The 144,179-nt window shown below is 38.0% G+C and overlaps 7 protein-coding genes across 8 annotated transcripts; 4 read left to right on the top strand and 3 right to left on the bottom strand.

Annotated features, from left to right (window-relative positions):
- The first annotated feature begins 17,679 nt into the window (after positions 1-17,679).
- Positions 17,680-26,023, top strand: LOC107826563 (uncharacterized). Of its 2 annotated transcripts, XM_016653560.2 has the most exons (9): positions 17,680-18,128; positions 19,088-19,193; positions 21,722-21,814; positions 21,906-22,101; positions 23,336-23,514; positions 24,346-24,596; positions 25,110-25,279; positions 25,410-25,585; positions 25,842-26,023. In XM_016653560.2, exons 1-8 carry the CDS (start codon positions 17,777-17,779, stop codon positions 25,575-25,577), a joined length of 1,515 nt encoding a protein of 504 aa, XP_016509046.1. In that variant the 5' UTR covers positions 17,680-17,776; the 3' UTR covers positions 25,578-25,585; positions 25,842-26,023. The 2 variants fall into 2 exon arrangements, with proteins under 2 accessions (XP_016509046.1, XP_016509040.1); XM_016653554.2 differs by having other exon boundaries at positions 17,681-18,128; positions 25,410-26,023.
- Positions 26,024-44,433: 18,410 nt separating this feature from the next.
- Positions 44,434-50,397, top strand: LOC107783052 (uncharacterized). Its single transcript, XM_075222251.1, has 9 exons — positions 44,434-44,625; positions 45,245-45,571; positions 46,399-46,524; positions 46,604-46,643; positions 46,734-46,816; positions 47,428-47,496; positions 47,605-47,658; positions 48,194-48,322; positions 48,482-50,397. The coding sequence occupies exons 2-9, from the start codon at positions 45,287-45,289 to the stop codon at positions 50,105-50,107; spliced, it is 2,412 nt and encodes an 803-aa protein (XP_075078352.1). The 5' UTR covers positions 44,434-44,625; positions 45,245-45,286; the 3' UTR covers positions 50,108-50,397.
- A 1,036-nt stretch (positions 50,398-51,433) lies between these two features.
- LOC107783058 (uncharacterized) lies at positions 51,434-54,648 on the bottom strand. Its single transcript, XM_016604025.2, has 4 exons — positions 54,286-54,648; positions 53,238-53,306; positions 51,856-52,028; positions 51,434-51,770 (listed from the first exon to the last, which is right to left on the bottom strand). The coding sequence occupies exons 1-4, from the start codon at positions 54,593-54,595 to the stop codon at positions 51,576-51,578; spliced, it is 747 nt and encodes a 248-aa protein (XP_016459511.1). The 5' UTR covers positions 54,596-54,648; the 3' UTR covers positions 51,434-51,575.
- Positions 54,649-57,894: 3,246 nt separating this feature from the next.
- Positions 57,895-62,076, top strand: LOC142164138 (uncharacterized). Its single transcript, XM_075221326.1, has 6 exons — positions 57,895-58,242; positions 58,330-59,148; positions 60,094-60,360; positions 60,478-60,696; positions 60,802-61,540; positions 61,640-62,076. Exons 1-6 carry the CDS (start codon positions 57,895-57,897, stop codon positions 62,074-62,076), a joined length of 2,829 nt encoding a protein of 942 aa, XP_075077427.1.
- Positions 62,077-62,618: 542 nt separating this feature from the next.
- Positions 62,619-74,747, bottom strand: LOC107783068 (E3 ubiquitin-protein ligase BRE1-like 2). The gene is made up of 19 exons (XM_016604036.2): positions 74,310-74,747; positions 69,600-69,761; positions 69,414-69,501; positions 69,066-69,296; positions 68,735-68,902; positions 68,075-68,268; positions 67,925-68,008; positions 67,688-67,807; positions 67,424-67,610; positions 67,184-67,344; positions 66,516-66,587; positions 66,353-66,429; positions 65,580-65,774; positions 65,054-65,126; positions 64,890-64,976; positions 64,638-64,775; positions 64,352-64,554; positions 63,488-63,650; positions 62,619-63,147 (listed from the first exon to the last, which is right to left on the bottom strand). Exons 1-19 carry the CDS (start codon positions 74,427-74,429, stop codon positions 63,016-63,018), a joined length of 2,655 nt encoding a protein of 884 aa, XP_016459522.1. The 5' UTR covers positions 74,430-74,747; the 3' UTR covers positions 62,619-63,015.
- A 7,818-nt stretch (positions 74,748-82,565) lies between these two features.
- On the bottom strand, positions 82,566-84,246 carry LOC107761588 (uncharacterized). The gene has a single exon (XM_016579826.2). It carries the CDS (start codon positions 83,867-83,869, stop codon positions 82,916-82,918), a length of 954 nt encoding a protein of 317 aa, XP_016435312.1. The 5' UTR covers positions 83,870-84,246; the 3' UTR covers positions 82,566-82,915.
- Positions 84,247-128,119: 43,873 nt separating this feature from the next.
- Positions 128,120-128,900, top strand: LOC107817561 (dirigent protein 22-like). Its single transcript, XM_016643414.2, has one exon. It carries the CDS (start codon positions 128,159-128,161, stop codon positions 128,732-128,734), a length of 576 nt encoding a protein of 191 aa, XP_016498900.1. The 5' UTR covers positions 128,120-128,158; the 3' UTR covers positions 128,735-128,900.
- The last annotated feature ends 15,279 nt before the right edge of the window (positions 128,901-144,179 follow it).

Genomic DNA, 144,179 nt, shown 5'->3' with positions numbered 1-144,179 from the left:
CCAAATTTAAGTCTTTGCTTGTCCTCAAGCAAATAATTTAGTTCCCACCTCCAAAAGTTAAGGGTCATTTCAGCGAGTCGAAGTTGAGCCATCCACACCTCAGTTGGGACCAACAATTACCCACACTACTTATGTATTATCAACAAGGTGACAAGTTAAACATTTATGCACATATAGTTCTAAAGTGATATTTGAGTATCAAAAATTGACTTTACTCATCAAGGACTTTTTCTCTATGATGTAGGTCATTGTGGATTCTAAACTCTTCCTCCTCTACTCTCTGGTTGCCTAGCTCACTTAAGAAATTTAACACTCAATCCAAGATTTACGAAAGGCTCACTCATCTCTCTCAAGAGAATGTCGCAAGTACGGCTTCAAGTACCATAGGCTTGCCTCTCATGTAGATCGCCACTAATGTAAGCTCACTTGGTTCGAGATCAAATAGGACTTCTTTCGGGATGTAATGAAGGCTTTTGGATTAGGGTTGGATACAATATGGTTGAGTGGTTACACCTTCCTTAAGTACTCCATCATTCATTTCTTGGCTCACACTTTGCCAATTCCTTGAGGCACTTTTTTTTCCTTAGGGGACTAGAGAGACTTAACATCACTCTTTCTTGATCATTACATTCATATTTCTCCATGTTTGGGATCATTGCCTTTCTTTGAATCCCTTCAACTCTTCTACTTATTCATTTTGTTGTATTTTTCTTTTTGTTCTTTTCTTTTCTTTGGCTTTTCTTCTCATCATTTCTTTTTTCTCTTTTTGTGCCTTGATACCCTTTTTTAATTTCCTCGTCTCCCCTCTCCCCCCCCCCAAACTTACATTTTTAGCCATTTGTTTCACATGAGTGTTAATAAAAACTCAAGTGCGAAGAAAGGGTCACAATAGAACGGGTAAAGTCTTGTAACATAGTTTTCAAATGAGAAAGGCTAAAGGCTCGAAGAGGTTTACTAGGGATGACATCATTGGTAGGCAATAGAAAACTCAAACGGGCCAAGGTAATCCTACAATCACTTATCAAGCCAAGAAAAACTTAGGATTTCGCCTTGAAACACATTCGAGGCTAGTTCTAGAACTTTCGCACGGGTACTTGGACTAACAACAAAGCAACTCACCTCTCACACAACTGGATTATTAAAGATGATAGAGTGGATGGCCCACAATGACCACATTCAGGATTGAAAATCATTATGGTTAAATTAAACCACTCGATGGTTTATAAAGTCAACACCAGAGTCACAAAGTCACTAACTAAAGCTATTTCTTTTTAAGACCTTATTTCTAACCATAAGCACGTCGTTAAGTGTGTTGGTACCAAATGAAGCATGTTTGACTCTTCGGGCTTGACTTAATTAGGTTTTTTTATTCATTACTACTACTATTATTACACAAACACCAAAAACAGACTCATTCCCTTAAGAAGGTTGTCACGCCATCCATCGTTGGGACGAGTCACCCAGTTCACACAATAACTACCTTTGGAAAGAACCGTGAAGGCTTATTATCTACTGAAACATAAAAAGAAGCTACTAAATCAAAAAGAAACTACTAAATTAAACACTAAATAATAAGAAAACAAATATAAATAAGCTACAAAGCAAAAACTATCGAAAGCATAACGAATATACATAATGAGGGAGAAAGAGAAGATATATACATAATGAAAGAAGAAGAAGAAAATAGTATCAAGTTATTACAAGCCAAATGTTTTAGAATCATCAAATAAGATTAAATAAACTCCACCCCCCCCCCCCCCCCCCCGAATAAAAATAAGCATTGTCCCCAATGCTTAACAAAATAAGAGTAAAGGAAGGGAAAGCGTGAAGAAGAATCCTTATCGCTCCTTGGACATCTCTGTGTCCCCAGCAATGTCACCACCCTCATTCTCTTCCAACTGGATCTCATCATCCTCAACTCTAGGAGTGATTGGGTTGGTGAACATCTGACGCACTACCTCGGCAGTGGCAGCAGCAGAGTATGGCTCCTCAGACTGGCCAACTGGTGCCACCAGTGCTGATGGTGCTACAGGATCTGGGTCTGAAGGGTGTGGGTCAATCAGCATGTCAAATGAAATATCTATGGCTACAGCAAGCTTGGTCACTAGCCTTTGGAGCTTGTCCACTGACTTTTTACTTACATGGACTTTCTCATCTTCTTTAATTCTTTGCCCAGCTCTTCAATTACTGACTCGTGTTGTACCAAGGTAGCCATGATGGTGTTCTGGTTCTCTAGGAGCTTCTTCAATATTTCTTCCACAGTGGGGGGACCTGAGGTTCCCGAATAGAAGACTATGCTGCAATAGTACTAGATAGGTCAAACAGCTTTTCAGTGGCTGTCTACATCCAGTTGTTGAGGCTTGCCAATGTCTGGAAGACTCGCAGCGCAAAAAGTAAAGCAGTAGGTATGGGCACTGGCTTTGAAGCCGAGGTGGAACCTGTGGCAGGAACTACAGTAGGAATTGAAGATGGTGGTGGAGGCATAGCTGCGGCACTAGATGAAGGCTCGGCCGAAGTGGATGGAACATCAACTGCCTCTATAACTACCACCGATGGCTTATCAGACTGGCCACTGGTGGTAGACGGCTGACCCTTTCTCTTAGGGTTGTGTGCATCCATGAGTGAGTACCATGTGAAAGGCTTTTTCGGTCGCAACTTTGTATCAAAGTCCCTCGACTCTACCCTCACATCCGTGAGATACTCTGTAATAGTGTTGGGATACGGGTAGGACGTGTCAGCTTGCCGAGCGATCACAGAGATGTTGGCCGACATCACGGTACCCACAATGATAGGGTACCCGGCCATGAGAGAAGCAACTAGAACTGCCTGAGGGATCGGAAGATAGGTCTCATTTAGGCACGGGTCTAGTCTGCTGCAGACAAAGGTTTGACACCATTTTGCCTCAAAGCTCAAAGTGTTCCTGTGAATAGAAACCCCTTGTTGTGATCCATGGTGGTGGTAGCCCAGGAGCTACTAGAATCTCTGCTAACCAGGGATGAGCTTCATCCCCAAGTGCACACTTTTCTAAGTACTCTGTGGGCTCGATATCATCAAATCCCAAGTATGTGTTCAATGTGTGCTGATCAAATCGCACTTTGAGGTTTCTCACTTTCGTCACCCTTGTCCCTTTCTTGATATGCGCCACATTGGCATAGAATGCCCGGACAAGGTACTCCTTAGCATCCACCATGCTCTGGGTAAACCATATCCACCCTTTGTGTTCTCTAAACTATCTCAATACTGCAGGTTTATACCTCTCCAAATCTTTCAACTGAAATCGTCGCTCACTCTTGAGCGACCTCACTGGCCACCATTCACGGAAGCTGGAGAAGTCGGCCAAGCTGACAAACCGGTCCTCCCATACCTCTATCTTCATCGATCTTTCAAGGCCGGCAACTGTAGCATCTGCCCTTCTGCCATCATCGGGGATGTCCTGAAGTGATGTCTCTGGTGCCTCAGGGACAGGTGTAGTGAAAGGCTCAGAAGCCTAACAAGCACTTTCTGACCCTAGGAAGTGTTGTGTAATGATGATGGCTCGTCCCTCAATTGAAACCTCTCTGATGACCTGGACTGTACTGCCGGTTATTCCTGAACAGAGGCTGAGTTTTCCTCTGATACGTCCCTAGATGGGGCATAAGAACTGGTCTTGGAAAGGTCTGCACCTCTCCCTCTCCCGGCTGTTGTTTTCTTTCTTATTTTATGCTGCTGGGCACTAGGTAAGGGTCTCTTCCTCTTCCGCGAGAAGGGTCACCCCTTCCTTTTTAAAGTGTCGCCTCTGCCTCTAGATCAAACCATTTTCTGTACCAAGTAAAGGCGATTGTTAGTTGTAATTCAAGTTCAGACATACAAAGAATGTAAGGACACACCAGAAGACACAATGAGGAACACAGTTGAAATATGCTTGCAGGATAGGGATCTGCGGTCAGCAAATTGTTCATTGCGGCCGCGAAATGGGACTTGCGGACCACACAATTTTCTCTTGCGGACGAAGATGTGAAGTGCGGTCCGCACATTTTTCATTGCAGCCGCAACTCATAAACCACAAATATGACAACTCTCTGATGACAGAGAATTGTCTTATATGCGGCCACAATATGTTTCTGTGAACTGCATCATTTTGTCTTGCGGCCGCATATTGAATCACAAATATTACACTTCTCTAAAGAAAGTAAAGTAGTTGTTTTGCGGTCGCAAAGGAAATTCTGCGGTCCGCAAAATTTTCCTTGCGGCCGTAGACCCCCTAGAGTTACCCTAGACTCAACTTCTGCAGACCGTATAATTTCTTGTGCGGCTGCAGATTTCAAACAATTACGAACGGTCAGTACTTTTATCTAGGGCTTGCAATTTTTGCATAAATTTTGACTTGGAAATAGCGTACACGCATGAAAATCTATTGACCCATTCCCCCATAGAGCATGTACTAGATAACCCACTACATATTTGCCCCCACATGGTTGTACAGTTGAATTTTACTTACAAATGGTCTAAAATTTGACTTAAAATCTAAAACTTAAAAGAAAAAGATTAACAAGATTGTGAAGCATACCAAATGAGTGAGTGTGATGAGTGATTGATCAAAGCTGTTGTATGAATGCACAGGTAGACTCAACAAGAAATTTCAAAAGAGTATGTGATTTTTCCTCAGAGATGGAAAAGGGTAACAGTAACCCTAGCCCTCTATTTATACGTATCGATTCTCTAAGGGAAAGAAGAGTGAGTGCGGCCGCAGACTTTCAATTGCGGACCGCACTCTATTACCTGGTAAGCTAAAACATCATTTTGTCTGCGGTTCGCGAATTTTTGTGTGCGGCCACATATCCTTGTTGTGGACCGCAGATTTTGTGTTGCGTCCGCAGATCGGCCATTTGTCTGACACGCCAACTTCAAAGAACTATCATTTTTCACCTTCAATTTATGCGGTCCGCAAGTTAATTGTGCGGCCGCAGAGTACCTTTTGCTGTAACAACCATAATTGTGTAGTCCGCACAATACAACTGTGGCCCATACTTCTTTCAACACTTAACCAGATTTCTGGCCACAATTCCTGTAAAGCACACTTATCCCTACAACACACTTCAAATCAAGTTAGCACACAAAATAACACCTAACTACAAAAGAAACAAAGAAAAGGAAAAGAAAAAGAAACATGGGATGCCTCCCAAGAAGCGCGTGATTTAGCATCGCGGTATGACGCAAAATACCATCAGTTGAAATGAATCACCGCCACGACGTGGCTATCTCCAACTTTTCCCAAATAGTGCTTCACCCGGTGACCATTGACTCGGAATACCTCATTGTTTTTGTTCTTCAAGTCCAATGCACTAAAAGGTGTCACACCCACAATTTCAAAAGGACCACCCATTTAGACTTTAGCTTTCCGGGAAACATCCTCAACCTAGAGTTGAACAACAATACGAGATCTCCCACCTTAAACTCTTTGTTCCAAATGTATTTGTCATGAAGGTATTTCATCTTTTCTTTGTATAAGGACGAACTTGCATAAGCATGATACCGGAACTCATCCAATTCATTCAAATGTTCAACCCTCAAGTTAGCGGCTACATCCCAATCAAGATCCAACTTTTTTAAAGCCCACATGGCTTTGTGCTCAAGTTGCACCGAAAGATGACAAGCTTTTCCGAACACCAACCAGTATGGAGACATTCCGATAGGTGTTTTGTAAGCCGTCTGATAAGCCCATAATACATCATCAAGCTTCTTGGACCAATCCGTCCGGTTAGCATTCACTGTTTTGGACAAAATACTCTTTATCTCCCTGTTGGAGACTTCCACTTGACCGCTTGCTTGTGGATGATAAGGAGTCGTGACTTTATGAGTAACACCATACTTACTAAGTAAAGTGTTGAAAGCCTTGTTGCAAAAATGCGAACCCTCATCGCTTATGATAGCCCGCGGAATGCCAAACCTTGTGAAAATATTCTTCTTCAAGAACATCACCACACTTCTCGCCTCATTGTTGGATAGAGCAACGACCTCAACCCATTTATACACATAATCAACTGCAATCAAGATGTAGGTATTTTCACAAGAACTCACAAAAGGACCCATGAAGTCAATACCCCACACATCAAAAATATCAATCTCCAAAATGGTAGTGAGAGGTATTTTATTTTATTTTTTGAGATTCCACCGGCCCATTGATATTCATCACATCTTTTCACTACATCACTTGCATCATTGTAAAGAGTTGGCCAATAGAAACCACAACTTTGAACTTTGGTCGTCGTTCTTGCTCCACCATGGTGACCACCATATGGTGAAGAATAACAAGCCCCAAGAATTTCACCTTGCTCTTCTTCCGGTACACATCTTGTAATCACCCCATCCGTGCAAATTCGGAAAAGGTATGGTTCATCTCAATAATAATCTTGACAATCCCGCTTGAGCTTCTTCCTTTGGTTTGAAGAGAACTCATCCTGAATGATTCCACACACAAGGAAATTTGCTAGATCCGCGAACCATAGAACCTCTTTCATTGAAATAGCTAAGAGTTGCTCATCGAGGAAGGAGTCATTGATTTCAAGGCCATCATGCGGCCTCCCCTCCTCCTCCAAACGAGACAAGTGGTCCGCCACTTGATTTTCACTCCCTTTTCTATCTTGGATGTCAATATCAAACTCTTGCAATAAAAGCACCCATCTCATCAACTGAGCTTTGGATTATTTCTTGCTCATAAGATAACGAAGTACCGCATGATCCGTATGGACAATGACTTTTGCACCCATCAAGTACGGGCGGAACTTCTCAATTGCAAACACAATGGCAAGGAGCTCTTACTAGCATCGTAGACCGGATGAAAAATCTTGTTGATGCGTTGTCCCAAAACAGCCCCAACCGCTAAGTCACTAGCATCACACGTGAGCTCAAAGGGGACACTCCAATTTGGAGCGGTGATGATGGGAGTGGTTGTCAACTTGAACTTTAACAATTCAAAGGCTCTCATGCAATCATCATTGAAGTTAAACTTAGCATCTTTATTAAGAAGTTTTCACAATGGGTTCACCACCTTAGAGAAATATTTGATGAAACGCCGGTAAAACCCCACGTGGCCTAAGAAACTCCGCACACCTTTCACTGAAGTCAGAGGTGGAAGTTTAGAAATCACCTCAATCTTTGACTTGTCAACTTCAATTCCATTCTTTGAGATTTTGTGGCCAAGTATAATGCCTTCCTCGACCATGAAATGACATTTCTCCCAATTGAGCACCAAATTCGTTTCTTCACATCTTGCCAACACTTTATCTAAATTTGCAAGACAATCATCAAAAGAATCCCCAACCACCGAGAAGTAATCCATGAAAACTTCAAGGTAGTCCTCCACTATGTCCGTGAAGATAGCCATCATACACCTTTGAAAAGTCGTCGGTGCATTAAACAAACCAAATGGCATCCGCTTGAAGGTGAAAGTACCATAGGGGAATGTAAAGGTTGTTTTCTCTTAATCCTCCGGAGCAATAAGGATTTGGTTGTAGATCGAATACTCATCAAGGAAGCAATAGAAAGCACAACCGGCCAACCTATCAAGCATTTGGTCAAGGAAGGGAAGTGGAATGATCTTTCCTTGTGACTTTGTTGAGCTTGCGATAGTCCATACACACTCTCCAATCGGTCATCGTTCTTGTAGGAATCAACTCATTCTTTTCATTGGTGACCACCGCCATGCCCCCTTCTTTGGTACACATTGAACCGGAGAAGTCCATGAACTATCGAAAATGGGGTAGACAACCCCGGCATCCAACCACTTGATAATCTCCTTTTTGACAACTTCTTGCATAGCCTCATTTAATCTCCGTTGATGTTCAATAGATGGTTTGGCACCTTCATCCAAGTTAATCTTATGCATGCAAAATGCGGGGCTTATCCCCCGAATATTCGCCAATGTCCATCCAATAGACTTCTTCCTCTTTTGTAGCACCGCCAATATAGAATCTACCTGCACGTTAGTTAAACAAGAGGAAAGAATAACCGGTAAAGTAGAACAGGGTCAAGAAATTCATATCGAAGATGTGGAGGCAATGACTTCAACTCCAAGGTAGGAGGCTCTTCAATGGAAGGCTTTAGGAATTTTCCTATTTTCAAGATCCATGGATAATTTTCGGGGTGCATAATTGTACGACCTCATTCCTTGTAAAGAGTTCACACATTCCATGAAGCCATCCATCTCATCATCATCAAAATTGAGCAAGACGGCCTCCAACATATCACCAACATTGATTGTGGCACTTGTATCATCAACAATAACATCGGTCACCAAGTCCACAAAAGAACACACCTCATTACTATTTGGTTGTCGCATAGATTTACACACATGGAAAACCACTTTTTCAACACCCACTCGGAGGTGAGTTCTTCAGCTTCAACATCATAAAGAGCCTTCCTCGTAGAAAGGAAAGGTCTTTCAAGAATAATCGACACCTCATAATCAACTTCACAATCTAGAATGACAAAATATGTCGGAAGAATGAATTTATCAATACGGACCAAGACATCTTCAATCACTCCCAAAGGTCTCTTCATGGTACGATCGACCATTTGCAATCTCATAGAGGTGGGTCTTGGTTGCCCAATTACCAAAGTCTTAAAAACCAAATATCGCATCAAATTGATACTTGCCCCAAGATCACAAAGAGCTTTAGCAAACTCGGCACTTCCAATTGTACAAGGAATTGTGAAAGCATTGGGATCTTTCAATTTAGGAGCCATTGATTGCACAATTGCACTCACCTGATGAGTGACCTTAATAGTTTCAAAATTTATTGACCGCTTCTTTGTCACAAGATCCTTCATAAACTTTGCATAATCGGGCATTTATTCCAAAGCTTCAACTAATGGAACATTGATTGAGAGACTCTTCATCATTTGAATGAACTTTTTGAATTGATTCTCGCCATTTTGTTGGGCAGGTCTTTGAGGATATGGAGATGGAGGCTTAGGCAATGGTGCCTTAGCATTTTGCACTATCGGTTTCGGTATGTCAATAACGTGATCCCTAGACAGGTTTACCTCCTCTTGAGTCTCTTCCACACTATCATCAATATCAATCCTAATTTTATCATTTGTTTGCACCACATCGTTCGGAACCTCTTCTTCTTGTACCACTTGCTCATCATCCACAATTTGCTTTTGACTTGAGGTAGGTGCATTCTCACCTCTTCCACTTCTTGTAGTAACGGCCATGGCATACCCCGTATTATTCCCACCCTTTGGGTTCACCACCGTGTTACTTGGCAGTGCCCCCTTAGGACGAGAATTGAGAGCTTGAGAGATTTGCCCCATTTGAACTTCTAAGTTGCGGATCAATGTGTTGTGTGAGGCAAGTTGGGTATCCAAATCGACATTCTTTTCCATCATTAGCTTGCACATGTTCTTAATACGTCCCATCTCATTGGTTGAAGAACTAGGATCATTAGAAGGATAAGGAGGCGAGTTGTTCGGTTGTTGATACATCGGGGGCCTTTGAAAACCCTACCCCAGATTGCCTTGGTTATTGTTCCATCCGCCTTGATTATTACCCCCCCCCTCCCGCAATTTCTTTGATTGTTGTTATGCCAATTCCCTTTATTGTTTCCACTACTCCAATTACCTTGGTTGTTAGAATTCCAATTGTCTTGATTATTTTGAGGTCGCCATTGTTGATTTGGGCCTTGAAAATTGTTTCGTTGCCCTTGAAAGTTGTTCACATATTGCACCTCATCCTCTTGTTCATTGTAAGAATCGTCTTGATCAAACCCATTATCTTCTTGCATATAAATTTCCACTCGATGTTGCACTTGCAGACCCTTGGTCCTTCTTTTGTTCACCATCATGTTCACTCCCTCCATGGCATTGACTTGCTTAGGATGTTGCACTTGTTGAAGTTGAGCCTTTTATAGTTGATTCATGGTGATAGTCAATTCGGCTATGGCTTACCCATGGTCATGCAACTCTTTGTGAAGGTGGATTACGTTGGGATCACCTTATGGAACATTAGCCCGGGATTGCCACGCCAATGATGTTTCCACCATTTCATCTAAAATCTCACACGCCTCCGCAATAAGGTGTAGTCATAAAATTTCCACCGGTAAGTTGATTCACCACATATTAGTTGGTCGTGTTAATCCTACGATAGAAAATTTGTTGAATCATGTTTTCTGTCATATCGTTGTTGGGACATTCCTTGACCATTGTTCTATACCGCTTTCATATCTCGTGTAGTGGTTCATTGGGCTCTTGCTTAAATGCCAAAATCTCATCCCGAAGTGTAGCCATGTGCCCCAGAGAGAAAAACTTTGAAATAAACTTTTTCGCCAACTCATCCCAAGTGTGAATAGAATGGTTCGGCAAACGTTCCAACCAATCTAAAGCTTTCCCCCGTAGATAGAAAGGAAAAGGCAGTAGCCTCAATGCATCCAAGGAGATATTTGTTTGCTTGCTCCACCAACAAGTGTCCACAAACCCTTTCAAATGTTTGTATGCATTTTGACTTGGAGCACCGGTGAAGAAACCTCATTGCTCTAGCAAAGTGAGAATCACGTTGGTGATTAGAAATTGCCCGCTCGAATACGGGGAGGGACTATTGTACTTGCATATCCTTCATTGGATAACACCCGGTGTGGAGCCGCTCGTGGTGGAGGTGGGGGTGGGATGGGCACATTGTCATGAGACACCCGGCCTCTTCTATTAGCTTAAGGTTCAAGAGGAACCTCATCCACTTGGTCATCTTCAAATTCCACATCCCCCAAAGCAATATTTTTGAGCTCATTGTTTGCCATGGTTGTACCTACAATTTTTCAAACAAGTTAGTAACACAGAAGGAAAAGAAGATACTCCAAAAATACACCCGAATATATTAGCTAACACGGTTTTAAACTCCCCGGCAACGGCGCCAAAAATTGATCGCGTCCAAATGCACACCTCAAAAGAAGTATGAAATGATCGTTTGTAATTATAGAAACCCACCTAAGAGTCGGGGTCGAATCCACAGGGAGCTAAGATGGGAGTTAGGGGTATATATTTCAATGTGCGTGATTGAATTATCGAGATTGCACTTTCACAAAAAGAATGGCTTTCTATTTCTAATTTTACTCTATTGATTGCCAAATAAAGAAAGAAAACTAGAGATAACTATTTTTGGGGTTTTTCAAATTGATAAAAAGCCTAGGGCTGTGACCATTACCTAGGTGTTTGCCTAATGGGATAAAGACTTTAATGCTTGTTCTGTTGACTGGGGGGTATTATAGCTATCAACTTTAAATTACCCACTCAATACCTCTAGGTGAGAGAGTGGTTTTGCCCAATTCGGTTTTCTCAAGACCAAATGGGTATCACACAAAACAGTTGATAAAAGCTCAAGTCGAGTTATTACTATCTTTAGGTTGAACCCTTTAATTGGGTAAATCAATCTCTCAATTGACCCAATTCCTTGTTAGCCAAGTTATCGTAGACTAGGTCTCTCTTTCTCAAGAAGAGACTAAGTCAAATAGGCATGAACTAATGTTTGCAACCATTATTCCTCAAAATGAAGCATGAACTAAGCTAAATAATAAACACTCAATCATAAACAAGCAATAATTAAATACCCATAAGGTTTACCTACTAGGGTTGGGTCACAACCCTAGTAAAAATCTAGCTACTCATACTTGGGGTTGAAGAAAATGAAAAAGAAAGACTAATTAAACTCATAATTCAAGATTAAAATGACTACATCTATTGTAAAATACACCAAAGAAAAGTAAACTTCTAAAAATGGAAAAGAAAAACGGCTACAGTGATTGTTGATGTTCAAAACTTAACATATATTCGTGAAACTCTTCTATTTATACAAGTCTGAAAATCTCGAACAAAAATGCCCCTCGGGAAGTTCTACAGCCGCACAATTCCATGTGCGGTCCGCAGATTTCTTCATCTTGGCAGGAAGTGGAGTTTTGCGACCGCACATTTCTGAACTGCGGGCGCGAAGCAGTCTTCTGGGGTCCACACAATTAGGTCTGCGGTCACAAGCCAATCTTCTGCGGTCTGCATAATTAGGTATGCGGCCGCAAGGCACTTCTTCTGTGGCCGCACAATTTTTGTGCGGTCCGCAATTCACAGAGACTCAGGACTTGAAAATTTGCATACCCTCTGATCTTGAATCCTAGCCCAGCTTTTGCGGCCGCATAATTCATGTGCGGTCCGCAATTTATGCAAATGTTTGCTGAGTTTTCCTTCTTTGTTTACGGCCGCAGGTGGAATTCTGCAGTCCACAATTTCTTCTGCAGACCGCACATTGTGTGCCTCTGTGATCTTTGTTGCCTTGTGCTTGGACTACTCCTCTTTGAATCGGATTTCATCTTAGGAGCCCAACTTCGAGCATTCCTGCAATTTTGTACAATTTCATTAGTTCCGGGAACATAATTCAATGCTTTTAGACTAAAACAAAAGTTAAAAGGCGCTAATAAGTAGTCAAAATCCCCACTTATCTATGGAGCAAGAAATATATAAACCTTTTAAGGCAACAAAAGTGAGGGAAGTGAAACACTTGGTAAAGATGATTCCATTGTAGTCAACGTTTCTTGTATACAGTCTTGTAGGAGATATAGCAACCACCTTCTTTTTTTTAACAAGCTAACTACATGGATGGTCATGACAATAGTTGTGTTTGTTATTGTCATGACATTCACAAGTTCAGTTGTACCCAGGATAATGCCTCCGCCTGACAACAAACGAAATGCACGACGTCCTTTGCTGAACAGAATTAGTCTCGAAATGTTATGCTCTGTAATATGTTGTGTTACCGCTTGGAGGATTGAAGTTTACAGGCTTCGTCATGTGGAGATAAAAAGGGTCGAGATTAAAATTGAAATTTACGTTGACCCTATTACTGTTTTTGGTTAACACCTCAATTTTTCTTTGTTGGCCTTATGAATGGATTTGCTGACAGTGGACTTCAAGATTCTTTGAATCTCAAGTTTCTAAGTCGTTGAATCAGTATGGTCCAGAGTTGAGCGAACTTGTCCTTGGCATTCGCAAATTCTTGACTGTCATATGCGTCCTTATATTCAGACCCTAGTTTAAGGAAGAAATAAACACAAGTCGTTTGGAAAAGTATTATGAAATGTTAATAGTTCCTACCTACCTTAACTTTTGCATCTGCTACTTGTTGATCATGAATTGGTATGGGAATCATCAGCCTCATGAAGAGTTGGACAATATTAGTTGGACAATATTGCTCAAGAATTAGAAGGTCGTATAGGAGAAGTGATAAAAAATATAAAATCTGGCTTAATACCATGATAAGTTATACTATAAGACAAGCTATATTTTTTCTATTGACTGTCTTTGAAATAGTTTACGTATTACAATGTCATTTTGCATTGATTATATTATTTGATTATGCATGAAATCCTTTACACAACTGCACTCTATGGTTCAAAATCCATATATGTTTTTCGTTAATTTCTGTTTCTGCAAGGATCTTCAGTTACAGAGAGATGACGAGAAAATTAAGATATATCCAAGAAGTACAAGATAAATAAACTAAGTTCATCTCAAATACATGAATCTTTTTAATTCATGAATCAATCTTGGTTTTCGGAAATTGCTTGCCCAAAACTATAACAATTAATATATTATCAACTCAAACTATGGCTGGTTTCACGAGTTCAAAGTCGTTGCTTATGGACTTTCCTGGCTCCCTATAAATTACTACACAAAAAAGTAAAGTAAAAAAGTGTTATAAAATAAAAATTGTAAAGTAAATAAATCGAAGACAAGTATAGAGAGAGATTGATATATTATTCAACTTCAAACTAATCTACATAATAAACTGAAATCTTCTCAATTTATAGAAGAAAGGAAACAGTTGCGAGACTTTTCAGGAAGCAGCTACAAGGCTTTTTATGAAGCAACTGTGAAACTTTTTCTTGAGCTGCTTGTAAGCTGTCTGAATGAACTGCTCGCAACTTGTCTGTTTAATAAGAAGTTGTTGCAAGTCATTTCATTAGTTGCTTGCAACCTGCTTGTATTAGCTGATTGTAGATAAACTTCAATAGAGTACTAAATGGGTAATCTTCTTCAGGAAGATTATCTACAGCGGCGTATTAAATGAACATCCACAATATAATATTTTTATAACACTCTCTCTCGGATGTTCATTAAAAGATAATGTGCCTCGTTAAAACCTTACTAGAAAAAATCCTAGTGAAGGAAAAAGAGTACACATATTTAGTAATACGCATTGCTAGCTATCTCACTAAAAACCTTACAAGAAAACCTTGTGGAAAAAATATTAGTAAGGGAAAAAGAGTACAACGCATATTTTACTCCCCCTGATAAAAACCTTGTTTCAAATATTTGAGTCTCCAAATTCTAATCTTATATACCATCTTCTCAAAAGTTGAAGTTGGCAAAGATTTAGTGAATAAATCTGTCGGATCAGTGGGCTATGCATGCAACTTTATCTTCGTATAAAATTGTGGGTCTTTTATCACATTTCAAGCCATATTTTTCTCGAATAAAATGAGTCACTGATCTCAACCATACGCATTCCCTACTTGCTTCATGAATAGCTAGTATCTCAGCATAATTTGAAGAAGGAGCAACAACAGATTGCTTTGTAGAGCGCCATGATATGAGAGTACATCCACATGTAAATATGTACCCGATTTGAGATCGAGTTTTATGGGAATCAGATAAATAACCTGCATCTGCATAACTAACAAGATCTGCACTATCATTGTTAGCATAAAACAAACCATATCAAGAGTTCCCTTTAAATATTACAATATATGCTTAATCTTGTTCCAATGTTTCCGTGTAGGAGAAGAGTTATATCTTACTAGAAAATTAACAGAAAATGTTATGTCAGGCCTTGAAGTATTAGCAAGATATATAAGTGCACCAATTGCACTGAGATGGGGTATTTCAGGACCAAGGAGTTGCTCATCCTCTTCTAGAGAACGGAATGGATCCTTATTCACTTCAAGTGATCGAACAATCATTGGTGTACTCAATGGGTGCGCTTTATTCATGTAAAAGCATTTTAAGACTCTTTCTTTATATGCACATTGATCGATAAAGATCATGTCTGATAAATATTTAATTTGCAGACCAAGACAAAATTTTGCCTTTCCACGACCTTTCATCTCAAATTCGTTCTTAAGATATTCAATTGCCTTTTGGAGCTCTTCTAGAGTTCCAACAAGATTTATGTCATCAATATAAACAAGTATAACAAATTCTGATACTATTTTCTTAATAAAATATCTTGACAAATAACATCATTTATGTAACCTTCATTCATCAAATATTCACTAAGCCGATTATACCACATGAAACCTAATTGCTTTAAACCGTACAAAGATCTTTGTAATATGATTGAACACATTTCTCAAGATTTTGAATGTGCTTTTGGCATTTTAAATCCTTCAGGGATTTTCATGTAGATTTAATCAAATGAGTTATATAGGTTATGACTTGTATTTAAATAGCATGATATCTTCAGGTGTCTAGACTATAGGTCCAATCCCACAATCTTTTATAATTTTGTGCACTATATTGTATCAAATATATCGTTAACGATCATTTTGTATCGGTTCGCAAGCGACATAACTTGTTGAGATCTCATCACTTTCTTTATTTTTAGGTATTTGAACTTCTTCTGGGGTTTCATGAAATGTTATGTCGTGGGCTTTTCTAGAGCTTATTTCCTCCTTATTATGAACATTTTGATCATTTGCTCCTATCATTTTTCAAAGATTATTACATTTGGAACCAATTGGTCTACCACGCTTTATACGTGTGGTAAACTCTATCCTTTAGGGACTTTAATTTTAATTAACAGCCGAAATATAATATTTAAATTTGGATCAATAAATGCATTTGGTATTTGACTTGAATTATCTTCTAAATGAGGATCATACTAATAATAATTCAATTTATATAACATATTTTTCAGCTGTTTATTCCATCCTCCTAATGTTAGAAAAACTAACATATATCCGCAATTTTCTTTGGGGAACCTATCTTTGTGTGTTGTGATAGATAATAAAAATATTTGATTTCTGATCCCGAACCAATTATGAGGAGGGGACTTATATCAATGTGGTTATTAAAGAAAGTATTCTACCTCTTCAGGAGGTGAGTTGTGGTATTTCTTTATTCACTCCAGAAAATAAAAATGTGCTTTAATAATAACTTTGAATAGCTCATTATTATGTTTAAGCACAGAAAGACAGTGTTTCATAATATTTTCCTGCTTTATGAGAAAATTTAAATTGTTTCATACTTCAGGGGCAAATTTGAAATTTAAAATATTGAGTATATATTCTCTCAATCGTATTACCTCTTCTGGAGGTGAATTGTAATATATTTACATCAAGAGCATGTTCATATTTACGAGCTTTATTAATATTGTCACATTCACTTCAGAGAATAGATTAATATTTATCAAAAGTTCTCATCCTTCAGGAAATGGAACATAATTATCTGAACGTGCATTAACCATATCAAACTGTGATGGCTTAGAACCTCTTTTAAAATAATGCTACTTCAGAAGCAAATCGAGGCATGCATATAATATAGAGGATTTTTCTCTAACTTATCTTCTATTGAAATCATAACAAGCCTAAATTATAACTTCTAGTGGGCATAGGCATATATCACTTGTGGTGGTTAATAAAAATTAATTACAATAAGATATACGAAACATAGCCACTTTTGGTGGTTGTATATTTCCTGCGAACTCTGCTGGAGTTTAAGTGGACCTAACAATGTTATCCACTTTGTAATCTTTTATGGAGATGACAGCATGATGAAAACAAGTATATATAAAAAAATAGTTGTTATATGCTAATACGTATGCAGAAGCACGTAGCATAGCAAGCGTTGATTTAATATACCATTGTCTTCTTAGCCTTCGAATTTGTATTTCAAATCACAATATAACGGCAAGTCCTGCATCACTAGTTACTTAGAATTAGCACGTGATGGACATAGATAATAAACATAATTTTTCAAGCTCATGAAAGAAACAAAATTAAAATTATAAATTAATAAGCCTCATCTTTGAGAAACGACAGCATAAGGATTTCATCTCTTCGTAGAGTTGAAAATTAACAAAATCAACGTACTGTTCACCACCCCAAGGACATAGTTTTTTTTGCATAATGCTCTGAATGAACTAAGTTGGTTAGACTATCATGCTGATAACGTGTTATAAAATAAAAATTATAAAATAAATAAACTGAAAACAAGCATAGAGAGATTGATATATTATTCAACTTCAAACTAATCTACATATTAAACTGAAATCTCCTCAATTTATAGAAGAAAGGAAGCAATTCTGAGGTTTTTCAGGAAGCAGTTGTAAGGCTTCTTAGGAAGCAGCTGCGAGTCTTTTTCTTGAGCTGCTTGTAAGCTGTTTGCATAAGTTACTCGCAATCTGCATATTTAATAAGAAGCTAGTGCAAGTCATTTCATTAATTGCTTGCAACCTACCTCGCATCATATGGTCGTAGATAAATTTCAATGGGATAGAGCATTTAATGAACATCCACAGTATATAATATTAAGAAAGTTTTCTATCTAATCTAGTTCTATTTAAAAAAGAAGTTATTACTGAATATCCTATGTGGGAAACGTAACTGGTGGGCCCTTAGATAAATATGCCAAATATGAAAAATATTACTACTAATAACATTTACTACACTAATTACTTTTATCTCTTTCCTTTCTAAGTGTACAAAATTTGGCGTCCTAAATTCTCCTACGCACAACGCCGCCGATAACCGCCGGGAAAATGACCGGGAAATCCTCCGGCGATCTCAACCATCACCACACTCACCTCGTTCTCAAATACGCCGTATTTTCGAGACTCATTTTAATCTCCTTAATACTTCTCTGGCGATCACTGCTCAGCCCTTACGACACCTCCGCTTCGATAAATCCTAGCTGCCTCCCTGATTCGGAATCCGGTTCGGAATCCGGTTCAGAGCCGGCTCACTTCCCGCGATTAGCATCGGCGATCGAGGATAGCATTGTTTGGGATAGTGTGTACTTCGTTCGAATAGCGCAGTGTGGATATGAATATGAACAGACATATGCTTTTTTGCCTTTGCTTCCGATTTGCATTTCCTTGCTTTCGCGAACAGGTTATCTTCTTTTTTATTTATTTGAATTTTATGACGCTATTTTGTGGATTAATAATTACATATTCTATGCATGTATTTCACTGTACAAAAAATGGAGTATTAAATTGTTTTGTGTTAAATAGAAGTTGCCAATGACAAAATTAGGAGCTTTCTGACTTAAATTTTAGGGGATGTTCCAAAAGGCAATTTGCATTTGTTATCAAATTGAAGCATAAAAAATGTGTACTTATGGTTAATTTGTGAAAGCAAAAACTTTAGATGCTTCATAAGCTAATTGCACCAAATACTTATTGAAGTGCTTAATATAACTTTTTAAAATTACATTTTTTGAAGCACTTAAAAAAGTACTTCCCGAAAAGCAGCCGCACTCCCAAACTGGCTCTAAGAGAGACTATGGGAAATACAGGGTTGGCATTTTGTAGTATAGACAGGGGCGGATGCTGTATAGGAGTATCGGCTTCATCTGAACCCAGTATTTTCTAAGGAGCATAAATTTATGTGTAAAAATCCACTAAAGCTACAACAAATAATAGATATGAACTCATTAACTTTAAAAATATGATGGGTTCAATGCTAAGAACCTTAAAGGCTGAATCTTTCTCAAAAAAAAAAAAAATACCTTAAAGGTTGCAACTTGCAACCCAGAGAGTTTAAATCTTGGATCCATCTCTGAGTATAAATATAGATAAGCGCGAAATAACTGTTCCGTTACATGTCGATGGTATATATGAGAGACTGTGTAAGTGACAGGATTGTCATTTTATAGAATAGATGTAGATAAACGTGAAATCACTGATCTGTTACATGTCATGCTTCAAAAAATGTATCTTGCTCTATAAGAATGATGCTCATCGTGCAGGTACTTTTCATTTTCTCGTTTTGGGGAAAAGTTACCATTCTTTTTCTTCTTAATTGGTGCTTTATAGATTGAAGAAGTTATCAAATGTTTGTTTTTGCAGTATTTGCCCCATTGATACCTTTTATCGGACAAAGAGCTGTTCTCGGGATGTCTGGCTATGTGCTTAATAACTTCGCTTTTGTTTTGGCTGCTTTTTATCTTTACAGGTAATGCCCTACGCTGGATAGTTTCTTGTTTAGCTATTCAATTAATAGATGCTAAGTAAACACATATACATGTTAATAGGGGTTGCTCTTTTTATAAGCTTTATAATCCATTATGGTTTTAAGGTTTTTAAACATGTCTAAGAAACTTGCAGCTTCGCTCATTTATTTTGAGTAAGTACTACTTCTCTATGAAAATATGTTCCTTTTTGTCTTTTTCTGATCTATAGAGGCATTCAATGCCGCGACATCTCAACTAATTTAGGATTGGGAATAGATGATTGATGGATTGAGAGTAATCATGAAGTTAAACACTACAAAACGACACATAAATGATCTATGTTGAGTTGAGTTAGTTTTTGAACATTCCATTTCAAAAACAAGTTAGTTTTGAACATAAGTTGCTTCCAAATTGTAAAGCAAAGCATTTGGAAATATAAGTGTTAAATACTTAGTATGTTACTTACTTACCTTTCAACTAAAAAAAGGTCCTGATTCCTTATTGTCTCTTTTCGGGGGATTACAAGACCCAATTCCCATTTCTTCGGGCGGATTAGTATCTGCTGGTAACTACCATCTGGTCACACATTTAGACATGTTTTCGTAATCAAAAGGTAAATGTGGGATCACTTTTCTAGAATTTGCACAAAAATTAAGTGGAGAAGGGTAGAGGGGCGGGCTCATTATCCACCGAGTTTCGAAGGCTGCGGTTGGTCCAAAGGATCGGCCCCAGACGGATTTCTCGGTCATCAAAAAAAAAAAAAAAAAAATATTTGCACAAAAATAGGGCAATCTCATGCTTCTGTTGTGGTTTTATTAGAGGTGTTTAACGGGCGGGTTGTGACATGTTGTACACAAAAAAAAAACCAGCCCGTCCGTTTAACGTTTCGGTTGTTAGCGGGCTGTTAGCGGGTTGTACTTTTTCAGGTTTTTTTGGTCCGTCCGAGTTCGGGCTTAGCGGGCTGGACCGGGCGGGGTTTTTTTTTTTTAAAGTTAATTTTGTTTTTCTTATTCAATGTTATTGATACTTAAGTGTTTGCAAACTTTTAAGGCTTAGAATTAAACTTTGAAGTTTAAAGTTTTAAATTTGAAAATTGAATTTTAAAGTTTTAAAATTGAAATTTGAAAGTAAGTGGCTACAAAAAATTATTTAATAAGACCAATAGGCAATATGTAAGGATCAAGCTCCGAAGGCTTTCATTTGATATTTTTATTGAATAATATATAATACTTCAAATTAAGTTGCAAGTTCTTTTTTGATTTTTTAATTTTTGAACTTGCAAATTAAAAGTTTACAACAATTATAAAAAATAAGAAATAATACATCAGAAACTGAACTTGAAGGAATATTTGCATCTACAGCAGAAGAAGCATCAACAATGTTAGCATAATAATTATATAATGTTTCTAAATGTTTGTGTAGATCAGAAATACAAGTGTCAATATCAGGAGTTTCAGTTGGTCCAATATCCATATAAGAATATAAAGCAATGATTAATTGGTGACAAGTGGCCATTTTGATAGAAGGGTTTAAAATAGCACCAATTAGGTAAATAGGGGGAATTGGGTAGACATATTTTTTAAACTTATCTAGCATAGATTCAACAACAGAAGCATATCCTTCTTTCTTTTTCAAATTATGTAGTAAAAGAGAAATTTCAGCAATATGAACTAAACCATTTGCAATAGTAGGATAATAAGCTCCAGAAAACTCAAGTGTAGCCACATAAAATTTTTGTACAGATTTTGCAACATCTTCAATGACATCCCAAGTTCTAGATGTTAACAAACGGCTAGGATCGGTACAATGAGAATTAGCAACTTCAGTTATAGGCATTCTATATTTATAACAACATTTTAAGAATAAATAAGTATAATTCCACCTAGTAACTATTTCTTCAGGCATGAGTCTTGGTTTTAGTCCATAGTGTAGACATTTTTCTTTAAATGCATGTAATCTAGCACTTCTATTATCTCCTTGATACCGGGTTGAACCAGGCTGTAGCCCGTTAAAACCCCGTTAACGGCTTAGCGGGCTTAGCGGGTTCCGGTGCACCGGTATGAAAAAACTGTTCGTTTGAAACCCGTCCCAGCCTGCCCCAATGCTATAGTACCGGGCTGAATCGGGTTGTAAACAGGTCAGCCCGGCCCGATTAACAGGTATATGTTTTATACATTGTCAGATCTGTGGTTGAATTAGTTTTGTGGTTTTTCTTCGTAATGGCCGTCTTTAGCTCCACTTTAGTAGGCTTTTTGTTGAAAATTCAACACAGTGCTCCCCTAAACTGGTCCTTGATAACAGCTTATTCTGGTGTGAGAAGATTTAGCTTATGATACCAAGAGTCATCTTTTGGAGATTCATTCTTCACTCAGTTTACACATACTACAGAAGTGATACGTACATATTCATCACGATATTTCATATACATGCTCACATAATTCATTGGATTCACATTGTCTTTGGACATTTGTGAAGGTACTTATTTCCTTTATCCTAATCTGCTTATTGTATATATGTTATTGGTTCACAGGCTCTCAGTTATCATCTTGAAGGACTCGGAGGTGGCATTGAGAGCTTCTATATTGTTTTGCCTTAATCCCGCTTCCATATTTTACTCATCAATGTAATTTTTCTTCCTTACGTTGCCTTGCCTTGCGTTGACCTCGTATTATGAGGACTCGCATATAAGTATGTTCTGTGCTTCGTGTTAACAGATATACTGAGAGTATGTATGCCCTGTGTTCCATTGGAGGATTGTATTTCCTCATGAGGGGTTCGAATAACTTTGCAACCCTTTGGCTTGCTCTCTCTGGATTTGCAAGGTCGAATGGGGTGCTTAATGCTGGCTATATTTGTTTCCAGACAATGCATAGGTCCTATGAAGCAGCTTTTGTTAGGAAGCATGCTTGTGTAAGTTTTGCTGTGTTTCTGTTCTTCCTTTCACCGATGCATTTTTCTTTCTGGATCAGTGCCTAATATATTATGATTGTTCTTAAATTGAATCTCACTATATTAAGAAGTGCGAGAGGCTTATACTAAACTGAGTTGCACAGATTTACTGTGAGTTCACGGACACCGTAGTTGGCACACTGCTTTCCAAGGAGCTTCAGGGAGTGCTATTAAACCTAGTGTGCCATGGGTGGTAATGAAATATATTCATGGCTGATGGCTCAAGTGGGGTTGGGTTGCTTAATGGATTATCCTCGAAAGAAAACAAGATGAGCCTATCATGCTTTCCGAGCCATGTTTCTAAAGTAGTTACTATTATTAGTAACCTCAAGACGGTCAAACTCTGAGACCTGGAGGCTTTTAATCCGAGATAAAAAAAATATAGAGAGGTAGAGAGTAAGGCATATCAAATTTGCACTTTTTATTGGCCAAAGGACCAAAAGGAAAGAAATTAATATTGAGATCTATACCTTATTATCTACATGCTTTTGCATTACAATAAAAAAAATTACTGTAGAAAAGGTCCACATTCCAAAAAATTAATGGTATAGAAAAGTTTTTGCCCACTTTAAATCTCCCTTTATCTCCCTCAAATTGGTCTAAATTCAAAAGCCTTGCATGTCCTATTCCTCTCCTTCTCATAAATTAGTTTTCTTCTTTTGCTCTGAATTGTCTTATCCCCAATATGCTTGTTACATCTCAGTTTTGTAAACTTTATGGTGGTTGAGCAAATTTGTTATGGAGTCTCATGCTCCTTATAGAGCTACCTCCTTGCCATACTATGTGAGACTATTTAACTGGAGATGGGTGTTTTAGTTGTTAGTCTGACTTTTATATTATATTGGTATTGTTTAATGAAAGAAAACAGTTAGTTTGATAGAAAGCCGGCTTAAATTTGATTAGTTAAAAGAACATAAATTGTTCAAATTTGTGAGAGTTGTATAAATTAATTTATCAAAATAGAATCTTTTAACGTTTCGGGACTTCCCAATATAGATAAAGACACATTGGGACTAAGGGAATAAGTTAGCTTTCAGTGGCTTGTGTTATAATTTCTTCATAGTTGTCATGATTATGAGCTATTAAACTGTTTGAGTGTCAATGGGTCTCAGAATTTTTCAAATATTGTGTATAGCTGAAGAGAATGTTTTAGTCGTTTTAGATTGCTCGGATTAAATCCTCCACTTGTTGCCAGGCAGCCTTGCTGGTTCTTATTTCTGGGGCTTTGCGTAGCTTGTTTATCGTTTTCCCCTTTATTGCTTTTCAAGCCTATGGTTACTTCAACATGTGTGTGGGAGGGATTCCAGATGAAATGAGGCCTTGGTGCAAAGCAAGACTTCCTTTACTCTACAACTATATTCAAAGTCATTATTGGTATGTTGATATCTTTTCTACCTTTTGAAACTCTCACTTGCCCCTTTAGCATTAAATTTGACTTGGTAGATATTAGATTGTAACTTTTATCTTATGTGCTGAAACGCTGGGTGTGTGATTGTTTTTCTTTTTAAGACTAATACCAGAAGAATTTTCAATTATACTTCTAGAAAGTCCTAATACCCTAGAATAATAATTTTGTCCGATCCTCTCCTCAAGGTCTAGACTCATCTTTGCCCCTATATTTTATATTAATAACTTAAAAGACCCTTAAGGCTAAGTTTAAAAACTACCTTGATCTTCCCATCACAGTCCAATCTCCCGCTTTTACCAATTTATATCAAATTCTTTTGTAATCTTTCCCTTTTTTGTTAATTTTTGTGCAAAAATTCTTAACGTATTATTTCAATTTGAACTTTTTGCAATCTATTTGAAGTGGGATGCCACTTTGGTTGGGGGTCTGGTTGGCCCTACGACCAGATCAATGAACATCTCTCTAGAAAGGGATATTTCCCATGGGTGATCGGTCGCAACGTGATCACCTCCCTATGATGTAGCTTTGCAAAAAATTTCCACATTGTGTTGCCAGATCTTAGTCACAGGAAATAGGTTCATTTAACTGATTTGTGATCCCAAGATAGTAATGCTTCATTGTTGATCTCATTCTCAGGCATTATTTCAGCTTTTGACACAAAAAAGGAAAAAATAAAGAATAAAGAGAGTAGATTTTTGTTTTTTAAAAAAGAAGGGAGAATGCCAGTATCCTCATCTAAACCCAGTGCTGATTGCTGCCAAGAAGAGAGGCTAACTTTGATGTTTCTCCTGTCTCAGGGGAGTGGGTTTCTTGAGGTATTTTCAAGTAAAACAAATTCCAAACTTTGTTCTTGCGTCCCCAATATTATCTCTTGCTTTCTGCACAATCATACATTATGTGAAGCTGTGGCCTGGGTTTTTTGTCTCACTTGGGTTTTGGGCATCCTCTCCTAATAAAGAACTTGCTGCTTCATCCATTCCTCTGGGGAGAAGTGCAGGACCCAAGAGTGTTGGCTTTCCAGTGGAAAACCGATCTGATGCTGGGCAAGGTATAGCTTGATACATGAATTGGCTTTTTGAATCATTTTCCATAAGATGTATGTTTTTATCATGTATGAAAGGCGGGTTTTGGTGTTTCTGGTTACAACTCAAGATTTGTCATCATTTTCCTGGTCTAGTACATGGGAACTACTTAATTTGCTAGTTGGTAAGACAAAAATGGTACATTGCTTATGATTGAACATTTTTGAATGTCCTGCAGTTATGCATAGAGTTCAGATACACTTGCCCACACTCGTAGTTCTTCTTGTAGCCATGCTTTCTTTCAAATGTTTGCTTCCGAGTTGAATTTCTAAGCTTTGATCCGTCATCTGTTGATCTCCTTGTTCATCTTGATGCACTTTGTGATGGCATGTCCATTGTTATCTGTGAATTAATATGACTGCATCTCTTCCTCATATAAAAGTGATTGGCAGTATGTTTCATCACATTCCTATGGGACTTGATTTCAGAATTTTGTATTGAAACGTGAAGATAATGCTCATTTTTTTTACTTGTGATAGGCAACTCTCTTAGAAGGCGGAAACCAGCTGTGGGAGAAGAGAACTATGTGATACAGCCATCGGAAGATGAAGCAACAGAGAATCCAGGATTTAAACCAGTTACTATTGTTCCCTTCATTTTACACCTTGTGTTCATGGCTGCAACAGCTTTTTTTGTCATGCACGTACAGGTCAGCTGGCCTCTTTCCCTTTTCTGAAGTGACGGTCATTTCTAGGAGTATATTTATCTAGCTTTCGGTACTAAATGGAGGGATAACTAATATTGAACTGAATCTGACTCTCTTCCGACCATTTTGACAGGTTTCAACTCGATTCTTGTCTGCCAGCCCTCCTCTCTACTGGTTTGGTTCATATGTCATGGCATCTCATTGTCTTAGCAAGAGATGGGGATACATTATTTGGACATATTGTGCAGCTTACATATTGCTCGGAAGTTTGCTTTTCTCTAATTTCTATCCGTTCACCTGAGATGTCTGGTAACGTTTCAGTAACTTAAAGCTGAACTTTCTTGTTGTCTGATTCACCATAATCTGCCTCATTTTTGAAGTATCACATCCGATGGCTATGCAGCAGCATCTTTCATTCCAATTTTGAAGGATAAAAGTTGTAGCCTATGATGAGTAGATATATGGATACTGGTTTTGATGAAAGATGAATTGTCGAGCAGTTTGCTTTTTTCACATTTAACCCTTGAAAAGCTCCACTAACTTACACAGTCTTTTGATATTGCAGTAACCAGAATTACTAGATTGATGGTACCTCCGATGTTGCAGTCAATTTTGTTTGGCAGAATAGTTTGAGACTAAGGATAGTTAGACTGAAAGTTAATTATTTGCCTTGTAATAGTTGATATTGGAGCTGATTACTTATTCAAATAAAGAAGAAGAAAGTTGATATCGGAGCTGATTGTATTACCAGCCTTGTCACTTGTTGCATTCCCAGAATTTGCTTGCTTGGTTAGTCATGTATTATAGCATTGTTACTCTTTAAATTCATATCTGGCAGATGATAAGATGAGACTACCTATATGATGGACGATCGTAGTGTCCATGCCAGCTTACCCACACCTCGGTAAACGTTGATAACTATGTATTTCCCCCTTTTTGTTGTGTGTTAGTTTCTTAACCCCGCCTTGCACCGGCACTTGAAACCTACCGGAGCCTAGCACTGAACCTAACCGCGCCTACAATTGCCATTTGAAATCTATCTGTGCCTAGCACAACTATTTGGAATTTACCCACACCTAGCACGGTCACCAAGAGCCTAGTCGAGCTAAGCACGGCCACTTGGAACCTATCCGAGCATAGCACGATCATTTGGAACCTAACCGCGCCAAGAATTGCCGCTTCGAACCTACTCATGCCTAGCATGGCCATTTGAAATCTACTCGCGCTAATCGCGACCACTTAGAGCCTATCTGCGTCTAACACGGTCACTTGAAACCTACCACCACAGCCACTTAGAGCCTACCCGCGCCTAGCATGACCACTAAGATGATGATTATCATTATCATTATTATTATTATTATTATTATTATTTTTTTGTTGTTGTTGTTGTTGTTGTTGTTGTTAATACTAGTATATTATTATTACTTAAAAGATTATCTATTTTATAATATTTAAAGGGCTTTATTAACGCATCAAAACTCTGAAAACTATATACATAGTGGAGAAAGATAGAGTGAACTTAAGGGTATACTTAATGTACATAATATAAAATAACATTTATAAAAAAATATTGGTTGATTCTTTAATAAATTTATAAAAGGACTATTCTATTTATAACATAATTTAAATTATAGATAAATCACCTAAGTTAAAAGAATAAGATAATCAAATATAACAGGAAAAAAAAAACCACATTGTAGACACGTAATTTCTCCCTGAATTTGTATACATTTTAGTGTTTAGATGTATGTTTTAGGTCTAATATTGCTATTTTGACTATTTTAAACCTTTTTGCTTTATTTTTATCTTAAAAATAAAACTACAAAAATATTTTCTTTTGTTTTAGCTAATTGGTATTTTATCTAGTTACTTTTAGTTTATCATACTTTTCGTGAAATTGAGAAATACTAATATAGTCTTAGGGCCATAAAAAAAAGAATTTCATCCAATTCCTAGATTTTCATGTGCGCATGTATCCGGGCGTTCGGACCTAAATCGCCTAAAATTTTATCGGCCTATCAAAAAGACCCAAGGAACAATAGGCATCGCTTCGCCACGACCGTTCCTCGTTTTTAGCGTTTTGGGGCCATAAAAAGGAATAAACTCGATGCCCAGATTTTTATTTGCTATATAGTCCATTCCATCTGCATGCATCCGGGCAACCGGACCCGAATTGCCTAAAATTTTGTCACCCCATCAAAGGACCCAAGGAAAAATAATCATCGCTTCGCCATGACCACTTCTTGTTTTTTGGTGTTTTGGGGCCAACAAAAAGGAATTCCGCCTGATTCCCAGATTTTCGTGTGTTACAGCCAACCCCATCTTCATGCATCTGGGCGACCGGCCCCGAATAGCCTAAAATTTTATCGGCCCATCAAAAAGACCCAAGCGTGCGCCATGACTGTTCCTCATTTTTAGCATTTTAGGACCAATAAAAAGGGAATTTTGCCATATTCCCATATTTTCGTGTGTTATAGCGTGTGCCATCTGCATGCATCCCGACGATCGGAACCGAATTGCCTAAAATTTATCCAGTACATCAAAAATGACCCAAGGAACAATAGTTATTTTTTCGCCATGACCGTTCCTTATTTTTTGATGTTTTGGGGCCATAAAAAGGAATTCCGCCTGATTCTCAGATTTTCGTTTGCTATAGCTCACGCCATCTATATGCATCCGGGCAACGGACCCGAATCGCTTAAAATTTTGTTGGCCCTTCAAAAATGACCCAAAGAACAATAGTCATCGATTCGCAATGACCGTTTCTCATTTTTGGCATTATGGGGCTATAGAAAAGGAATTCCACCTGATTCCCATATATTCGTGTAGTAGAGCCCATGCCATATGCATGCATCTGGACGACCGGACCCGAATCGCCTAAAATTTTGCTGACCCATAAAAAATAACCCGAGGAACAATATTCATCGTTTCGCCAGGCCCGTTTCTCATTTTTTTAGTGTTTTGTGCCATAAAAAAGCAATTTTGCCCGATGCCCAGATTTTTGTGTGCTATACCCCACGCTATATGCATGCATCTGGGCAATCGGACCCCAAATCGCCTAAAATTTTATCGGACATCAAAAATTACCCAAGGAACAATAGTCATCGCTTCGCCATGACCGTTCCTCATTTTGTGGCGTTTTGCTGCCACAAAAAAGGAATTCCGCCTGGTTCCCAAAATTTTTGTGTTATAACTCACGCCATCTGCATGCATCCAGGCGACCAGACTCGAATCGCCTAAAATTTTGCCGGCCCAAAAAAATGACCCAAAGAACAATAGTCATCGATTCTCCATGACCATACCTCATATTTTGGTATTTTGGGGCTATAAAAAAAGAATTCCGCCTGGTTCCCAGATTTTCGTATGCTATAACCCACGCCCTATGCATGGATCCGGGTGACCGTACTTGAATCGCCTAAAATTTTATCGACCCATCAAAAATCACCTATAGAACAATAGTCATCGCTTCGCTATGATCGTTCCTCATTTTATGGACTTTTTGCTGCCACAAAAAAGGAGTAATAGCCATTGCTTCGCCATGATCATTCCTCATTTTTTGGTGTTTTGGGGCCATAAAAAAGGAATTCCGCCTGATTTCCAGATTTTCATGTGCTATAACTCATGCCATCTACATGTATGATGTATCCGGGCGACCGGACCCGAATCGCCTAAAATTTTGCCGGCTCATAAAAACGACCCAAGGAACAATAGTCATTGTTTCGCCATGACTATTCCTCATTTGTTTGGAGTTTTGATGCCATAAAAAAGAAATTTCGCTCGATCCCCAGATTTTTGTGTCTAACAGCTCGCGCCATCTGCATGCATCCGGCCGACCGGACCCAAATCGTCTAAAATTTTGCCGACCCACCAAAAACGACCCAAGGAATAATAGTCATTGCTTTTCCATGACTGTTCCTCATTTTTTGGTATTTTGGGGCCTAAAAAAGAAATTTTGCCTAATTATCAGATTTTCGTATGCAATAGCCCACACCATCTGAATGCATATGGACAATACTTATTTCTTTACCATGACCATTTTTGGTTTTTGGCATTTTAGGGCCATAAAAAAGGAATTTCGCCTGATTCTCAAATTTTCGTATACTATAGCTCATTCCATGTACATGCATCTAGGAGACCAGACCTGAATCGCCTAAAATTTTTCTTTCCCATCATAACCTAAGGAACAATAGTCATCGCTTCACCATGAGCGTTCCTCATTTTTTGGCGTTTTTAGCCATTAAAAAGAAATTTCGCTCGATTCACATATTTTCGTGTGCTAGCCCACGCTATCTGCATGCATCTGGGCGATCGGACCCAAATCGCCTTAAAAAATTTTGGCCCATCAAAAACGACCCAAGGAACAATAATCATCGCTTATTCCTCAATTTTTGGCATTTTGGGGCATAAAAAAGAAATTTTGCCTCATTCCCAGATTTATGTATGCTAATAACCACATCATGTGCATGCATCTAGGCGACCGGATACGAATCGTTTAAAATTTTGCCGGCACATAAGAAACAGCCCAAAGAACAATAGTCATCGCTTCGGCATGATCGTTCATCGTTTTTTGGTATTTTGGGGCCATAAAAACTGAATTTCGCCTGATTCTCATTTTTACGTATGCATCTCACGCCATTTGCATGTATCCGGGTGACCGGACCCGGAACGCATAAAATTTAGTCGACCCTCAATAACAATCCAAGGAATAATAGTCAACGCTTCGCCATGACCGTTACTCGTATTTTGGCATTTGGGGGGCCATAAAAAAGAAATTTCACCTGAATCCTACATTTTCGTGTGGTATAGCCCACGACATCTACATGCATCTGGGAGACCAGACCCGAATCACCTAAAATTTTGTCGACCCATCAAAAGTGACCCAAGAACCAATAGCCATTGCTTTGCCATAACCGTTACTCATTTTTTGGCATTTTATGGGGAAAAAGTAATTTCGCCCGATTTTTAGATTATCGTGTGCTATAGAACCCGCGCCATTTGCATGCATCCGGGATACCATACCTGAATCACATAAAATTTTGCCGATCTATGAAAAATGACCCAAGGAACAATAGTGATTGCTTTTGTCATGGCCCAATCTCACCGATAGGTCGTGATGGCGCCCAACACTACAGCTAGGCAAGCCAACTAATAATTTAAACATATATCAATTATTTTCAGAATAAATTTTCTAAGTAATTTTATTACTTTACTAGCAATATTAAAGAAAATAGAAAAGATACTGATTAATTTAAATCCAAGAAATAATACAAATTCCAAATTCTACCAATGTGTATGTCAAGACCTGGTGTCACAAGTGTATGAGCATCTAGTAGAGTATACAAAACTCCAAATATTGTCTGAAATAAAAAATAGACAAAATAAAAATACAAGGAGAGGCACTGGTAGCTACAGAACGGCTCAGAGAGGCAGCTCACCACTACGCCTCTAGATAACATGGATGTGCGATGATAGGTCCTCCACTAGTGCCTGTCTCAGATCCTGCACAAAAAGTGCAGAAAGTATAGTATGAGTACGTAAACAACGTGTACCCAGTAAGTATCAAGCCTAATCTCGAAGGGGTAGAGAAGAGATAGTCGACTTTGACACTAACTAAGGGTCAACAATAATAAATAGAATAAAATAGAATTATTTAATTTGGCATGATTCACAGAGTTAACAATAATTTTATTCAATTAGCAGAAATAATAAAAATCTTTCAAATGCAACAATTTCCAATCTATTAATTAAATCCACAAGCTGCAATTAAAATAGCAAGGTATCGTGTAATAATTATTATTATTAGGCACGATTTCTGCCGAGGTCGTACGGCCCGTTCCAGAATGTCGTGTACACTACCGAGGGACGTGCGGCGTGATCCATAGATGCATCTATACTGCCGAGGCGTTCGGCCCACTCCACAAGAAAGGAGGACATTTTCTTATATACCTTCGGAATGAGAGTATATTTATTATAAGATAAATTCGAGAGGATGAGCAATTTATTTTAACAATTAATTACATTAAACAGAAATTTAAGCATATGATATTTCCATCTTTTACTATCTTTCCTTAACAATTTACAATATATATCAAATAATTTAATTAAATAAAGGATGCAATTTACACAAGTAATTCATGCTTTGAGTCCTAAACTATCCGAATTTTAGCATTAATAGTAGCTACGCGCAGACTCTCGTCACCTAGTGCGTACGTAGCCCCCACAATTAGCAACAACTATTAATTTAATTCCCTATGGGGTAATTTTCCCCCTCACAAGATTAGACAAGAGACTTATCTCAATTTGCTCAAATTTAATCCAATAGAAGACCTTTTCCTCGATTATCCAATTCTGAATGGCTCGAATCTAGCCAAAATAAATTCGATACAATCACTAAAAATTATAGGAATCAATTTCATAAGAAAATACTACATTTTTCAATAAAATCAGAAATTAACTCAAAAATCGTTAGTGGGGCCCACGTCTCGGAATCCGGCGAATTTTATGAAATATGAACTCCCATTCCACCACGAGTCTACCCCTACCAAAATTGATAAATTCCGATAATAATTCGGCCCTCAAATCTATCCAAGAAGGTTTTCAAACATTCCAACTTAATTCACCAATTACATAATAAAAACAGTGATGGATTCGGGTAATTTAACCAATATTGAGTTAAGAACACTTACCACATTGTTTTCTCTGAAAATATCTCAAAATTCGCCTAAATCCGAGCTCCAAATCGTTAAAAACAGTGTGAACTTAACATTCTGCCCAGGCCCTCTTTTCTTCGCGAACGCGACCCTTGTCTCGCGTTCGCGAAGGACAAAAAAAAAATGTGCTGCCCAACTTTACTCTGCGCGAACGTGAGGTTCCTCTTGCGAACGCGATGCACTTACAAACTTGGCCTTCGCGAACGCGATGCCTCCTTCACAAATGCGAAGCGTTAATGTCCAATGCCTCGCCCTTATACGCAAAGGCGAAAGCCTTCACGCATTTGCGATGCACATTGCCATTACACTTCGCGAATACGGTCCATTCTTCGCGAACGCGAAGATAAAATCTCGCATGCCCCAGTTTTCACTTCGCGAACGCGAGACCTCTCTCGCGAACACGAAGAAGGAAACCGAAGCTAGAAAATCTAGTTTCTCACATTTAGCTCCGTGCTGTCCGAAACACACCCGAGCCCCTCGGGACCCCGTACAAAGGCACCAACAAGTCTGTAATTATAATACGGACCTACTCAAACTCTCGAAATGCGTAAAACAACAACAATTCCAAGAATCACACCTCAAAACCAAATTGGATCAAACTTTGAACTTCAAGTTTTCCAAATTATCCGAATGCGCCGAATCATTCATAGACTACTCGGAATGACACCAAATTTTGCGTGAAAGTCTTAAATGACATTACAAAACTATTCCCGATCTCGGAATTCAATTCGGACCTCCATTACTCCAAAACCTACTCTAAACCAAATTTAAAGAATTTTAAACCTTCAAATAGTTGATTTTCACTATTAAGTGCCAAAACGCTCTGGGGTTATCCAAAACCCGATTCGAAATCATCATACGAACCTATTGGAATGGTCAAATCCCGATTCCGGAGTCGTTTTCCCAAAATATTGACTGAAGTCAAACTTGGCCTTTTAAAACCAACTTAACGAACTAAGAGTTGAGATTTCAACCCAAACACTTCCAAATCCCGAGTCAACCATCCCCGCAAGTCATAAATCAATAAAAGCATATACGGGGAGTTTTATTTTAGGGAACGGGGTTCTAAAAGTAAAAAATGACTGGTTGGGTCATTATATTCTCCACCTCTTAAACAAACGTTCGTCCTCGAACGGGTTTAGAATAATACACGGAGTGCCAAATAAGTGTGAATATTTGCTCTGCATGTCCTTCTCGACCTCCCAAGTCGCTTCCTCGAATGGTTGGCCCCTCCACTGTACTTTGACTGCAGAAATCCTTTTGGACCTCAACTGGCGAACCTGTCTATCAATAATGGCAACTGGCTCCTCTTCATAACCCAAACTCTTATCTAGCTGAACTGTGATGAAGTCTAACACGTGTGACAGGTCGGCATGATACTTCCGGGGCATAGATACATGGAAAACCAGATGAACTTCTGATAGACTGGGAGGTAATACAAGCTCATAAGCAACCTTCCAACTCATCTTAATACCTCAAATGGGCCTATAAACCCTGGGCTCAACTTGCCCTTCTTGTCGAATCTCATGATTCCCTTCATCAGCGAAAACTTCAAGAGAACTTTTTCACCCACCATAAATGATAAATCACGTGCTTTCTGATCTATGTAACTCTTCTGTCCGGACTGTGCTGTACGAAGTCGCTCCTAAATCAACTTTACCTTTTCCAAGGCATCCTTCACCAAATCAGTACCATATAACTTAGCCTCGCCGAGCTCAAACCATCCGATGGGAGAATGACATCGCCGACCATATAAAGACTCAAATGGAGCCATCTCGATATTGGACTGATAACTGTTATTGTAAGCAAACTCGGCCAAAGGCAAGAATCGATCTCACTGCCCTCCAAAGTCAATCACACATGCCCTGAGCATGACCTCCAAGATCTGAACTATCTTCTCTGACTACCCGCCGGTCTGTGGATGAAATGTTGGGCTGAGCTCTACCCGGGTCCCCAATTCACTCTGTACTGCTCTCCAGAAATATGAAGTAAACTCAGAGCCTCTATCTGATATGATGGAAATTGGCACACCATGCACCCGAACTATCTCCTGAATATATATTTGGGCCAATCTCTCTAAAGTATACGTAGTCACAACCGTAATGAAGTGTGCCGACTTGGTCAACCTATCCACAATGACCCAAACTGCATCAAACTTCCGCAAAGTCCGCGGCAACCCAACTACAAAGTCCATAGTGATACGTTCCCATTTCCACTCTCGTATAGTCATCTGCTGAAGTAGGCCATCTGGCCTCTGATGCTCATATTTAACTTGCTGACAATTTAGACACCTAGCTACATACTCAATTATGTCCTTTTTCATTCGTCGCCACCAATAATGCTGCCTCAAGTCACGATACATCTTCGTAGCACCTGGATGAATAGAATACCGAGAACTGTGTGCCTCCTCTAGAATCGTTTTCCTTAGTTCATCCACATTAGGGACACATAGACGATCTTGGAGTCTCAGAACACCATCCGCGCCAATAGTAACTTCCTTGGCACCACCCCATAGTACCGTTTCTCAAAGAACCATTAAGTGTGGATCATTAGACTAGCGAGCTTTGATCTGCTCAAATAGTGAAGACTGGGCCATAACACATGCAAAAACTCGGCTGAGCTCTGAAATATCCAATTGCACAAGTCTGTTAGCCAAAGACTGAATATCCAAAGCTAATGGCCTCTCCTCTGCTAAAATGAAGGCTAAACTACCCATACTCTATGTCTTCCTACTCAAGCCATTTGCAACCACGGTTGCTTTGTCCGGATGATACAGGATAGTAATATCATAATCTTTTAGTAACTCAAGCCATCTACGTTGCCTCAAATTTAGATCCCGCTGCTTGAACAAATGCTGCAAACTGCGATGATCAGTGTAAACCTCACAAGACACCCCATAAAGATAATGCCTCCAAATCTTAAGAGCGTGAACAATCACAGCTAACTCCAAATCATGCACTGGATAATTCTTCTCGTGGGGCTTCAGCTGACGTGAAGCATATGTAATAATTCGCCCTTCCTGCATCAATACACAACCCAAGCCAAACACGTGAAGCGTCACAATACAATGTATACATCCCCGAACCGGAAGGCAACACTAACACTGGTATTGTAGTCAATGCTATCTTGAGCTTCTGAAAGCTCACCTCACAATCATCAGGCCATCGGAACGGAGCACCCTTCTGGGTTAATTTGGTCAAAGGTGCTGCAATAGATGAAAAGCCCTCCACGAATCGATGGTAATAACCTGCTAAACCCAGAAAACTCCTGATCTCAATCGCCGAAATGGGACGATGCCAATTCTAAACTGCCTCAATAGTTTTGGGATCAACCTTAATACCCTCGCCCGATACAATATGCCCTAAAAATGCTACAGACTCTATCCAGAACTCACATTTAGAGAACTTAGCATATAGATTTTGTTCCCGCAATGTCTGAAGGACCACTCTCATCTGTTTCTCGTGCTCCTCCTTACTGCGCGAGTAGATCAAAATGTCATCAATGAAGACAATGACAAACGAATCAATATATGGCTTGAATACCCTGTTCATCAAATCCATAAACGTTGTCGGGGCATTAGTTAAACCGAAACATCACCAGAAACTCATAATGACTATATCTAATCCGGAAAGTAGTCTTCGGAACATCTGAATCCCGAATCTTCAACTGATGGTACCCCGACCTCAAGTCGATCTTAGAGAACACCCTAGCACCCTGCAACCGGTCAAATAGATCATCAATACGCGGCAACAGGTACTTGTTCTTAATAGTGACTTTATTCAATTGACGATAATCAATACACATTCGCATTGTTCCATCCTTCTTCTTCACAAATAGTACCGGTGCACCCCAAGGCGATATACTCGGTCTAACGAACCCTTTGACTAGTAACTCCTCAAGCTATTCTTTCAATTCTTTTGGAGCCATACGATATGGTGGGATAGATATAGGTTGGGTATCTGGAGCCAAGTCAATACAAAAATCAATATCACGATCATGTGGCATACCTGGAAGATCTGAAGGAAATACATCGGAGAACTCCCGAACTACAGGCACTGAATCAATAGTCGGAGTCTCTGCAGTAGTATCCCGAACATAGGCTAGATAAGCTAAACAATCCTTCTCAACCATGTGTTTGGCCTTCATAAAATAAATAACCCGATTAAATGAACTAACAGACAAACACTTCCACTCCAGCCTAGGCAATGCTGGAATAGCCAAGGTAATAGTCTTAGCATGACAATCTAGAATAGCATGATATGGAGATAACCAGTCTATATCCAGGATGATTTCAAAGTCGGTCATCTCAAGCAATAGGAGATCTGCTCTAGATTCATAACCACATAATGTAATAATACAAGACCGGTATATTCGGTTAACAATAACAGAATCGCCCACAGGAGTGGACACATAAACAAGAGTACTTAAGGACTCACGAGAAACACCCAGGAATAAAGAAAATAGAGATGACACATATGAATATGTAGATCCTGGATCAAATAATACTAAGGCATCTTTGCCGCAAACAGAAAAAATACTTGTAATCACGACATCTGAGGCCTTTGCATCTGGTCTGGCCGGAAAAGCATAGAACCGAGCTGGAGTGCTAATTGGCTAGTCTCCACCTGGCTGACCTCCACCTCTAGGATAACCCCTACCCACATGTCCTCTACCTCTTGATGATCGGATGACTGGTGAAGCAACTGGTGCGGTAATCATAGGCTGATGACCCTGCTGCACAGGTCTACCCCGTAGTCTGGGGCAGAATCTCCGTATGTGACTAGGATCCCCGCACTCATAATAACTTTTCGATGCGATAAGATGATAATTAAAAGTCTGGCCCTGGTGACCTGAATACCCAATGGAAGAACCATGAATAGCCGGTGGGCGGTAAGAACTCTCTGGTATAGCACTGAAATAAGGTCGCACTGGGGCACCCCGATGAGGCGGTATTGCTGGATATGGGGGCATGTTGGACTGCCCTCTCACGAATTGACTTTTGCCCCCATACAGAGCACCTATGAACTCTCCAGAATACCTGAACCGCTTATCTCTCATAACCTGCTATCGGCTCAGCTGACGTACACCCTCAATCCTACAGGTTATCTCCACGACTAGCTCATAAGAAGTACCCATCTCAACCTCTCGAGCCATAGTGGCCTGAATGCCAGTATGTAAACCCGCAACAAACTTTTGCACTCTCTCCGCCTTAATAGGGAGTATCATAAGTGCATGGCGAGATAATTCAGAGAACCTCGCCTCATAATCAGTCACTGACATCTGAACCTGCTGGAGCTGCTCAAACTAAAACCTTAACTCTTCCCTCTGAGAGGGTGGAATATACATGTCCAGGAAGATACGGGTGAACCTGTCCCAAGTCATGGGAGGAGAATCTGCTGGTCTGCCAAGAATATAAGACTTCCACCATCTACGAGCTCTGCCCTCTAGCTGAAAAGTAGCAAAGTCAACCCCATGAGACTCCAATATACTCATGTGTGTGTAGTTTGTCCCTGCACCGATCAATGAAGTCCTGGGGATCCTTATGTCGCTCACCCCCAAAGACATAAGGATGTAGTCTAGTCCATTTGTCCAATAGTTTCTGCGGATCAGAGGCTGCAGTTGGCCTGGGCTCAAGTGTAGCTGATGCCACTGGCTGGGCTCCACCCACGGGTAGTGCACCCTGGGTTTGATATACAGCAGCTGCCTAAACATGAGCCTGTGCGGTCGGAGTCTATGCTCCCCCGCCTGCCTGAGATGTGGTTGGGTCTGTCAAAAATAAACCGGCATGGGTCATAGTGTCCATGAACCGCAGCATACGACCCATGACATCCTGAATTCCCGGTGCATATGTGAAATCCACCGGATCTGGCTCTGCCACAGGCACCTCACCCTGCTCCTCAATAATGGGATCCTCTACTAGACCCACCGACGGCATAACTGGAACAGTCGTGGGACGTCCTCGTCCCCTACCATGGGCTGGAGCCCACCCTCGGCCTCTGCTTAGGCCTCTAGCAACTGGGGGAGTAGCTCTTTCATTGTCTGGAGCCTCATTCGAGCGCGTTCTCACCATCTGTGAGAGAGTAAGAGAAAGATATTTTATACTACATCAATTGCACGATGGAAGATGAAGAAAGGTAGTTTCCTAATACCCTATAGCCTCTCGAAGATAAGTACAGACGTCTCTGTACCGATCCGCAAGACTCTATTAGGCCTGCTCATAACTTGTAAGACCTACGTGAACCTAGTACTCTAATACCATGTTGTCACGACCCAATCTCACCTATAGGTCGTGATGGTGCCTAACACTACAGCTAGGCAAGCCAACTAATAATTTAAACATATATAAATTATTTTCAGAATAAATTTTCTAAGTAATTTTATTACTTTACTAGCAATATTAAAGAAAATAGAAAAGATACCGATTAATTTAAATCCAAGAAATAATACAAATTCCAAATTCTACCAATGTGTGTGCCAAGACCTGGTGTCACAAGTGTATGAGCATCTAGTAGATTATACAAAACTTCAAATACTGTCTGAAATAAAAATAGACATAATGAAAATACAAGGAGAGGCACTGGTAGCTGCAAAACGGCTTAGAGAGGCAGCTCACCACTACGCCTCTGGATAACATGGATGTGAGATGATAGGTCCTCCACTAGAGTCTGTCTCAGATCCTGCACAAAAAGTGCAGCAAGTATAGTATGAGTACGTAAACAACGTGTACCCAGTAAGTATCAAGCCTAATCTCGAAGGGGCAGAGACGAGATAATCGACTTTGACACTCACTAAGGGCCAACACTAATAATTAGAATAAAATAGGATTATATAATTTGGCATGATTCATAGAGTTAACAATAATTTTATTCAATTAGCAGAAATAATAAAAATCCTTCAAATGCAACAATTTCCAATCTATTAATTAAATCCACAAGCTGCAATTAAAATAGTAATGTATCATGTAATTATTATTATTAGGCACGATTTCTGCTGAGGTCGTACGACTCGTTCCAGAGTATCGTGTACACTGTCGAGGGACGTGCGGTGCGATCCATAGATGCATCTATACTGCCGAGGCGTTCGGCCCACTACACAAGAAAGGAGGACATTTTTTTATGTACCTTCGGAATAAGAGTATATTTATTATAAGATAAATTCGAGAGGATGAACAATTTATTTTAACAATTAATTAAATTAAACAAAAATTTAAGCATATGATATTTCCATCTTTTACTATCTTTCCTTAACAATTTACAATATATATCAAATAATTTAATTAAATAAAGGATGCAATTTACACAAGTAATTCATGCTTTGAGTCCCAAACTATCCGAACTTTAGCATTAATAGTAGCTATGCGCAGACTCTCGCCACCTCGTGCGTACGTAGCCCCCACAATTAGCAACAACTATTAATTTAATTTTCTATGGGTAATTTCACCCTCACAAGATTAGACAAGTGACTTACCTCAATTTGCTCAAATCTAATCCAATAGAAGACATTTTCCTCGATTATCCAACTCTGAATGGCTCTAATCTAGCCAAAATAAATTTGATACAATCACTAAAAATTATAGGAATCAATTTCATAAGAAAATACTATATTTTTCAATAAAATTCGAAATTAACTCAAAAATCGTCCGTGGGGCTCACGTATCGGAATCCGACGAAAGTTACGAAATATGAACGCCCATTCAACCACGAGTCTACCCCTATCAAAATTGCTAAATTTCGATAATAATTCGCCCCTCAAATCCTCAAATCTATCCAAGAAGGTTTTTAAACTTTTGCAACTTAATTCACTAATTACATGATAAAAACAGTGATAGATTTGAGTAATTTAACCAATATTGAGTTAAGAACACTTACCCCATTATTTTCTCTGAAAATCTCTCAAAAATCGCCTAAATCCGAGCTCCAAATCGTTAAAAATGGAAAATGGGAACTTAACATTTTGCCTAGACCATCTCTTCTTCGCGAACGCGACCCCTGTCTCGCGTTCGCGAAGCACAAAAAAAATGTGCTGCCCAACTTTACTCGGCGCGAACGCGAGCTTCCTCTCGCGAACGTGATGCACTGCCAAACTAGGCCTTCGTGAACGCGATGCCTCCGTCGCGAACGAGAAGCGTTAATGTCCAATGCCCCGCCTGGCCTCGCCCTTCTACGCGAACGCGAAAGCCTTCACGCATTCGTGATGCACACTGCCATCACCCTTCACGAACGCGGTCCATTCTTCGCGAACACGAAGAGAAAATCTCGCCTGCACCAGTTTTCCCTTCGCGTTCGCGAGACCTCTCTAGTGAACGCGAAGAAGGAAACCAGAACTGGAAAATCTGGTTTCTCAGATTTAGCTCCGTGCAGTCCGAAACATATCTGAACCCCTCGGGACCCCGTCCAAAGGCACCAACAAGTCTGTAATCATAATACGAACCTACTCGAACTCTCGAAACGCGTAAAACAATAATAATTCCAAGAATCACACCTCAAAATCAAATTGGATCAAACTTTGAACTTTAAGTTTTCCAAATTATCCGAATGCGTCGAATCATACTTAAACTACTTGGAATAACACCAAATTTTGCGTGCTAGTCTTAAATGACATTAGAAAACTATTCCCGATCTCAGAATTCAATTCGGACCTCCATTACTCTAAAACCTACTCCAAACCAAATTTAAAGAACTTTAAACCTTCAAATAGTTAATTTTTACTATTAAGCGTCAAAACGCTCCCGGGTTATCCAAAACCCGATCCGAACATACGCCCAAGTCCGAAATCATCATATGAACCTATTGAAACCGTCAAATTCTGATTCCGGGGTCGTTTTCTAAAATGTTGACCGAAGTCAAACTTGGCCTTTTAAAGCCAACTTAGGGAACCAAGAGTTCCTATTTCAACCCAAACACTTCCAAATCCCGAACCAACTATCCCCGCAAGTCATAAATCAATAAAAACACATACATTGAGTTATATTTTAGAGAATGGGGTTCTAAAAGTAAAAATGACTGGTTGGGTCATTACAGTTTTGCCATGATCGTTCCTCATATTTTGGCATTTTGGGGCTATAAAAAAGGATTTTCGGACGATTTTCTAGATTTTCGTGTGCAATAGCCTACGCCATCTGCATATTTTCGGGTGACCGGACGCGAGTCGCCTAAAATATTGTCGGCCCATCAAAAACTACCCAAGGAACAATAGTCATTGTTTTACCATGACCGTTCCTCATTTTTTGGCATTTTGGGACCATAAAAAAGAATCCCGCCCCGTCTCTAGATTTTTGTGTGCTATAGCCCACGTCATCTGTATGCATCCGGGCGACCGGACCCGAATCACCTAAAATTTTGCCGGCCCATAAAAAACTATCCGAGGAACAATAGTCATTGCTTCGCCGTGAACGTTTCTCGTTTTTGGCGTTTTGGGGCTAACAAAAAGGAATAAATCAGATTCCTAGATTTTCATGTGCTATAGCCCACGCCATCTGCATGCATCCAGGCTACCGGACCCGATTTTCCGCCCCATCAAAAACGATCCAAGGAAAAATTGCCATCGCTTCTCCATGACCGTTCCTCATTTTTTGGCATTTTGGAACCAAGAAAGAGGAATTTCAACCGATTCTCAGATTCTCGTGTGCTATAACTCACACCATCTTCATGCATCCGTGCGACCGGATTCGAATAGCCTAAAATTTGCCGGCCCATCAAAAATGACCCAAGGAACAATAGTCATCGCTTCGCCAAGATCGTTCCTAATTTTTTAGTGTTTTGGGACATAAAAACGAATTCCATCCGATTCTCAAATTTTCGTGTGCTATCATAGCTCACGCCATCTGCATACATCTTGATGACTAGACCCGAATTACCTAAAATTTTGCCGACCTATCAAAAATCAACCAAGGAACAATAGTCATCGCTTCGCCTAGATCGTTCCTCATTTTTTGGTGTTTTAGGGACATAAAAAGGAATTCCGCCCGATTCCTACAGTTCGTGTACTATAGCCAATGCCATCTGCATGCATCCAGGCGACCAGACCCGAATCGCCTAAAATTTTGTCGACCCATAAAAACTACCCGAGGAACAATAGTCATCGATTCGCCATGATCGTTCCTTAATTTTTGGCGTTATAGGGTAATAAATAAGGAATTCTGCCCGATTCCTAGATTTTCGTGTGCTATAGCTCATGCTATCTGCATGCATCCGGGACAGACCCGAATTGCCTAAAATTAGCATGCCTATAAAAACCGACCTAAGAAACAATAGTTATCGCTTCGCCGTGACCGTTTCTCATTTTTGGTATTTTGGGGCTATAAAAAAGGAATTTCGTTCGATTCCCAGATTTTCGTGTGCTATGTTATCTGCATGCATCCTGGCGACCGGACCCGAATCACCTAAAATTTTGTCGGCCCATAAAAATGACCCAAGGAATAATACATCGTTTCGCCATGGTCGTTCCTCATTTTTTGGCATTCTGGGACCATAAAAAAGAATTTCGCCGGATTCCCATATTTTTGTGTGATATAGCCCACGTCATTAGCATGCATTCCGGTGATCGGACCCAAATCGCCTAAAATTTTGTTGGTCCATCAGAAACGACCCAAGGAACAAATAGTTATCGCTTTGCCATGACCGTTCCTCGTTTTTTTAATATTTTAGGGCTATAAAAAAGAATTTTCCCCGATTCCCAAAAATTCGTGTGTGCTATATCTCACGCCATCTGCATGCATCCGGGCGACCGGACTCGCATCGCCTAAAAAATTTTCGGCCCATAAAAATAACCCAAGGAATAATTGTCCTCACTTCGCCATGACTGTTCCTCATTTTTGGTATTCCGGGGCCATAATAAAGGTATTCTGTCCGATTTTAAGATTTTTGTGTGTAATAGCCCACGCCATCTACATGCATCCGGGGGACCAGACCCGAATCGCCTAAATTTTATTGGCCCATCAAAAACGATCCGAGGAGCAATAGTCATCGCTTCGCTATGATCGTTCTTCTTTTTTGGCGTTTTGGGGTCATAAAAAAGAACTTCCCCTGATTTTCAGATTTTTGTGTGCTATTGCCCCCGCCATCTGCATGCATTCAGGTGACTGAACCCGAATCGCCTAAAATAGCCGGCCAATCAAAAAATGATCCGAGGAATAATAGACACCGCTTCATCATGACCGCTCCTTATTTTTTGGCGTTTTGGGGCCATAAAAAAGGAACTTCTCCCGATTTCCAAATTTTTATATGCTATAATAGCCCACGCCATCTGCATGTATCCGGGAGACCGGATCCGAATCGCCTAATTTTTGCCGGTCCATAAAAAATGATCCAAGGAACAATAGTCATCGCTTTGCTCTAACCGTTCCTCCGGTTTTGGTATTTTGGGGCCATAAATAAAGCATTCCTCCTGTTTCTTAGATTTTCGTGTGCTATAACCCACGCCATCTGCATGCATTTAGGCGACTGGACCCGAATCGCCTAAAAATTTGCTGGCCCATCAAAAACGACCCAAGGAACAATAGTAATTGCTTTGCCATGATCGTTTGCTCGTTTTTTCGCGTTTTGGGGCCATAAAAAGGAATTATGCCGATTCCCAACTGTACATTAACCATTGCATCTTTTATGATACATGGATAGATGACGGTATCACTTCATAACTTTTTCTAAAAATCTTAGTTAGAGTATTAATTCATGTTAAAAGATACTATTTATAGCGAGTTGATGATATACATTATGAATTTATAAAGTCTATTGGTAACTTATTGTGATTTCTCCACTAGGTGATATCCATGAAAGATATGTTAATATCAAAACAGAAAAAAGAGATGCTATATATTGAGTAAACTGAATACCTAAGTTGGAAAAAAGTGGCTAAAAGAGGATTCTTTAATTACCAAAACATGACTATCATATTTATTAATTATGTCGGGTGAAGAAAAGATTTTTTCTATCTCTTGGTGAAATTTTAACTTCTAACGAGTAATTAAGAAAAACACAATAGATATTACTGACCTCTATTTGAATTATTAACTATTCAAAAGATAGACAAAACCAACAATACATGTGAAGAAGAAGGAAAAAATGACTTTTAATGCGTTTGTCCAATCAGCGAAAAAATAATTACAGTCACGAACCAAATATATAAAAATAAGTACTGATTATGTATAGTATTTATATTAATAAACAAAAAAATAGAGCCGATTATTATTTTGTGATGGTTAAACTGTGCAAACTTTCCAGAAAAATAAATAAACAAGACTTGCAACATAGTGATTGGGCTCATGCATGGGCCATCCTTTACTAGTATATAAACATTAGAGAAAGGATTGAGATTGACAAGGGCAAAAAGATATAAAATAGGAGGAGAATAATGTTAATTATTTAAAGTTAGAGGAGCAGTTTGATTTTTAAAGTAAAGTTTGGAACGTAAATGACAAATCAAAAAAGAAAAAAAAATCACTGGAATTATAAACCCTTGTTGCATTAACCCTCAAAAAACCTCCACTCTCTTCACTCGACACTCGACACTCGATCATCCTTTTCACTCTTCAATTCTCACACAAGATCCTATTTTTTTCCTCATTTTTTGCAATCCAAAATCCCAAATTATCCCTACCATGTGTTTGCTTCTGTAGATTACACTTCAAGTGATTCTATTAAGGTTCTTCATCTCTTCTTCTTTATAAAAATGTGTTTTTTTGTGTGTGTGTGTTTAGGTCTGAAATACAAAGTGGGTTTTTGATATTAAGGTTCTTCAATTCCGTGGATTTCATACTTCTTATTCTTCTGGTTTTTTCTATGCCATGGAATTTATAGGAGATTAGTGAAGGCCATAAGTGTACTGGATACCCTGCCTCATATTCATTTCCAGTTGCCTTTTCTAAGATTTACGAGCTATGGAATTTGTAAAGAGCTCTTTATGTTGTAAAAGGAAAAACAACTCCATATAATTATTTATCTGCTAATGCTTTTCCTTTATGTGTAGTAATAGCACAAGTAGTAGTTTAGTTATAATGTGGCTTTTACCTACTTAAATTGGGTGGAATTAGGTGGAGTGTTGAAATTGAATAGCTGCCTCTTTTTTGTATCTATGAGCTCTTGAACTAATATGTTTTGATATAGCTGTCTAATGATTTACATACTTGCTGTCAGAACTTGATTCAATATTAGATAGGTAACTTACATTGTAGGGTTGTTTTTTTTTTTCTTGAATCTATAGTTTGCTTTCAATTGGCTATGATTCCCATTGGATTGATTTGTTGACCACAAATGTATTGCAGGTGTTAATATACCGAGTACTGGAGTGTGCTTAAAAAGGAAACATGAGCGCCAAACTTGAGCAGGCATCTAGCCGCATTCAGACGGCTGCTTCATCTGCAACATCATTGAGCAGCCCAAAGATCTCTATGTTTGCCAATAAAACTGGATTTGTGATACCAAAAAACAAGTTAGCAGGTTCATTGGTTCCGGTGTATCGAGGAGGGAAAAAAGGAGGTAGTGATTCTGTAAATGAAGAGAGCACTAAACAAGTGCAAAGGAAAACCAAGTGGGCCCCTGATCTTACGCAAGATACTACTGTCAGAAGAGCAAGAGCCTTGGCATATCAGGTGCTTTAGAATGCTTTGAAATATATATCTAGTTACACTTTTTATTGATTTTTACGTTCCTTTTAGTCTTTCTAGCATCAGAAATAAATAACCTTTATATTCTTCATCAAAAGAATATAAACTGCCATTAATTCCAAACTCAGCATTGTAGGACGTGTCAAAATTACACTTTTTTGGTGCTCCTTCAGTCTATGTAGCACAAGTTTCCCATATAGATACAAAAGAATCATAACATTGACATGCCTTTTCCTATGAAATCCACAACATGGGCAAAGGGCACTGATTGCCGTAAAAGTTCACTTTTACAATGTTATGGAATATGCATAAGTGTACACTTACACACAGTACGTGCAATGAGTCTATACATATAATCTGTGAATAAGAAGTGTGTACATATTAATTCTCAAAGTGTATACGTATTATGTTACATTGATCAATTCAAAGCAGTAGATACAACATAACCACACACATATATTTATGCGACATGAGGATCATCCTAGATTTGGAATTGATGTGGTTGTTCCTGTTTTTCTCAAGTGGATCATTTCTTGAAGAACTTTGTAATTCTATCGACTCCTGCATCCCAATAACCCCCCCCCCCCCCCCAAACACACACACACAACCACACACAAAAAAAAATGTCTTGCAGGCATTTAAGGCCCCAATTTTATGGGAAGGACCAGCCTTTGCTTGGTGGCAATGAAAGATTTCCCTTTGTTCGTTGGTCCTAAGAGTCGGTGCATTCTGTGTGAATGGCTTTTATGAATTCCTACTCCAGGTGCCACTAAGTGATATTGCTGCCTTGTAATGGTACAAATTTTGGGCAGAGTCGGGTGGATCAAATAACACAGCTACTGAATTCTAGGACATTGGAGGGTGAAGGCAGCAAGGACGCATTGTCAGCCTCCCCTGCTAACGATCATGAGTCTTCGGATCATCAACCTGATGATGAGGTAAAATAATTTATAAGATTTTTTAGTTGCAAATTTTGCTTGGGTTAGCTTCAAAAGCTGATGTCTTCTGTGGATGTAGAGTGTGTGTTCACTGGAACTTGAAAGACAGGAAGCCATTGGTATGTTGTGATTGATCCCTTGAGTCACTGACTTTTACTCTTCCATTATCAAATATACCATACAAATTACCTGTTTTTATACATTTTCAGGGGAGATTCTAAAACTGAATCCCAGCTATAAGCCACCTGCTGGTTATAAGCCTGTACCCAAGGAGGCAAAGATCCCATTACCTGTAAGTTTAATGCAGTTTCTGGCACTTTGTGTTTTTTCTTTTTTCTTTTTTATTTTCTCCTTATAGTAGCTTCCATTTTGGTTCTGTGAGTTGATTCTTAATTTTTCGAATTCTTATTAACTGCAGCAACTTTAAGGATCTCTGTATTTTATTAGACTACACTTCTCGGCTTAAAATTACTACTCTAGTAAGTAGTAACTACTACTAAAATCTTATAAGATTTGAAAATGCGTTGATATCGATAAGCATGATTGCTTGCCATGCAAAACAAGAAAAACTATGCACTGTGGGTGATTAATGGAGAAATTGTTTTCTGTCTCCTTGCCCCAACTCTTGCTTCCACAACAAAAAGGAGCAGCTTAAATATGAAGAGGCAGATGTACACCTTTTTGATTGTCGTATCTTTTAGTTTAGACTGATTGCCAAGAGCTAAGCTTTGCTTTATTGATGTATTAACTTATTTAAGGTCAAGCTGTATGATACAAGTATGGGAATTCGAAAGCATATTAATCAAGAGACATGAAATTAGATTCCTGTAAGACTAAGCATAATTCTCATTAAAGGTGAAGTGGTAGATCTTCATGAGGCATCTCTACATGTTTTCAATGCAGATCAAAGAACATCCTGGGTACAATTTTATAGGTTTGATTTTTGGCCCTGCTCATAAGCAACTGGAAAAGGTAATTAATTTCTAGCATCCAAGACCTTGAAGTTCTACTTATTGAGTAGATCGCACAGTAGTCAAAAGAGTTCCTGGTCATTGAGTGTTTTTTATTACTGAAAACCAGGAAACTGGAGCTCAAGTAAAGGTTTATGGTACCAAATCAGATACTGGAGAGAAGGTAATGCCCCCAATTCAATCCGTCATTTATATTTTAGCTCCCGTTTGGCCATAGATTTTGGCTTTATTTTTTCATTTTTTTTGAAAACATTGTTTGTTTATGAAATATGATCATGTTTTGGGGGAAAAATTCAGAAATTTCAAGTTCCCAAAACTGGTTTAGGGCAGTTTTTGGGTGAAATTTTTTCTTCCACTCACAAAACTTCAACTTTTCATCAAATAAAATGCATGTCCAAACACAACTTCAACTTTCAAAAATTATTTTTCAGCATAACTTCAAAAACTCTTTTTTCAAGTTTCAATCAAATCTATGTCCAAACGCTAGCTTAGACTAGGTAATTCTTCAAATAGATGTTTAGATGGGCATTTGAACACCTCTGAACAGGAGCTTTATAAAATCTATGTCGTACTGGCTTCCAGTATGCAATCTATCGTCGTTTTCGGACCATCAAGTCTCATATACGAGCGGCAACGGCAAGTTCCTATTATTCAACTTGATATCTTGAAATTTAACCTTTGTGTTACATCTGTCCCAGATAGAAGCTACTTCTGGTGAAAATGACTCTGGTGCTTATGAGGAAATGTATGTCCAAGTATCAGCTGAGACATATGAAAAGGTTGACGCTGCAGTTGCTTTAATTGAACTTCTGGTTACCCCAGCTTCAGTAAGTAAACACTAAACAGAAGTATGATGTGTTTTACTCGGTATTATTGTCAATGTCAGTGTGGCAATTCAGCTTTTTTCCTTTTTCCGTGCAATAACGTTTTTCTTGAAACTTCGTTTTGGTTGTGTCATAAAGTTGAGTGTTCCATTTGGCTCTCAGGTGACTCCAGCGTCGACTACCACAAAAACGTCAGGTGATGGAGAAACTATTTCCGGTGAAGCAACACCTGGCCCAACGACGCCTCCTGTAGTAAATCAAGGGGTGGCTCAACCAGTTGTGGGGATGCAACCTACTCAATTACAAGGTCATTTTCAGCCATATCAAGGACAATGGTTTCCTGAACCTGCATCTCAGAATCCAGTAACTCCATTTCCAGGACCCATTAACTCCTGGAGTTCTTCAGCATCCCTGGTCAGCAACCCTCACCAAGTATCTCCATTACCTACCAACCCGTCAAATGCACCCTCACCCTTTGGCCCACCACAGGGTATGGCAGATGGATTTGGTTCAGTTCCGCGAAACCCTTTTGTTAACTCTAGCCCACAGGCACCACCACTAATGCGGCAGCCTTTCATGCCTTCCACTCACCTCGGACAAATTGGTGGACCTAGACATCCGATGCCATCTTTAGGGTCCACACCAACTCAATCCAATATGACTCCACCTCAATTTTCTCAGAGCCAACCGAATCCAACAGGGTTTCCACAGGGGTTGAGATCTGTTATGTCTTCAACGCCTCAGTCTATCCCTCCTATGGCATACTCAGACCGGCCATTGACCCCAGGCGGGAGCTCTCCTGGATGGTCACAGTCACCATGGAACACCCAGACAGGTCAAGGAAGTCATCATCTTTCTTCACGACCAATGGGTGTCTCTACAGGTCCACATATAGATGTTTCGCGTGGCCATAATTTAGCACCCCAGTCATCTGGACCAACTCCATCTACTAATTCTGTTTTTCAATCTCAAACACGTATGCCTCCTCCAATGCATCCATCTTCAGGATCTACCCCTGCTCATTTCTTGAACCACCCTGTATCTAGCGGACAACCAGTCATGCATAATCTCTCACCTAATCCAACTCCTGGAAGTTCTCTTAATATTAATTCTATGAGACCTCCTTCCTCTGGAACTCCAAAACCACTGCAGACCAGTATTGATTTTACATTCCAGCCTCACCATCCACAGAATCCAGCCTCTCAAGTTGTTTCCAGGCCAGCTGGTCAATTTGGTTCTCAGGAATTTTCACCTCCAAACCAGATGATGCGCCCTTATCTACGACCAGCAATAGACAGTACAAATCCCCCACCTGTTAATCAAGGATTCCCAAGACCTCTATTAAGCAATCAGATTAATCAGCCAGGACCACACATGTCACCTGATTTCACTCGAGGACCTGCTGGCCCTCTCCCTCAATTTAGGCACCCGGCATTTTCAAATCAGGGCATAGCTTCACCTACTGGCCCTCAAATGCAACCTCTGAACTTTAGGCTAGCTCCTAATCATGTAGGTTCTTTCCCTCCTAGAGTAGGAAACCCCATGCCTCTTCAGCAAAATAATCTTACGGCCATGCTTCGACCACAAAATTTTGAGGCTCCCAACAATGTATTCTTTCGACACAGTAGGCCTGCTTCCAGCTCCTCTGGAGCACAACAAATATATGACCCCTTCTCACCCACTTCTGTCCCTCGGCGTCCTCATCCTGGTGGTAATCCGGCAATGGTAGAAAAACAAGAGAGTGATCCTGAATATGAAGACTTGATGGCCTCTGTTGGAGTTAAATGATTCAAAGTTGTTATTTGATCTTCGAGTTGATCGTTACATGTAAACTCCCTCCCCCCCCTCCCCCTTCTCCCGGCTCCTGCTTTAAGCAAAATTCTATGTTGTCCTTGTATCGCTGATAATGCCTAATATGCAATTCGTTTTACTGGGGGTCATAGAGACAGTAACCGACCCCTCCAATTTTCCTTCCTTGTATTGCAGAAAATGCTTTCTGATAGATACATTTTACAGAAGCAGCAATGTGCTTAGGAAACACTTCTATAAATGATGCATATCCGTACTTTTTTCTCTTATTCTACCTTGTATAAAATAATACTTTTTTCTCATATAACTTATACCAGAATTAGTAATATCACGTTTGGTTTATGGTATTTAACTCCCCCTAAACCAAATAATGGTATTAATTATACGGGGATTATGTTATTTATGCAGAATTTTATACTGAAAACGAAGTATTGTGTACTATACTTTGTTGCATACTATTCGAAGCCCTAAATTGATTTTCAGGATGATGCTCAATGACTTATTGTTTATTTTTCTAGATTTCTTCCCTTTCGATTTATTTTATAGAAAGAAAAGTAATAAACTTTACCCGAATCATCTCACTGAGTCAGTGGGAGCTTAGCCCAACCAGCTGTACGTATTTTACTTTCAAAATTTGGAAGGAAGTAGGAGATAGTATATAGATCTTTCCTTTTTTTGTTGGTATCTTGAGATATGCATATTTTTTTGTACTTATACTTTCAGTCAGGGAAAATAAGCTTTCACTAGAACAAGAATCTCTTCATAACAATCTTCACTTTGATAGGAACTGATAATGAGTTCGCTAAAAGACTCGTTTAGTACAAGGGATAAAGGATAATTAATTTCGGTATTAAATTTTAGATGAGTTTATCCCACACTTGGTTGGGATAAAATCGCAGTATAACTAATTTCGGGATTAATAATCCCGAGATTATAGTGTTGTTTATCCCTATAAGAGGGTGGGATAAATTATCTCGGAATAATTAATCTTGGGACAATTTGTTTCCCAACCAAACAACCCTAAGGCTTCAACTAATGCAAAAGAAGGTAGTCAACAATCTTCACCCTGCTGGATATCTCATGAGCATATACTTTGTACTTCTTTTTCTTTTGTTTAATAATCAAGAAATTGTTGATGGCTAGTTAGTGAAACTCAATGGACAATAGACATTTGTTCATGATGCGATTCGAACTCGTGCATATCACACACACACTGCTCGTTTATCATTGCATTGAAGCCGGGGCCGGGGGGTGGGGGGGGGTGCAAGCATATGTTCATGCAGTTGAGAAATGGGAGAATGGATAAGTCTGGAAAATAAAGCATTGGAAAATGCCTCCTTAATATAGTTTGCTTACAAGAAGTGTAGGAACATTGCACAAGTTTCTCTTGCTTATGTACAAAGACAAGAAATACATACAAAAAGGAGTTCAACATGGCATACTCTAATCAGACAGAAGGACCTGATCTAAGTACCCTCTCTAGTTTTTCAGCCTTGGCATAGTCATTTTCTGTTAGAGGACCAGAAGGGAAAGGGGTAATCTCGACAATAAGATGTGGCGTCGGGAGCTCATCAAACAACGCTCGCACATTGTTGCAACAGACGCTTTCTCCATGAGCACTCTCCCTCCTAATCTGACAACCCTGAAGGATAAAATAACTACTTCTTAGGAAATATTGAACAGAGATTTATGTGATTCAACACAAAATTTTTTGAAGGTCTCATTACCTTATGAGAAGTGGCATCTCTGAAGTGGTCATCGTCTGATAACAAGGAAGCAATGGCTTTGAGAAGGCGTCGCCCTTCAGGTTTAGATGGTATCCTGTAATTTCGTCTTAGTGTTCCCTTAGTAGTGGGATGCCATTTGCTCACTAATTTCCTTCTGTCAGAAGCTTCTTTCTCTGGTAAACAAGAATTTCATTAAATTTTCCATTTACTAAGCGGCTGAATAGCAGAAAATGTTCAGAGAATAACTGGTCTGGAGATAAGCAGCAACTATATTTACATATATGTAAATCATACGTAACTAAGAGTGAACAAATTTATCAATAGCAAGTGGCATATGTACGACCGCTGGAGGTAGCAAGTGGCATTGTCAAATTAACTACTTGCACAAGTAACATCACGTACGAAGACAAAAATACATTTTCCATTAACATGAATATATTAAGAACATTCAAATTCTCATTGTTGTTATTCCCTTCTCATTGATCCTCATTTTGTCCACTTCCAACTGCTTTCATCCAATAAGGAGGGCAAAGAAGGTGAGAATCAGTGTCCTATGGCAATGCAAGACTGCACAAAGAGCGTAGGCCCCCCTCTTTTTTGTGCTATAGCTGTTGATGTTTATATCGATCGATCATAGAAGAAATATTATTGTTCATTCCGATTAGGCTTCCTTCCTATTAATGTGGAAGTTCTTCACAGATACAAAACCATGAGGCCTTAACAAAGCTCTTACGGGTCATTTGGTTTGAAGACAAGATATGATGTGATTAGTTATGCTAGGATTAGTTATGGTAGGATTAGTTATATTGGGATTGGTTATACTGATATTATTTCTTATTGACTGTTTGGTATGTTGTATTAATCCTGGGATTATCTATCAATTTTACAGCTTTATCCTAGGATTATTATTCCATCCTCTGGCAGGTGTAAGTTATCCCGGTACTATTTTTAATCATGAGACTATCCCAGGATTAGTAACCAAACAAGGGATAAGGTGGTGCTAGATTTTTATCCCAGGATTATTTTTGCTTATCCACCATACCAAACGACCCCCTTAAGGATTTAAAGTTGAGCTCGAGACGTAAAACCCCATCAAAATATAGTTTATGTCCAACTACTATGTTGGTTTTTCCTAAGCAAGTCTTGACTTTTGAACATTGATCAAAACAGTTGGTCATGTAAGTAATACTCCTATCACTTGCCACAAGAATTAAAAAGAAGAAAAAAAAAAAAGAACCCCTCTACTTAACCAGTATTTTTCTATAAGACTAGTGAACAATTGTTGATCAGCATATCAATAGATCAACTCATACAATACAAGTCTTCATTTCTAAAGCACAAATACAAACAAAAGTAGATGTACCAAAGAACACTACACAAACCTGGCTTGCTTTGTAACTCTTCAAACCATTTGGCAAAACCCAAATCAGTATTCCCATCAGTCTCCAAATCTACAACCAAAACACATCACAAATCAAGCTAAAAAACTCAAAAACCACACTTCCCCAATAAACAAGAAAAAGGACAGTCCGATGCACTAAGCTCCCGCTATGCGTGGGGTCTACGGAAGGGCCGGACAACAAAGGTCTATTGTACGCAAACTAACCCTGCATTTTTGCAAGAGTCTGTTTCCGCGATTCAAACCCGTGACCTCCTGGTCACATGGCGGCAATTTTACCAGTTATGCCAAGGCTGCCCTTCTTCCCCAATAAACAAAACAACCCCATTTCTCATTTACACACCACAAATCAACTAAATGACTCAAAAACCATACTTCTCCATATAGACCAAACAACCCCATTTCTCATTATCACTACAAAAAGTACTGAAATATCATAATTTCTCATATATAAAAGACAACCCCATTTCTCATCATCACACTACAAATCAAGCTAAATACCTACTCAAATATCATTCTTTCTCATATAAAAGACAACCCCATTTCTCATCATCACACTACAAATCAAGCTAAATACTCAAATATAATACTTTCCCATGTAAAAAAACAACACCATTTCTCATTATCACACTGTAAATCAAGCTAAATACTCAAATATCATACTTTCCCATACAAAAAAACAAGCCACTGTCTCACAATCACACTATAAATCAAGTTGAATGCTCAAAAACCACACTTCCCAAGTAAACAAAACTACCCCATTTTTTATTAACACACTACAAATCAAGCTAAATATAAGATATCATGTTTTTCCCTATAAAAAACAACCCCATTTCTCATTAACAATTTACAAATCAAGCTAAAGACTCAAAAAAAACATACTTCTCCACATAAACCAAAACAACCCCATTTCTCATTATCACACTACAAATCAAACTAAATACACAAATATGAAACATCATGCTTCTCCTTATAAAAAAAACAACCCCATTTGCCCATTCTTGATGCTTTTTATCTTAAGAAAAAGATACCTGAGACAAGTGGATTAGAAGGAGATCCAGCTAAGCCAGCTTTCAAGAGAGCATAAAAAACACAAACTCTACCAGCCCATATGACTGGAGCTTCAAGCAAAGTAGAATGAATGGTTGTTTTAGTTCTACCACTAGCAACACTAAGTGAGTTCCTTTTGTTACCCAAATAAAACTTGTAATCAAGATTAGGTAAAAAAGATTTGGGTAACAAAGGAGAGGTGAAAAAGGTAAGATTTTTGAAGAAAAGATTGTTTCTTGAAATGGATTGAGATGAAAATGTGAAGGAATTGGTTGTGGTTTGTAGAATCATTGCTTTTGATTGGATTTGGAAAGTGGAATAAAGTGAGAGTGGAGATTTAGGAAGCTCTCTGAGATACTTATAGAGATTACTAAATAAGAAGTAAATTCAGAGGTGGAACGGTGTCGTTTTTGATGATTGTTTTAGCTGAGTAGATAGGTTGATATTTTTTTTAAGGTGTGGAATGTGGATAAACATAAGGTTAATAATTTATGAATAAATCCAAAAATGAACTATATAGTGGGACCCGTCCACAAGGCTTTGAATTTATTATATCACAAAGGAAAGTGATGTAAGGCAAAGATTTTAATTTTACGAACAAGGAAACAGAATTTTAAAAGATGAGAAGACCGTCCTTGTAGTGTATATCTTTTCAAATTTTTATACATTAAAGATCAAGAAATGAGAAAATGAAAATTGAAATACGTATATTATTGAGTAATTTTCAGAAATCACTATTGTTTAGTGGTTATTAACTTCATATAGTTATCATATACATAATTATTTCTTATAGCTACTATTCAATTGTTACGGTAGTGTATTCACATGTATTTACGCTGCTGTATTCATGAATACAATAGCAAAAAGCACCTAAAATCAAGACAGTCCAGTTGTACGCGCATGTATTCACATCTATTCATGAATACAATAGTAAAAAGTGTCTAAAATCAGGGCAGTCCAGCTATACGCGCATGTATTCACATGTATTCGCGCTGCTGTATTCATGAATACAACAGTAAAAAGCGCCTAAAATCAGGGCAGTCCAGCTGTACGCGCATGTATTCACATGTATTTGCGCCATGTATTCATGAATACAGTAACGACAATCACCTTAAAAATAGGTATGTCCTGCTGTCTAAGAGAGATGAAAAACATAAATAGCGTATTTCATGCCTCAATGGAAGTATATAGTGCCATGTATTCATGAATACAGTAACAACAATCCCTTAAAAATAGGTATGTCCAGCTGTCTAAGAGAGAGGAAAAACATAAATAGCGTGTTTCATGCCTTATTTCATGCCTCAATGATAGTATATACCATAAAATACTTATTTTGCTATAAAATATAAAAGGTAGTTATAGAAAATAATATTTTAAAATAATTTTAGTTTATAATAAATAGGGTGTATACTTTTGCTACAGGAGATAAAATTTCCTATATTATTTTGCTTGTAATGATTTTGTTGAGCAAGAGCAAAGTAGTAGTATTTTTTAAGGAGGTGTTCACGTTTAAAACATGTCTGCTCTGATCGAAATCTTTGGGATAGTTTTGTACTACAATTCGGTAAAGAAACTATAGGACATCCTTGGGGCAATGCGTCATAAGTAGCTTTAGAAACTCTCAACGAAGCTACTAAGCTAGAAGTGTTGATAGTATCTTCTACTGTATGAAAAAATGGTTAAATTCCGCTTATTTTTCATTTGCTCTATGGATAGTATGACAACACAACAACATAATATCCAGTGTAATCCCATAAGTGAAGTCTGGGGAGGATAATGTGTGCGAAAACTTTAATTCCGCTTTATCTACTGCATTGAACACTAGATCACAGGTAAAACACGAGCAGTTCGAGGAGGTATATAAATCCTCGACTTAGCTAAAGAAAGTCTTCTAGTCACCGTCTTAGGTTTAGCATAAAATAACAACAACAACATACCCAGTAATATACCACATAGTGGGTTAGGTTTAACATCTAAGGTCATATTTTTTAGTTTGGTGTAAACACATCGTGAGCAAATATTTTTCCTTTGGTTAGTTACAAAGTTAAGATGCTTCATTTGCTCCATCCCACTGATTGGTACAAAATAAGCAAATTTCTGGACTACAACATTCAACATCAATCAATTCAACTAAAACCTTTATCTCTGAGAGATGAAATATTTCAGCTCCCTTCACTTCATCAATGCAGTAAACAAAAGATTCCAAAAAGCAAGGTACCAAAGTCAGGCAAATGTACCTATACACAAAGATGGCAAAATACATAAACAAGCCCTCAAAGTTGGCTTCAGCCTGCAAGTATGCCCTCCAACTTTAGGGATGCACAAGTAGGCACCTCTAACCTGTATAAAGTTGAACACGTAAACACAAATGCTGACATGACACTGACGTGGCATATAAATTTTGGAGGTGTCTAGATGGTTATTTTGTAAGTTGGAGCATTCAACTAAAAAAGTGTTGGGCTACCTGACTACTTAGCCCCAGGCCCAATAAGGAAGACTTAATGTCTGGGCCGGTTATTTTATTTTGTACATAGCCATTCTTTCTTTTCTGATAATTTGCTTAGTTTTGGCCTCTTTTGTAAATGGCACTTGTATGTAAAAGGGCTATATATAAATAGAAAAAGGGCTCAATGCCTAATCAGATTTTCAACCATAAGTCATTGTATCTCACTTCTTCTTCTTCTTCTCGAATATTCCACATAAACCCTAATCTACTTATTCCTAAATTTCTGCTCGATTCAGGATGTTCACATGGTATCAGAGCGTGGATCCTGATTGATCTCATCACGCTGAATCGAGCGGTGGTACCCTTGTTCAATTTTGAAAAAAATCTAAAATTATTTTTTTCGTCAAATTCATTCTTCGGTTTTCCTTTTGAATCCTCTTCGATTTATGATTTATATCTTTAATACCTGAGTCAATTTGAGGTTTTGTTAGTTTCGTGCCGGTAACTGTAGTTGTTGGAGCTAGAGTTCAAATTCCATTTTCGAAGTTAGGGTTTTAGCCTTCATTTGCCTCCTCAACTCGTGATTGTCAAGGCCGTACTCTTTTCGATTGCAAAAGAGCTTGGTAATATCATTTCTTCTCAAAAATTCTTGAGTTTTGTTACAATTACGTTGTTGATTCTTCCTCGAAGTCTGAGGGTTATCATTCTGTTATCTGTGTTTAGTGTATTCAGAACAATGGGTAGTACTGAAGGAATTAGTAACAACAATGTCATCGATCCCTTTAATCTAATATTTCTCCATCCCTCTGATATACTTGGAATTTCCTTAGTCCACACACCTTTTTCTAGTACTGGTTTTGGTGGGTGGAAAAGAAGCGTCATTGTGTCCTCATCTGCTAAGAATAAAATTGGTTTCGTAGATGGCACTTGTCCCAAACCTGCTGAAAATTCTCCACATATTAAACAATCGAACATATGTAATAATATGGTTATCTCCTGGCTGACTAGTTCACTTTTTCCAGAAATTGCTGAGAGTGTTCAATATTCAGAAACTGCTGAAAGCATATGGGAATAATTAAATAAAAGATATGGGACAGTCAATGGAACCAAGGATTTTGAAATAAAGAAAGAGCTTGCTTTCACTATGCAAGGAGCTGTTGACATAGCTTCCTACTTCAACAAACTCAAGAAATTATGGGATGGACTAAGGGTAATGCGTAGTAATAAAATAAATGCTTGTGCATGTCCCATTAAAGCTGAACTTCTCAAAGAGGAAGAAGAGGTTAGAGTCCACCGATTTCTTATGGGTCTGAATGACATATATGTTGGGGTTAAGAGTAATATTTTGATGATGCAACCGCTCTCATCACTTGATATCACCTATAACATCTTGCTACAAGATGAGAAACAAAGGCAAGTGAATCCTGGTTCACAATTTAGTTCTGAGTCTGCATCTTTTAGTGTGTTTGGCCTCACCAACAAAGCACCTTTGGTTCAGCCTCAAAGATAATATACCCAAAGAGTTAATTTTGACCAGTCTAAAGGGAACCTGAGCAATCTTTTTTGCAAATATTACAAGAAGCCCGGGCATTTAGTTGATAAGTGTTACAAGCTTCATGGGTTTTCTCCTAATTTCAAGTTTACCAAAGGCAAGAGAGTTGCAGCTAATGTGATTGCAGAGAGTGAATTTCCCACTGATTCCAACTCTCATTTTTCTGGCCTCACTTCCAATCACAACAATGGTGTTATTGTGCCTTCTGAGGGTCAAAGGTCTGCAGTACCTGGTTTAACACAGCAACAGTATACCCAGTTGATAAATTTGCTTCAGCAATCTCAACTATATGATTCTGTCACTTCACCTCATATCATGGCATCTGTCAATTTTGCTGGTATATTGTTGTCTGATTCTATGGTGTCTGGTTCTAGTTCTTGTATGCTGACACAAACCAACAACTCTACAAAATTAATCTGGATAATTGATTCTGGTGCTACTAATCACATGACCTCAAATAAGGATATCTTTTTCAATATAATTCCCTTAACTATCCCCTATCTTATATCCCTTCCAAATGGATATAAAGTGAAGGTCACAAGTACAGGCTCTTACTCTTTAAATGAATCTATCACTTTGCACAATGTTCTTTATGTCCCTTCTTTTCATCACAACTTAATATTTGTGAATAAACTAGTACAACAATTGCGTTGTATAGTTATGTTCACTCATATTGGATATTTTATCGAGGGCCATTTTCTGAAGAAGCCTCTGGAGCTTGGTAGAGTGGATGATGGACTCTACAAGTCAGAGTTGCCTTTAACATCTCTCCCACAGAACTCTGTTACTGAAAACTTTCACTATTGCAGCTTAGTTTCTGATCTTTCTGTTCACAATCTCACATCTGTAAATACTTTCATTTCCACTTGTAATAAAGCTTCTCAAAATGACATGGATATTGTTTGGCACTAAAGACTTGCACATGTTCCTTTTGTGAGAATGAAAACTATTTCTGCTATTTCTGTTTCTCCTAAATAATATTTTCCTTGTAATGTATGTCCCATGGCTAAACAAACTAGATTGTCTTTCCCTGACAATAGCATTCAAACTGATACACCTTTTTAACTCATTCATGTTGACACTTGGGGACCCTATCACACTCCTACTTACTCTGGTTGTAGATATTTTCTGACAATTATGGATGATTTTAGTATATCTACTTGGACTCACCTAATGGGGTCTAAAAGTAATGCCTTTTCTCTTTTAAAAGCCTTTGTTCTCATGGTCAAAACTCAATTTAATATGATTGTTCAAACTATTAGAAGTGACAATACATTAGAACTTGGGTCCAGTCACATAGCCATTTCCTTCTTTTCTAATAATGGCATCATTCATCAAACCAGCTGCCCTCACACACCACAGTAAAATGGTGTGATAGAGAGAAAACATAGAACATTGCTTGAATCATCTAGAGCACTTCTCTTCCAGTCTAAGTTACCACTCAAATTCTGGGGTGATTGCCTATTAACAGCCACTTACATCATCAATAGGCTTCCTTCCAAATTACTCAACAACAAATCACCATTTTAAATATTACATGGAAAAGTTCCATCTTATTCTCACCTAAGATCTTTTGGTTGTTTGTGATTTGCAATTGTCCCAATTCCACAAAGGGATAAACTACAACCAAGGGCCATGAGATGTGTATTTATAGGATAACCTTTTGCCAAAAAGGGATACAAACTATATTGTTTAGATACTCACAAATTTTGCATCTCTAGAGATGTTGTCTTTCATGAGCTTGTGTTTCCCTTTGATAAATCTTCCCTTTCTTCATCATCTGCCACACAGTCTCCTATTCTCCCTCCCAGTACTGCTTTGGATCCTTTTAGTGACACTACCAATCCTGTACCTACTCCTATTATACCTACTGATGAAGCTCATCTTCACAGTCCCTCCTTATCTCCTCCTGCATTATCTTCTACCAATGATACTACTCTTACTTCTATTTCTCAAGCTGCACCTTCTACTTGTTTGCTCACTCCTGATTCTCCTCATGCTTCCAATCCCGCTTCACCTACTCAATTCCCTATTTTCAATCCTGGCACAATTCCTCCTGTTCTTGAACCTCCTGCCCCTCCTTTAAGGAGATCTAACAGACCACACCATCTTCCATCCTATCTATAAGACTACAAGTGTCAGCTCTCTGACTCTTTTTCTTGTTCTTATGCTCAGTCTGCTGAATCTGAACCATACATCTATGCTCAGGCAGCACCTATTCCAGCATGGCAGGATGCAATGAGAAAGGAGTTTGAGGCACTAGATGCCAATAATACTTGGGATATTGTTGAACTACCTGCTGAGAAGAAACCTATTGGGTGTAAATGGGTCTATAAAATAATGTATAGAGATGATGGTAATATAGAAAGATATAAAGCAAGGCTTGATACACAGGTGGAGGGAGTGGATTTCACTGAAACCTTTTCACCTGTTGTAAAATTGCCCACTGTTAAATGTCTTATAGTTGTTGCTGTCAAGCATGGTTAGTCTCTGTTTCAGCTTGATGTGAATAATGCTTTCCTTCATGGTGATTTACATGAGGAGGTTTACATGAAGCTTCCTCCAGGCCATTCCATTTCCTCTTCTTCCTCATCTACCCCCTTAGTATGGAAGCTAAAGAAATCCCTCTATGGCTTGAGGCAAGCTTCTAGACAATGGTATACAAAGTTGTCCCAAGCTTTATGTTCAAGAGGGTACACTCATTCCTTAAATGATTATTCCTTGTTTGTCAAAGGGTCTTCTGGTGACATTTTCATTCTTACTGTATATGTAGATGATATCATCTTGACAGGGAACAATCTTGTTGAAATTTCTGCTCTTAAGAAGTTTTTGGATAATGAGTTTAAGATAAAAGATTTGGGTACCTTACACTATTTCTTGGGGATTGAGGTCAGTACTTCACCTGATGGTGTCTTCTTAAATGAGAGAAAATTTGTTTTGGATTTACTTAAAGAGTATAACTGTTTGGAGGTGTCTTCTGTTGTTTCTCCTTTGGATTTGAATTCCAAGTTGAAGGCTGATTCTGGAGAGTTGTTTGCCCATCCTGAAAGGTACAAGAGTCTAATTGGCAAGCTTCTTTTCTTGACTCACACTAGACCTGATCTATGTTTTGGTGTACAACACTTAAGTCAGTTTTTACAAGCTCCCAGATTGCCTCATATGACTGCTGCTTTTCACATGTTGAGGTACTTGAAGGACACCATTGATGTTGGGCTATTCTACTCTAACTCTCCTGATTGTACACTCACAGCTTATTCTGATAGTGATTGGGCAGCTTGTCCTGATACTCGCAAATCAGTATCTGGTTTTTGTGTCTTTCTGGGTGACTGATTGGTAGCATGGAAATCTAAGAAACAGCTTGTTGTTTCCCTCTCATCAGCTGAGGCTGAATACAGGGCACTCAGTAAAATGGTGGCTGAACTAACTTGGCTCACTAGGCTACTTCCTGACCTTTCTGTTCCTGTTTCTTATCCTGTTTCTGTTTTTTGTGACAATCAGGCTGCAATTCACATTGCTAGAAACCCGGTATTTCATGAGAGAACCAATCACATCGAGGTGGATTATCATTTTGTCAGAAAGAAGTTAATGGATGGCTTGATCCAGTTGTTTCATGTTTCCACCTCTAATCAACTTGCTGACATCTTCACCAAACCTCTCACTGGTGTACTCCATCAGTCATTCTTGTCCAAGTTGAAGGTGTTCTCCCCCTCCAACTTGAAGGGGAGTGTTGGGCTACCTGACTACTTAACCTCAGGCCCAATAAGGAAGACTTAATGTCTGGGCCGGTTATTTTATTTTGTACATAGCCATTCTTTCTTTTCTGATAATTTGCTTAGTTTTGGCCACTTTTGTAAATGGCACTTATATGTAAAAAGGGCTACATATAAATAGAAAAAGGGCTCAATGCCTAATCAAATTTTCAGCCATAAGTCATTGTATCTCACTTCTTCTTCTTCTCAAATATTCCACATAAACCCTAATCTACTTATTCCTAAATTTCTGTTCGATTCAGGATGTTCACACAAAGTGGAGACAAGTTCAGGTACCTACTTGTGCACACCCAAAGTTGGAGACATATTTACCAGCTAAGGCCAAGTTTGAGGGCCTATTTATGTATTATGACATTATTTTTTTCCCCTTTCTGATGGCTAACTAATCACATTAAGTACACCACAAATGTAACCTGTTAATATCCTTTGTTTATACAAATATTTTGCTAAACTTCAAGAGCAAATGGGAACATATAGAAGCCTGCCAAAAGGAAAAAGAAAAGAACAAAAATGACATGCAGAAACCTGCCATCTAACTAAGCTACATAGTAATAATCCTTCAATACCATTAAAAAAAACTCACTACATGATAAAGCTTTACACTGTTTGTAACAAAATACAACTGAAAGAAGACCTGCTAAATCAAGAATTTAAGAGAGAGAGATGTGGAGAAAAAAAGAAGAGGACTACATAAAGAGACTAAGAGAAGAGATGTGGGTAACAAAAAAAGACTATATAAAGAGATATTGAGTAAAGAGATGTGGAGAAAGAAAAAATGGGCGCACCCTGAAGGGAGGAAAAAGAAAATTGAAAGTAAAAAATAAAAGGTAGCACTTTCTTCTTTATAAGGGTATGAATTCTGCACCTAGTAGGCTTCTCGAACTACACCCTCAGAGAACGCAATAATGTACATGTTCAGCGAGCTGCAACTGACAGAGTTTGGTCAGATTTTCACAAAACGAACATCGTTTTGTCCAAAAGCAGCTCCACAAGCAGGACACTTACGATGACGGATCTCTAAATTTCTCTGGATACATGGATTGCAGAAGAGATGATAACATTTTGTGATTACAACCTGCAAAATATTTAAAGAACAAAATCAGGCTCAAAGCATTGCTAGCGCATAATAAATAATAACCGAACTCTATACCTACAAGAAGCCATTTCTAGATTTACAAAACCAATATGGCTTTTTGATCTTTATACATATACAAGGTAGCTCTAAGTGGTTCTATGAGCCATTTATACACCAAATATTCACAAAAGAAACCCTGCTCCCGTGGTCAACCTTTACCCGAAAATAGAGAAGGGAACTGAGTATCCTGAACTAGAATTAAAAAATATATGCTTGCGGCATAGTATTCAACCAGATAAGACTACCCACTTCCGGAGCAAAAAGGAACACATGTACACACCTCTTTTGGCCGATCAAGACACACTCCACATTTTAGAATAGCCTTGCAATCATTGATTTCATCCTGCAGTCTTTGTACTGCAGCCTCGCCACTTGCAGAAGTCAACTCATCAACAGTTCTATTCAACTCTACTGCCTCTTCATCAAGCTTCTTTTTCTCACTCCTAGATTAGCAAAATTTTCATGAAATCTGAATAAAGAAAGAACTCATAGCAGATGCACAAACATATTATTTTTCTTCATGAGCAAGAACATTCTATAACATCAGAAATGCATGCAAATACTAAATTCCAACACAGCTGAATCCATAAGACTTGAATAGACTATATTCAGGACCCAGTCCAAAAAGTCCTGTGCACAGAGCATTGACCTTTAGACCAGTAATGCATGTTTTATCCATGCTCCAATTAGCTATAATTAACCTTAAGATGTACAACAGAAAGATAAAGCCAGGCAACCAGCAGATCGCTCGTTAGCTCACATTCTACAGCAGACATTAGATTAGGGCAGCCCGGTGCATTAAGCTCCCGCTATGCGCGGGGTCCGATGAAGGGCCGGACCACAAAGGTCAATTGTATGCAGCCATACCCCACATTTCTGCAAGAGGTTGTTTCCACGGCTCGAACCCGTGACCTCCTAGTCACATGCCGGCAACTTTACCGGTTACGCCACAAGGGTCTATTGTACAACAGACATTAGATTAAAGAACAATTATCCACATAAGGCTAAGTCGTCTACATTCAACCTCAATTTTGTTAAATAGCAAACTAAACTACTAAGTCTTACCGAACACATTACCGTACACATGATTTTTGTTTTGGGGGGTGGGGGGGTAATAAAAAGAGTTTGTTGAAAAGAATATCACCTTTCAGTTCCCAGCTCCACCCCTATTTCGGCCAACTTTCTCTTGAGCTGTTCGTATTCCTTGTCAGCGGAGGAAGCAGCAGATTTCAGCCACTTCAATTCCTTATCAGCATCTCCCAATTCTCGCTTAGCAGTTTCCAGGGTGACTGCAAGATGTCTGTCGTCTTGGATATAACTTAAAGCTTCCGTGATGTGAACTTTCATCTACAACATATTATAATGGTTGAGAAAAGAACAAACAATTCCAAATAAAACCTCTACATGCCACAAAAGAGGCAAAAGGCTACCTGGTCTTCACTTTGAGCCATCTTCATTTTCAGAGATTCCAGTGATGTTTTAGCCTTTTGAAGTTTTGCTGTTGATACCTGCTTCCGAGAGAGAAGCAAGCTTTGTTCCTGCTTTATCTTCACGCTCTCAGAAACTAACTGCACTTGAAAGCCAGAAGTAAACATGACTACAGGTCAACTGCATCACTTTCTATGAATGACCACTGCGTGTAGAATATTCATTGTAATAAAGGGAAATATAATAATAGAGACCTTTATATTATAATCATCTCTCTCTGTCAGTTGCTGGAGAAGATGTTGGTTCTGTGTCTGCATGTCTTCATAGGCTTGACCAATAGTCTAAAATGTAAATAGATCAGAAGAAAGGCTAAAGAAAGTGATGCAATAAATTGTAACAAACGCATCCAGTTGAGTACCTCAATCTCGGAAATATAAGTTTCTGATTCCCCTTCTTTTATTTTTGTCGCTTCTCTTAGCTCTAAAACACCTCTGCAAGGAAAACCTTATATGGTTACAGGATAAAAACAAGTGTGTCTAATAAATTGCTAAGCTTGATCAACATTGGATACGCACAAGATCATTATTAGATTTTAAATAGATGATGGATGCACACTGGATAAAGCAGACATATACATGTGGGCATATATTGGTAGCAGGATACCTACTGCTAGTACTTTTGTTTTTTCTGCTGCTTATTTTTATTTCTAAATAGGTGTTGACTAAAGCAGATATATACATGTCGAGGTGGACGCAAGCTGGACGGACACCACCGTTGTCAAAAAAGATAAAAGGCATTTGATAGACTGGCCAACTATTGTTAGTGCAGCAGGGTGACGCACAAGATTTTCACGCAAGTACATTTCTAGACATTCCAGAAAGACACAAATTATGATAACCAGAAAATGCATCATAAGTTTAGAAGCAAGCATCAGAGAAAGGAACCTGTCAGAAGCATCCAGTTCTGCCCTCAATTCTGCAATTTCTGCCTCAGCAGCGGAAAGCCTCTGCTGACAAGCAGCCTCAGCTTCATTAGCAGCTTTCACTCTCAATTCCAAATCATGTTCATTCAAAGCAGCTCTCAGAATTTCAGCTTGTGCGTGAGCTCTTTTCTCCGACTCTCTGATTTCCGTTATGTCTCTAGCAAAGTGGTCAAAGTTTTATTGTGAATACAGGAGACAACCAATTTAGTGAAAACATACTTTTTTTGATAACTGAGAAAGTCCCCGAGCGCCTGTTGGCACACGGTTTGAAACTCGACAGATAATGGGCCAACCCCTCTACTCGTCTCCAACTAAATACTGCAAGTTGACAAAGTGGAACCAATCTTTGCAACCTCCACAAATGTTTTTTTAAATATTATATCAGTTGCAATCCCCAAATAATTTGATTCGCAAATGCGCTCGTGAGATCGTTTATTGCCACTTAATCATTTTCACATCATCTCTAGTTACATATGACAACCAATAGAACACTAGGACATAAATATGTTATATATATATATAACACATACATACAACATACATACATATATGCGTGTATATGTCTGTCTGCGTGTGTGTGTGTGTGTACGTGGACACACGTATATGTATATAGACCAAAGAGTTGAAACTTCAAGTTCTCTAGAAATTTATATTACACGATTAATAAAATAGACCCAGAGATACTTCTATTTTATTCCAGGTTAAATCCCAAGAAGTGAAATTAAATTAATCTACCGGTTATCATAGATTTGCTGGCCAAGCATGTCCAAGAATATTTGACGTTCCTGTTTGTCCCTCTGCATCTTCTCAGCCTGCAAGAAGACTCGGGTATGTAACTTGTAATGACAAGGACAGAACTTGGTAATGAACAAGGAAAGGTCTATGCTAAAGAACTTACAAGTTCCTTTAGAGTTCGGATCTCCCCAGTCTGGTGAGCACATTTATTGATCAAGTCTTTGTGCTCAATAGCCTACAACAAGAAGTTGAACCATTTCAGAATAAAAAATGGAGTTACTTGAAATAACATCTGCCTTTTTCCAAAACGATGGTGTACAAGTCAGCTTACACGCACCACGATAATTCCTACCAGATACCTACTATCTCCCACCAGTACAGGTACCAGGCAACTCTGGCTAGTGCCCACAAAGGCTCAGAAATAAAAATGGAATCACTTGAAATATAATCTGTATGTTCCCTATTCTTTCAGCTCCCTTTTTCATTTTTATTTTGGGTGCTTGTGGGGAAGGGGCAAGGGAAACCAGAGACAAGTGGGGTTTACAACTTTGACCTTTCACTAGGGACACTCTGGTGATAGACCCCCCCCCCCCCCAAGAAACCCCACCCCCACCCAAAAGAAACTCAAAGAACCCAAAACACAAGATCACAAGGCAAATAATTCCACAAAGATTTAACAGCAGCATTGATGTAACACGCTCTCCAAAAGATCCTCCATTAGTTATCTAAATGGACACCCCAATCGCTTTTTTCCTAGTTAAGAAACTGATTTCCTATTTATTAACTGAGAAGTAATAAGATATAAATCATATTATGGCACCAAAACCAAACCTTTCGTCCTATTGAAGCTTCCAATGACTGTCTTTCTTCACGTAAGGAAACAGCTTCCTTAGCTGTCTCCTTCCAACGATTCAGCTGAGCTTCCATCATTTGTATTTCTTTTGATAAAGCAGAGCCCATCACCTGAAACTCCTCTTTAATGTCTTTTCTTCCTACAAAACTCTACCTTCAAGTAAGCAGATTATTACATAAACATACCAACTAAAAAATCTGACTTGAAAATACACCGACCTGCATCTTGGATTGCTTCTTCCATTTTGATTTCCAGCTCATTTTTTTCAATAATGCATCTGTGCATGCGATGCTCCAATTCCTCAATCCTTGACTCGGAGTTATCAACTGCTTTCCTTGCTGAATCCACAGCCTCTGCTTTCACAAGCAGTTCTTTCTCCCTCCGCACGATGAAAGACCTGTCAGCCTGAATCTAATTATAAGCAAAGACGACAACAGGTACCATCTAACCACAATGTGAAATGACGAGTAATGTAGCTTAACCTGAAGAGAGTCTGTCAGAGCTTTGTATCGCTCTGCCTCGGCATTCCAATGGTGACGTTGATCATGGAGTAAGGTATAAGCACGAGATGAAGACACGTATCTGTCATCCTTTAGTTCATTCTGTATGGTTAGAAAAATCACAATTTAGCCTCACGACATATAGATGCACTTGGCATTATAATGTCAATTACATTTTAAATTTTGAAAAACTGAATCCAGGAGACTCTTGGTGAAAACCTGAAGATCTTGCAACTGCTTTAACAAATGTAGATTATCTTCCTGGGCATCTTGAAGCTCAGAGAGGCGGTCCTCTTTCAGTGCCTGCAATCAAAACATCATATTTAAATGTGCATAGGCAAGCCACAGGGTAAGTTACAGTGACGGTACCTTTGCCTCTTCTATAGACTCCTTCAGTTCCCGCACACCTTTTGTTCGGTCTGTAGGCTTCTCTGGCGACATACTACCATTTACCGCACTTGAAACTGTTACCTGCCCCCCAGTTGCCAAATCTTTCTGCATTTTCAGCGTAACTAACTTCCTTCTACTATCTTCAAGTTCTGACATGCTTTCCTCCAGCTCACCTTTTACCATTAGCAAAAGACACGTATTCAAGGCACAGTGGCAGTTGCTCAAAAGACGTTAGCCAATACAAATAGATATTCACATCCATGTCATTATATGCAATGCCTGAAGTTAAACGCTACATCTCCAATTTGAAATTCATATACCAAACACCAATCAATTTGATATCAAAGTTGAACTCTAACTCGCAATGCTAATTAATTTTACTGATTGTACTCAATACCTTACATTAGGTACATGTATGAGCTGAAAAATAGACATGCACATCTATGCCATCATACACAATGGTTAAAGCTAAACATTACATATCAATTTGAACAGCCACATACATATGCCCAAGGGGGGGGTGATATCAATGTTGATCTGTAACTCATAGCACTGATTGTACTTGAGAGATTTCACAAATGTATGTGTATGAGCTAAAAGATTGTGTTCACGTGTGGAATAAAGGAATGTTGCAAATACCTTCAAGGCGCTTTAACTCAGATTGATCCACTGAATGGCTTTGATTACAAGCTTCGATTGCATCAGCATATTCTTTGTGTTTCAAATGAAGAACATCAATTACTTGACGAAGATAATTAGCCTCATCTTTCATCATATCATCGATCTTACTTAAAAGAATGACAGTATCTGAAAAATTCCAATGATAGTAAAATAATCAGATTAGACCAGATTCAAGCAGCAGACAGTAACAAAATAAATTCTGAAGAAAACTAACACTTGCAAAGAAATCAGAGAATAAAAGGGGAGGGGGGAAAGTAGGACCACATCAAGGTCTTTCCAGGCTCCCAACCTTCTGCTGATGGCTTTCCTTCCAAAACATGAGTAAGATTTTCGGTTTTAATACGCTGAGCATCAATAGCATTTTCCAACGATTTCATCAATTCAAGAGTAGAAGAATGACGCAGATCAAGAGCTTCTCTTATATTCAAAACGGATCCAGCATTGTCGTTGCCTGGAATAGCATTGGTTTTCAACACCCTACACAGGAACATTTCCTCCGCAGGACAAGATGGAACTGAACCTACATGTTATTAGAAATCAATGAGTTATTCTCAGTACAATGCAAAAGAGCTTATCTTTTTCTATATTGAGCTCCAAGGATAATAAAGAAACCCAAATTCACTTATACACAGCCAACCTCGAGAATAATCTAGATGATTCAAGCTCTTCAAAGCAATTTGATCTGCACCACTGGATGCTCCAAGGAGAATCAGATCATCATCTAGCTACATGGAATTATTTAGAAGACCATCAAACCAATGCAAATCACAAGTTAGGCTATTTAGGTCAATCACCACACCATTAGGATACCTAAAGAAGTTACCTGATTCCAGATTCGATTTAACTTAACCAAGAAGTTATCATAAGAAGCTTGTCTGTCCCTCAATTCTTTCATTTTGGCTTCAAGATCATACAACTTATGTTTCTGTGCATCTAACTGCTGAACTAGTTTTTGATTTTGATAATGGAGAACTGCAGCATCAACCTGCCAAAAAATGAAACCCAATCTATTATCCATCTTTATTAAATTTTATACATGTTTGGGCCCCTAAGGCTTTGTTCTAGTTGTAAGAGTGCAGTGAGTCATGTGTGGGTTAGGCGCACATCACGGTTCGTACCCTGGTGGACAAAAGCCTGGTATTTAAGTGGAGAAGTATAGAGGTGGACCCATAATCTACTGAATTTCGAACCGTGCGCCATTGACCCTCGGAGATTTCTCGATTATCCAAAAAAGTTTTAAACATTTTTGGAACCCATGTTATACCTTCAATTCATCCACATATAACAAAGAAAATGGAATTTCTCATTAACATTCTTGCCAAATTAAATACTATCATGTAATTTTTGTGCATCAAGAATTATTTGTTTTCTTAAGAAAAAGCAGAGGAAAACATTGTACATCAGGTTAGACAAATGTAATTTCACAAAGCCAAATGCAACTACTGATACAGATTACTTATCTGCAACACTTTACTCTCAAGGATATGTTACTTTACCTCTTAAATTGGGTTATCCCTACACAAATATGAGCATATATTGACCAGTAGTGATAAACGCAAATATAAGAATGTTGCTTCTCTGCATTACAGGAACACACATATATATACATATATGCACTCTTGTATTTTTGCAGCAGATGCGTCTAAAGGAAACAGAATTTGTGCAAGATTCTATCAATAAAGTTCTTGCTGATTTTATTTTTATTTTTAGATTTTTTTAATGGTGAATTATGTTAGACTTTTCTAGGAAGAACTTTTACAAGCTAACCATGATAGTCCTATTACTGTCACTATCATCACAAGATTTAGTAAGTTTTCTGCTGATAAGGAATTGAGATATGCCCCATCAAAAATTTAACTAAAGAACAAGACATTCATATTATTGACTGAAGGAAGCAAAAAAGGTAATCAGATAATTAAGTGACACAGTGAGCAGGATTTTCCCCAAAAGGCAGATATTCAAATCAAAACCACCCTGTCCGCAGATGTCCCAAATTTGAAATTCAAAATAATTTTTACTATTTTAGACAGGGAAAATTTCATATCTAAATCAGCTCAACTAAAGTTCAACCTTCTAGATAACTCTATCAAATCAAAATTTTATTACTTTAAAATGGACGGAATAACTACTTACCTACATATGTTAACATAAAAAAATGAATAGCACAGGAGATAACAGTTCCTTTGTCTCAAACCCCTCGAGCTACCAAAAGAACTACATGTTCTGCCATTCACTAAGGCCAAGAATTTGACGGTTGATACCAGAACTTAATTCTGCCATTCACTAAGACCAAGAATCTGACCGTTGATACCAGAACTAAATTCAATTCCGCCACCTATTCTGCAATCCCGTTTTCAACATTACAAAGCCAGGAACTCCCAGTTCACACGATCACAGGCCTTCTTAAGTTCCCATTTCAACAAGATCCCCGGCTCTCCCTGCTTCCTTCTAGAGTCAGCCACTTTGTTTGCCATTAAAGTTGCATTAAGATTTGTCATCCTTCCACGAATACATTCTGAGAGGCACACGCTGTCTCATCCAACGCCTTCTTTATTCTACTAGAAAGCACCTTAGAAATTACCTTGTAGATATTTCCCATTGGACTTATAGGCTTGTAGTCCTTGATGTTCATAGCTCCCTCCTTTTTTTGGTATGATGGCTACGAAAGACGCATTTGTTTTGAAATGCTAAAAGAGAAAATTTCTTACTCCGAGTACTTGCTACAACTCTCTCGCCAAACTAAATTTGATTTGATCCAAAATAAAGGTAAATAAGATGTATGGTGATTTAGTTTCATCCAAACAAGATTGTAATTGTACACAAACTAGAAGTGAATGACGTCCTCCAATTGTTCAGAAGTTTCATTTCTCCATGCCCACACAATATTGACCAAGCTTTGTGTTCTTTTATAGGGTTAATATCTGCTTTGCTACTAAAGTGATGATTAATGACGATTTCTTTCAACTATTTTGAAGGTTTTATTTTCAGACTTGTTAGGTGCCTATATATGTTTGAGCTCTTCTAGTTGAATGGATAATATTTTGCAGAAAATGAAAACCGTGTGGAACATATTCAATGGTGGTTCACATTTTTTAGACCGGAGACCTGAGGAGAGTACATTTGAGAGGATAAGGACAAGGAAGAACATGCCAAAGAGAGGAAGAAGCAACGGAAGAAAATCAACCTCCATTTATAGCATCCATCTTTAATTGAAGCTCTTTCCATTCTCTTCTTCTAAGTCGGCAGAATAGTGCAAATTTCTTTTGGCATTTTGCACCTATCGTCATATTAACTTAGCAACTAGTTAAAGAAGGCATAAGTAGTTTAAAAGTCACCCCCTTAAGGTTCACAATAATCACATCTTATAATAAAGGCTTGCTAATAATTACACACAAAAAAACAATAGCATCTATCTAACTAGGAAAGGGAAGTAATTCATGGCAGGTCCAGTCATATGTAGGATTCACAATCACACAAAGGCGAGTGACAAGTTATTTTGGGCAATATAAGCTCAGTTATCTGACCCAACTATCACAACATAAGCAAAAGCAATTGACTGGCACAGTGAAATTGGCAAAGTTTTCCACGTGAAGATTAAACAATATGCAATCCTTTATCAGTTATTGCTCTATATTCACCAAACCGCATTACCAAAGACTACTTGATTCAGTTGTATTTAATTGAGAAGTTCTTACCATAAAGTTAAAATCAATTAGCGAAACAATGAATCAATGATGCATTTCACAGTTTTCTAACAGAAAGTCACTTTGAGCTGCTAGTGGATTAGCAGTACATTTATACAAAAGGTGAGGGAAATTAATAGTATGGGATAGATGTGTAATTAATAGCGATCAACAAGGATGCACAACTCGGTAAATAGTAAATACCAAAAGGAATCTTTAAGATAGACGCTTCTGTACATCCGTAACTTGTACAACTTTTTTCAGTAATGGCACTCTCCAGTCAGCTTGTGTGAACCTCACCGAATCCAAAGGGGCACCCGTAAAACGCGGGTAGTGAGTAATTTCACCTACCAAGACTTGGGCAAATAGGAAGAATTACTTAATATAGCCTCTATTGGGGTTCAAACCTTTATTCCCAAACTTGTTACTTCATCTTTTGACTGTTAGGTCATCCCCTTGAGACTGTAACTTCTACAACTTTAGTCCCACAAAATTTAAAATGTCGAAAGCTATATCATTGTGTAAAAGATTTTTCACTCTATCAGACAAATAAAAGCGAGGGAGAGGGAGAGAGAGCCTTTCATCATTCTACTTATCGCAGTTATTCCCCAAGTTATTATAAAACAACAATCACTTGACGTTCAACATTTAGAATAACCACAACCTTCAAAACATCGAACAAAAAAAAGAAGCACATGTATAGGACTCAGATAAGGCAACAACTAAGACCAACAGAGATAGTATCCGGTATAAGAACCTCAAGAGAGAGAAAACACCCATGCAGGCACAACCTAATAAAACTCCTTTTTGATATCAAGACCAACTCTTTCGATATAAGTAACTTAAGACCAATAGCTAGGGATGTGCTTTTCTTTTTCTTTTTCTTTTCCATTATTTTTTTAAACCTTTGGAATCAGAGTCAGTTTTCCGCACCTCGATTATCACAGTGTGTACCTGCATGCTCCCACCAATACTTGTACTAGGTAACTCTATCCACCTAGACTTAGAGGAGTGGAAAAAGATACACTTCATTTTTCTACCTAAGTTAGGATTCGAACCTAGCTCGCCATGGTTTACATTCCACCTTCATCGACATTGACCTTTAAGATATGGCCCTCGGGTGTGCTTTGCATCACTTGCCGACTACAGCAAATAATACCCCAATGGATCCATAAAAGCATTAAGTTAAAAATGGCCCTTGGGTGTGCTTTGCATCACTTGCCGACTACAGCAAATAATACCCCAATGGATCATCCATACAACAAAATGATCATCCTTGAACAAGCTCTCATCAAGATCACAACTTTATCGCTCATAAAGCCCTAACTTTAGGTTTTATAGCAAAAACACAAACGTCGATTCTCATGGCATAAATTACCACTCTAATTCATCCATAAAACTGAAAACTAGTCAGCAACCAAATGAGATCAACAAGCCTTTTCACAAAAAACTAAAACTAAAAATCAAACTACTAAAATAAAGAACACCAATTTATATCTCCTTATGCTAAAAAAAATAGAACCACATATGAAAAGGGTTATTCTTTTTCAAACTATGGAACCCTAAAAACATATGTCACTAAACTAACATACAATACAACCACTTCAATTACAAAAATAACCATAAAAGCACTAAGTTAAAAATCAACAAATAAAGTAAAGAACAAAGTTTTTTATCTCCTCGTGCTAAAATAATTAGAACCGCATATGTAAAGGTTATTCTTTTTTGAACTATGGAACCCTAAAACATAGGTAACTAAGCTAAAATACAGAAAAATTTCAGTTACAGAAATAACCATAAAAACAACAATAATAAATTGTGGCTATTAAAGAATAAGGAAAAAAGCTTACAGTTTTATTATCAGAAGAAGCTTTAGAATGGCGAGCCATAGTTGGAGAGGAAATTAAAACAGTGTTGAGATGAGGACGCTTCTTTTGAGGTTCATCAGATGCAGCAGCAGAATTCTCCATTTAAATCTTTGATATTAATTTCATGAACCCAACTTTAGAATCAAAATTTCCAATTCTAAAGACTTCAAATTTTCCAAATTCTTGAAGTTTAAGGTGGGAACTTGTGAGAAAAAAAATCAAAGAAAATGATAAAAACTGATAAAACCCAGAAGGGGGAAGTGGGTGAGGATTGTTTTGGGGTGGGTGGGTTAATGGGGTGGTGGGGTTGAAGAAGAGAAGGTCACTAAAATGGAGGAACTGTGTGTGTGTGTGTGTATTTTGTGCTTTTGTGTGTACGCCCGATGTGATGAGAAAGAAAGTAGTTCAGTTGGAGAAACTGAAAAGTTTGTAATATTTTGGGCCTTTATATAGTTGATTCGGGCTTTTGAAAAAGAGTTTTTTGGGCCTTATTTATCTTTTTTCCAAATTTGGTTATAAATGGATTATTGAAATCTTCATATTTGAGTCATTATATGAAGAGTGTGATTTATTATCGCGAAAAATAGATTTTTTTTCAGTCTGCAAGCAACAAGCAATAACGGCTTTTCAGTTGTTGCATGCTAACTTGCAGTTTAGAAATATAGTATGTGTGATTCGAAGTACGAATAGAACTAGTTATATGATTGATTCAAAGATAAATGAATATTGACGTAAATTAAGTATAAATTGTATACAATCCGTGAGTTTGATTTTTATTATTTGATTCAGCGATACAATCTTTTGTACTTCGTACGATATCGCGATGACGACAAATTAATTGTAGAACTAGAAGATTAGCATCTAATTTAGCTAACATACATTAATACCGGTTGTTTAAGAAGTATATTAATTGTTTTAATTAATTGATTATGATGAGGCTATATTAAGTAATTATAGAAGTTATGAAAACTCAGATTAACAATGATATTTGTTTTGTTGACATTAGTGAAGAAAATTAAGTTCTTGCTAACTTTTGTAAAATCATTAAGAACAAAGGGGCAAAAAAATAAATCATACATATTTGGTATGTGCGTGTAATAACATTTCTTTTTATGCACATCTTTATATAATTTTCCTTTTGTTGCCATATATTTTGCTAATATAGAATGTACTTAAAAATAACAAAAATTGAAAAACTTTCCAAATTATTTAGATTGAGGAAATATTTGACTGGATATTGTTGCTACATAATATTAGGATAAGAAATTATTTTTTTTGTGTTAGTGACCTTATGAAAATCAAGGAAAGGATTTCAATTTTAGGAAAAGAGTCAATTTTAACCTTTTCTTTTCTCCTTGTAATTAAATTTTCATAATAAACAAGCCACAATAATTAAATTCCAAATCAACTCAATCTCATAGATTCGTGTTAGTTATCTTAAAATTCAATGATCATGCCTCATAGAAAACTTACTTGTGAAAACTATTGTATGTATCAATTAGTCAAATTTTGATAATTCTATCGTAGTAATTGCTAATTAGTAAAACATTATTTTCCATCTCTTACCCATCATTAGATATTAGTCTTACGCACAATTATCATTTATACTTACCAATTCCAAATTCTTCTAATAGGCTAAGACATTGATCCTATGTTGGGGTAAAAATAGCACGGACTAACCAGTTTTTGGTCTGGTAATTCAAAAATAGCCAGCATTTACAAAATCATTCAAAAATAGAAACTATTTTGGTGCAACACGGACCGATCCAGCATAATATACTGGAGATTGGTGCACTTATGTATGAACTTCCAGCATATTATGCTGGAACTCCAACACGCGAAAAGTTCCAGCATAATATACTGGAGATTGGAGCACATGTGTATGAACTTCCAGCATATTATGTTGGACCGATATATTATATTGGAACTCCAATATATTATGCTATAATATTTTTCGATTTTGAATAGTGTTTTCGTTCAGATTTATCTTTACATGAAAAGTGGCTAAATTTTGATTACTTTTGAAATTATGGCTATTTTTCAATTACCACTTGTAAATCTGGCTATTTTTGAATTTCTCCCTATTTTGGGGTCGAAAGGTTGGGCTTAATCTGCACCCAATTTTGCAAGAGCTGCACAAAGAATGCCTATAGGCCCAGTTGGGCCCAAGAAGGCAATAAGTATTTTGTTTTAGAGGCCCATAAAATGGTCACTTAGATTGGGGATCTTTACAAAAAATAGCCGTACGGATTAATTAGTCTATTTTTTCTAGCCGGTATATGTAGATTATACACTGATTATATGCGATTATACAAACATATTATAATTATTATACATACATTATACATATCTTAATATTTTTAATTTAAGCGATTAGATGAACGACTATTTAGGTTAGTTATTCTAATGAAATGGCCCATCAAATGGCCACTCACAAATTAATGAAGGGATATTTATTCAAATAGCCGGTCAGATTTATTATTTATTTATCCTAGCCGGTGTACATAGACTGGACACTGATTATATACATATATACATATATAATACAAAGATATACATATATTATATATCTGCCGATTATATATAATTTAATCGATTGAATAGACGATTATTAAAACTCATTGACGTAGAATTGTTATTTTCACTGTTTCTCGTCACAAAGAGATAGCATAACAAAACCTAACAAGTTAGTAATCAAATTCATGCTTATCGTGTACAAGACTTTTACTAGAACTATTAGACCATGATTAGTAGCATAGTTACTAACAACTAAGGGCGGTCAGTTGAATATCTTTCATAAAAAAATTATACAGAGCACGTAGATCAACTATTACTTTTAATGAAGATATCTAACATCTTGAACACCTTTGACACAATTGAGATAGGTACGCATGAAAGGTGTTTAAGTTAATTTTAAAGTCCAATTATGATTAGTTTTTTTTTATACTGATTTGGACTGATTTGTCGAACCTCCTTTTTGTCTTTTTTTTTTAATTTGTTTTTCAAAAATAGAAGAAAATTTCTTCCACATATTCTGGAAAACAACTCACAACAAACAAAAAGAAGAAATTCCCATGTATTTGGTTTTATTTATTTGTTGTATGGCTGTTAGCAGACACAATTTCTCTTATGGGAGATAGCTTTCACGCAATTATAGATTCGTGTAGCATTGATGTCACTTTCCCTTTATAGACATTTGTTTGATGATTTTAGAAATTGACTTAATAAACTCAAAATTTTAAGTTTGTAAAATGTTTATCTCTTTAAGTTAATTTTTGCATAAAATTGGTTTAAGTTAAACTCTTAAGGAAATTGTTGAAAATTACTACATGGCATGGGAATGTTAAAAGTCAAATTGATTAATTGACCCCACTAGTGACAAGTGAGAGCTTTAAAATTGACTGGTTTATCTCTTATATTATTTTTATTTGGAGTTCGATATCAGTATTGAGCAATAAAAAATAAATTAAAAAATAAAGCGTGGCCACATACTAACTGTAAAACTAATTTAGCTTTGGGTTTAAGTTGTCCCAATTTAATAATTTGTGAGCGCGTACATTTCCCTATTAAAAATACAATCTTTAGACAATAAATTAAATGTATAAATTGTTCATAGCAAATGGAATTTGGTCTTTATTTTAATGGGAAGATTAGAACCTAATCCAAATATTTTAATTTGTTGAGTAAACTTAATATTCCAGTCACTGATCACATCATTCTTATCTTGCAGATTCCAATAGGATCAAAACAAACCTAAAATTAAATCAGTAACTTGTTTTTGTTGATGAAAGTTGATTGTAAATTGACCTTGAAAAATAAAATAAAATAAGTAGTTATTCTGTTCTCATTTTCCTTTCACTATCAGTTATCCCTCATCATCTGAAAAACTTCATTTTCTGATCCCTTTACTGAGTAATTTTCTTCGAAAAATAAAGTTGAAAAAATACCATATATAAATGTTTCAAATTAATTGACTAGCAAACTTTGTCCTACGAGTATGAATTATTATTTTCAAATACGTTAATTTCTAAATATTTTGGAGTGATAGATATGATGCTCCACCTTAACTATAATTTTCGGGTTTGAGTCCTGAGAACGGGATAAAAAATCGTAATAGTTATATGAAAATTGTCCATGCACTTTATAATACTATTACTTGAAAAATTCTAAACAGTAGAGTCACAACTCACACGTTGCCTTACTTAACAAATAGTTACATGGGAATTACCAATGGAAAAAGTTACATGCGAACGGCCTAAATATGTATATTTAGAGGTGAATTTCTTAAGTTTATTATCACTTGAAAGAGAAAGTAACATAGTCTCCTACTATCTTACTTAACACTAAATTTAAATATATTTTCAATTTTTGGTCTAAGATATTTAAGTTATTAAATTAGACAGCAAAGTAACACAGCATAAAACAAAATATTTGAACACCTTATAAAAGGAGGCCTAATTTTTAGGATTTTAGTATACCTCTCCTTTGCCTTTTATCTTCTTAAGGCATTTGTATCTTCTCTCTTTAGTATTATTTCACTTGTAATTTTGGAGTGGAATAAAATATTGATTGTGTCCGAGGAAGTAGGCAAAATTGGCCGAACCTCGTAAATTCTGGTGTTCTTTTATTGTTATCTTATTGTCTTGTTTATTATTTAGTAGTTGTCATAATTTTTGATATAGTAGTTGTGACTCATTCACAATATATACATTTGGCTTCCGCAATAATTGGTATCAGAGCCAAGGTACTGTCTAAGTATGCTCTGTGGTTGCAGCATAGTCTGATCTTCCACATCAGAAAAGATCTATCTTGGTAACTGAGTCAAGGTTCTGTCTGAGTATACTCTATGGTTGCAGCTTAGTCTGATCTTTCACACCAGAAAGGAAATAATCTTGATTTGTGTCGTCAGCTACTAAATAATATTTGTGTCAAAATGGAAGACAGTAAACAAGAAGAATCTACATCAAGTATCAATAATACGTCATCGTTGGCATCTTCGCTTATGACAAGAATTATGTCAAATGCGAAATTTGCGGTAGAAATTTTTGACGGGTCAGGACATTTTGGGATATGGCAAGGCGAGGTTCTAGATGTTCTTTTTTAACAAGGGCTAGATCTTGCCATTGAAGAAAAGAAGCCAGATGTTATTGGAGAAGAAGATTGAAAAATTATCAATCGAGTTGCTTGCAGTACCATTCGATCCTACCTTGCTAGAGAGCAGAAATATCCATACACAAAGGAAATTTCTGCAAGTAAATTATGGAAAGCACTGGAGGATAAATTTTTGAAGAAAAACAGTCAAAATAAATTGTACATGAAGAAGAGACTGTTTCGCTTCACCTATATTCCTGGTACCACAATGAATGAACATATCACCAGTTTCAATAAGTTGGTCACATATTTGTAAAATATGGATGCAACTTTTGATGATGGTGACTTGGCCTTGATGTTGTTGGGGTCACTTCCTAATGAGTACGAGCACCTTGAAACTACTCTACTCCATGAAAATGACGAAATTTCTCTCAGAGAAGTTTGTTCGGCTTTGTACAGCTATGAACAAAGAAAGGGAGAAAAACAGAAGGGCGGAGAAGGAGAAGCACTAATTGTGAGGGGTCATCCTCAAAATCAAACGAGGACTAAGAAGGGAAGATCCAAGTCGAGATCTAGACCCAGCAAAGATGAATGTGCCTTTTGTCGAGAAAAGGGACACTGGAAGAAAGACTGTCCGAAGTTGAAGAATAAAGCCAGACATAACAATGGAAAGGCCATTATGGATTCAAATGTAGCTAATTGTGATGATTCAGACTTCTCATTAGTTACAACAGAGTTATCAACATCATCAGACATATGGTTGATGGACTCGGCTTGTAGTTATCACATGTGTCCCAACAAGGACTGGTTCGTGAATTTTCAAGAAGGAGAATATGGAGTCATCCATACAGCGGATAACAGCCCTCTTACCTCATATGGCATTGGTTCAATAAGATTAAGGAGCCATGATGGAATGATCAGAACATTAACAGATGTTCGATATGTACCGGGTTTGAAAAAGAATCTCATCTCTGTGGGAGCCCTAGAATCAAAAGGGTTCAAAATCATTGCAGAAAATGGAGTGATGAGAATATGTTCCGGTGCACTAGTGGTAATGAAGGCCAATTGGAAGAACAATAACTGTACTGCTATCGTGGTAGCACAGTTATTGGGACAGCAACAGTGACATCCAGTGATGACAAAGAGGCAGAAGCAACCAGGCTATGGCACATGCGCTTGAGACATGCTGGAGGAAAATCCTTGAAAGCTCTATCTAATCAAGGATTGTTAAAAGGCGTAAAGACTTGCAACTTGGAGTTTTGCGAGCATTGTGTCAAAGGAAAACAGACAAGGGTTAAATTTGGTACAGCGATCCATAATACTAAAGGCATTTTGGATTATGTACATTCTGATGTTTGGGGTGCTTCCAAAACACCTTCATTGGGTGGGAAGCACTATTTTATAACCTTTGTTGATGATTTTTCCCGAAGAGTGTGGGTGTATACAATGAAGAGGAAAGATGAAGTGTTGGAAATTTTTCTCAAATGGAAAATGATGGTGGAGAATCAAACAGGCAGGAGGATCAAGTGTATTCGCACAGACAATGGAGGTGAATACAAAAATGATCATTTCAATAAGGTCTGTGAAAATGATGGCATCGTCCGACACTTTACTGTCAGACATACACCACAACAGAATGGAGTGGCAGAACGTATGAATCGGACTTTACTGGAGAAGGTACGGTGTATATTGTCCAATGCTGGCTTGGGCAAAGAATTTTGGGCTGAGGCAATTACATATGCATGCCATCTCATTAATCGTCTACCATCTGCTGCTATTGATGGCAAGACACCATTTGAAAAATGGTATGGAAAACCTGCTGTAGATTATGACTCTTTGCACGTGTTTGGCTCAATTGCATACTATCATGTGAAAGAGTCAAAATTGGATCCGAGAGCAAAAAAGGCTATATTTATGGGGATTACTTCTGGAGTCAAAGGATATCGCTTATGGTGTCCAGAGACAAGGAATATTATATTCAGCAGAGATGTTACCTTTGATGAATCTGCCATAACAGATAAGGTGACAGTTGAAGATGTCAAACAAACTGGTGGTGCATCAAAGCAGGTGGAGTTTGAAGGAAAATTTATTTTTCCTACACAAGAAGCAGAGGAGGAAACTCATGAAGATTACCCTCTTGAGTATATGTCAAGGGTACCATACGCAAATGCTGTTGGTAGCTTGATGTATGCAATGGTTTGTATGAGACCTGACATTTCACAAGCCGTTGGAGTTATTAGCAGATATATGCATAATCCAGGAAAGGAGCATTGGCAAGCTGTGAAATGGATTCTACGGTATATTCATAGTACTGTAGATGTTGGGTTAGTTTTTGAGCAGGAAGACAATCGGTCTGTAGTTGGATATTGTGACTCAGATTTTGCGGGTGATCTGGACAAACGAAGGTCAACTACTGGTTATGTGTTTACTTTTACAAAGGCACCAGTTAGTTGGAAGTCTATTTTGCAGTCAACAGTTGCTTTGTCTACAACAGAGGCAGAGTACATGGCTATTAAAGAAGCAAGCATATATAATATACTTATCCTTAATTTAGTGATATTATTCGTTTTATATCTAAACGTATTCTGTTTTAAAGTGTCTTATTAGGATCTAAAACTTGCTTCTTTAAATACACATATCTCATGTTCTTTACCAATTTGGAATTTGCCTAGATTGTTACGAATGAATAGTTCAATTCCTTAATTCCAGTATTATTAAATCTAAAGTCAAAATCTGGAGTTTACAATTGCAAACTTTGCTCAATATTCAATCATCTTATCCTATTTGGATCCTTCAAATTTTTATGTTGAACAATCAAATTACGGCTATTGATTAGTATATTGAACAAATACAATCTTATCTGATATAAAGAGAAAAAGCGATTATGAAAGCGAGCTCATCAATTTAGCTAGGTACTTTACATTATTAAAGAAATAAAAATAACAAAATAGTAAAGTGTTGTGGGTTGCTTTATCAATTTAACTAGGTACTCTACATTATTTCTCGGGTTAAAAAATGATCCAAAGAAAGTTGGCTCCAATTAAACATGTCATTCAATTTTGAAGTCAAAAAGTCGTGGTCCCAAATATTTAAAACCATGCAAATAGTAGTACATAAGTAATAAAAATAAAATATATGTACGTGATGTCCATAATAATAAATAAACTGAATAAAGAGACCTTTACAAATTACAACTTTCAAATAACATTGGGGAAAGAGATTAAATACTCAAATTCTCCACCTATACTAAAATTTATCTTTCATTTATGCCCCCTTTTACAAGCATCCCTTAAACTAAAAACCAACACATACAAACCACACAAATCTTGAACCAAATTCCCTCTTCTTTTTTTCTTTTTTTTAAAATTTTTTTTTTCAAAGCCTACAATTATTTTATTGTGGGCTTAATTAAAACAAAAAATAAACAAACACCCCCACCTAACCTTAGTCTTATTTTTGTACACATACCTTTTTTTCAATTATCATTTCTCTCCTTTTCACCTTTCCATATCTGATGGTGATGCAAATATTTTCCCCATTTCAAGAAACCTATTTGACTCAACATTATTTTTGCTTGTTTTCTGAGCTTCAACATCCTCCAAATCATCTTCTTGTTCCTCAAATTTGCTATTCAAAGATTGATACTCAACTTTCTCTTGGAAAATCTTGATCATAATCAAGTAAAGCGTGACACAAAAAATTGTGATCCCAACTAAATACCAACTAAATTGAATATTTACTAAAGATTTTGCTCTTTCAAGATCTTCATGATTATGACACCTAACCACTTTATGACCTTCTTCTAAGTTTATAAAACAACCTTTTGGGATAAATTCAGGGGTCCAAAGCATAAATCCCATAACCATAAGCCAAATTCCTTGAAACATAATGCTATAAGATCTTACAAAACTGTTCAAGAAACTTTTAGGAAAAGGAATTCCCAAAAGTGTAGTGGCTAAAGATACAAAAATAACAATTTGGAGTAGCCAATGGTATTGTCCTTCAACTCCCATATGGTCAGTAGAGTGAAGATGGAAAAGAAGAAGTTGTTGACCAAAAGCAATAGCTCCAAGAAATTGTGTGAGCTCATATTTTGCTGGGGGTGAAGGTGTAATTTTGTCAAAGATTATGGAGAAAAGTGCATAGACAAAGAAAGTTAGGGAAATATTTGAATGTTCAAAATTGTGTAGATGGTTAGAAGGGATAGTTCCATCAAAGTCTAGAGGTTGGTGTTTTTTAGGACCAATAAAAAGTTCCATAGATATAGAGGCTAAGCAAATACCCATCATCAAAAAAAGTTCTAAGTACCTTATTTTTGGAGTTGGAAACCATGGCAAAGAAGTGTAAGATTTTGGGTGCAAAGCATGTAACCTAATATGGTTAAGCAAATGCCAAATACCAAGTAAAAAGAAGCCAAATCCTGGTGCTACATGCCCTACCAAAGTGCCCATTTTTTGCTTGTTTTCTTGATCTAGAAAAAGTTGCAAAAATAACCCTTTTAATTCTTCTTGGTTTTGGAGAGTTAGAGGTATGGTAAAGAAGGGGGGAAATCTTTGTACAAAGTGGTGAGATGGAAAAGAGAGGGAAATGAAAGGGGGTTATATAAGGGGTAGGTTTGTACAAAAATTAAGAGAATTGTGAAGGTCTAGAGACATCTATTAGGGGTTGAAAGTTGATTGAGGAATAAGAGTACAATTAAAATTTGGCAATAAGAAGAGTTGACCAAAGATTTTTCAGGTTTTTAGCAGTTGGCCATGCGGCTGAGGTGGCTATTTTATTTTCTAGAAGGGCTAGTTTTCTAATGTTCCAGTAATTTAGAAAATACTCTCTTTTATCATGTTTAATTTCTTCTTCTAATTTCATCCAAGTGCCAGAATTTTTCTTTCTGTCACTGTCAGAGATTTATTTTGTGTTTCTATAGTATTTAGTTTTGTTATAAAGATTGGAGCAGTGATTATTAATGGAAGAAATTGTTCTAAAGTTTATCTAAGCATTTATGAAAATATTAAATGTATGTTATCATCTTTCCATGGTTGTGATTATAACCAAATTGTTCAGGATTCATGTGTTTGGTTTTGGGGAAGCATTTTTATTCTATACGAATAAAGTAATATAAAACAATTATAATATATTGTACGTATTTTTGCCCCCCCCCCCCACACACACACACCCTATATATGTCTTGTTGGAATTTACACTTATGTTAGTTAGTTATAACTTGAAATGATAGTACGTAATATGGTATGCCATACTCTATTATAGATTTCTGATCACATTCTCCATATGGCCCTCTTGTCTTTTTCTTCTCCGAGCTATCGTTAAGAAACCGAAGAAGGTGCAAGTGGTAGATTAAATAAAATGTCTGATTAGCATTTTATTTTTTGTGTGAATAATCAAAGCCCAATAGCTATTAACATGAAATTGTTTCAAAGTCTATGTAAGCATTTATGAAAATATTTAATATATGTTATTATCTTTCCATAATTGCGATACATGATTCATATCCAAATTGTTCAGGATTCATGTGTTTGATTTGGGGAAGTGTTTTTATTCTATATTTAAAAAAGTAATGTTTAAGCACATAATAAAACACTTACAACATAGTGTTTTATATTTATGAGTAATGTTTAAGCACATAATCATTCTTCTATGAGTGATTTTAACTATCTTCGCCCCCCCCCCCCCCATATTATTCTATATTTAAAAAAGTAACGTTTAAGCACATAATAAATCACTTACAATACAGTGTATTCTTCTATGAGTGATTTTAACTATCTTCGTTTTTCCCCTCTTTAATAATATATATTTAGTTGAAATTTATACTTACATTAATTGGTTATAAATGGAAAGAATAATCAAGTGATAAATTAAATAAAAGGTCAGATTAGTATTTGTATGTGGATAAACAAGGCTCAATAGCTATTGGCCTGAAATTGTTCCAACGTCTATATAAGCATTTATGAAAACATTTAATATACTTTAATCTTTCCATGATTGTGGTCAGACCTGAATTGTTCAGGATTCATGTGTTTGGTTTTGGGGAATTCAATGTATATATATATATATATATATATATATATATATATATATATATATATATATATATATATATTGATTATTGTTAATTTAAATAATTTAATAATGGTGAATTAAATAAAAGGCCCGATTAGTATTTTATTGTGTGCATTAATAAGTAAGGCTCAATAGCTATTGGTTTGTGATTGATAAACACTCTCTAAGTCAAACCCTCTTCCCAAAAACCTTAGCGTGTTCTGTTGCGTGCATATTAGAAGCTGACATCCCATCTTCAGGTTGTGAGAGCATGATAACTAGCGAATTATGGCAGTTAGCCTTGGGCTTAACCGTCGTTTGTTGTTATTGTTGAATCTATGGAGTTGAATGGTATGTTTCCTTCAACTTAGCTTAAAATTATGCCTTGTATTTATATACTTGTGTTTTAATCTTTGCTATGATAGTATATAAGTAATTTACTTTACATATTTCACGAAGAAGTAAGAAAAAATCCAACTAAACGGCTCTAATTTATAGCAATTACTATGATTTGAACTCATAACATTACTGTTCAAACTATGGTCTATTAATTACTTGAGTATGAGTTATGTCTTCTAGAATGTCTATAATTGTGCTAGACATAATTGTAGCCCAATTTGCCATCTTCTACCAATTTGAACTTTCAGTTATAGTTGTAGCTCATTGTCATTCTTTAAAGGTACAACTCTAACAATTTAATTTTTGGATAAACTTATAAGGTCAAGTTCCCAACATAGGATCTCATCTTAGTAATTATATATATGTCGCTCACACTCTTCGAAGATGTTGTTGAGTACATGTTGAATATCCTTCAAGATTAATATATTTCTGAAAAATTCGATACAAGTGTGACAATATTTTCGGAGATCAAAAAGTAAAGGTCATATGTGATCACCAGCTAGTGACCTCAAAATTTTATCTAAAATAAGAACATCCTAGTAGTAGAGGGACTCTTTGATGTTCCTTCTTCTTAGTGAAAAAACGTTTAAAGAATTTTATATAATTAATGTTTGTCTGATCATTTTCGTCATATTATTACCTACTAATTCAAGTTACGCACTCACGTTCTCTATAAATGATTACTTATGTTCGATTGCTTTTACTTATCTTCATTTTGTAATAAAATTTTAGCTGTCAGTAGCAAAACATTCTAACTCTTTGACATTATTATCTAGAGAAAGAAGAATATTACAAAGATTGAAATAAATGTAATCAATATAACCAAGACTTTACGAATTTGATGCAAGCTTATCATTCATATCTCAAGGGAAAAAAAGGAGATAAAGAAAAGAAAAACCCAAAGGAGACAAAGAAAAGAAAAATTTATGGGTGAAGTATAACACTTAATAAAGTGAATGAAAATCATTAAAGATCAATGTTCAAATTTCAGTATAAACAACAAATATTAAATAATTTCTTTTTATTTTGGTGACCAGATTTAAATGTTGTATGTGTTGGTAGTGAAAGCTATCAGTTAAGCAAAATAATTAAGGTGCCGATAAACTGCTTCTATAATTGCTATTATTAACAAAGAAAAAAACCACGGGTGACATAGAATAATTTGTAAAGGAATGACAAATCACAAAAACATTGCCATTTGAAAACAATCTAAAAAAGTATTATCCTAGAAAGTTTGACTAGTAATAACAGCTGACCTTGACATAAGAAAAAATTGACATTATCGCCAAGGGTTGTGGTGGAGTGTTAAGTACTCTTTCATCCTTAACCAGATGTTTCGGGTTCGAGTCCCTAGGTATGAAGTAGCTTTTGTTAAGGAGCGCTTTACCCTCAATGTGAGACTTTCCGGCGCGAATCCGAATTTAGTCGGACCCAATGTGGGTACCGAATACCGGGTAGAAAACCAAAAAAAAATTGACATTTTTATGTTGATTTTTCTATGCTATTTCCAAATATTTTTAAGACAGAAATACTTTAAATTGACCTTTTTTTTCACTTAAAAAAATTATCAAAAAAGTTTTTCGAAAAATGCTGAAATAACCCCGCACTTTCTCTTTTTTGACTTTTACCATGAAATCATGGAGGAGTATTTTGAATTTTTGACTCAGAAATTATGAGGGGTAAATTGGTCAAAGAAATATATTTCAGCGCACGTTTGGACAGCTCGGTTCCGCCGGCGACGGCGCTATTACTTTGAACATTATCTCTAATTTAAACTTTCTAAAATGACTAATTAATAAATTTATTTTGTCAAAAATAAATTGGCAAAATATTCTTAATTAATTGTTATCCTTTTTTATGGCCTTTGGCCTTTTCTTTGAAAAAGAATATGCATCCTCTTTTTCTTATATAACTTCTCCCTCAATATAAAAATCTATATTTCTCTGTCCGTACTCTATATTTATATCAATCCAATAAATACATGACATTTGTTCTTCAAATACACTTTAATCAGTAAACTATAGTTAATTAATATACATTTTCACCTTAAGTTATAGCGTAATCATAATAATTAATATAGTTTGACGCAAACAACGATTGTAAGTAAGTTTTTACCGCTCCTCTATTATTCTAGGGGCTAATTTTTTTTTTATATTTTCCCTTAATATTTTTACCCTCTGTAATTTTTTTCAACTTTTTATTTACTCTTCTTGTATCAAATCGGCAAATCGCATCTTATCTGCTATCCAGATAATGATCTTATTATTTAATTTAAAAACTAGTTTCCTTCATCACTTGGCTTGTCCACGTTATTCTTTACTTGCACGTTTCCTTCACATTCTCTTCACTAATTTAATTAGAAATATGTTTTTAAAGAATCAGTAAAATATAAGAAAAAAGTAAGTAATAAATTAATGGTAGAGTCCAAATGCAACCAGTATGTACCCACGGGTTGTTACGACTTGTTTCGTGGTGTACACATTAGATACATGTACTAGTGTTATCACATCACATGCATTATGGCCAGGGCGTATCCACAATTATAATATCGGGTTCATCTTAAATCATTACTTTCGATACGAAACATAAAACGATAATAAGACATACAACAAAAGGAAGTCATTTTTTGGTCTAACCGTCCACATATGAAATTATGAAACCAATGATTTTAGACCACCAACGACTATGGTGAATCTATCCATTTTTAACCAGAGGTCCCGAGTTCGAGCCCTTAAAATAATATCTAGGGATCGGAATGCTTTCCCCTCTAATGAGCCTTAAACAATTTGGATAACTCAGAACCCCAAAGTGGGACTTGACACGGTGTGAAAAAATAAAAACGATTTAAAGGGTAAGATTATTTGGTCATAGACTACGTTTAATTTAATTATTCTTAATGACATTGATTATCATATTGGAATTTTTTTAGATGATTATGTTTGGACAGATATGCTTGGCCAATTATATTAATGAATCTTTTTTTTTTTTTTTTTTTTTTTTTTTCTTTCTGGTAAATTAGTTCGTCTAAAGTTTATCTATTGATGAATATATATATTTGTGTTATTGGCGTAGGTGTAGAATCATGGGAAACGAGCAGTTAGCATATACTTTTTGGAGATTGTGTTTTCATTTATGTAACATTAATTTGATAACGTGGTGTTTAGTTTATTACTATATAATTTTCCTTTTCAGTCATCTTTTGAAGAAAAGCGATAACGCTATTCACGAGTTTAGCTGAAATTGCATTATTAATTAAAGAAGAACATATTCCCCTCTACAACAGTGCTGATCCGTCAAATAATTGATAATAGAATAAATAAAAACATTTGCAAAAAATAGACATTCTTTTTGCGGTTTCTTGTACTTAATTAGCATTTAAGGGAGATTATTAAAACATTCTAAGAACTTACATTTGATATTTACGGTGTTTAACTGGCAAGGTAAATCAAGATTGATGTGCTCAAAGGTGATTACTTTTTATCTAAATGTGTTTTTGAGTATTAATATAGCATCACATTTTTCTTGAATAACATTTTGATGCTAACCTCAAGTCTATGCATGGTGGAGTTAAGGTATTACTATTCTATAATTGCAATAGTAATTTTTATGATAGTTAAAATATCATTTATGTGGTAACATGATAATACGATTAATTACCAGTTGATGATGGTACATGTGACGTCCAGGACAGAGGGCAGGCCACCAGGCCGACGAGGGCAGATCAAGCAGGAACGATAGCCTTCTAGGTTGACAAAATTCTGAAGAAGGAGTGCACATGTCATCTTAGGCTAATCCCACATTGAGAGAGTAAAGTGAAGAACTTTACAAGGCACAATACAAGTTCACATGGTACGCACAATTTTGGGCTCGATAATAATATAGCACAGAGACAAAAATCTTCTATTGTACCAAATTGGACAATACGTGTCATCGACTTCATTCGTGAGTCGTGACAATACAATTACTCATGATAGAGAGAAATTATATGATCATAACACAGTTAATTATAATACAATTACCCTATCAGCTGCTGATGTACAAAACTAAGTTTCCAACTTCAAACCTTATGTTCAGCGTTTCTGTTATTTATTAATAAAAATTGATACCTTGAGAGCCAAGTTTGGTACCAGTTGCTTTATTTAAAATAAAAAAAGATACTGGATAAGCATCTCTTATATATTAGTTGGACGAATGGTTAACAAACAATTGGCATAACAGAGTAGATATAATAGTTAAGAACATAATTTTTTTTTTTTGGTCTAAGAATATATCTTTTCACGTTATATACGATACATGTCCATTTCCATATTATGTAATCATAGAATTCTAATATCGATTGGATCATGTTATCAAGAATCTCAAACAAAAGATACAGATTCTTTTGCTTTGATTAAAGGATAGCCCCTAAAGGATAGCCCCCCCTTCAAGTGTTGATCTCACATTGTATACGGTCGAAATAGATTTCGACCTTCGTACGTCTGATCGAATTCGAAAGATAATCGATCAAAGTGAGACGTCGAGATGGGTTCCAAAGATGGTACAAACAAGCTTCGAACTCGAGGGGATCAATGTCGAGTTCGATATCATTATCAAGCTCGAATCCAAGTCGAACTATGACGCAAAGTAAAGTGTCACGACCCGAAATTTCCCACCGACGGGACCGTGATGGCGCCTAACATTTCACTTGCCAGGCAAACCAACGTTAGAGAATCATTAAACCAATTCCTTATTTCCATTCAGTAAATAACAATAATTAACTAAAATGAGATATAATAAGTGCGGAATATCATAAAACTGTATTAATTACTACCACCAGGATCTGGAGTCACAATTCACGAGCATTCTAGAATTTACTACAAGTAATAGTCTGAAAGAAATACAATTGTCAGAATGAAAGAAAACAGTAGGACATAAAAAGATAGACGGGGACTTCAAGGTCTGTGAACGCCGACAGATCTACCTTGAGTCTCCGGACATCGGACCAATAGCAAATCTCGATCAACCTGAGCCGGTATCAAAATCTGCACAGAAAGTGCAGAGTGCAGCATCAGTATAACCGACCCCATGTACTGGTAAGTGTCGAGCCTAACTTCGACGAAGTACTGACGAGGCTAAGGCAAGGCACCTACAATCAACCTGTACAATTTAACAGTGTATACGCAAATAACAGGAATGAAGAATTAAACAGGAAATGTCGGGAGGGGAGACGTACTGAGGGGAATACAAGATAAATAACTACAACAGAATGATCACCGGAGCAGTCAATATACCATGAATCAATAGGAATAGTGAATACAGTAAAGAAAAATGCACGGCATCACCCTTCGTGCTTTTACTCTCAATCTCACCATAAAATTAATAGAAACGGCACAACATCACCCTTCGTGCTTTTACTCTCATATCATGGCACGGCATCACCCTTCGTGCATTAACACTCACAATATGGCACGGCATCACCCTTCGTACATTAATACTCACAATATGGCACGGCATCACCCTTCGTGCATTAATACTCTCCCTTACCATAATGCAATGCATGGCACGACATCACCCTTCGTGCATTAACACTCACAATATGGTACGGCATCACCCTTCGTGCTTTAACACTCTCTCGTACCATAATGCAATGCATAAATAACAACATGGAGATAGAATAACAAGTACAAACCTTACTTCAATATTTGGTTCCATAATATCAATCTCAACTTTGAAATAAAATCTCAATTATCACTAGAAAATCCGTAAACATGATAAGAACGATAAATTGAACAATACTAGCATAACACGTAGCAATCTGACATAGGAAAAGACAATTTAAGAAAAACAGAGAAACATGAAAAAACAGGTAGATTGGCGGCGGATAGGTACTCGTCACCTCACATATACGCCGCTCACATGAATTTCACTTAGTAAATAATCTAAGGTTACTAATTCCCTCAAGTTAGGGTTAGACACAAAGCTTACCTCGCTCCGAAGGCCACTTAATTCTCAATAACAGCTTTTCCTTTGGAATTCACCTCCGAACCACTCGTATCTATTCAAAATTGACTCAGTAATATCAAATATAGCTAAAGGAATCAATTATAGTGTATAAATTAAATTTCCCAAAAATTTCTCCAAAAAGTCAAAAAATCGACCCCGGGCCCGCTTGGTCAAAACTCGAGGTTCAGACCAAAATCCTTTTACCCATTCACCACCGAGCCCGAATATGTAATTAGTTTTGGAATCTGACCTCAAATTGAGGTATAAATCTCCAAATTCCCGAAATCCCTATTTTCTACCCTAACCCCTAATTCTACCATGAAACTCTAGATTTTAGGTTACAAAATTCAAGAAATGAAATGGGTAATTGAAAGAAAATTGTTTAGAATCACTTACCAGCAATTTGGGGAATGAATGACTCTTGAAAAATCGCCCCTCATTGTTTGATTTTTGAAAAAAATGAGTTTTTTTGGCAAAAATCCCGTTTTGGGTTCTGTTAAGTGCTGGGCGACAGTGTTCATCGCGTTCGCGAGAGCACTGTCGCGTTCGCGAAGTGTTTGGGCTGCCAAGCCTTCGCGTTCGCGAGGTAGTGCTCGAGTTCGCGTAGGCTACCCTTCCCTGGTCTTCGCATTCGCGAGACATTGCTCGCGTTCGCGATGAAGAAAAGGCTGACTCCCCCTCCCGAGTGCCTAACGCTACCTAACACTACGCGTTCGCGATGGGCTTATCGCATTCGCGAAGGGTAACGCCCCCATCGCTTCGCGTTCGCGAAGAAGAAATCCTCAGCTGCCCAGTTTACTCTTCGCGTTCGCGAGAGTACCTTCGCGAACGCGAAGAAGGACATGCCAGAACACCTGCTGCAGCAAAATACCAGATTTTCAAAGTCCAAAACATCTCGTGGCCTATCCGAAACTCACCCGAGCCCTCGGGGCTCCAAACCAAACATGCATACAGGTCTAAAAACATCATACGTACTTGCTCGCATGATCAAATCGCCAAAATAACACCTAGAACTATGAATTTAGCACCAAATCGAATGAAATCCTTAAGAACACTTAAAAATTACTATTTTCTCAACCGAAGGTCCGAATCACGTCAAATCAACTCCGTTTCTCACCAAATTTCTCAAACATGTCTTAAATATCATAATGAACCTGTACCGGGCTCCGAAACCAAAATACGTACCCGATACTAACAATGTCAAATATCGATCAATTCTTAAAAACAAATAATTTTCAAACTTTTAATTTTCATCAAAAATTCATAACTCAAGCCAGGGACCTCCAAATTCGATTCCGGGCATACGCCCAGGCCCCATAATTCGATACGGACCCATCGGGACCGTCAAAATATAGATCCGGTCCCGTTTATCAAAACTATTGATCGAAGTTAACTAAAATACACTTTTAAAAGAAAAAATTCTTATTTTCATTAGTTTTCAACTTAAAAGCTTTTCGAAAACCTGCCCGGACTGCACATGCAAATCGAGGAGGGTAAAAATGAGATTTTTAAGGCTTAAGAGCGCATATTCAAGTTCTAAATCATAAGATGACCTTTTGGGTCATCACATAAAGCTATCAAGCTTATGATCCAGAGACTGACCAAAATTGACTCCGAATCAATTTAAGGGTCCGAGTCAGAATCGGGCTTAAGCCAAGATCGAGAGCTTGAGTCAGGATCGAGCTCAAGCCAAGATCGAGAGCTCGAGTCAGAATCGAGCTCAAGTCAAGATCGAGCTCACAGAAAAAAGTCGTTGCAATCCCACTAGAGGAGAGAATCTTGACAGGAATTGTGAAAAAACTGATTTATCATGGATCTCCCACTGAGTATTTTTAATTATATTTAAAGTAAGATCCTTCTACTATAAAGGAGAGGGTTATCATTTCTGTAAAAGAGGAGTTTTTATGCTTACATTATAATCCAAATACCATATTCTCAATAGTGAAGAGTCGTTCTTTCAAGCCTCTTAAATTGATTCCACTTGTCTAGTCCTAAATTTCATCCTCCTTGCAACCTTATCTATTTAGCATTCTTTTCGACCCATATTGGGTACTTCTATTTATCTCTATAATTTATATTAAGCTGCACCGCATATCCTTAGAACTACGTATAAATTCAACTCTATTCGTTTTTCGGGTAAACAGTTTGGCGCCCACCGTGGGGCTAAGGATAACAGCGGTTATTTGATACGAATCTGAAAAAACACGCCATTGTGTTTTGCGCTTGTTTCCGAAAATATCTTGAATTTTGGATTAGCTACCAATCAAATGGCTTCACCAATCGACAACGGGGACGTCTTCAAGACGAAAACAATAATTTGACATCCAGTACTGAAAGACCACTTGTAAACACCATTGGAGCTCGAATCAGAGCGCCAATAGATATCAATTCGCATGTAGTCATTGAGGCGAACCTACATGCTGAACCCGAGAATAACATCCATGGTGGAACTCGGTCTGCAGCTCGAGATACTCATAACGTCGAGGAAAATGGCGTTAGCTTGCGTATGATTTTCGAAATGTTGCAAGCCCAACAAGCAGCAATAGCTCAGTTGCAGAGCCAAACCCAGCTACCAAGCAGGACGGAGCCCAATCCACCTCGAGAAATCACCCACAGAACGGAGCCAGCCATAGTGAAGTCAAATGAGCAAAAATCGGGGACTACTCCCGAAATTGCTAAATTGCTCGAGGAACTCACAAAGCGAGTCGAAGCCAACGATAAGAAAGTAGAAACTTATAACTCCAGGGTCGATCAGATCCCGGGAGCTCCACCAATGATAAAAAGGTTAGATTCGAAAATATTTGTGCAAAAAACCTTTTCCCTCGAGCGCAGCCCTGAAACCAATCCCCAAAAAATTCCGTATGCCCAAAATTCTCAAATATAATGGAACGACCGATCCCAACGAGCACGTCATTTCTTACACATGTGCCATCAAGGGCAATGATTTAGAAGACGATAAAATTGAATCTGTGTTGTTAAAAAAATTCGTAGAGACCCTCTCGAATGGGGCAATGATTTGGTATCACAACCTACCACCAAATTCCATCGACTCGTTTGCCATGTTAGCAGATTCTTTTGTGAAAGCACATGCCGACACCATAAAAGTCGCAACAAGGAAATCAGACCTCTTCAAGGTAAGACAAAAGGATAACGAGATGCTGAGGGAGTTCGTATCTCATTTTCAAATGGTACGAATGGACTTGCCACCAATCACAGACGATTGGGCTATTCAGGCTTTCACTCAAGGTTTGAACGAACGAAGTTCGACGGCTTCACGGCGATTAAAGCATAACCTGATCGAATACCCAACCATCACGTGGTCCGACATGCACAATCGGTACCAATCAAAAATTAGGGTCGAAGATGATCAATTAGGGTCTGAACCCCCTGTTCGAAGGGATACTAATCGAGAACGAGGTCCGATCGGGAATCGATACCAACCGTACAACGGAAGCCACAGAGTCAGTGAATCGAGACATAACCTCGGGCAAAATAACAAAAGAAGTGATCGAGGTCAAGGGTCCCGAGGGCTGATGAACAGAAGTAGGTTCGATAGGCCTGCCGGATCTAAGAAAGCACCTCGGTTATCAGAATATAACTTCAGCATTGATGCATCCGCCATCGTTTTAGCTATCGGACGCATCAAAGACATTAAATGGCCTCGACCCATGCAGAACGATCCTGCCCAGAGGAATATCAATCAAATGTGCGAATATCATGGCACCCATGGCCATAGAACGGAAGATTGCAGGCAACTAAGAGAGGAAGTAGCCTGGTTATTCAACAAAGGGCACCTTTGAGAATTTTTGAGCGATAGGGCGAAGAACCATTTTAAAAACAGGGATTTCGACAAGAAAAACGAACAAGAAGAACACAACACGTTATTCACATGATCATCGACGACGTCGATACCCCCCAGGGACCAATGCTTAAACGCACTAAGATATCGATTGTGAGAGAAAAGCGATCTCGAACTCAAGATTACACACACATAGGAACTCTGTCCTTCAATGATGAAGATGCAGAAGGAGTCATACAACCTCATAACGATACACTGGTAATATCCGTACTCATGAATAAAATTAAAGTTAAGCGTGTGTTGATTGATCCAGGTAGCTTGGCCAACATCATCAGATTGAAGGTCGTAGAACAGCTCGGCCTGCAGGACCAGATCATACCCGCAACCCTAGTTCTAAACGGATTAAATATGGCATGTGAAAGCCCAAAGGCGAGATAATTCTACCAATAAACGTGGCCGGAACCATCCAGGAAATGAAGTTCCACGTGATCTAAGGCGACATGAGATACAACGCCCTTTTCGGAAGGCCATGGATCCACAAGATGAGAGTTGTACCTTCGACCCTACACCAGGTCCTCAAATTCCCAACATCGAGAGGAGTCAAAATAGTATACGGAGAACAACCAGCCACAAGAGAAATGTTCGCCGTCGAGGAAGCTAAACCAATATCCTAGCCTTCGCCAATAAGGGGATCGGGCTCCGAAGGGGAACGAGATACCAAATAGCAATCACAGACATCGGCTTTGACCCAACCCGATAACCAGAAGATCGAAGAAGATGATGATCAGAGGATCCCTCGATCCTTCATGATTCCCGATGACTCTGACGCCACCAAATCAATGATTGAGTAACTGGAGCAAGTCACACTAATCGAGCACTGGCCCGAGCGGAAGGTATACCTAGGAACGGGGTTGAGCCCTTAACTCAGGAAGAAACTTATTCAATTTCTTATCGATAACATTGATTGCTTTTCCTGGTCCCATTTAGATATAACGGGGATCCCACCGGACATAGCGACGTATCGGCTAAGCTTGGACCCTAGGTTCAGACCGGTGAAGCAAAAGATAAGACTGCAGTCTGAGGTAAAGCACACATTCATAAAGGACGAGGTAACCAAACTTCTCAAGATAGGGTCCATTCGGGAGGTAAAATATCCCGAATGGTTAGCCAATGTAGTTGTAGTTCCTAAAAAGGGAACAAACTTAGAATGTGTGTGGACTATAAGGATTTAAACAAAGCATGCCCCAAAGATTCTTTTCCGCTGCCCAACATCGATCGCATGATCGATGCCATGGCCATCCACGAGATCCTCACTTTTCTCGATGCCTATTTCGGGTATAATCAAATCCAGATAAACCCGGAAAACCAGGAAAAAACTTCATTTGTCACCAAATATGGAACATATTGTTATAATGTGATGTCCTTCGGGTTAAAAAATGCAGGGGCTACTTACCAACACCTAGTAAATAAAATGTTCGAAGAACAAATAGGTAAATCAATGGAAGTTTATATTGATGACATGCTAGTTAAGTCCCTGCGCGCAGAGGACCATTTGACCCATTTGTAGGAAATGTTCGAGATTTTGAGGAAATACAACATGAAGCTCAACCCCGAAAAATGTGCTTTTTTGGTTCGGGCAAGTTCCTCGGCTTCATAGTGTCAAATCAGGGAATCGAGATTAACCCCGATAGAATCAAGGCCATCGAAGATATCATCATCGTGGACATCGCATCGTGAAAGCTGCACAAAGGCTAGCGGGACAGATTGCAGCCTTTGGCCGATTCATTTCGAGATCATCAGATCGAAGTCACAAATGTTTCTCTCTACTCAAAAGGAAGAACAATTTTGCTTGGACCCCGGAATGCCAACATGCATTAGAGGAACTAAAACGATATCTATCGAGACCACCACTACTTCACACTCCAAAAACAGACGAAAAACTTTGCTTGTACTTGGCAGTATCAGAAATCGCAGTAAGCGGTGTCCTAGTTCGGGAAGAGCAAGGTACGCAATTTCCCGTTTATTATATAAGTTGGACCTTAGGAGAAGCAGAAACTAGATATCCGCACCTAGAAAAATTGGCACTTGCACTGATAAGCGCCTCTAGAAAGTTAAGACCGTACTTTCAATGTCACCCCATATGCGTATTAACCACTTACCCGCTTCGTAATATTTTGCACAAGCACGAACTATCAGGCCGATTAGCCAAATGGGCAGTCGAACTCAGTGGGTACGATATCGAATATCAACCCCGTACGGCCATCAAGTCTCAAATTTTAGCATACTTCATGGCCGATTTAACGCCAACCCTCATACCCGAAGTTGAAAAAGAACTCATGTTGAAATCGGGTACGTCATCGGGGGTATGGACCCTTTTTACGGATGGGGCTTCGAACGTGAAGGGTTCCGGGCTAGCCATAGTTTTAAAGCCACCCACAAGTAACACTATCAGGCAATCTATTAAAACTACCAGGTTGACTAACAACGAGGCCGAGTATGAGGCCATGATTGCAGGTATCGAGCTAGCTAAAAACTTAGGAGCAGAAGTCATTGAGTTCAAATGTGACTCTTTGCTAGTGGTAAGTCAAGTAAACAAAACCTTTGAAGTTCGAGAAGATAGAATGCAAAGGTATTTGGACAAACTACATGTCACTTTGCACCATTTCAAACAATGGACTTTACAGTATGTTCCACGAGAGCAAAACAGTGAGGTTGATGCACTTGCGAATTTGGGATCATCGGTCGAGGAAGGTGACTTGAGCTTGGGGACTTTCGTTCAACTCTCGAGATCCGTGATCGAAGAAGGTCATGCCGAGATAAATTCTACGAGCTTAACCTGGGATTGGAGAAATAAGTATATTGAATACTTAAAAACGGAAAGCTCCCATCGGACCCTAAAGATTCAAAGGCCCTACAGACTAAAGTTGCTCGATTCACATTGGCTTCAGATGGAACGCTATACCGAAGGACATTCGATGGACCATTGGCAGTATGCTTGGGTCCAGGAGATACCGATTACATCCTACGTGAGGTGCACGAGGGCACTTGTGGGAATCACTCCGGTGCCGACCCATTAGTCCGAAAAATAATCAGGGCATGGTATTATTGGATCGATATGGGCAAAGATGCGAAGGAATTTGTTCGAAAATGTGACAAATGTTAAAGGTTTGCACCAATGATCTATCAACCCGGAGAGCAACTTCACTCAGTCCTATCCCTATGGCCATTCATGAAATGGGGAATGGATATCGTCGGCCCTCGGCCATCGACCCCAGATAAAGCTAAATTTATTTTATTTATGACTGACTATTTTTCTAAATGGGTTGAATCACAGGCGTTCGAGAAAGTAAAAGAGAGAGAGGTTATAGACTTTATCTGGGATCTGTCGATTCGCGATACCCACCGAAATAGTATATGACAATGGGAAACAATTTGTTGGCAGCAAAGTGACGAAATTCTTCGAAGATCACAAAATAAGAAGGATATTATCAACACTGTATCACCCCAGTAGGAACGGACAGGCTGAATCAACAAATAAAACTATCATTCAAAACCTAAAGAAGAGGCTGAACGACGCTAAAGGAAAATAGAGAGAAATCCTACCCGAAGTCCTTTGGGCATATCGAACAACGTTAAAATCTAGTATGGGGGCAACCCCGTTCTCCTTAGAATATGGGTCCGAAGCCTTGATACCAATCGAAGTCGGCGAACCCAGTGCCTCGAATTATCGAACGAAAAATGAGAAGCTGCTCTCGTCCAATTGGCCGCCCAAAATCAACGAATCGAAAGATACTATAATCGAAGAACCAAGCTCAGCCATTTTAAGTCCGGGCACTTAGTGCTAACGAAAGTCACCCTCAATACCCGAAATTCGAACGAAGGAAAACTAGGACCGAACTAGGAAGGACCATATCAGGTTCTCGAGAACGTCGAAAAGGGATCATACAAGCTCGACATTATAAACGGCAAACAACTATCAAGCAATTGGAATGTGTCATATCTAAAACGATACTACTGCTAAGGTAAGACCCTCCCATATTCATTTACATTTCAAAACTAACCCCTGTAGAAGTCCGATCAGGAGCTAAGATGGATCCTTCAATACGAAGCCTTAGATCTGAAAGCACGCGTTGCACTCTTTTTCCCTTAGACCGATTTTATCCCAAATGGGTTTTTCGGCAAGGTTTTTAATGAGGCAACCAATGATCGTGCTGCACTTACAACAGTATTCGAGGCCTCTTTACAATCGACCTCGAATACTAGGGGGGCATTAGCCCTCAAATATATCAAGTTCTGATGCAAGAAAGTTATTTCGCAACAACGAGGTTCCAATAGGAAAAGTTGTAAGAGCAAAATGGTCAAAATGAACCATGCTCATGTAGTTGGCCTGAACCCAGATGCGAAACATGAACATATGTATAATGACTTGAAAAGAAAGTTGTCCTCTTTACCGATATCTTATGTCCAAGAAAAATTCCTCTATTTGGAGATTTATTACGTAAACAGAATTAAGATAAACTCGACCATTACACCTACGGGCTACATTACTTCGAGTTCGAATCATTCACTCGAATACTAAGTCTACGGGCTACTTTTATTTCGAGTTCGAGAAAACACTCACTCGACCATTATGCCTACGAGCTACATTACTTCGAGTTCAAATCATTCACTTGACTACTAAGCCTACGGGTTACTTTTATTTCGAGTTCGAGCAAACACTCACTCGACCATTACGCCTACGGGTTACATTACTTCGAGTTCGAATCATTCACTCGACGACTAAGCCTACGGGCTACTTTTATTTTGAGATCGAATCATTCACTTGACTACTAAGCCTACGGGCTACTTTTATTTCGAGTTAGAACAAACACTCACTCGATCATTACGTCTACGGGCAACATTACTTCGAGTTCGAATCATTCACTCGACTACTAAGCCTACTGGCTACTTTTATTTCGAGTTCGAGCAAACACTCACTCGACCATTACGCCTACAGACTACATTACTTTGAGTTCGAATCATTCACTCGACTACTAAAACTACGGGCTACTTTTATTTCGAGTTCGAGCAAATAATCACTCGACCATTATGCCTACGGGCTACATTACTTCGAGTTTGAATTATTTACTCGACTACTAAGCCTACGTGCTACTTTTATTTAGAGTTCGAGCAAACACTCACTCAACCATTACGCCTACGGGCTGCATTACTTCGAGTTCGAATCATTCACTCGACTACTAAGCCTACGAGCTACTTTTATTTCGAGTTCGAGCAAACACTCACTCGACCATTACACCTACGGGCTACATTACTTCGAGTTCGAATCATTCACTCGACGACTAAGCCTCCGAGCTACTTTTATTTCTAGTTCGAGCAAGCACTCACTCGACCATTACGCCTACGGGCTACATTACTTCGAGTTCGAATCATTCACTTGAATACTAAGCCTACATGATACTTTTATTTCGAGTTAGAGCAAGCACTCACTCGACCATTATGCCTACGGGCTATATTACTTCTAGTTCGAATCATTCACTCGACTACTAAGCCTACAGGCTACTTTTATTTCGAGTTCAAGCAAGCACTTACTCGACTATTATGCCTATGGGCTATATTTCTTCGAGCTCGAATCATTAACTCAACTAATAAGCCTAAGGGCTACATCACTTCAAGTTTGAGTAAGCACTCACTCGGTTATAGAGGCTACGAAGTCCAAATTTGATTAAGTTGTTTAAATCCTTGTGAAAACATTCATAAGGCGTGAATAAAGTCTTCACAAGACCGGAAACAAAACAGAAGCAAGTCGGCAAAGGGGATATTTTTATATACAAAATTGTTTACATGATTGATTACAACGTAAAAATTAAGGACTAAGCTTCCTGGTCATCCCCAGGAGCGGTCTCTTCTCTATCGGGCTCCCCCCCATTCTCGGATCCGCTCTTACTCCCATCATCATCATCATTGTCATCATCATCGTCATCGGAAACCAAGGTTTCAAGATCGGCTTCGAGTTCTTTGGCCCTTTTTATGTCTTCAGCGAGGTCGAAACCACGAGCATGGATCTCCTCAAGGGTTTCCCTCCGAGATCGGCACTTAGCAAGTTCAGTGACCCAATGTGCTCGAGTATCGGCAGTCTCGGCTGCCTCTCTTGCTTGGACCTAGGCAGCTTTAGCATCGGCCTGATAGACGGCCACGAGTGCATCCGCATCGGCCTTTGCCTTTTCAGTATCAAATTCGGCCTTGGTAAGTACAGAGGCCAACCGAGCCTCAAGCTCCTCTATTCTTCTTGCTTGAACCAGGCCTTTTTCTTTCATTCTCTAAAGTTGGGTTTCGGTCGATGATAACTGGGCTCGAGCAGTTTCTTTCTCTGTGGCAAAGCGGTCCATACCTTCTTTCCACTGCAAAGACTCCTCTTTTATCACGTCGACCTCCTCACGAAGCTTCCCGATCATCTCAATTTTTTGCCGCAACTGTGAGACCAAATAATTAGCCATCGTTCCGGTATCAAGCCCATAGGCTTTTAAAAATATCATTACCTGCTCAGACAAATCGGTCTGATCTCGGTAAGCCTTGGCCAACTCAGCTCGAAGATCTTTTATTTCCTCTTCCCTTTGCCCTAAGAGAAGTTTTAGGGAGTTCCTCTCATCAGTAACCCGTTGAAGGTCGGCCTCGTATCGACGCAACTCGTTTTGGGACCGAGAACATGCTTCTTGATGAACTGCCGCTGCCTGCAAAGAAATAAGAAACGAAGTTAGAGACGAAAAGTAAACATAAAGGTAGTGCCGACAAAATAATTTGAAGGCTTACCTGATTCAAAGCCTACTGCACCCCGTGAAAAAGATCTGATTCATCACTAGTACCGGCAACATCCTCGATACCGGTAAACAGGTCACGAAAGGGATCCTCTCCATCATGAGGCATGTCTAGATCGAGGCCCCCCAAATCTTGGGCTTCCCGAATCACCCCTGCGGAAAAAAACAAGAAAGGTGGGTGAATCTTCGATTGCTGCTACTCCAAATGAATCATTTGGAGCATTCTCTTCGGTTCGAAGGGATTCAAGAGGGGCCCCTTCAGACATATCCCCCATCTGTTGACTTCGATGGGATGCGTCTTCGATCTTTGATAATTCAGGGATTCCACCCAAATCTTTCTCCGGTATATCCTCAGTTCGAGGCGGAGCCTCATGAAGCATCATCGGTCCAGATGCCGATAGGGTATCAGTGGTTCTCTTCGTTCGGGCCGCCAGCGCGGACCCATCATTTTCTTCTTATTCTTCTTCTTCTTCTTCTTCTTCTTCTTCTTCTTCTTCTTCTTCTTCTTCTTCTTCTTCTTCTTCTTCTTCTTCTTCTTCTTCATCCCTTAGACGCAGAACCGATTCTACAGTCAAAGGAATGGTATTCTTCTTCGGCTTACGAGATGTCCTCTTCTTCGGTTTTGGATCTTTCGGAATGGAGGCTCTTTTCCTTTTATTTTCCTTCACCGGCTTTGGGACAGAGGCCAAAGTTTCTTCCTCGTTGGACAAAGGCCTCAAAACCGCATCTTTGCCCAAACCTTCATAAGAAAAATTATATTAAAATATTTGGAAAGTATCTCGTTCGAATTATCAAAGAGTACGAGAAAGGGGCTTACCATGATTTTTGGCCTCCCACCGACCTTTGACAAATCATGCCATGAGCTCTCGACGTTTGTGGAGGTCGAAACAAGAGCTCGTACCCAGTTCTTGAGATCGGAAATTGCTTCGGGCATCCAGGGAGCCGCTGCATCACAAAAGAGTAGCATCGATGAGAAAAGAAATGAAAGAACAAATAGAAGGAAGTACCAGCAGGATCATACTTACGTTTCATATTCTACTCCTCGGGAAATAAAATCTTTTCGATCGGAATCACGTCCGAAGTCCTCACTCGAACGAACCTGTCTATCCAGCCCCGATCCATGTCCTCGTCAATGCTCGAGAATAGAGCCTTGGTAGCCCGACGCTGAAGTTTTATTAACCCTCCTCGAAAAAGTCGAGGACGGTACAATCGGATAAGATGGTCGAGGGTGAACGACATCCCCTCGATTTTGTTCACAAAGTATCGGATCAAGATAACGATCCACCAAAAAGAAAGATGGACATGGCCTAGGGTTATTTGGTATTGACGACTGAAGTCAATAATAACGGAATCGAGGGGACCTATTATGAAATGGTAAGTATACACATTCAAAAACCCTTTCACGTAAGTGGAGATATCTTCGTCACAAGTAGGAATTATTTTTTTTTTTATCCCAATTGCAATCTTTCTTTGGCTGTTTGAGGTGTTTCTCAGTTATCGAATACATGTACCTCGATACTGGATCACATCGGCCAGGGATCAATGAGCCTTTATCGACCTTAAAATCAGAAGTAAGAACACACGCTTCGGGAACGCACTCCTCAGGCCGTGGTTCTGCCGGTGTCTCATCGGCGGCACACTGTGAAGATGAAGCCTTCTCTTTCTGAGGAATGGTTTGTGATGTTTTCGCCATTTTTGAATTCAAAGGTGAGGAATAGAAGAAAGTGACAAAGATTTGGTAAAATTGAAGATGGGCTTTTTGCAAAGAGAAATCACAGATTTGTGGGTAAGTCAGAGAATACGAAAAGGGACTTGGAAAATTTGGAAGATTGAAGATGTAAAAGTGGTAAATGATAAAAGGAAGGGTTATTTATAGGTTTAAGCGATGGCGGTTCAGTATCAGCGGTGGCCGACCACCGTCTGACATGCATTAAATGCTTTGAAAGAATAAATCGATGGGACAGCTATCACGTGCATCATGATTGATCCCGATGGAAACTTCATCTTATAATCCGATCGAGCTGTTGAAAAATCATATCGTTTCTCACCATATTCTTCCTGAGAAACGAGGGGACTATCTATATATGGTCGAAATAGATTTTGGCCTTCGTACGTCTGACCGAGTTCGAAAGATAATCGATCGAAGTGAGACGTCGAGATAGGTTCTAAAGATGGTACAAACAAGCTTCGAACTCGAGGGGCCGATCAATGTCGAGTTCGATATCATTATCAAGCTCGAATCCAAATCGAACTATGACGCAAAGTAAAGCTATCAAGCTTATGATCCAGAGACCGGCCAACATTGACTCTGAATCAATTTAAGGGTTCGAGTTAGAATCGAGTTGAAGCCAAGATCGAGAGCTCGAGTCAGGATCGAGCTCAAGCCAAGATCGAGAGCTCGAGTCAGAATCGAGCTCAAGTCAAGATCGAGCTCACAGACAAAAGCCGTTGCAATCCCACTAGAGAAGAGAATCTTGGCAGGAATTGTGGAAAAGCTGATTTATCATGGATCTCCCACTGAGTATTTTTAATTATATTTAAAGTAAGATCCTCTACTATAAAGGAGAGGGTTATCATTTCTGTAAAAGGGGAGTTTTTATGCTTACATTGTAATCCAAATATCATATTCTCGATAGTAAAGAGTTGTTCTTTCAAGCCTCTTAAATTGATTCCACTTGTCTAGTCCTAAATTTCATTTTTCTTGCAACCTTATCTATTTAGCATTCTTTTCGACCCATATTGGGTATTTCTATTTATCTCTGTAATTTGTATTAAGCTGCACCACATATCCTTAGAACTACGTATAAATTCAACTCTATCCGTTTTTCGGGTAAACACACATAACACATAATCAATTTCAAACCAATTTGGAATTGAAGTACTATAATTGCTGGGATGTATTTAAGACATGGCATCAAATCTTTTTAGGTTAATTATTGTATTAAACAAAGATTAACATAGGGTCCTAGAGTAGAAAGTATTTAAATATTTTAAAGTAAAAAACCAAAATTCAACATTTTCCAACCTAAACCAGCTTAGGACACATCTAATAAGTGCTTTAGAGGTTTCCGACTTAAACCAGCTTAGGACATTTAAATAATCTCTTACAAGCATAAATAAACGTAGACATGTATATACACACCCGAAAAAGTGTTTTGGGATGAATGAAATCCCTTTATTTTTAAGCATATGTCTCGAGTTTGAGTCTTCAAAGAAATAGAAAAAAACTCTTGGTAAAGAATGTTTCATCCTTTAGTGAGCTCTACGCAGAATAAATCCAGAATAATTAGTTGTGTTAGTGGATTTTAGAACGAACATTTGGACGAAAAAAAGAGACTAATAGATGTTTTAGATTTTTATGGCCGTTTTAAACAAATTTTCGTGATTACAACCGTAGCTTCTTGCTAACATATCGTCGAACTATTGGGTGGATAAATTTTTTACGAATTAAAAGTATTAAGGGCCGTCTAAAATTTTCCCTATCGTTGAGTAAATGATTTAAAATTACCATCCATTCACCTTTTCGTCCAGAAACCTAAAGTTATCTGTGGGCTTAAAATTACCCTATAATGTTAAACTATTTACTAAATGATAGAAGTAATTTTGACCATTTTTCGTATTTTCTAATGATGGGTGTGATATTACGATGCTGTCAATCAATGCTGATTAAAATATATTCACCAGCATATTCATCACTTTAACTTTAAAAATGAAAGAACTTTCTACTAACCTCAACTGTTCTCTGGAAATATAGCACTAAAAGTTGTTAACAACTACTTTAGTGAAACATCCTCTGCAATTTTGCACTAACTTGAACTACCATTTGCTTTATACCTTTTCTACCCTAATTATACTTTTAACAGATAGCTAACTTTGTATGTCTAATATTCCTTCTTCAACCATCCCATCTTCTTAAAATTCTCACCTATAGATATAGGTGAGGTGCTTCTTGTGGGAAGTTTGCCTAACTTCTAAAGCATAATCTTGATAAAATTAACACTTGTTAAAAAGGTTATTACTTGCATCATAATATTTAGTAGTTTTTTTTAAGTTTAATTTTCTTTTCTTTAAATAAATTGTTAATATTAAAATTATATTCAGAAAAAAGGAAAAGAGAATGGGTGGACCTTGGATCAAGATCCCTTGGGTTATTTGCACTGTATAGCAATTTTGAGGCAACTTTTTAAAATTAAGTCCCGGTTATTTTAGTGGCCTAAATTTTACTTCGTAGAAGTAGTTAGATGATTTTTTCTCTTTGTAGACAAATTTCGCCTACTTGGCTATCGATGCAAAATTTAAATAGTGGCCTCGAAGAAGGTTATCTGTGCAAATGCTCCAACTAAATAACCCGTAAACTTTATGGCCCAAAATCCCTTGTTTTACACTTTAATCCATCAACAAATTGGGACCGTGCAAAGATTAATGGATCATAATCCATCTTATGAACCCCAACGGAAAAATGGAAATTTTTTGGGAAGTTTACATAACTACAACTTTATAGATAGTATATTTCATCATTTGCAACTAGCTATTAATTTACATATTATAAAACATCATTATCTTTATTTTATATAATTAATATATATTCAAGTTAAAAGGATCTCGCTACGGACATTATTCAACCTATATTAAATGAAGATTCCAAAATTTTAGCAAAATTTAATAGAATTCTTAACATTCCCTAAATTTAAGCTTAAGCAAATTGACTACAATTCAAATACAATTAAATTTTCCTAAAATATCTCTACATCCCTAAAATTAAACCTAACCAAATCGACCCCAGTTCAAATGCAGTCATTCAAATGAGTGAGAGATGTGATCTATATAATATGGGAGTCAAATATAATAAATGTATGAAATCTGTAATATCATATTTATATTATACTATTATATTATATTTGTATAATCTATACAATATACTATATAATGTAAGTATGAAATCTGTTATACTATATATACTACTCCATCTGTTCCAATTTATGTGAACATATTTCCTTTTTGGTCCGTTCCAAAAAGAATGACGACCCCTTTCTAAATTTAGAAATAATTTTTCTTAAACTTACAATTATACCCTTAATGAGAAGCTTTTATAACCACACAAATACTCCGGGCCCCTTTTTGACTTGTTTAGGACCACAAATTTCAAAACTCTTCATTTTTTCTTAAACTTCGTGCTCAGTCAAACAGGTTCACATAAATTGGAACGGATGAAGTATATAGTATATTTATTGTATACTAATATATGAGTATTTAAGTATATTAATTTATTATATTATTCGAGGTATATTTATTTCTTGTATAGATAAATTTAATGTATAGAAGAAATACAATATAGTTATTATAAAAGCATGAATAATTTATGTTAAATGTTGAACGACTAAAATATCCCCGAAACATTGATCGACTTTTATGCCCTTAAATATTTGTATAATTTAATGATCTAATAGTAAATTACCTAATAATGAAATTCTTTTTCGATTTAAACTACACATATTGCTGACCCTACAACGCCAATCCTACTTGAATAAGAGAAGCACGTCCATAATTTTCTATCAAAAAGAGTTGTTGTTCCTAATTACAATTCTTTATAACAAACAAGGCACGTACTTAAAGAAAAATTTAGTATTATGCTCTAAAAACATCTATAACATTTTAAACAAATTGAAAAATTCTTACTTTCCTTTAAAGTTAATTCTTATTAGTTCATATAAAGCTAAAACTAAATTATATGATATATTATGGGTTCCTAAGTATGAGGAGTTATTACATAATAAATTGGGTTTAATTCTTAAAATATTAAATAATAAAAATATAATTAAATTATAATCTTTTAAACTATAACATCTACTTTTACATGATAAAAAAATATAGGGGCAAGTTTATATGAATATTTTATTTTACATGATAATAAGGTGGTTTTAATAATATAAATGAGATTGTTCTCTTTAATTTATTTATTTTTACTTCAGTATGAGTAATTGATTCTTTTACAAATTTCTCAAAGAAAATCGATGTATATATGTTACATTGTTTCCTAGAACAAATTCGTTCAAGTCTTCTATATATCGAAGTTTAACAAAATTTTTTTTTGATTGATCTATTTTCACTAGATGCTCAAGTGCCATAAATTGTTTCCAATTTAATGTTACATCAATTTATATAAAAATAAAAAGCAAAATATTTAGAATATCATTATTAAAGTATTATGCGTGATGATTGGTTAAAAACAGTTTAAAGTAAGTGAAACACAATGATTGGATCGTCTCTGTTACAAAAGCAAAAATATATTACGATGTTCATATAGAATGTGAAAATCAGCTGGAACTTTCCAAACAAATAGGAAGCTTGTATAATATAAGGTATTGATTTTATCTTTGTGTATTGTTCTGAGGATATTGAATTTATGAATTTAAGTTTTGTTTTTCAAATTATCTATCTTTTTCACATTTACCTTATTCTAGATAATAAATATTTATTTTTTTACAAAATAAATGTTTGTACTATTTAAGGTATTGATTTATTGAGGGATACATATGTTATTTTAGAGTAATATAATTCTTTTAAATGTATCTATTCTTTATATCCACGTAATTCTTGATTATTTTCGATAGTACATATTTAAATAGTGGAGATTTATCTAAAAGTTTTAAAATTGTTTTAACTCAAACGATTGAAATGAGTTTCAAAATTATCCTATACTTCTTTGCAATTTTCTATGTTATTTTCAAGTAAAACGTACGAACTCGACGCAATTATGTGATTCGTGTGATTTGTCACGACCCAACTCAATGTCAGGCTGTGATGGCATCCAACACCATTGCTGGACAAGCCATCAGTGAACAACTTAGTGATTCCTTTTTTTTTTAAATTTAAAAAAAAGAAAAAATTTCAACATTTAGCTTTACTTACATTTAAAACGTTTGATAAATAAAGGATTTTTAAGGCAAATAAACGAAAATATTTAAAAGCAGTTATAACTATTGAATTACAACCCAAAAATCAAAGTCTACTAAATACGTGCCAAGATCTGGTGTCACAAGTGTGTGGGAAACTAGTAGAATATACAAAAGATGACTATCCTACTGTCTGAAACAGAATAGACAGATAAAAACAAAAGAAAAACTCCGGCATGCTGCTGAACGGCTCAGAAGGGGCAGCTCACCATGAAGTCTCGGTCCAAGATCAGGTAGGGTGGGTAACTAGATGCACCAACCTCAGATCCTGTACATTTAAGTACAGAAGTGTAGTATGAGTATATAAACAATATGTACCAGTAAGTATCCCGCCTAACCTCGAAGAAGTAGTGACGAGGGGTCGACTTGACACTTACTAGGCCAATAATAATATAATTAAAGTACTATGCTAAGCATGGATATCATAAATGATACTGTCAGTTCAACAACAGGAAGAGATAAGTCCTTCTTTCATAATTATAACATAAATTTCAATAATACTATTTAGCAGCTTTCATTTCAAGGCATTTAAGCAGAATAAATTATGGAGAATTTCCAAATAATTAGCATGCGCAATTATGCCGAGGTCGTACGACCCGATCCAATGAAATATTTAAACTGTGCACTGTCGGAGGGTCGAACGGCGCGAACCATAGGTGCATCTATTTACTACCGAGGCGCTAGACCCGATCCACAAATAATAATTATTTCAAGAAAATACAAGTTTCTCATTTACAATCAAGTATTTCATACAAACCTTCAAGTAAGTGAATTCATCCTTATAAAGTTCTTTTTATCAATTTCTAGCATGACTAAGTGATTATATTAACAAGTAAGGGCACAAACATTCCAAGTATAGCATGATACGGGTCCTAAACTACCCAGACAAATAGCATAATCGTAGTTATGTATGGACTCTCATCACCTCATACGTACGTAGCCTCCCACAATTAGGTACAAATATTTATTTAATTTACCTATGGGGTTAATTACCTCTTACAAGGTTAGAAAGAAAACTTACCTCATCTCAAAGCCTACTTCCCAATTCAAAAACGCGCTCAAACCTTTAAATTTGACACCAAACGACTCGAAGCTAGTCAAACATTACATAAACTAATCAATCTATGCTCAAAAGTTCATAATTTTACCATTTAAGTGATTACCCAACCTAAATTGCAAGATTCCTAAAATTCACCCCGGGCCCACATGCTCGGATTCCGAAAATATTTAAAGAAGGTTGTTACCCATAACCTTAGGAACATGAATATATGATTTTTACTGAATTCCTTAACAAATTTCGTGGTTAAATCTCATTTTTATCAAAAACCTAGGTTTTCATCTAACCCATAATTTTCCCTAATTTACATGTTATAATCTATCCATAAACTATATTTTTAAATCTCATTAAGTAGAAATTACTTACTTCACAAAGATAGGTCGAAATCCCCTCCTTTAAAGCTCTCAAATCGCCCAAGAGTGAGAGAAAATGTGATAAAAATGGCCTAAGTCCGTGTTAAATGAGCCCTCACTGCCCAACGACTTTCGCACCTGCAGTGCTTTGGGCCACACCTGCGGTGCTTTGGGCTGCACCTGCGATCCCGCACCTGCGGCAAATGCCTCGCAGGTGCGCTTTTCCCTTATCTGGTCAGGCTCCGCATCTGCGGATAGGAAGGGCCGCTTCTACGAGCCTAGTCGCACCTGCGACTATGTCTCTCGCACCTGCGCTCACGCAGGTGCGCCCAATCTTCTGCATCTGCGGATTCTGAGCTGCCCTCAATTTCTCGCTTCTGCGGCTCGTGGCTCACACCTGCGAGCCCGTACCTGAGGCTGACCAAGCGCATGTGCGGTTATGACAGATCTAGGAGCTTCAGCTGTTGCTCCAAGCTCCCACCTTGGTCCGAGCCTCGTCCGATTGACACTCGGGGCCCCGGGGGCCCCGCCCGAACATACCAACAAATTTAGAATCATAAAGCGGACTCGCTCGAACTCTCGGAATGCCTGAAACGACATTTAAACTAAGAATCACACCCTAAAACCAATTGAATCAAACTTAAGAACTTCAAGTTCTTCAATTTACTACCAATGCGCCGAAACGTACTTATACTACTCGGAATGATACCAAATTTTGCGTGCAAGTCTTAAATGATATTACAGAACTATTCCTGGTCTCAAAATTCCGTTTGGACCTCGATATCATCAAAATCCGCTCTAAACCAAATTTAAAGAACTTCAAAGTTCTTCTAGAACCAACTTTCACTATTAGGCACCAAAACGCTCACATGTCATCCAAAATCCAATCCGAACATACGCCCAAGTCCGAAATTATCATACAAACCTATTGCAACCGTCAAATTCCGATTCCGGGGTAATTTACTTAAGATGTTGACCGAAGTCAAACTTGACCTTTTAAGCCCACCTTAAGGAACTAAGTGTTCCGATTTCAACCCAAATTCTTTCAAATCTCGAACCAACCATCCCCGCAAGTCATAAATCAGTAAAAGCAAGTACGGGAAGCCTTATTTAGGGGAACAGAGTTCTAGCAAGCAAAACGACCGGTCGGGTCGTTACATGATTAATCATGTATTTTATTACTCTTACATATGTTCAAAAAACTGTAAAAAAAGCTTCTCAACAATGTTGCATTATATGTTTAAAAAAATCATCTTAATAGGTGTCACATGTAATTATTTTTCTTGCATGGTTGTGACTATTATCTTTATTGTATTTTAAGGAGGGGTGATCATTTTGAGTGAAAAAAGTACAAAAATCAAAATCCCTTGCAATTTATTAAATAATTACGGAGTATACAATGCTTAAATCCAGGGCAAAATACAAAATTAATCGCTTTGTCAAAAATAATTATATTTACTAGCCAAATAGTATATAGAATATATATACTATATATATAATTCACATATATACCAAAAAAATATTTATCTGCTATTATTTTTAGAAGCGATTAAAAATATATACTTCTCTAAAATCTTTAATCACAGAATTGATTTGTCATAACATTTGTATAATTAATATTTTATTGCTTTGAGTACGGTGAAGCAGCGATGATTATTTCATCTTGTAAATAATTTATTACTAAATTTAGTTAGTTGTTCTTTTATATCAAAGTTCTGCCTAAAGATTTACGTGCAACGCACGTACATAGTAACTAGTATTATATTAAAAGTACGAATACAATGTCATTACACACACACACACACACACACACACACACACACACACACACACATATATATATATATATATATATATATATATATATATATATATATATATATATATATATATATATATATATATAAACAGGGGATCGGGGCTGGGTCGCTACTCATTAATTATGTAATAGAATATTAACATACTAGTATAATATATGGTTACTGATTTGAGTATACTAATATATTATATTTATTAAAAATATATGTAATATAGTTCTTTACATATAATAATGGTACATGAAATATAATATTGGAAAATTAATAGTCTACATGGATTAGGTGAGAGAGAACTGTGAGATTATTTTGAATTTAAGGGATTATGTGTTAGTTGGCATAATCCCTATTTTCAAGTTCCATAATGAGATATTTTAGGCATATCAAAAATTTTATCTAATTTAATTAAAAAGATAAAAGTTGTAATAAATTGTATATAAAGTATTTTTTTAAATGTGGTTGTATTTCTTATAAATAGCTCTTTAGATTGTTGTATTCCAGGTAAAATTCATCTGGGCATTTAAAAGGCCCATATCTCATATGACAATATCTGGCAAAATATATATTTTTTGTATGTTAATGTATGCTATTCATATAATATTTTGTATATTATATCTGACAAAATATATACGATATTATGTATATATTTTATATATATATTTGGATAGCAAATATAATTATTTATTATCGACCAACCAAATGTGTAACTTTGCAATAACATATTTAGACAACCCATTGCTTCCGACTCGAAATCTTTATTGAGTGGGCACCCAAAGAGTAATTAGTGAGTGTAATGGTTAATAAGGTGGAAAAAAGAACTCCTAATTCCCTTGTCATTTGGGTGCAGTATCAAATTTACCCTCAAACATTTTGTCTTTGGATGAATTATCTTAAGCTAATTATTGATAACCACATTCAGGTCAAGTACTTTGGACAATAGAAATGTGACAGTAAGGTACACAATTGATAGTATAGAAAATGATGTGTACTAATTTTGTAATGCAAGGACTAGAACCATAATTTTGCTAATATTTGAGCATCTATTCTGAACTCAGAGGGGACACAAGAGTGAAGCTTTAGGATTCATACAGTAACCCCAAGTCAAATATTTATAATTATTTAGCGAATTTCTTAATGCATATTGTTGCGATCAAACACACTCACGCAAGTATACGTGGTCGTCAAGTAATAGAGTAGTGAGTAGAGTATCGTTCCCACGAAAACTTATAATTAACTTTTGACTAATTCAAACTCAAATAACTTATCGATTCAAGCGATTTCTTACAAAATAGATAATTTTCTAATTTACTACCTAAAAACTATCAAGTAATGAAATACTAGAAATCAACCACAACACTTAAATAATTTCGAATAACAATCAATAGGAGATAATATTCCAGGGTCACGGGTTATCTAACAATCATGTTGCATTCTTAGCTTAAAATAACTAATTGATTTATCTGGATTGTTGATTGACAGGGTTGATATTACTCATAAGAATCTGTCGAGTCCTTACTCGCCTATTAAAGCTAACTTAATATCTATATGTCTATGGAATTAAGATTAACAAGAACGCTTTTACAATTCCTGTATTGCAACCGAGCAAGGCAATTAGGTATATGTCTATCCTAATTGCGAATCCGTTCCCCGATGCCCGCATTTAAGAACTTGCTCTATTTAATTCTATGTGCAATCTAGAATTTCCACTTTCGAGTTCAACTCTAGATTCGTAGATAGTATTTCACTGTTAGCTACTCAAGCAAAATAATTAAAAACAGAATTAAATAAACAACCCAATATGATAAAATTCACTTCGTCAAATTAAACTTCAAACGTCAACATTCATGTATACCCATGACCCTAGAACAATAGGGTTCTTAGCCACTCATGTTCAAACAATCATCAAAAATAATATTTTCAAACATAAAATCAATGAGTACTAGGAAAGGGATGGAAGAATTGATCAAATCCTTGCTTCCGAGTGTTTGGCGCCTCCCTCTCCTCTCTAAATTACGTCCTCCCTCCAAAAATAGGTTTAGATTGGCTTTTATATGAGTTGGGGGCGTCTAGGGGTCGAAATAACCGAGTCCTAATCGAAAAAGGCCACTTTCCCATCTTGAGCGTCCAGGACAGCGTGGGGCGCTGGCCCTGACGCTCACAAATTTTAGCTGGTGTGAATTGCGCCACAGCCAACGCCCCACGCTGGCTGTGGCCCTCAAATTTCACTTTTTGCGTTTTTGTCCCGATTTCGCTCCAATTCGCGCTCTTTCGTCCCAAATTTCATCCGAATGATCCCTACACATAGAAATACCAAAATTTAGCACAAATAATCATATTATCATCTCAAATCATCAAGACATGAGCAAAATGTGAGGCAATATATATCAAAATATGCATACATTAAGCCGATTATCAATACCCCATACCTAGACTCTTGCTCGTCCTCGAGCAATGGAACTATATTAACACCCCCAAAACGTGCTTAGCACTATGAAAGAGGACTTCACAATTAACTCAATCAAACACCTTACCTTTTGACTATTTACGATGTCGGCAATTAAGCATGAACACACAAATTTCACATTCTTCCCGTTTTTAAATAAACCAAGTATACTCAATGTTATTCAATCAACTCTATCAACTTAAGCAACCTCTCCACAACCACCTTACCTCAAGAGACGACTCGTTACTACTAAGCATCCTCAACTCACGCACTCACCCAACACAAAAAAGTGTACAATATCACCAATCCATCATGAGATCAAGTGCCTTCACCACAAGCAAAAGAGTGAATATCAAAGTATTCCACAAATTTAAATATGTCATTGAACATAAATTAAGGACATCACATAATTGAACAACATTAACTCACTCTCACAAAGAATTCATGTACATCCCGTGATCGTACCATAAGCTTGCCCGTAGTGTACATCTCTACTAATCTAAGCTAGCTAAATCTAGGTTCAATTAGGACTTTAAGGTTGTAATGTAGGCTAAGGGACGGGTAGGATATATTTAGGAATAGTGACTAACCCTCCTAAGCACTTTCATACACTACACTCACAATTCAAGCGCAATTGCTTCGCAACCCATTCACTTGTCATACACCATAACTAACATAGCCCTCTTTTCCATCAAGCACCTCTATGGTTTCACTAGCATGAGTGAGAAGGATTAGGAGGTGTGTCTTTCTACATTATTTAAACTTTTGTTTGCTCTTTCTTGCAAAAAATTTCCTTTTTTTTTTACACACTCCATACATTGAAGTTCATAAGCTAGTGACCTTTATTCACAATTTTAGTGCACCTTAAGGGACCTTCCATGGTTCCACTCGAAATCCACTTCCCAATCTCTCACCTTACTTCTTCTAGCGACTAAGTGTCTTAGGAGGTAAAGGTTCAACAATCTCACATTAAGAACAAAGTAGGAGTACGGCTTGTAATGTGGGTGCCAAGGAAACAGTCTATAGGCTCAAAGGGACTAGCAATGAAAAAATTCTATTTGTTAGTGACAAGCACCTTTATGGTCAATCAAGAAATGCCTTCGTCATCTCCTCGACTAGCACAACTTAATGATTTCGCGTTGATTAACACACGGGGCAAGTTCTAGACTAATAGCACAGAATATCAACAATCCTTACACACACATGACACTTGACTCACTCAAGACAGTTCTGTGTGACTCTCAGGTCAAGAAAGCATATCAAGTTGAGAATTTTTAAGCAACAATGCACTAGGTGGCATACAAGTCAATCAACTGAGAAAAAAGCGTCAAAGAGTAGGCTACTTAATCTACTTTGGCATTACAATTCAAATCATATATGCAGGAAGACAGAGCGCATGCTCTAACTTAACTTGCCAACACCAAACATATCAAAAGGTAACTCCGAGCACCTCAGTTTTCTCCCTTATCCTACTAAAAAAAAAACAAAAAAAACAAAACACCCGGTTCGAGCTAATCCCTTAAAAAAGGACCGGTGTCCAAAGAAAAACCAAGGGATACTACCTAACTATCAAAAATAAAACAAAAGAAAATCTTTTTAGTATTTTTAATCGGATTTTAATCCCTCAAGAATATTGTCCAACAAATCCATCGTCGGAAAAAGTCCAAGTTTTTTTAAAAATGTAATCTAGCTAATTAGACTATGTTAGTCTTAAACTAAGCTAAAGGTGAACAAAAAAAATAATAACACTAAAAAAAAGGTTTTATACAATTCAAGGAGTATTCCCCCACCCCACACTTAAACAATGCATAGTCCCCGATGTATAATAAATTCAAAAATAAAGTAAGGTGGAAAGAAAGAACTCCCTGTTAGTCGGAGTCTGCCTCATCAGGATGCCAACCAGCTGCGACAATGGGCTCATCATCATCTCCTAAGGGTACCAAAGCCATTGGTCCCATAACTTCATCATCATCCACATCCTCATTATCAGATTCCTTGTCAGTGTTGTCTTCCTCAGACGGATGAATGGGACTGCCTGGTGCTATGTCCAACATCTCCTTGGAAGAACTGGAGAGATCACTTTGCAATCGTGTGTTCTCCTCATCTGACACCCCTAGCCTGCTCATAATAACATTGAGGGATTTGTAAAGATACCTATTGAAATTTTCGTCCCTCTCATTCCTAGCAGCTTGGGTGAGCTTGGATATGGACTCTATCATGGATGTGATGTCTAACAATAATGTGGATGCCTCCACTACCTCATCATAGCTAGGGTACTCTGGTACCCCACGAGAGAATATGTATTGTGTCAGGATGTTGCCCAAAAAAAACCTTTTGATCCTTCCTCCAAAACGGGTGCGGGTCATCTCCCCAAGCATGAGCTTACCCACATTTATGGGGCGCCCGGTCATCAAAAAGTAGATCACACACACTCGAGCTCGAATGCACTCACTATTATGCTCAACGGGCATTAATCTAGCTTGCACAAAGTTTTGCCAGACCTTGGCCGTTTTGTTGAAGTCAAGCCGGAGAATTTCAAGGTGAATATTTCCCTTAGTTCACGTCCATTTTGCATTAGAATCAACGCCACAAAGTGTGTGACGTATTGCTTGGTAGCGTGAACTTTTGACGAACTTTCGAAGCCTTCGTGGGTTAGGGCTATCAACTCCCAAAAAATGACACAAGGCTTCCCTATCCATTGGAATTTCCTTTCCTCTTACCCACGACTCGTCATTTTCTCATTCCAGTTGGCATATAACTCTCTTACCATGCTGAGATTTGCCGGGCCCGGACATTCGAGGAGCTTATCCATCTTCTTTTCAATCAATGTAGCAAGTACATCTAGGAAGTTCCATTCTAAAGCCTTTACATTTATCCCCATTTCAGACACATATCTCCCATATGGAATAAAAGTATCATGCCATTTGATGGCGTCATCCCGAACAAGTTCCACCCGAGGCCGTGGTGGTCTCGTAGACCCGCTAGCCACTTGCTTTCCCTTGGCTTATCGGGAAGAGCTCTTGCCTTGCTTGCATTTTTTTGGAATGGAAGCAGTAGTGGAGGACTTCCCCACCCCTTTTCCTTTAGCGGTATCGTCACGAGCCATATCAACCTACACATGATAAACACAAAGATGAGAATGAATCAAGAGACGTTGCCTAAGGTCATCGTGAGAGGCAAGATGACCCCACACTTAAAACCGAAGGCTATGTATAATCGAATCATAATATTGATTCAACGTGCACCAATGTGTCATCACAAGGCTATAGGTACTTAGACTTCCCTATGCCATAAAATTCAATTAGTCTAACATGGCCGTAACTTAACTATGGTGCAAGCATAACAAAGCTAAAGTCTACATTACTACACTATTTTAGTACACTAACTACAACTTACAAAAGTTTACAACAAGATACAATACCCCCAAAACACCCCACACTTTGCCCAAACTCAGATACAACTACACTTGGCTACTTAGACTTCACCGGTGTTCAAATTTACTCTCTTAAGAATTTTAGCAAACACCTTGTGGGCATCAATTTTGCTCTTCTATTTCAACAATGGTGGGAGCAGGTGGGCCTCCTAAATTTACATGAAGTAGAGGGAATTATAGTTTACTACTTCAAACACAACTGCACAACCAATTTTTGCACTAATTTTGTGTATAATCATTCCACCCATAATAACATCAAAGTATGTTTAAGAGACCTAGGGGATTTGAGGATTGGGGGAGAAAAAAGAATACAAATACTCTAAGAACTTCCAAAATACAAGAAAAGAGATAACAAGAAGAACATACCTTGGAGTCTTTAGATGGAATTGAGCAAGGAAGATTGAAGAATATGAGAACTTGAGAGAAAAGGGGAGAAGAGGAGCAGGCAGTGTTCAACGTTTTTGGAGAAATGAAGGGTTTTGGGTTTTAACTATTTTAATTTAGGTGGGGGATGAGTTTGGGTAATTTGGGTATGAGTTGGGTTGTGTGTTTATATGAGTAATTGGGTTGGGTATTTTTAATTAAACAAAGAAAACAAAAATAAAGAAAAAAATTAAAAAAACAAAATACATACCTGACCCGCCAGCCCAGCGCCCCACGCTGGGGCTGGCGTTGAAGCTTCAGACATACTGAAAAGTGCGCCCCAGGCAGCGTGGGGCGCTGGCCTGGGTGCTCAATTCGCTAATTTTTGAGTTTTTTTTTGATAAATAATCCTGACTACCCGAGCACTCAATATATACATTACACACATTGCACACCATTTCAACCTACAAAAAAAAATTATGGCCTATAAAAAAAAATAAATATGCTTCGAAAGCGGTAAAAATTGGGTTGCCTCCCAACGAGCGCCTGATTTAACGTTGCGGTACGACTCAACACGTGTTTAAGCATCTTCCAAGTCCACTGAGGTCTTGTGACGTGCAATGTCACCACCCCAATAATGTTTTATTCTCTGTCCATTTACCAAGAAGGTACCACTTGAGCTCGTATCACGCAGTTCCACAGCTCCGTGAGGCCTCACACTTACCACAACAAAAGGACCTGCCCAACGAGACTTAAGCTTTCTAGGGAATAGCTTCAACCTTGAATTGAACAAGAGAACTTCTTGACCCGGCTCAAACTCTCGATGTTGAATGTGTTTGTCATGCCACCTCTTCGTCTTTTCTTTATATAATTTGGCATTTTCATATGCGTGCAATCGAAACTCATCAAGCTCGTTGAGTTGCAACAACCTCTTCTCACCAGCTAAGTCCATATCCATATTTAGCTTTTTGGTCGCCCAATAAGCTTTATGTTCAAGCTCGACGGGCAAGTGGCATGCCTTCCCATAAACCAACCTGTACGGAGAAGTACCTATGGGAGTCTTATATATAGTTCGATATGCCCATAATGCATCATCCAGCTTCCCGGCCCAGTCTTTTCTATTTTCACTTACTGTTTTCTCCAGAATGTGCTTTACCTCTCTGTTTGAAACTTCTACTTTACCACTCATTTGGGGATGATAGGCAGTGAAAACTTTGTGCTTAACTCCATACTTTGCAAGAACATTATTCAGCAATTTGTTACAAAAGTGAGTTCCTCTGTCGCTTATTAACACTCTTGGAGTCCCAAAGCACGTGAAGATGTGCTTCTTTACAAATCTTACCACTACCTTTGCATCATTAGTAGGAAGAGCAATAGCCTCCACCCACTTAGAAACATAGTCGACCGCTACCAAGATGTACCTGTGACCATTAGAATAAGGAAACGGTCCCATGAAATCAATCCCCCAAACATCAAAAAGCTCTACTGCCAGAATGTTTTGCAAAGGCATTTCGTGCTTCCTCGTGATAGTCCCAGTTCTTTGGCATCTGTCACACTTTTTAACAAAGGCATGTGCATCCTTAAACAATTTTGGCCAATAGAAACCTGATTGTAGCACTTTTTGGGAGGTTCTATCCCTACCGTGATGACCTCCATATGGCGAAGCATGGCAGCCATGCAATATTGCATTCATCTCTTCCTCAGGAACACACCTTCGCACCAACTGATCTGCGCACTGCCTATACAAGAATGGCTCATCCCACATGTAGAGCCTCACATCATGTAGGAATCTTCTTCTATTGTCAGGTGTCAATTCTGGTGGCGTCACCCCACTTGCAATAAAATTCACATAATCTGCATACCACGGGGCTTCACTTGAGGTGACTACTAATAACTGCTCATCAGGAAATGTTTCTTTGATCAAACCCCCTTCAGCTACATGGTTCCGATTTTCTAATCTGAACAAGTGATCAGCCACTTGATTCTCTGTTCCTTTTCGATCTCGGATTTCTAAGTCAAATTCTTGCAATAGGAGGACCCAACGAATCAGCCTTGGCTTGGCGTCTTTCTTTTTAAACAAGTATCTGATAGCTGAATGATCTGTGTAGACGATAACTTTGGTTCCTGCTAGATAAGATCTGAACTTGTCAAACGCCCACACCACTGCAAGCAACTCTTTTTCTGTAACTGTATAATTCATCTGAGCTGGATTCATAGTTTTGCTCGCATAATAAGTGGAGTGAAAGATTTTATCCATTCTTTGCCCCAAAACAGCTCCGATTGCTATGTCACTTGCATCGCACATCAACTCATATGGCAGTCCCCAATCTGGGGCGATGATAATTGGTGCAGTCACCAACCTTCCCTTCAGCTCCTCAAATGCTTTCAGACATGCATCATCAAACTTAAAGGTGACATCTTTCTCTAGAAGCCTGCACAACGGAGAAGAAATTTTTGAAAAATGTGTAATGAATCGACGATAAAAACCTGCATGTCCCAAGAAACTGCGAATGCCTTTGACGGATGTCGGTGGGGGCAATTTTTCAATCGCCTCCACCCTTGCTTTATCCACATGCAGACCATTTTTTGACACCTTGTGCCCCAAGACTATACCTTCACATACCATGAAATGGCACTTTTCCCAGTTTAGTACCAAGTTTGTCTCTTCACACCTAGCAAGCACTTTATCAAGGTTCATTAAACAATTATCAAAAGAACACAAAAATCATCCATGAACACTTCCACAAATCTTTCAACCATGTCAGTAAAAATAGCCATCATATACCTTTGAAAAGTCGCAGGTGCATTACAGAGACCAAAGGGCATTCTCTTGAACGCATACGTACCATAGGGACACGTAAATGTGGTTTTCTCTTGGTCCTCTGGGGCTATAGCACTCTGATTATACCACGAATAACCATCTAGGAAATAGTAGTATTCCTGGCCAGATAACCTATCAAGCATTTGGTCAATGAAAGGGAGGGGAAAGTGGTCCTTACGGGTGGCATTGTTCAATTTTCTATAATCTATGCAAATTCTCCATCCAGTGACAGTTCTTGTAGGAATTAAGTCATTATTTTCATTAACCACTACAGTCATCCCTCCTTTCTTAGGCACACATTGAACGAGGCTTACCCATTTGCTATCAGAGATTGGGAATACAATATCTGCATCAAGCCACTTAATCACTTCTTTTCTTACCACCTCTTTCATGATTGGATTTAGGCGGCGTTGTTGCTCTACACTTTGCTTGTGTCCGTCCTCCATGAGGATTTTATGCATGCAGAAAGCTGGACTAATGCCTTTAATGTCAGACATCGTCCACCCAATTGCACGCTTGTGCTCACGTAGCACTCTCAACAACTTTTCTTCCTGCAATTTAGACAAGTCAGAAGAAACAATAACAGGTAAAGTGTCAGAACTACCCAAATAAGCATATTGAAGGTGATGGGGTAGAGGTTTAAGCTCCAATTTTGGAGCTTCTTCAATTGACGGCTTTAGAGGAGACCCACTTGGCCTATTCGGGGGCTCAAACGGGTGTATTCCCTGCATGTAAGCACATGATGCATCTAGGATATGCATTATCTCCTCAACCTCATCATCAATCTCCAAGCTATCGAACAACATGAGTACTTTTTCTAGAGAATCGTCTAGATATACACTCGTGTCAAGAAGTTGCTCATCCACCTCCACAACAGATATCATAGAGAACTCCTCATAGTGGCAGGGAAGTTGGATCACTTTGTAGACATTATAAACTGCTTCCTCGTTGTCCACCCTCATATTCATTTTTCCCTCTCACACTTTAATTATTGCATCACCAGTAGCCAAGAGAGGTCATCCCAATATGATTGGAACTTGTTCATCAGCCTCAAAATCTAGAATAATGAAGTCAGCTGGGAAGATAAATTTCCCAATTTGCAGCAACACATCTTCAATCACTCCTTCAGGGTAGGCTATGGACCTATAAGCTAATTGCAACATCACAGTGGTTGGTTTTGGAGCTCCCAGACCCAATTGCTTAAACAAGGACAAGAGCATTAGATTTATGCTCACCCCCAAATCATAAAGAGCACGACCCACGTCAATATTACCAATTCGCACAGGGATGGTGAAGCTGCCAGGATCCTTAAGCTTTTGAGGAAGCTTGTTTTGGACCCTTGAAGTGCACTTCTCAGTAAGTGCAACTGTCTCGAACTCAGTCAATTTCCTCTTGTGAGCCACTATATCTTTTATGTACTTATCATATTTTGGAATTTCACGAAGTACATCCACTAATGGAATTTTCAATTGAACCTGGCTTAACATAGAGAGAAATTTGTTGAACATGCGATCATCATTCTTTTTCTGCAATCTCTGGGGGAAAGGTGGTGGTGGCCTTGTAGCCTCCACTGGCTCTGAACCTGCATCATTTTTCTTTGACTCGTGTATTGCCTTAGGGATCAGCTCTCTCTCACAGGTATAGGCTTGTCCTTTCTCTTCTTTGGCACTTCTTCTAGTTCCCTCCCGTTTCTGAGTATAACTGCATTAACTTGAGGGTTCTTCTCTGTATCACTGGGAAGAGCGCCTGCATGTCTAGTGTTTTGATTTGCTGCTAACTGTCTCATTTGCCTCTCAAGATTTCTGAAATCGGTCCTGAGCTGTTGATTGTCAAGCAACAACTTCTTCAGCAAGTCATTCGTACTCTCTTCTGTTTGTAGGGATAGTTTCTGAGGTTAATTGAAATTTCCTTGGGGCCTATACTGATTCTGATTCTGTTGATTTCCTCTCAATGAGAAGTTAGAATGATTCCTCCAATTTGGATTGTAAGTATTCCCATATTGTGTATGCTGATTCATTGGACCTCTGCTCTGTTGCCCCACATAGTATATAGATTCAGGATTCGTGGGGCACATGTCACTCATATGACTGTCACCACATAGTTCACAGCAAATAGACATCTGCTGTACATGTTGCATCTGTTGTGTTTGTTGCATTGTCATTCTATTCATCTGATTTGCCAATTTTGCTATATCGGCTCTCATGGCTGAGAAGTCGTCAAGCTCAATCAACCCGGCTGCCTTCTGTTTAATTTCCCTTCGCGAGTCCCCATCTCCTTGCCAATTATGGTCATTAGCAGTGAAGTTATTTAGCAAGAGTTGTATTTCACTATACGGCCTCGCCATGCAACTACCCCCACAAGCTGAATCAAGATTCATCTTTGATGCCTCATCTAGCCCATCAACAAAAGTGTGACCCAATACCTCATCAGTCTGACAATGATGCGAGCAGTCTCTGAGTAGCTTCTTGTATCTTTCCCAAGCTTGACGAAGTGTCTCGCCATCCCGTTGTTGGAACCCAAGAATTTGGCTCCTCAGCGACTTTGTCTTCTTAGTGGGGAAAAACTTGATTAAGAATTTCCTTGCTAGATCATCCCAAGTGTGGATTGAGTTCGCGGGCTCCTTTTGCAACTATTCCTTAGCTTCTCCCAGCAGTGAAAAGGGAAATAATGTCAGCCTGACATAGTTCTTGAAAATATTCGGATAATTATAGGTGTCCGTAATTTCCAGAAAATTCTGAATGTGCCTCTGCGGGTCTTCATGAGGTAGACCCACATATTGCCCTGTGGACTGAATCAACTGTACCATGTACTGTTTGAGTTCAAAATGCCCTGTGATATCAGGCTTCACAATAGCCTGAGTCATATTCTCAAGATTGGGCCTTGCGGCTTCTATCACCGCACGCTCTTCATTACCTTCCATCTCTGTTGGCTGTGGTTGAACTACAATGTCCAACTTTCCCTCTATTCTAGTTCTTGTTTCGACTTCCCTCCTCACTCTGTGAAGTGTTCGTTCAATTTCAGGATCAAGAGGAAGGAGATTGTTTGCACTTCTACTCTTCCGCATTCAAGAGAAGAGCCTGCCTTAACACAAACAAGGTAAACTGAAAATTAGAGCTTGAACAAATAACTAATAAAATCTTAACTCAGTCAAGTAGCTAATTTTTATGTCCCTGGCAACGACGCCAAAAACTTGTTGCGACCAAACACCCTCACACAAGTATACGTGATCGTCAAGTAATAGAGTAGTGAGTAGAGTATCGTTCCCACGAAGACTTATGATTAACTTTTGACTAATTCAAACTCAAATAACTTATCGATTCAAGCGAGTTCTTACAAAATAGATAATTTTCTAATTTACTACCTAAAAACTATCAAGTAATGAAATACTAGAAATCAACCACAACACTTAAATAATTTCGAATAACAATCAATAGGAGATAATATTCCAGGGTCACGGGTTATCTAACAATCATGTTGCATTCTTAGCTTAAAATAACTAATTGATTTATCTGGATTGTTGATTGACAAGGTTGATATTACTCATAAGAATCTGTCGAGTCCTTACTCGCCTATTAAAGATAACTTAATACCTATATGTCTATGGAATTAAAATTAACAAGAACGCTTTTACAATTCCTGTATTGCAACCGAGCAAGGCAATTAGGTATATGTCTATCCTAATTGCGAATCCGTTCCCCGATGCTCGGGTTTAAGAACTTGCTCTATTTAATTCTATGTGCAATCTAGAATTTCCACTTTCGAGTTCAACTCTAGATTCATAGATAGTATTTCACTATTAGCTACTCAAGCAAAATAATTAAAAACAGAATTAAATAAACAACCCAATATGATAAAATCCACTTCGTCAAATTAAACTTCAAACGTCAACATTCATGTATACCCATGACCCTAGAACAATAGGGTTCTTAGCCACTCATGTTAATACAATCATCAAAAATAATGTTTTCAAACATAAAATCAATGAGTACTAGGAAAGGGATGGAAGAATTGATCAAATCCTTGCTTCCGAGTGTTTGGCGCCTCCCTCTCCTCTCTAAATCACGTCCTCCCTCCAAAAATAGGTTTAGGTTGGCTTTTATATGAGTTGGGGGCGTCTAGGGGTCGAAATAATCGAGTCCTAATCGAAAAAGGCCACTTTCCCGTCTTGAGCGTCCAGGACAGTGTGGGGCGCTGGCCCTGGCGCTCACAAATTTTAGCTGGTGTGAATTGCGCCACAGCCAGCGCCCCACGCTGGCTGTGGCCCTCAAATTTCACTTTTTGCGTTTTTGTCCCGATTTCGCTCCAATTCGCGCCCTTTCGTCCCAAATTGCATCCGAATGATCCCTACACATAGAAATATCAAAATTTAGCACAAATAATCATATTAACATCTCAAATTGTCGAGACATGAGCAAAATGTGAGGCGATGTATATCAAAATATGTATACATTAAGCCGATTATCACACATACAAGATTTGAACAAAAATTACTAAATTCATGTGATCCCGCAACTTACATGTTAGCTACTCTGATGCACTGGTAGATCTACATGATCTCTTGTGGGTGCTCAAGCACCCATTATCTATGACAAGATTTAGTAAATTTGCATAGGTAACTATAAAAATAACTAGATAAATATTGAGTGAGCATTTACGACTAAACTCCTTTTTCCTCTTCTTTCATTATTTTTATTGTCGAGCACCCATAATTTTAAAATCCTAAATTCACCGTTACTTGACGTACTCAACTTGTTCATTATCATTCTTCCCATTGAACTGCAATAATGGACCACAGTTACTAGTGTGCTTCCATTCTAAGCATTCAATATATAATATGATAACAATGTTCAATTGATTTTTATCATCCATCATTATATAGACAAGGTTTGAGACTGATCACTGTGACATTTTCAACGTAAAGTTTAGTAAAAGAAAATAGCACATTAAACAAGCAAGTATATGAATGATAAACAAGTCTTTTAAGTCATTAAAGGACCAGATGTTTCATATTTAATCTCAACTAAAGCACATGAGTATAACACATCAAGGAAAGTTCAATTTTACCAATTCTATAAACTAATAAAAGTGGCCTATATTTCAATTTTACTCGAGAAATAAAGCGCTTATATATTGTTATGTTATCAAATTCAAAAAGAAAACTAGCCTCATTCATTTCATAATAATGTAAAATAATCAAGGAAATATTCTTTCTAATTATACTATTATAAATTAATTAATCCAGATAATCAAAGTGGGGGAAGGAAATCATTATAGTTATTGAAAACTCCCGCGTCTGACAAGACATTTTTCATATGGTAAGACTAAGTGAAACATAATGATTTATGATAGCAGATTGCTTTAATTTGAATTACTACTCTACTAAAGAAATTTATTCTTTTAATCCCTGAAATATTATAAATTCTTATTTTGGTCCTTGTAATATTTGGTTACACACATTTAACCTTCACTTAATTGAAATGTGGATTTTTGAACATTTCTGCTAGCGAATTCTAACAAGTTTAACGAACTATTAATTGTTAATCATTAGTTAATTATTCAATTATTATGTTAAATATTCTATCGTTACTCCATAACTGAGCGGTAATATAATTATCAATAATAATCTAAATGCGATATTTTAAAAAAAAAATGTAAATAGACCACAACACACAATCAATTAATTCAAAGTTAAATATGATTAATGAAATATCGCAAAAGGACTAATATCAGATATCTACCAATAATTAAGGAATCAAAAGTGCAAGATTATCCCACTATTTTTTGTTCCCATTTTAGTCTCTTGTTTTGTCTTTTTTCTTTTTGTGTGTAGTAGTTGGAAGTAGGGAGAAATTCAAAAATAACCAGATTTACAAGTGATAATTGAAAAATAGTCACAATTTCAAAAGTAATCGAAATTTAGCCATTTTTCATGTAAAGATAAATCTGAACGAAAACACTGTTTAAAATCCGAAAAATATTCCAGCATAATATATTGGAACTCCAGCATAATATACTGGAGTTTTAGTATAATATACCGGTCCAGCATAATATGCTGGAAGTTCATACACAAGTGCTCCAATCTCCAGTATATTATGCTGGAACTTTCCGCGTGTTGGAGTTCCAGCATAATATGCTGGAAGTTCATACACAGGTGCACCAATCTCCAGTATATTATGCTGGACCGGTCCGTGTTGCAGCAAAATAATGACTATTTTTTAATGACTTTCCAACGCTGGCTATTTTTAATTACCAGTCCGAAAACTTGCTAGCCGGTGCTATTTTTGCTTGGAAGTATAGTGGTAGTTTTTTAAAACTTTAGCCAAAATAAATAAATAAATTAATAATTAAAAACAAAAAAGACCAAACACCCAAGTTCTATAAATAGAAAGTTCATAACCTAGAAAACTTCATGCATGTTCAATTATTCATAACTACCAAGTAACCCAAAAAATCTACTTCCATGCCTAGACTCCTTCAATTCTTCATTATCTCCATTCTTCTTCTTCTCCTAGTTTTTTCGGCCATTGGAGAAGATAATGAATACGTGTTCGAAAAATCTATAAATAGAAAGTCCAACGATCTAAAAAGAGAAAAACTCAGCCATTTCAGATTCTATTGGCATGACATCTTAAGTGGCTCGAAACCAACCTCTATTATGATCGTACCACCACCCACAACCACCATCGCCACGGGATTCGGCCTAATAAACATGATGGATAATGCCCTAACCCTAGGACCAAAATTGAGTTCCAAAATTGTTGGAAGGGCACAAGGGTTTTATGGTTCAGCTTCACAAAGTGAATTAAGTATATTAATGGTCATGAATTTTGTGTTTATTGAAGGGAAATATAACGGTAGCACGTTAGCCGTGCTCGGCCGGAATTCGGTGTTCGAGACGGTTAGAGAGATGCCGGTGATTGGTGGCAGTGGGCTTTTCCGATTTGCTAGAGGGTATATTCAGGCAAGGACTAAGTCATTGGATTTGAAAACTAAGGATGCTACAGTTCAATATGATGCTTATGTGTTACACTATTGAGTTTGAATTATATTGTTTTATCTTATGTTAAGTTTATTTAGTTAAAGTTGTATCATTTTCTTATGTTGGCTGTCAGCTACATTAAATAATTATGTCGCGACCACATAATCTTTTGAGGAGTGTTCAAATTCCACCAAAGGCAATGTTAGATGATTCTCTGCTATCAGTCTAAGTTTTGATGAACTGAGTTATATATTGACTGTATATGCTTGTGAAAACTAAGAAGTAGCTAGTACTCGCTGAATTAGTCTAGGCGCGCAAGTTACCGGACACCTATGTTGTTATAATAAAAATTCTGTTTTAATAACAACATGGTTTTGTTTTCTTGATCCTATTTCATTTTCAGTGTTGGAGCTTTTGAAGTTAAAAGTTGCTTGTATAGATTATAATCTAATGCTTTTGTTTCTCTGGATCTTTGGATCTTTTTTTTCTCTATTACTTTTTTTTTTTGTGCCCTTTCTGCTGAAAGTTGCTTTATGTGAAAGAAAATTTTCCAGATCACATATATAGAGGAAGAGATGAAGATGTTTTACAAGAGGAAAGAAGGTAGCCGCTAAGAAGAGCCTTCGAAAAAGAAAGATGAAAATGCTTAAGAAAGTAATATATTTCCATTCATCACGTACAAGAGAGTGAGAAGTTTTTTTTATATAAAAAAACTAAGGTTTAAAGATAAGTAAAATAAATTTTTTATGCTATAAAAATAACTAGAATATATACGTTGTCAAAATAAAATCTTTTATGCTTTAAGGTACTAATTACGTACAAGATGTATAGAGTAAAATATGATATGACACGTGGCTGATTAAAAGGAGGACACGTGGAATCCTCCAAGATGGGATGTCTGAGGACCGAACGCAGCCACTCCGCTTGTTACTAGAAAGGATAACATTCATAAAGGTGTATTAAATGCTCTGCGTCCGGTAGCATTTACTAAAGAATATTCTGCAGCATTAAGAGCGACGGTTCATTATAGAGAATTTGGTGTTTATGTTTACCGTTATATCTTCATCAATGACCCTCATAATTGACATTAAATGAGAGCATGATCCTAGGACCTCTTTCCCTAGGCATAACTATAAATATTGAGCTCAGTTACCATTGTAAGGGACACAAATTTTTTGGCAAAAACATATACTATATTCTATATAGAGCTTTATACAATTTCACTTTCTTGCCTTTTGATCTCCTCATTGCTACGTTCGAAAATCGTGTTCACGGAATCACCATCTTTGCTATTTTATCTACATTCTAAGGCTAAATATTGTGTATTACTTCGATTATTATATTATTTCAGGATCAAATTAGTTCACTTGTCTAGAAATCACGTATAAATTTAACTGTACCGTTTTATGGGTAAACAGTTTGGCGCCCACCGTGGGGCCTAGACAGCCGTGCAATTAAATTGATCCTTGCCTTTTTTACTAACGTGTTTTGACTATTTTGTCTTAGAAAAAATCACAAAAAATGACAGATAACACTGTTAACGATGCACACAACCTTGAAATTCGAGGGGATCAACCTCATTTTGAGGACTCAATCAGTGATACCCGCAATGAGGGGAATGACGCCACGCCGGTGCATGACAGACGGTACTCTCGACAGGTTCGGGAGACAACTCCCAATGATGCTGACGAGGAGTAAGTAGTAGATGCTGTGAGGATCCTGCAAGAGCAACATGCAATCATTCTAGGCCATCTCATGCGGTAGGATCAGGTTTAGACGGAACTGAAGCAGGAACTATCAGGTGCTTCGAATAATGTAAAGAGGCGCGATCCATTTCCTTCCATTGTTCCCACAGAACAAACAACACAGAGAGTCGACAACAATATTCCCAGGGGTGAAGTTGGCTTCGCTGGGGCTGGGGGGAGCAGATCAGGTCTTAACAACGAGAACGATTCATTCAAAGATGAGCTTTTACTGTTCATGATGGAAGTAAACCCCTGCATGGATCAAATCCCGGGCGCACCGCCAGTATTGAAAGTGCCGAACTGGAAGAAGTATGTTTAATTACCGTACAAGCCAAGTGCGGCACCAGAACTAATCCCGAAGCATTTCAAAATGAAGGAACTTCATAGCCACAGGAATATATTACCACCTACACAACAACGGTGAAAGAAAATGATCTAGATCCTCACGAAATTGAATCTGCGTTGCTAAAGAAATTTGGCAAAACTCTCATGAGGGGAGACATAACATGGTATTCATTACTCCCCAAGCATTCCATAGATTCCTTTGAGATGCTCGCGGATTCTTTTATTAAAGCTCACGTCGGGGCCATAAAGGTGCAAGACCGGAAGGCCGACATATTCAGAATCGCACAAGGAGAATCTGAATTATTACGAGAGTTTGTTACCCGATTCAAGAAAGAAAGAATGTTGCTCCTAGCCGTTCTGGATGAATGGGAAGCTGAAGCATTCACCAAAGGATTGAATCCGAGAAGTGCAGACGCTTCCCTGAAGCTGAAGGAGAGACTGCTTGAGTTTCAAGCAACAACCTGGGCAGACGTTCACAACCGGTACGAATCAAAGATAAGGATCGAAGATGACCAGGCCGGTTCTACATCATCGGCTAAAGGACGGAAGAAGAACAGAGAAAATCAAAGGATGACTACGATGTGGATAGGCGGACTTCGAGGGGTCAGTTTTTGCCCTACGAGCATACCGAAAGCTGTGGCAGAAATTTTCGGGCAACAAATAAGTCCACCGTTAACAAAGGGACTGATCGTGGTCGAAACAATAGATCACTTCAAGATAAAGAAGCGTAGGGGTATCGAGATCTTTCTTACCCCAGGTTATCAGAATATAACTTTAACGTCAGTAATGGAACTGGTTTCAGCCATGAGAAACATTAAAGAAGCACGATTCCCAAGATCTATGAGGTCCGATTCCAACCAGAGGGATCCCAGTTTATGGTGCGAATATCACGTCACCGGACAGGGGACTGCCGACACCTTCGGGATGAGGTGGCAACGTTATTGAAGAATGGTCATCTATGAGAATTCTTGAGTGATCGAGCTAAGAACAATTACGGTCGCAACCGAGACAACGCAGAATCTTCGAGAGTAGGAGAAGCAACCCCGTGCCAGACTTTAAACATGATCTTTGGTGGTGGTGGGGGAGGGGGGGGGGAGGGGGGAGTAACGAGTTTAATGGGGTCACCTTTTCGGCGGCAAAAAAGACTAAAGTATCGATAACTTACAGAAAAAGACTTTGGGAGGACGATATCGCTTTTTCGGAGGAAGACGCAGACGAATTGTTGTTACCACACAACGAAGCACTGTTAATGTCTTTAAATGTCTTTGATTTTAAAATTAAGTGTGTTCTAGTGGATCCAGGAAGTTCGGCTAATATCATACAATGAAGAGTATCGGAACAAGCTAGACTCACCAAAAGCATTATTCTGGCAACAAAACTCCTTGCTGGATTCAACCTTGCGAGCGTGATGACCCGTGGAGAGATCTTTCTACTCACGAACGCTGAAGGAGTAATGAAAACAACTCTCTTCAAAGTAGTGGATGGTGATATGGGATACAATATCATCTTAGGAAGGCTATGGCTATACGAGATGAAAGCTGTACCTTCGACGTATCACCAATTGCTGAAGTTTCCAACGCCCGAAGGATATGCAGATAAGAGGTGACCAACCGACATCAAGGGAGATGAATGCAATCTCAGTTTCCAGTAGCAAAGGGAAGGAGCGCACGACATAGAAATTACAGGAACCGACGCTTACTCCCCATTTAGAAAGGTTATTCCAGGGGCAGAGTCACCAGACCAATATCAGGTGCCGAGATATTTCCAAGTTCCGGAAGAGATGGATGCAACAAAATCCACGGCAGAGGAACTAGAGCAAGTGGCATTGTTCGAAGAATTCTTAGAAAGAAAATTTCACTTGGGGATAGGACTACACCTTGAGCTCATGTCTGGTTTTATTGAATTTCTTAAAATTAACGCTGATTGTTTTGCATGGTCGCACGAGGATATGACAGGTATCCCAATGAAAATAGCCATGCATAAGCTAAGTTTTGATCATAACGTACCACCAGTATGACAGAAGAAGCGCCCTATTGCCGAGGCCAGGAATAAATTCATCAAATAAGAGGTAACCCGCTTGCTTAAAATTGGTTCGGTCAGAGAGGTAAGATATCCAGACTGGATAGCCAATGTAATAGTAGTTCCTAAGAAGAACAATAAATTTCATATGTGTGTAGACTATAAAGATCTTAATAAGGCATGCCCGAAAGATTCATTTCCACTGCCAAATATCGATCAAATGATTGATGCCACAGCCGAGCACAAATTGATGAGTTTCCTTGATGCTTATTCCCGGTACAACCAAATTACGATGAACCCAGAAGATCAGGAAAAAACTTTGTTTATAACAAATTTTGGTACATATTGTTACAATGTAATGCCCTTCGGGTTGAAAAATGCCGGAGCCACTTATCAACGTCTCATAAATAAGATGTTTGAAAAGCAAATAGGAAAGACCATATAAGTTTATATAGACGATATGCTTGTTAAGTCTTTGAATGCAGGTGACCACCTTATGTATTTGAAAGAAACATTCGATATCCCGAGGAAGCATAACATAAGACTTAACCCCGAAAAGTGCGCGTCCGAGGTCAGCTCCGGTAAGTTCCTAGGGTTTATGGTCTCACAAAGGGGAATTAAGTTAAACCCCGACAAAATCAAGGGCATAGACGATCCCCGATCAATTATCAAACGTGAAGGAAGTACAAAGACTCACTGGAAGGTTAGCAGCTTTGAGCAGGTTCATTTCCCGGCCGTCGAAAAAGTGTCATCGCTTCTTTACATTGCTAAAAAAGAAGAACAACTTTGAATGGACGCCGGAGTGCCAACAGGCTTTGAGGGACCTGAAGAAGTACTTATCAAGCCCTCCATTGCTCTCGAAACCAAAATAAGGCGAAACATTGCTAGTCTACTTCGCGGTTTCAGAAGTTGCGGTAAGTACGGTTTTAGTCCGGGAGGATGGTACGCAATTTTCTATTTATTACGTTGACAAAATTTTAATGGGAGCGAAAACTCGCTACCCACATATGGAAAAACTGCCCTTAGCTCTCGTAGTCGCCGATCGGAAGCTGAGGCCCTATTTTCAATGCCACCCAATAGCTGTGGTGACTATTTCCCTTTACGGAACATCCTTCATAAACCCGAGCTCTCGGGTAGATTGGCCAAATAGGCCGTTGAAATGAGTGAATTTGACATACAATATAAACTAAGGATTACAATTAAGTCACAAGTCTTGGCTGACTTCGTTGCCAATTTTAGTACGGGACTGCTGCCTCTGGAAACCAAGGAGGCAGTAATGGTGTCAGAATTGACATCAGGGGTTTGGACCTTATTTATGGATAGAGCCTCGAACGTAAAAGGGTCCGGGCTCGGAATAATTTTAATCACGCCTTCGGGGGAAACCTTAAGGCAAGGTATCAGTACGATACCTTTAACTAATAATGAAGCTGAGTATGAAGCTTTGATTGCAGGACTCGAATTGGCCTGGAGACTTGATTTTGAGGTTATTAAAATCAAATGCGACTCCCAGCTGGTGGTAAATTGGGTTTACGGGATCTTTGATACCAAAGAAGAACGTATGCAACAATACGTAGTAAAGGTCCAGGCTCTTTTGGCACGATTTCATGAGTGGTCGAATACTCATATCCCGAGAGAGGATAATGCAGAAGCGAATGCTTTCGCAAACTTAAGTTCATCAACGAAAATAAAAGGTTCGGAGTCCGGAACAGTGGTACAACTGATGAGCTCAGTCCTTGATACGTATAGTTACTATGAGGTGAATTCAGCTAGTCTGTTCTGCAACTGGAGAAATGAAATAATCAACTACCTCGAGCGCCGAAAGTTGCTCGACGATCCCAAAGCATCACATGTGTTACGCACCAAAGCTGCATGTTATAGCTTCAGGAAAAGCCAATTATATAGAAAATCTTTCCAAGGCCTGCTGGCCCGGTGTTTAGGAGCATCAGAAGCTGACTATGTCATGAGAGAAATCCACGAAGGAATATGCGACAATCACTCAGGCGCAGAGTCTTTTGTGCTGAAATTGGTACAGACAGGATATTATTGTCCTCGCATGGAACAAGACGCCAAAGATTTCATACGAAAATTTGATAAGTTCCAACACTACACATCACTAGTACATAAACTGGCATAACCCTTACATTTGGTTCTGTCCCCATGCCCGTTTATAAAATAGGGGATGGACATCGTCGGACCGCTACCACCGACTTTCGAAAAGGTAAGGTTTCTTTTAATTTTGACTGATTATTTTTCTAAATGGGTGGAAGTAGGTTCTTATCAGAAGATCGGAGAATGCGAAGTGGTCGATTTTCTGTGGGAAAATATAATTTGCATGTTTGGAATACCAAAAGAGATAGCATGCGACAATGAGCCACCGTTTATCGGTGCAAAAGTTATAAAGTTCCTCGAAGACTTGAAAATAAATAGAATCACATCTTCGCCTTATCATCCGAACACAAATGGTCAAGCGGAGTCGACAAACAAAGTGATCATTCAAAATTCTCAAGAAAAGGTTGGAAGCAGCAAAAGGCAAATGGCTCGAAGAGTTGCCCGGAGTTCTATGGGCCTACCGAACAACGACCAAATCAAGTACAGGAGAAACTCTTTTTTCCCTCGTGTACAGTGTTGAAGCCTTTATCCCGGTTGAAGTGGGTGAACCCACTTTGAGATTATCTCAGACAAATGAAGAATCGAACAATGAAGCAATGATAATCAACTTGGAACTGCTCGAGGGACGCAGGGACTTGGCGCATGTAAGAATGGCAACTCAAAAGCAAAGGATGGAGCGATATTACAATCGAAGAGCCAACTTTCATTTTTTCAAAGTAGGAGACTTGGTTCTAAGGAAAGTAACACAAACTACCCAGAAGCTCAATGCGGGAAAGCGAGGTCCAGCTTGAGAAGGTCCCTACCGGATTTCAACTGTCACTAGGAAAGGTTCATACGCATTGGAGAACCAGAATGGGGACAAGTTGCCCAGCAACTTGAATGTGGCACACCTCAAAAGATATTATTGCTGATGAACAACACTCAAACAGAAAGTATGTGCTGCACTCTTTTTCCCTTTGTTCAATTTTTGTCCCATTTGGGTTTTTCTGGCAATGTTTTTAATGAGGCAGCGATAGAAAGCATACTACGAAGATAAAAACAATAATACCTTTGATAGCAAGGCAAACGAACAAGCTTCCACTCAGGGAAAATTAGGTAATCTTTGGTTTGATAGAAAATTCCCATCGGGAAGTTAAGTTTGCTACCAAATAGAGGTTACCCGACCATTCACGAGCACAAACCACCAGAGGACTGTTAGGTATTCTTTCGCTCGATAGCATGGATTCCTAAGGGGAAACAAGATATGTTGCCAAGTGAAGAATTACCTAGCAATTCATTGGTGGAACCTTCGAAGATACAAGACTTCCAGTGTTCCAATTCACATTCTTCGCATTCAAGCACTGGGGGGAGGGGGGGATGATATGAGGATATGACAACAATGATTTCCACGTCAACCGGGAGCAAAAATTCGAAAACAAAATGCATCATGGGGACCGGGGAATGCGCAACCAGCCCCATATAAACAAGTTGCACAAGATAGCCACACGTATTGGCAATTTCTTTTCTACATAGCAAAATGCTTATGTAATTTGTGAAAATAGAAGGAATAAAATGAAATCCTTTTGCTTTTATCTTGTTTCTTGTCTGAACAATGAGCTAACTTTGTCATTTGAAAGTTAAACAAATTCTTCAAATGTTAGTGCCGTAATGAACAGGAGACGTCCTCTTCAAGAGCACTGTAAACATAAGAGGGCCCTCTCTTATAAAAACCCTCACGTTAAAGGTTTGGTTCCGGAAGAATCAATTCCCAGAATCCAAAATTTCATCTGGGAAAAATATACCTGAAGCCGCATATGAAAAGAACACAAAAAGCAAACTTGCGCAAATATTCATAGAAACCCTCACGTAAAAGAGAAACTTGCGCAAATATTCATAGAAACCCTCACGTAAAAGGGAAACTTGCATAAATATTCATAAAAACCCTCACGTAAAAGGGACAATACTCGAAACCAAAATGCTTCAAAGAAAAAGCATTTGATACTGCACATAGTAAAGTGCGAATTGAACAACATACGCAGAATGCTTTAGCAAATGCAAAAGTTAAAGGCTTGCATGGATATTCAAATGAAAGTAAGACTCAAACGATACTTGAGAAAAAAAATGTCTTTATTTACAAAAATGGGCCAAAACGTTGCAAGTATAAAATGGGAAAAGAAAGAAAAAGCTAAACTGCAGCGCCTCCGGAATCAGGAGGAAGAGAAGTATCCGTATTGCCGGGAAGAGTAGGTGGTTCCGCCGATGGCCCAATGCTTTCCCCAGTTTGGTCTTCTGCTTCATCGCCTTCCGATCTTTCTTTAGTCTCCAAAAACTTGGAACCAGAATCAGAAGAATCTGGAGCATCAGACTGCGCCCGGAGTCCATTTTTTGCAGCCAACTCAAGCTCTCATGCCTTAGCAATTTTGGTATCAACATCAATGATACCAACTTTGGCCTATTCCAATGTTTTCTCCTTTGATGACCCGATAGGTCATCATTAAATTTAATAATAATTTTTGTGTTCTAAAAACTCAAATAACACCTTTTAATATTTCTCGACTTGCGTGCACAATCCGTAAATTTTTCTGAAAAGTTTTTATGTGAAAAATTGATTAAAATGTGAAATAGAGCTTTAAAACTCAACTGAGTTGACTTCGGTCAATATTTTGAGCGAACGGACCTAGATTAGTGTTTTGATAGTTTTGTAGGTCCGTATCATGATTTGGGACTTGGGCGTATGCCCGAAATCGAATTCGGAGGTCCCTAGCTCAAATTATCACCTTTTAACAGAAACTAGAAATCTAAAGGCTAAAGCTTTTCAAAGTTTGACCGTAAATTTGACTTTATCAATATCAGATTCAGATTGAGATTCCGTGAGTTAGAATAGCTCCGTTATGTCATTTGGGACTTACCTGCAAAATTTGAGATTATTCCGGATTGAATTGGCATGTTTCAGCGTGAGTTATAGAAGTGAAAATTTCATAAACTCATAAGTCCGAATCGAGGTGAGAATTGTAGTGTGATGACCCAAAAATGTCATCTTTAATTTAAACGTTCATTTCTGTGTTCTATGAAGATGTTGAGAGCTTACCTGCTATGAGTTACGTATCACCTGAATAGTTGATGTTAATGGCTTTACTTTTCTAGTAATATGTTGCTTATGATGCCACTATTAGTATTATTTTCATGTTGTGTTACGTTGATTGGATTATCTATATGTTGTTAGGATTAGTTTCTGGGATTCTTTGACAGGTGGATAAGCCCAGTTACAAAGGAAACTCTGAAAAATATTTTGGAAATTTTGGGAGTTAGTAAAAATTCGGGAAATTAAAATGGGTAAAAGAAGAGATAAGTTATGTTATGTGTTTGGGGGCGGAATCTACTTCTCATTTGATGACTATTAATATTATGGATACTAATTGGATATGATAACAAGTGTACGAGGCATATTATAAGTGATGTGGGGTCTAAGGAGAGGCCTAAGTCTAAGTCAAGTTGGAAAATTTCATAATAGACTAAAGTTTCAAATGGGTACGCACAAGACAAGAATTTGAACGAGCATATCTACCTATATAGAAGGAATTATGTGATGATCCACCTATCAGATGTAATATCTTTGAGTCTAGTTTTTAACTCTTCAAACCGTTCATCATTTAGACACACCTACAAGAAGTTATGACCAAATTACTAAAGGCTGGCAGAATGAGAGTCTGCGGCCAAATCTGCGATTGCAGAACCATTATGCGATCGCAGAAGTGGTTATGCGACCGCAAAACTGGCCGCAGACCTGTCCAGAGAAGGCCATTTCTGGGCACCGATTCAGATGTGCATTGTGCGACCTGCATACCCATTCTTCGGTCCATTATGCGACCACACACTCGATTTCGGAGGGTTAATTTTTATATTTTTATAACCCGACCCCATTTTTATAAATAGGCTTTGGGGCTTATTTTGGGGCAATTATCTAATGATTTTAGAGAGAAGTGAGAGTGTTTTAGAGAGAGAAAGAAGCTCAAGTGCTTTGTTCATCAAAAATCTTGTTCAAGCTTTGAAATCCAACAAGGAATTATCACAAGATCTTCACCCAAAAGGTAAGGTTCTAACCCCTATTCTTCAATTTCGAGTTTGGGTAAAGATGGGTGATTGTGAGTGTGATTCTTGCATGTGAGAGTATTAGTTATACATGCTTGTACCAATAATGTTATGGGAAGATTGTTGAGTTCAATTGGGTAAATATTGGATTGAAAATGGTAGAAATCTTCAAACAAAACTTTAATTGAGGATTTGAAAAGCAATCCGATGTCGGAATTCGATAATTTTTGTATGGTTAAACTCGTATCGGAACGGGTGTTCGGATTTTGTGAGTTTTTCGGGATTCGAGACGTGGATCCCATTGTTTATTTTTAAAATAAATTTTGGATTTTAATCCGGAAAATTTATAATTTCATATAAAATTAGTTCCTACGATTCGTGTTGAGTATGTTGAATTATTTGTGATTAGATTCGAAGCTTTCGGACACGAATTTGCAAGGCAAAGGTAGATTGGAATCTTGAAATTTATTTGCAAAACGAGGTAAGTGTCGTGGTTAACCTTTACTTGAGGGAATAGAACCCTTAAATTATTTGTTATGTGAAATGCATGTGAACATCGTATAGGCGAATTAACGAGTGTCTATACGTCGTCAAATTAATTATTTGCATAATTACTTAAAAAATTATAAATAGTTTTAAATCATGAATTAATTATTATATTAATTATTTCTGTTGTGTTCTTTGCTCAATATCATGCCTTGAATCCATGCTATAATTGCTACATGGTTATTTGATTTATGTGACTTAATTGCCACTTGATGTTTAACATACTAATTATTAAAATGCCTATTACATCCTTAATTTCCACAATTAATTATTACTTTTCATCACTTATTTCTAATAAATCATAATTATTGTATGCTTGTTGTCTTATAATTTTATATTAATTGTTGCATTTATTGGAGTAATTTCTTTTATAAGAATTGATAAATGAATATATTGGAGGAGCAAAGTGAATATATTGGAGGAGTGGGTTGCACACCGTAACAGAATTGACTGAAATGAATATATTGGAGGAGCGGGTTGCATGCCACAATAGAATTGATTGAAATGAATATATTGGAGGAGCGGGTTGCACGCCACAACAGAATTGATTAAAAAAATATATTGGGATCGGGTTGCACGCCACAACAGAATTGAATATGAATATATTGTGGGATCGAGTTGCACGCTGCAACGGAAACTGATTCAAATAATAATTGGTTATGACTGCCGAGTTGGCTTCAACTGTTGAAAAGAGATACCTGTTTTATTTCTATTATTGTTGTTATTATTATTATTGCATATAAGTTAATGTAAGTGACCTGTCTTAGCCTCGTCACTACTTCGTCGAGGTTAGGCTCGACACTTACTGGGTACATGGGGTCGGTTGTACTCATACTACACTCTGCACTTCTTGTGCAAATACCAGAGTTGGTCCCAGCGACGTATAGTAGATTTGCTCGGATTCAGCTATTCGCAGGAGACTTGAGGTATAGCTGCATGGCGTTCGTAGTTCTGAAGTCCCCTCCCACTTTATCATAGCTGTGTATTTCTGTCAGACAACTTTATTTTCATTCAGACCTTTATTTGTATTATTCTAGTAGCTCGTGCACTTGTGACACCAATTCTGGGATGGTATTTAGACACCGCTATTATTATGGATTATTTACTATGTTTCAGACATTACTTCCGTATTTGTTTCTTTGTTATTAATTAATTAATTTAAAAATTATTTAAAAATGGCTAATATTATTCTAATGTTTGCTTGCCTAGCAATTGAAATTTTAGGCGCCATCACGGTCCCGAAGGTGGAAATTCTGGGTCGTGACAAGTTGGTATCAGAGCACTAGGTTACATAGGTCTCACGAGTCACGAGCAAGCTTAGTAGAGTCTGAAGGATCGGTACGGAGACGTCTGTACTTATCTCTCAGAGGCTATGAAGTTTAGGAAATATATCACTTCTTTCTTATTCAATCGTGCGATTTTATTCTGTCATCGATGATTGAACCATTCTATTCTTATTCTCTCACAGATGACGAGAACGTGTAATACATCTACCGACAGACAAGGGCCAGAGCCCCCAGTGGCAACTATGACTAGGGGTAGAGGTCGAGGCCGAGGTCGCGCTAGAGGCTGAGGCAGAGGCAGAGGCAGAGGCAGAGGTAGAGCTCCGTCTAGAGCTCGAGCAGCAGTACCTATTGTAGAACCTCAGGTGGATCTTCAGGAGGAGGTTCCAGTTCAGACTATACCGGTTGGACCAGTCCAAGTTCTGGAAGGATTCATAGCTACTCTAGTGCTTCAGGATGCTCTAGTCCGTTTGGTGAGCCTAATAGAGGGTGTGGCCCAGAATGGTACACATGCTGGGGGAGGAGCACAAACTCCCACTACTCCCGCTTCGGGGCAGACAGCTCCTCAGTATCAGGCTCCAATAGCCTATCCAGTTGGGGTAGTTCAACCAATTATTGTAGCACACACCATTGATAGACCTACTTTATCTTCTGAGGCATTGTTGAGATTGGACAAGTTTACCAAGCTATTTCCAATCCATTTCAGTGGTACACATTCTGAGGACCCACATGATTTTCTTGACCGCTACTGTGAAGTATTGCGGAACACGGGTATAGTTGAGACCAATGGGGTTGATTTTGCTGTATTTTAGATGACGGGTTCTGCCAAGAGGTGATGGAGAGATTATGTATTTACTAGACCAGTTGGTTCGCCTGTACTTACCTGGGAGCAGTTCTCGCAGCTATTTTTGGAGAAGTTCCTTCCTATCACACTGAGATAGGATTACCGCAAGCAGTTTGAGCGTCTCCAGCAGGGCAGCATGCCAGTCACTCAGTATGAGACCTGTTTTGTGGATCTACCCATTCATGCTGTTCTTCTACTGCCTACCGAGATAGAAAGAGAGAGAGAGAGAGAGAGAGAGAGAGAGAGAGAGAGAGAGAGAGAGAGAGAGAGAGAGAGAGAGAGAGAGAGAGAGAGGGTGAGGCGGTTCATTGATGGACTCATTCAACCTATCAAGCTACATATGGCCAAGGAGACCGGGAGTGAGATTTCATTTCAGACGGCTGCTAATGTCGCCAGGCGGATCGAGATGGTTCTTTCACAGGATAGATGGCCAGTGTCAGATAAAATGCCCCGTCATTCCGGTAATTTCAGAGGCTCCTCATCTGGTGGCAGGGGTACTTTTGGTAGGGGACATCCTACAAGGCCATTTTATTCAGCACTTCAAACTCTCACGGTGCTTCAGGGAGTCATGGCCCTTATGTTCCTTACACTGGGCAGATAACATTCAGTGCACATTTAGCTCCTATAAATGCACAAACACTTCAAAGTCACTACGGTGGTTATCCGACCCGTCCGGGTCATCTTCAACTTCAGCACCCGTGACAACAAGATGGGTGTTATGAGTGTGGGAACATTGGTCACATCAGGAGGTATTGCCCTTGTCATGACCCCAATTTCCCTCCGTAGGATGTCGTAATGGTACCTAGTCTCTAATACTAGGTAAGCCTATCAATTATGCGGAATACAAAACTGTAACTCAAATCTCAACATATAAAATAAATCAAACCGCGATTCAAATAGTTACAACTCCCAAAACCCAGTAGAAATAAGTTACAAACATCTAAGAATTTATTTTAAGTATCTCTATATATCAGAGTCTAAAGAGAATAAGGAAAACAACACAATAAGGATAGATGGGGACTCCGAGGTATGCGGACGCTGGTAGATATGCCTGAAGTCTCTGCGTACGACTAGTTCATTGATACCTGGTCTGATAGGAAGTACCTAGATTTACACAAAAAGATATGCAGAAGCGTAGTATGAGTACACCATAGCGGTACCTAGTAAGTGCCAAGCCTAACCTCGCTAGAGTAGTGACGAGGTCAGGTCAGGCCCTATTGGAATAATAAAAGATAAGGTGTAAGGTTTAACAATATAATAAAGATAATGACAATGGAGATGAATCTAGTAAGTGGTATGTCACAATTTAACTACACAGGATAAGGGCAAATAACACCTCGCGGAAGGAAAACAGAAATTTACAACTTTAAGGAAAACACCAAAATAACAAAAGAAAAATGCAGCCATAAAGAAATATCAACAAGGGCACTCCCGAGGTACCGTCTCGTAGTCCCAAATTATAAATAAATTCACAATATGTCATTTCCTTATATCACCACGGGATCCTTCACATTTAATTTTTAAAGAAAATATTTTTTCCGAAATAGCATCCTGCGTTTTAGCCACTGTCACACCACTTTTCTACCCCCCAAAAAAGATATATATGTTGTGAAGTGTGGGTTAAAGTGTTTTTCCAAATAAAGTGACAAGCTTGAGTAGGGATTATTTTATTTACAGAGTCGCCACTTGAAATTATTTTTTCGGTGTCCCAAGTCACCTTTTATTTGAATCCCTAGTCAAAGGAAGGTTTGACTCTTTTATTATTGGTCTGCGAAAACAAAGTCCTGATAAGGAATTTTGTTGACCGGGGAGAAGGTGTAAGGCATTCCTCGAGTCCTGTGGTTCTAGAACGATCGCTTTTATTGACTTATACTTGGCTTGAATTAATTTTGGACAAGCTGTGTTTTATATGATTTTCAAGTTTTTCCTATGTCCGCTTTTATTGCGTGATTGTTAGAATTACTAAAGAATGATTTGGAGGATATTACGTTGTTGTAACCATACTACGCAAGCGAATGCGTGATCGAATAAAAAAATTGATTAACTTATCATAATTGCGCATCGCAAGCGAATCCGAAATCATGACAATCAATTATTTGTAGTACTTTTGAGAAATTACTACATTTGAGAAAAATTAATTTTTGAAAATTATTAAAAGTCAACTAGCGGGTTACGCAAGTGAATCATTGATTTTAGCAAAGAATTAACTAAAACTAATGGTTATGGTATGAGGTTATTGAGCTAATTTATTGAATATTAAACTTCACGCTACGCAAGCAATTCCGTGAAGTTAAAAACATGCCTACTAATTGCCTAGCATTTAAATTAATTCATTTGTTAAAACTATTTATTTAATAAAGAAGCCTAGTGTTTAAAAGATTGATTCCAAACTTGTTTACTACTTTAAACTTGACAAATTCAAATTTTTCAGTAGCCTCGTTATTAAAACAAATGGCCAGCAAATTTAAAACCAAAGGTGGTAGTGGCCTAAAATATTCTTAAAATTACTGTAAACCCAACTAGGACATGTAGCTAAAAGTAAT

This window comes from Nicotiana tabacum, chromosome 9 (genome assembly GCF_000715075.1).
Source record: "Nicotiana tabacum cultivar K326 chromosome 9, ASM71507v2, whole genome shotgun sequence".
Taxonomy (NCBI): domain Eukaryota; kingdom Viridiplantae; phylum Streptophyta; class Magnoliopsida; order Solanales; family Solanaceae; genus Nicotiana; species Nicotiana tabacum.
This window is presented reverse-complemented; position numbering and strand designations above follow the sequence as displayed.

Bases quoted from the DNA above. Each gene is read 5' to 3' on its own strand.
- LOC107826563 (XM_016653560.2), top strand. From the start codon at position 17,777: ATGACCGGGAAATCCTCCGGCGATCTCAACCATCACCACACTCACCTC. The intron at 18,129-19,087 runs GTTATCTTCTTT...TTGTTTTTGCAG, and splicing joins TTCCTTGCTTTCGCGAACAG to TATTTGCCCCATTGATACCT. The intron at 21,815-21,905 runs GTAATTTTTCTT...TCGTGTTAACAG, and splicing joins TCCATATTTTACTCATCAAT to ATATACTGAGAGTATGTATG.
- LOC107783052 (XM_075222251.1), top strand. From the start codon at position 45,287: ATGAGCGCCAAACTTGAGCAGGCATCTAGCCGCATTCAGACGGCTGCT. The intron at 45,572-46,398 runs GTGCTTTAGAAT...AATTTTGGGCAG, and splicing joins CAAGAGCCTTGGCATATCAG to AGTCGGGTGGATCAAATAAC. The intron at 46,817-47,427 runs GTAAGTTTAATG...TTTTCAATGCAG, and splicing joins AGGCAAAGATCCCATTACCT to ATCAAAGAACATCCTGGGTA.
- LOC107783058 (XM_016604025.2), bottom strand. From the start codon at position 54,595: ATGATTCTACAAACCACAACCAATTCCTTCACATTTTCATCTCAATCC. The intron at 52,029-53,237 runs GTTTGTGTAGTG...CTTGTTTACCAG, and splicing joins AGAGTTACAAAGCAAGCCAG to AGAAAGAAGCTTCTGACAGA. The intron at 51,771-51,855 runs GTAATGAGACCT...TTTATCCTTCAG, and splicing joins GAGATGCCACTTCTCATAAG to GGTTGTCAGATTAGGAGGGA.
- LOC142164138 (XM_075221326.1), top strand. From the start codon at position 57,895: ATGCAAGGAGCTGTTGACATAGCTTCCTACTTCAACAAACTCAAGAAA. The intron at 59,149-60,093 runs GTAAATACTTTC...TCTGCCACACAG, and splicing joins CTGTTCACAATCTCACATCT to TCTCCTATTCTCCCTCCCAG. The intron at 60,697-60,801 runs GTGGAGGGAGTG...TCTCTGTTTCAG, and splicing joins AAGCAAGGCTTGATACACAG to CTTGATGTGAATAATGCTTT.
- LOC107783068 (XM_016604036.2), bottom strand. From the start codon at position 74,429: ATGGAGAATTCTGCTGCTGCATCTGATGAACCTCAAAAGAAGCGTCCT. The intron at 68,903-69,065 runs GTTGGGAGCCTG...GGAATTTTTCAG, and splicing joins AGGAAAGCCATCAGCAGAAG to ATACTGTCATTCTTTTAAGT. The intron at 63,148-63,487 runs GTGTGTACATGT...AATATTTTGCAG, and splicing joins GTCTTGATCGGCCAAAAGAG to GTTGTAATCACAAAATGTTA.
- LOC107761588 (XM_016579826.2), bottom strand. From the start codon at position 83,869: ATGGGCACTTTGGTAGGGCATGTAGCACCAGGATTTGGCTTCTTTTTA.
- LOC107817561 (XM_016643414.2), top strand. From the start codon at position 128,159: ATGCCTAGACTCCTTCAATTCTTCATTATCTCCATTCTTCTTCTTCTC.